At 37.9% G+C, this 132,568-nt stretch overlaps 13 protein-coding genes, 3 long non-coding RNA genes, 1 other non-coding gene and 5 pseudogenes across 28 annotated transcripts; 12 read left to right on the forward strand and 10 right to left on the reverse strand.

The window, feature by feature from the left end:
• Positions 1-1,591: 1,591 nt before the first annotated feature.
• On the forward strand, positions 1,592-3,771 carry LOC137711905 (uncharacterized; annotated as a pseudogene).
• A 2,707-nt stretch (positions 3,772-6,478) lies between these two features.
• On the reverse strand, positions 6,479-9,862 carry LOC148691068 (uncharacterized). Of its 5 annotated transcripts, none has more exons than XR_015955584.1 (4): positions 9,512-9,862; positions 8,267-8,329; positions 8,048-8,083; positions 6,479-7,840 (listed from the first exon to the last, which is right to left on the reverse strand). It is a non-coding gene; the product is annotated as an uncharacterized LOC148691068 (long non-coding RNA). The 5 variants fall into 5 exon arrangements; XR_015955585.1 differs by having other exon boundaries at positions 6,479-7,374; positions 7,723-7,840; positions 8,048-8,329; XR_015955582.1 differs by having other exon boundaries at positions 8,048-8,329.
• A 2,411-nt stretch (positions 9,863-12,273) lies between these two features.
• Positions 12,274-14,616, forward strand: LOC137713147 (peptidyl-tRNA hydrolase, mitochondrial). 2 transcript variants are annotated; one of them, XM_068452408.2, is made up of 8 exons: positions 12,275-12,675; positions 12,832-12,916; positions 13,303-13,370; positions 13,454-13,504; positions 13,630-13,703; positions 13,826-13,884; positions 14,000-14,076; positions 14,160-14,616. In XM_068452408.2, exons 1-8 carry the CDS (start codon positions 12,409-12,411, stop codon positions 14,271-14,273), a joined length of 795 nt encoding a protein of 264 aa, XP_068308509.2. In that variant the 5' UTR covers positions 12,275-12,408; the 3' UTR covers positions 14,274-14,616. The 2 variants fall into 2 exon arrangements, with proteins under 2 accessions (XP_068308510.2, XP_068308509.2); XM_068452409.2 differs by lacking the exon at positions 13,454-13,504 and having other exon boundaries at positions 12,274-12,675.
• Positions 14,617-17,486: 2,870 nt separating this feature from the next.
• On the reverse strand, positions 17,487-19,357 carry LOC137713785 (protein ASPARTIC PROTEASE IN GUARD CELL 1). The gene has a single exon (XM_068453137.2). It carries the CDS (start codon positions 19,083-19,085, stop codon positions 17,622-17,624), a length of 1,464 nt encoding a protein of 487 aa, XP_068309238.2. The 5' UTR covers positions 19,086-19,357; the 3' UTR covers positions 17,487-17,621.
• A 3,982-nt stretch (positions 19,358-23,339) lies between these two features.
• Positions 23,340-24,912, forward strand: LOC137712409 (uncharacterized; annotated as a pseudogene).
• A 371-nt stretch (positions 24,913-25,283) lies between these two features.
• On the forward strand, positions 25,284-25,356 carry TRNAA-CGC (transfer RNA alanine (anticodon CGC)). Its single transcript has one exon. It is a non-coding gene; the product is annotated as a tRNA-Ala (tRNA).
• A 967-nt stretch (positions 25,357-26,323) lies between these two features.
• On the reverse strand, positions 26,324-28,185 carry LOC137713043 (ATP-dependent Clp protease adapter protein CLPS1, chloroplastic). Its single transcript, XM_068452277.2, has 3 exons — positions 28,028-28,185; positions 27,404-27,551; positions 26,324-26,769 (listed from the first exon to the last, which is right to left on the reverse strand). Exons 1-3 carry the CDS (start codon positions 28,089-28,091, stop codon positions 26,508-26,510), a joined length of 474 nt encoding a protein of 157 aa, XP_068308378.1. The 5' UTR covers positions 28,092-28,185; the 3' UTR covers positions 26,324-26,507.
• Positions 28,186-31,313: 3,128 nt separating this feature from the next.
• On the forward strand, positions 31,314-32,707 carry LOC137712479 (cytochrome P450 CYP94D108 pseudogene; annotated as a pseudogene).
• Positions 32,708-40,494: 7,787 nt separating this feature from the next.
• Positions 40,495-45,148, forward strand: LOC137712408 (cytochrome P450 CYP94D108 pseudogene; annotated as a pseudogene).
• Positions 45,149-45,574: 426 nt separating this feature from the next.
• LOC148691069 (uncharacterized) lies at positions 45,575-46,725 on the reverse strand. The gene is made up of 2 exons (XR_015956020.1): positions 46,511-46,725; positions 45,575-46,106 (listed from the first exon to the last, which is right to left on the reverse strand). It is a non-coding gene; the product is annotated as an uncharacterized LOC148691069 (long non-coding RNA).
• A 518-nt stretch (positions 46,726-47,243) lies between these two features.
• LOC137713660 (cytochrome P450 CYP94D108-like) lies at positions 47,244-49,363 on the forward strand. The gene has a single exon (XM_068452987.2). It carries the CDS (start codon positions 47,340-47,342, stop codon positions 48,903-48,905), a length of 1,566 nt encoding a protein of 521 aa, XP_068309088.2. The 5' UTR covers positions 47,244-47,339; the 3' UTR covers positions 48,906-49,363.
• Positions 49,364-50,732: 1,369 nt separating this feature from the next.
• On the forward strand, positions 50,733-55,085 carry LOC137713027 (uncharacterized). The gene is made up of 9 exons (XM_068452255.2): positions 50,733-51,066; positions 51,181-51,354; positions 51,905-52,316; positions 52,407-52,690; positions 52,793-52,861; positions 52,957-53,013; positions 53,352-53,404; positions 53,491-53,566; positions 53,747-55,085. Exons 1-9 carry the CDS (start codon positions 51,023-51,025, stop codon positions 54,681-54,683), a joined length of 2,106 nt encoding a protein of 701 aa, XP_068308356.2. The 5' UTR covers positions 50,733-51,022; the 3' UTR covers positions 54,684-55,085.
• A 2,688-nt stretch (positions 55,086-57,773) lies between these two features.
• Positions 57,774-58,488, forward strand: LOC137712021 (uncharacterized). The gene is made up of 2 exons (XM_068451172.2): positions 57,774-58,105; positions 58,291-58,488. The coding sequence occupies exons 1-2, from the start codon at positions 57,863-57,865 to the stop codon at positions 58,372-58,374; spliced, it is 327 nt and encodes a 108-aa protein (XP_068307273.2). The 5' UTR covers positions 57,774-57,862; the 3' UTR covers positions 58,375-58,488.
• Positions 58,489-59,254: 766 nt separating this feature from the next.
• On the reverse strand, positions 59,255-65,358 carry LOC137712727 (uncharacterized). 2 transcript variants are annotated; one of them, XM_068451871.2, is made up of 22 exons: positions 65,191-65,358; positions 64,954-65,055; positions 64,749-64,825; positions 64,557-64,634; positions 64,303-64,434; positions 64,123-64,173; positions 63,903-64,043; positions 63,667-63,789; positions 63,436-63,513; positions 63,187-63,279; positions 62,993-63,115; positions 62,752-62,835; positions 62,312-62,410; positions 61,987-62,175; positions 61,300-61,375; positions 61,069-61,172; positions 60,727-60,986; positions 60,553-60,639; positions 60,244-60,477; positions 60,065-60,143; positions 59,896-59,959; positions 59,255-59,720 (listed from the first exon to the last, which is right to left on the reverse strand). In XM_068451871.2, exons 2-22 carry the CDS (start codon positions 65,036-65,038, stop codon positions 59,602-59,604), a joined length of 2,376 nt encoding a protein of 791 aa, XP_068307972.2. In that variant the 5' UTR covers positions 65,039-65,055; positions 65,191-65,358; the 3' UTR covers positions 59,255-59,601. The 2 variants fall into 2 exon arrangements, with proteins under 2 accessions (XP_068307972.2, XP_088540289.1); XM_088684163.1 differs by having other exon boundaries at positions 64,954-65,116; positions 65,191-65,347.
• A 905-nt stretch (positions 65,359-66,263) lies between these two features.
• On the forward strand, positions 66,264-67,673 carry LOC137712407 (CAP-gly domain linker). Its single transcript, XM_068451491.2, has 5 exons — positions 66,264-66,358; positions 66,482-66,644; positions 66,749-66,842; positions 66,969-67,168; positions 67,395-67,673. Exons 1-5 carry the CDS (start codon positions 66,299-66,301, stop codon positions 67,499-67,501), a joined length of 624 nt encoding a protein of 207 aa, XP_068307592.2. The 5' UTR covers positions 66,264-66,298; the 3' UTR covers positions 67,502-67,673.
• A 4,192-nt stretch (positions 67,674-71,865) lies between these two features.
• Positions 71,866-76,968, forward strand: LOC137713004 (histone deacetylase 15). The gene is made up of 18 exons (XM_068452231.2): positions 71,866-72,009; positions 72,315-72,574; positions 72,697-72,867; positions 72,952-73,060; positions 73,657-73,727; positions 74,061-74,136; positions 74,286-74,350; positions 74,656-74,711; positions 74,839-74,962; positions 75,072-75,197; positions 75,300-75,350; positions 75,452-75,520; positions 75,624-75,732; positions 75,907-75,986; positions 76,078-76,160; positions 76,265-76,310; positions 76,402-76,573; positions 76,682-76,968. The coding sequence occupies exons 2-18, from the start codon at positions 72,317-72,319 to the stop codon at positions 76,798-76,800; spliced, it is 1,785 nt and encodes a 594-aa protein (XP_068308332.2). The 5' UTR covers positions 71,866-72,009; positions 72,315-72,316; the 3' UTR covers positions 76,801-76,968.
• On the reverse strand, positions 76,869-78,970 carry LOC137713005 (transcription factor MYBS1). Its single transcript, XM_068452232.2, has 2 exons — positions 78,026-78,970; positions 76,869-77,669 (listed from the first exon to the last, which is right to left on the reverse strand). Exons 1-2 carry the CDS (start codon positions 78,454-78,456, stop codon positions 77,180-77,182), a joined length of 921 nt encoding a protein of 306 aa, XP_068308333.2. The 5' UTR covers positions 78,457-78,970; the 3' UTR covers positions 76,869-77,179.
• A 4,339-nt stretch (positions 78,971-83,309) lies between these two features.
• LOC137712849 (uncharacterized) lies at positions 83,310-87,795 on the reverse strand. Of its 4 annotated transcripts, XM_088684274.1 has the most exons (7): positions 87,685-87,793; positions 87,123-87,547; positions 85,238-86,737; positions 85,001-85,153; positions 84,711-84,903; positions 83,671-84,040; positions 83,310-83,577 (listed from the first exon to the last, which is right to left on the reverse strand). In XM_088684274.1, the coding sequence occupies exons 3-6, from the start codon at positions 86,611-86,613 to the stop codon at positions 83,819-83,821; spliced, it is 1,944 nt and encodes a 647-aa protein (XP_088540400.1). In that variant the 5' UTR covers positions 86,614-86,737; positions 87,123-87,547; positions 87,685-87,793; the 3' UTR covers positions 83,310-83,577; positions 83,671-83,818. The 4 variants fall into 4 exon arrangements, with proteins under 4 accessions (XP_088540400.1, XP_088540397.1, XP_088540399.1 ...); XM_088684271.1 differs by having other exon boundaries at positions 85,001-86,737; positions 87,685-87,795; XM_088684273.1 differs by having other exon boundaries at positions 83,660-84,040; positions 85,001-86,737.
• Positions 87,796-88,488: 693 nt separating this feature from the next.
• On the reverse strand, positions 88,489-94,075 carry LOC137712915 (uncharacterized). Its single transcript, XM_068452116.2, has 14 exons — positions 93,440-94,075; positions 92,544-92,634; positions 92,322-92,406; positions 91,977-92,061; positions 91,619-91,688; positions 90,909-90,978; positions 90,604-90,649; positions 90,227-90,476; positions 89,939-90,144; positions 89,712-89,786; positions 89,350-89,419; positions 89,157-89,237; positions 88,961-89,040; positions 88,489-88,875 (listed from the first exon to the last, which is right to left on the reverse strand). Exons 1-14 carry the CDS (start codon positions 93,559-93,561, stop codon positions 88,797-88,799), a joined length of 1,410 nt encoding a protein of 469 aa, XP_068308217.2. The 5' UTR covers positions 93,562-94,075; the 3' UTR covers positions 88,489-88,796.
• Positions 94,076-96,917: 2,842 nt separating this feature from the next.
• Positions 96,918-102,194, reverse strand: LOC137713191 (DNA mismatch repair protein MSH2-like; annotated as a pseudogene). The gene is made up of 13 exons (XR_015955705.1): positions 102,014-102,194; positions 101,848-101,897; positions 101,594-101,626; positions 100,388-101,460; positions 99,669-100,223; positions 99,486-99,596; positions 99,283-99,372; positions 99,106-99,177; positions 98,802-98,912; positions 98,527-98,653; positions 98,188-98,390; positions 97,823-97,975; positions 96,918-97,367 (listed from the first exon to the last, which is right to left on the reverse strand). The product of XR_015955705.1 is annotated as a DNA mismatch repair protein MSH2-like (transcript).
• A 3,645-nt stretch (positions 102,195-105,839) lies between these two features.
• On the reverse strand, positions 105,840-111,318 carry LOC148691070 (uncharacterized). Its single transcript, XR_015955919.1, has 2 exons — positions 111,119-111,318; positions 105,840-106,078 (listed from the first exon to the last, which is right to left on the reverse strand). It is a non-coding gene; the product is annotated as an uncharacterized LOC148691070 (long non-coding RNA).
• Positions 111,319-114,923: 3,605 nt separating this feature from the next.
• LOC137711895 (transcription factor TCP18-like) lies at positions 114,924-117,364 on the forward strand. 2 transcript variants are annotated; one of them, XM_088683876.1, is made up of 3 exons: positions 114,924-115,057; positions 115,365-116,920; positions 117,155-117,364. In XM_088683876.1, exons 2-3 carry the CDS (start codon positions 115,574-115,576, stop codon positions 117,227-117,229), a joined length of 1,422 nt encoding a protein of 473 aa, XP_088540002.1. In that variant the 5' UTR covers positions 114,924-115,057; positions 115,365-115,573; the 3' UTR covers positions 117,230-117,364. The 2 variants fall into 2 exon arrangements, with proteins under 2 accessions (XP_088540002.1, XP_068307154.2); XM_068451053.2 differs by having other exon boundaries at positions 114,930-115,063.
• Positions 117,365-132,568: the final 15,204 nt, after the last annotated feature.

Consider the following 132,568-nt stretch of genomic DNA (forward strand, 5'->3'; position numbering starts at 1 on the left):
ATTTGTTATATCGCAAGCCCCTCTGATTTCATCAGTTCATCTTCTATGGCTCGTCTGTCTGTTTGCGAAGATAATCAATCTTTGCTGGAGCACATCTCATGTTTTGTGTATGAGTTTCAGATGAAGCTATGGTAGCAAAGCAACCCCAGGTCCATAGTCCATACTGCTTCAGTCATTATTTGCTCAGTTTCTCACTTTTTCTTGTTGCAGTATATAATGGTGCTTCCCTTCAGTTTCAATTTGTTTTATTGTCCCTTCAAGTGGTGATTATTTTGTAGTAAGAAACACTAGAAACTGAAAAATTCATCCTGAAGAAGTGAGAAGTTTAAATCTTCAAACCGAAATTGTTTTGGATTATGATGTTTGGTGACCCACAAACATATTGTGTGTAAAATGTTTGTTAAGTTCAAATTTTTCACATTTATTTGATGCACAAGTAAATGGTGCTTCATTTCTGAAGCCCTGAAGGGACTGCAATTGAGAAAAATAGAAGCCACTTAACTTGAGTATAACTGTACTGTTTCTGCTCCTACACTACAAGGAATACGCAGATTTGGGACTGATTTGATTTTCTTTTTCTTTTTTGAGCTTATTGAGAATAATTGGATGTTTGTTTAACAGGACCTGATTTGGAGATGGTTTGTTGAAAGGTTAAGGGCATGGGGATTTTACCAATTCTGAATATGGTATGTGATTTTTTTTTTTCCGATTGATTTGTTCATTTGCCCATTTTGTATGTTTGGCCTTTTATTTATTGACTCAATTCTCAGGTTGCACATTCAGCAGAAGTAGCAAGCCAAGGAAGAACACTGGATAGATCACCACCTTATTCAAACTGGCCCGTTCCCTAATCGAGGAGAGGAGCAAGAAAATCATTTACTGGACATAATAAATATCTCACTCAAATTTCATGTTAACCAAAAATGAAGTAATAAAATAATTGAATAAAAGTGGGATTTCATATAGGAGACTGATGGAAGAAAATGCTGATTAATTTAGTTTAAAATGGAAAACTGGTTGGGACGGATATAGGAAACATCGAAGGGACGGAGGGGTATCTGTAGCTGCACTGTCCCAAGCCACATTAGGGACTGAAGTCAGTTGCTAAAACATACAATAAGAGCGGATTGCTGTCAGTGTGTAGTGTGGGTATTCCTTGTAGGGCTACAACTTTTCAGTTTCAATTCCATTTGAATTTAGTTTTCTTTCAAATGATTATGGATAATACTTAGGTACTCATTGAGAGATTTTTCAATATGTTTGGAGCACGGGATAATATGTCATATGTTATTATATAATTGGAGGGACACTTGAAAATAAAAAGTTCTCTCCAACTGTATTAATGACATGTGATATACCGTCCGTATTCCGAAACACATTGAAAAATATCTCATACTTACGAGTGAGTACTGACTTGTAGATATAGTCCAATTAATGATATTTGGTAGATATATATATATATATATATATATATATATATATATATCTACCAAATATATATATATATATAATTTTCACTAGTACCTATATAATATTATCCAATAGTGATTATTTTGGGAAAGGGCAAAAAATCCGTCCCCCACAAGTAAACAATCTCCCAGAAAAACGTGATATATCCAGCAGAAGACTGCAAACGAAACCCTAATTTCATTTGGGCCTTTCACATCTCTTCACAACAAGCTCACTCCAATGGCTCCTCCTTCTCCTCCAAGTGCTACTACTATTGTTGGTCCTCCACAGATCAACACCTTCGCCCCACCACCACAACCCAATCCCGCTCCCAGCGGGTCCCGACCGCCCATGGGCTTCACCGAGAACGGTTCGGGCACCTTCCGCTCCTCCGGCAACGCCTGCCTCGATCTCTTCTTCCAAGTCGTACCATCCACCCCCGCCTCCTATATCAACCAACAACTTCCTCTGGCCTGGGCCCACGACGCCCTTTTCGTGGCACCGGAAAGTCCGATAAGGAAGGGTTCTACACGGCGGCATTTTGGCTCCACAAGAACCACCCCAAAACCCTAGCCTGCAACCTCGCTTCCTTTGCCGAATTCGGGTATTTTAAAGACATGCCGGAGATTCTATACCGCCTTCTAGAAGGCCATGACGTGAGGAAGAAGCAAAGGGAGGAGTGGTCCATTGCAAAAGGCAGATTACTCGGCCGTAGGAGATCGACAATCCGGCGACTGGCACGGAGAAGAACCCGACGTACTAGTACTAAAATTACCAAAGCGGCCTCTGGAGCCATCAACCGCAGGAGACAGAGTGAGCCTAAAGCGGTTAAGATGATGAAGGCATTGGAGAGGCTAAAATTGGAAAAAGAAAAAGCGAGCGCTGCGAGTAAAGAGAAGAAGATCGCCATGGCGAAGAAGGCTGTTGCGAGGTACCTGCGTGACCCGGATTACCGGTTCTTGCACCATCAGGTTTCGGATCTCTTCGCGGAGTGCTTGAAGTCGGATCTCGAAAATTTCAAGTCCAATGAGTACAAGAAGATCACCCTGGCGGCGAAGTGGTGCCCTTCCCTCGACTCCTCCTTCGATCGCTCCACTCTTCTCTGTGAAGCGATTGCAAGGAAGGTGTTTCCGCGAGAATCCTACCCGGAATATGAAGGTGTAGAGGAGGCGCATTACGCGTACAGAGTGAGAGACCGGCTGAGGAAGGAGGTGCTGGTGCCGTTGACGAAGGTGTTGCAGTTGCCCGAGGTGTATATGGGTGCTAATCAATGGGGAGCTATTCCGTACAATCGTGTGGCTTCCGTGGCCATGAAACTGTACAAAGAAAAGTTCATGAAGCACGATGAAGAGAGGTTTAAGAAGTATTTGGGGGACGTGATGGCCGGAAAGTCTAAGATTGCGGCGGGTGCTCTGCTTCCTCATGAGATCATAGCCTCGCTGAAACATGGTGATGGCGGGGGAGTGGGTGAGCTGCATTGGAAAAGAATGGTGGAGGACATGTTGAAACAAGGCAAGATGAAAAATTGTTTGGCTGTGTGTGATGTCTCGGGAAGCATGCGTGGGACTCCGATGGAGGTGTGTGTTGCATTGGGATTGTTGTTGTCCGAACTGAGTGGAGAGCCTTGGAAGGGAAAGGTCATCACTTTCAGTCATGACCCTCAGCTACATTTGATACAAGGCGATGATCTAAGTTCGAAGTGCGAGTTTATAAGGAGGATGGAATGGGGCGCGAACACTGATTTCCAGAAAGTGTTTGATTTACTTTTGGAAGTGGCCGTGAATGGGAATTTGAAACCAGAGCATATGATCAATAGGATCTTTGTGTTCAGCGACATGGAGTTCGATGAGGCTTCGGCTTCGAGTTGCAGGTATCCGGGGAGATGGAGTTGGGAGACTGATAGTGGTAGGGAGGAGAGCGGGAAGTGGGAGACTGATTATGAGGTAATACAAAGGAAGTTTGAGGAGAAAGGGTACGGGGATGTGGTGCCCCAGATTGTGTTTTGGAATCTCAGACACTCGCGTTCTACGCCAGTGTCTGGATCACAAAAAGGAGTGGCTCTCTTGAGTGGTTTCTCCAAGAATTTGATGAAGTTGTTCTTGGATGAAGATGGTGAAATTCACATCAGCCCGGATCGTATTATGGAAGAGGCCATCTCCGGGGAATTGTACCAGAAGCTGGTTGTCATAGATTGAATATGATGATCATCATCATCATGTCCGAAATCCTGCCTTCAATTGTTTTGATCATTATTTCCTCTTTCCTGTAAAAAAAAAAAAAAAAAAAAAAAAATTGTGAATGAATAAGAAATAAATTGCCATATTTTTGTTTGGCCTGGAAATTAAATGTCTTGTTTTCATTCTGTAGAATAAAATGAGTCTTGTTCATGTTTGTGTTTACAAAATTTGGTTTAGAAATTTGGTCTTCCTATCGCATTTATATTTTAAGCGGTTCGTGTTTGGGGCAGATTCCATTTTTCATGAATGTCAAATATTCAGGAAAAGACAATTATAAAAAGGTTATGAGACCTTCAATGGAGATCACTATTAGCAAAAAAAAAAAAAAAGAGAAAATAGGAGGCAGATTAAAGTGAAATCTTGTTCATGTTTTGTAATGATAGATTTAATACAACTGAGAAATTAAAAATGCCTGAGATCTATCAGAGTTCATGTTTACTACTTTCACTGAGATTTGAGGACTAAAGAGTACGTGCTTTTAAATTGGTATATTCATCTTCCTAGTTACCACTTAGTGAGGAATTGGATTTGTCATCTGCCTTAGTATGTCCCAAAAATTAGTGAGGAGTTGGATTTGTTATCTGCCTTAGTATGTCCCAAAACGAAGAGAAAACTACTGTTATTCAATCAGAAATTTACAGTCGTTTTCCGTAAGTCTTTTCTTTAATTATTTGTGTTTTGAATAGTCCGAAGAGTCGTCTGATATTATTCATAATGTGCTTTTAGAAGATAAATGTACTCGGGGCCAGGTATTATAAGCTCCCTCCTCCCCTTGTTTCTCAATTAATTCAGGAATAAAAGCCTCCCTCGTATACCCGAGATTTTTTCTAACAAAAGAAAGAGATTAATGTTTATCGGTGAACAATGAAGGGATTCATCGCTTTTTTTATGTTGTAAGGGGAAATCGGAGTGCTCTTGAAATTTGAATGTGATGACATTATCTTGTTCTTTAGAATTGTCGTATATTAACTGTAATAATCTTTTTCTGATAAGAGATAAACTGATGGACATTTCCTTTGGAATGCCTGTGCCAGTTTTGAACTTCCACACTAACGAGAGAAAGTTATGCCATTTTGCACTGTTGTTTCTGTTAATGGTAAATTGATCCAAAGAGTGTTATAGATATGCAGCAGCCCTATCCAAGATTCTCTGGGGTAAGAATAATCTAAAGTAATGCTTAGATGCCATTACAAATTAACACATAAGATAAGACCATAATATATTGAATACACCTGGATTTGAGAGTCTATAAAAGTCCATCAAAATTAATATAAAATACACCCACAACTACAAAATTGGTTTAATATGTCGGAAAGTGGTGGCAGTTTTATATAATTACTGTCGGATAAAATTTCTGACAACATGTTTAAATAGTGTCAAATAACAAAGCACTGTTAGACATAAACAATAACGGTCGGCTATAACCGACATTAGCTTAATACTATCCGACATAAATAGTGAACCCGGAAAGTTCCCGCCCTTAACTCCACCACATATGTTTCCCGTCTGTACCGCCCTAACACGAAATGCATCAATTAATACATGTACATTAATCTTCTTAGCTAAAAGGAAGAGGAATACAAATTTTTACACAAGTCCAGTATATAATCTTAAGGTCCGTGACCGTGACATACGTGGAGATAACAGCTCGAAGGCAAAGAGACTAACTGGCATGCAAAATATTCGGCAAATTGACTTAACTCACATTGAATCATTTCTAGTATCTTCACGAATCAAAAACAGTAAGAAGTTTGTGTTGCAACTCAAGTTAGTTCACTGTTTCCATTCCAAATTTAGATATCACTGATGCATAAATCTAAAGTCTTGGCAAATGCAAAGCATAAAATAAAATAAAAAACATTAAAAGGGAGGCAAAAGTCTTACGTACGAAGAGCTTCGCCACAGATTAAATATAAAATCTAGTCATTAGCTAGTCTATTCAGTCTTGCCTGTAGTTACTGTGCACCCCTTTCTCTTTCTGGTTTCATTCCCTTAATATTCACTAGGCTTGGCTTCCATGAAGCTAAAGATTTCTCAATATCCGTATTCTCCGTATCCATATCATACCAAAAACATTGTTTCCCTTCACTGTTATAAAATCTGATCTTATTAAACCAAATGCACGAAAGAATAATTTTATCCTCCAAATGCGAATCGTCCTTTAAAAATTTCAGGGGAATGATGATCTTGTTTTCACTCCAAATTTGGTGCTTGTAGTCTTCTAACACCAAGACATTAAGGACGTTGTCCTTTACCTCGGCAACTGCTAGATGATCATGTCGAGAGAATAAATTTCTAGGTAGGAATCAAGTTCATCCAGTATAATTTCGGCAGCAACATGAATCGCTTCGTCAGACTGATGTACAAACCTCAATTCCAGCATCAGCCCCTCATCACCCTGTTCCGGTAAATTTTGTTAAGGGTTTTTCAGAGGTCTCCATTGTTCATCCTTCCCAACAGTTCGAACTTCAAAACCAACACCAGTGCCAAAGTAATTCTGTTTTTCGATAATGTAAGTACATACAACTTTACACTCACTAGATGATGAATTCAAGTCAAATGACAAATCGTAGGTATCCTTATGTGCATCAGGCAAGCAAAGTACTTGGCAGGTTGCTGGATTTCTAAATGTCGTAATACTGTGAAAGCAATTACGGCATACATCGTACATCGTAAACAAAGACTAGCATCAACAATTACTGCTGATTTTGCATACAGTAATTTACATTCATTTTAATTTTAATTTTTAATATATATATATATATATATATAAAGAATCAACAAAATTACACTTTTACTATAATACAATTATTTCATAAATAATCATATTGTCAAAATGTATTACAAGTTGACAAAGCTAAGGTCAATATCAAACTACACATGAAATACCGAATAGGCCTCTAATAACAAAAAAATTTGTCACTTGAAAGACTTCACTTCTCCTTGAAGACCTCCAAACGCAGTCCTTTGAGAGTGAGATACTGCTCCTAATGCATGAACCACACTAATTGCTATCTCTATCTGCATAGACATAAGCACATGGAGCAAAAGAAAATCTATTGTACAACTATATGTAGAAATACACATTTAATCTCAAGTAAGAAAAGTGATACTGAAAGAAAACCTAATCATTGTCATATACAAACCTAAATCCCAAATTATTCCTTCACATTTTTATTGTTTTACACTCATACATGTATCAAATGACTAAAATATACACAAATTATGCCTTTACAGTTTTACTGTTTCCTATAACTAGCATAAAAATCATATACTTGCGAATTGATAAATTAATGAGTCTCTAACATTTCACGCATGAAGAATTGATGCGGCAAGTAGAAGATTGGATATTCGATCAGTGGATATGGTTATCAATTATGATATCCCCAAAAACTCTAAGGTAAGACTCACTGTTTTTTGACCTAGTGGCTTGCTGTTATCAATTTACATCAAAGTTAGCCATTTATCTAGTTTTTGGGTCTTAATATATTACAAATTCAGCATCAACGGGAGCACCAACAAATTTCAATTTTTTTTCATTTCTTTTTGTTCCATTTTCTTCAATCCAATCAACTTTCTTGGGAACTAAAACAAAAGAAGAGAAAGAGAGAGTTCCCAACCAGTCTCAATTTCGTCTTTGGAAACTAGGCCCTTGGAACGGATAGAGTGCCCAACCAAGATACTCTAGCTAGTCAAAGGAGATCGATTCGGTTGGTAAGTTAAGAGCTAGTCAAAACAAAATGTTAACTTAGAAATTGATAAAGACTTTAATACTAATAAAAGTAAGTATAAACTTTTCCACTCATTACCACTGCATCTGCAACCTCTTCGTTTAATCGAATAAATAAGTGAATATAAATCATACCAAAGGAACTGAATCAAATTAGCATTTTTATCCCATAGTACAAACTAAACAAAGTACTACACTGCTACTATAATAGACTCATAGAGTACTAGGCTAAGCAACAAAGTCAATAATTTAAGTACTAGGCTAGGCCCCAGTGTTATTCTACTACTACTACTACAACATACTCACATATTATTTGGATTCTCAAAATAGATTATTTGGATTACAGTATCATTGTAAGTCTGTAACATCTCCATCTCCTTTGCAAAAGTAGAACCTTGCTGAGTACCCCATGTGACCTGAAGGTCTAGGATATGCATACAAAGAAACCCAAGTCACTCTGCAATCCCAACCAAATCACACATACAGAGAGCAAAATTAACAAATCCCCAACACCATAATTAAAACTCTTTCAGAGGAAACTGAATTGGAATAGTCTGGATTAATATTAGTCTAAAATTTGTTAAATACTTGGTGCCTCAGATTTGATAATTCATTGGGCGCCATTACTTACCGCTTTAGATTTGGGAAGGAATGAATTCCAGCATACCTATCAAAATTTGTTTCACTCAATAAAAAAGATTAGGTAACCCAAACGTTGTTCAAATGCATATATAAGTTTATAACTTAAAAAAAAAAACATTATAACAAGAAAAAAAGTGTTGATACAATTCCTACAATACACTTAAAGGTGGGCATATTAACACTTATTTAAGTTATTAAATCACTTAACCTGTATATATTTGTCGCTATACTTGGACATATAGGTGGTGATCTAACAAATAGCATGAGCGACCTGCAAATGACAGAAATGGATTCGCAAAAGTTATTTGCTGCCCAGGCTATTTGGATCTTTGGACCATTTTTTCCATATTAGTGTACCTAACCGTACACGAAGAGACCATTCCTAAAAAAACAGTGAAATCCAAAATAGTCAATTCCATTTAAAAAGCAAAGCAAGTAGACTTTAGTGAAACAAGAACTTCAACAAAAATTTCAAACAAAAGTCCATCACAACAAAGAGAATACAACACACACCCAATTCCTCATATGGGCTAATAAAAGGGTTAGAAGTTTAGCAATCAAGTATCAACCTGTAATTGAAAATTAATATTAAAATTTTGAATTAACCAAACGTTCATAAAGATCCAAATGTAGAAGCCCAAAAACACAAAAAAGAAAAAAAAATATATTGAAACTATGGATTAGATAGTGATCCCAAAAACCAAATATAACCAATAAGCACAAGTTCCATCATTAGTAAAAACCGATCGATTCATTGATTTTCGTATGAGTGATACAAGTATTGGTATACACAAGCAACATGAGGAAATCAACCTCCAGGACGTGTAGGATTACAATGCAGAGCAACTAAAAGATAAACATTACAATTGAGAGCATTAATATCCTAATATCCAAAAAACAGTAGCTTATGTTTTTTATTTTTGAAACTACTCAAGTACAGAGCACTCACTACTCTGGATTCAAAGAGAACCTCACATAATAAAATCTCTTCTCCATAAAACATAAATGATAGCTCTTGGAATTGACTGCAGAGTATAAAGTGGTAGCTTAAACAATTATGTATGGTTCAATTTCAAAGCATCTACAAAGCCCAAAATTACTAAACCTTCTTTTCTTATTAATTTGTATAAGCAACAAGCCAGAAAGATTTTACTTTTAAATAGCAAGAAAAACAGAAGCATCTCAGAAAAATAATTTCACCCTACAACTTCACAGCAAAAAGAAAAATACTAAAAAATAAAAACCAAATGGAAAACTGATTAAAAAAATCCTCCATATGTAATAATAAATCAAGTTAAAAAAATCCCCAATCACAAAATAATCAAACCCAAATTGGAGGATGCAGAGTGCGAATGTGCAGGTGGAGGGACTGTTGGAGGAAAGTACTTGTAAATTCAAAACCAAGTTTATATAAAAATAAAATAAAATTTTGAAAGAAAAAAAAAACTTCAACCTTAAAACATTGGGAGAAAAACGGCGGTCTCGTGTGTCTGGGAGAGGAAGATTTAGGTGTTGATTTGAGTTTTGGCAGAATGGATCTCCTGGGTTCTTGAATTTTCGATGGTGGACAGCAAGCGACGTGGAGATGAGGCCATGGACCGCGACAAAGCGATGGAGAGAGGGGTTTGTTGTCTGGGTAAATAAATATGGGTATGACATGCATGCCAAAGAGGAGATGGCCTTCCTGTTGGGTCACAGTGGTGTGAAAGAATCGAGCAATCTGAAAGGTAGAGAGTAAGAAAGGGGAAAGCTGAAGTGGAATGGTCTAGAATTTCACTTGTTTGATATTTCATTTTGGCGCTATAATTTCTCGTTGTGCATTTTTTGTTAGGTGTGGAGTGGGAAAGTTTAGGCACCAACCTAGTAACTATTATTTACGATGTATCATTCGTGCCATAAAAGGTAGAGATCCAAATATATAAAAATTTCACTTTACGGCATAACGTGATGCCTTAAAAGAGAAGGAAAGTATGTCGTGTTAATTGTCAAATACGTCACACAATGCTTACGCCGTAAATATTTTTATTTAACGACTTGCACAAAAGTGATGCCGTGAATGCTAGATTATGTGCAAGTATTACGACATCAACTTTACGAATGTCATGAATAACATCATTTAAGGCATGCCAGTACTGTACACCGTATATTTCAAGTCGTAAAAGGCCCAAACTGTTCTAGTTGCTGCCAGACAGGTAATTTCTTCATGTTGATAAATCGCAGCATAGGATAACTGCCCCGAACTCTTGTTGTACGATGAACTCGTTATCTTGATCAATCAACAAAAACCAACGCTTGCACACGCACTTGAATCTTAGTAAAGACTCCACCGGCAACCAGCTCAAAATCTCATTGATTATATCAAAGGGAACGTATGGAAGCTCTAACGATGATAATTGTTCATTCCTACAAAAACCTAAAAATCGACCAAACAATGCTTTTACAGGATCCAAACACGAAATTGCCCCCATGATGGCAGTCTAATACAATAAAAATTTCCAACTGATGCTTCCAGAAAACGATACCCCAAAACCACCAAATTCAATTTGATTTTGAAAACCCTAGTATGATGTAGACAAGCGTGATTGAAATTGAGTTTCAATCTTCTAAACCCTATTTTTATTTTGAAACCCCAAATTCAGAATGAATTACCAAAACTCCCAAAACACCGAATTGTAAATTGAAAAATCGTGAACAAAACCAATGTTGAAGCAAAACCCTAGCATCTGAGTTCAATCATACAAACTTCTAAGCAAAATAAAATAATTAGGCTCCAACTAACCGATATTTAAGATGGCTCACAGAAAACTTCTCAGCAAAATAAAATAATTAGTCTCCAACTAATCCATATTTAAAGATGACTCACAAAAAAAAAAAACTAAAAGAGTAATGATAGGGTGACCATTTATTTTAATTATATTTTGTAAACTATATGATGTCGTATTAATGATTGAATTATTACTTAAGTGTCGATTAATGTGCTTAATTCGCATTGGTGACACATCGCATGATATGTAAATTTGGTCTACCTAACATTACTTAAACTAAACCGTGGGAAATATTATTAAATGACTTATGTATCTTATATAAAATGACTATTAAAGCCCTTAAGATTTTAAAACATAAAAACTCCAAACATTAAGAAAACTTATATGCTACTTAATACTACGGTCTAGTGGTATTCCTTTTCATTTGTAAATAAGAGGTCTTAGATTTGATCATCACTAAATGCGAAGTTAAACCATATTATTCTGGCAAATTCATTGTGAGGTTTAGCCCACTTCCTCAACCCTTTATTGTAGATACTATCGTTAAAAAAATAAAAAATAAAAAAAAACTTATATAGGGAAACTTATCTTATCATGAGGCAATCTAGCAGCATCAGTATTTAGAGAGTAACAATTGTTAAAATCAACCAAATTAGTTGAGTGAATAACTTTTAATAGCTAAAAGCTTTACAAAAGTAATATTTTCACAATAATTCTTTAGACATAAAAATCGATTGAAGGTGGATCAAACTTGACTAATTCTGGTTTACTTGTGCTACAACTTACTTAAGATCCCAGTTTCCATAATCATGTTACACTTCCCTATTTTATAACCGCAACATGAAAAAAAGCTTAGAATAATCACACAATTCCATCCATCCCTTGAAAACTCAAGCATCTTCGACAGTGAAGATTAGATACGTCATGAATCAAGATCAGTAAAAAGAAACCCCGAAATTGATAGAAAACTAAACCCTCAAATGGATAAAATACTAGATGTGTTGAAAATCGAATAGAAAAATACTACAAAGTCCTAAAAAATTTAATTGATAAAGAGTGTGGGTGTGAGAGTAGTATTGGAATATAAGTTTTGAAAAGTATGTGGAGTATATTAAAATAAATTTAACCTAAAAAGTAGATATGTTGTTAATTAGATATGTGCGATGTAGTCAACAAAATGCGAGGTGTGTATATAGCAATTTTTTTTTTTTTTTTTTGTGTGAGATGTTAATAAGATTCTTTTAAAATGAAATTCTCCATGACTTCATATTTTTTTGTACAATGCTTTATAATGTTGATACGAAAATTGTGTAAAAAAATGTGAGATACAGATTATAAAGAATTCCAATTTTTGAAAGAGTTTCGTTAATATTTCTCTTTTTTTTTTTTTTTAACTATCCAATGTATCCATTGTACTATTTTTTGGTGTTTAAAAAAAAAAAGTACTTCTAAAATCTAAATCCGCGGCTGAGAGGCTCTACCCCCTCATCTTCTTCCTCGCAATTTGGCCGTAGGGTTTATACCTCTGTTTCTCAAAACCCTCAGCTAATTATAGGTTTATATAACAAATTATACACAAAAAAATATGAACGTTGCTGCTTCCCTATCATCCATCGCCACCGTCCGCTTCCCCAATTGCCACCGCTGCTTCCGCTTCTCAAAACCCCTACTTCGATCTCCGTCGCTTCAGATAATGTCCCAATTCTCGTCATCACCATCTCCCTCTGCCGCATCCGCGGCGCCAGTGAGCTCGGACACGGCGCCTGTCGAAACCAAGAAGCCGCCCAAGCAGCCGTGGCTCATCGTCGGACTCGGAAACCCCGGGAAGAAGTACAACAGCACCCGCCACAATGTCCGTACGGCCCTCTTTGGAATTGACACACAAAGTTCAATACTTTGATCCTCATACTTGTGTTAAATCTTGATTATTTGATAACCCAATTGCTAATTTCTCGTAAATTTTAAAATCCAAAAGCTTGCAATTTATGGTGGTGGTGCTGTTTTGCAGGTGGGTTTTGAGATGGTAGATGCCATAGCTGAAGCTGAAGGGATACCTTTGAGCAGTGTTTCTTTCAAAGCCCTTGTTGGAAAAGGTTTGTTTGCTCTAAATTTGGTTATCTATTTCAAATTTACAAGATTGCATTTGGAAAAGGTTTGTTGTGTTGATTCAATATTCTCTACTTGTGTGATTATCTGCACCTGGTGAAATATTGTTTGATTGATTGTACATGTTGTTACTTAACCAAACCCGCGAGGGCCGCAACTAAATTCACTAAATTGCTTGCTCGTGTTCACTTTTGCATAATTTTTCTGCATGTATCTTTTCTTAAGTCTCTACCATTTACTATCTCATTTTGTTTATGAAATTGTGGCTGTTTTACAGCGCTTATGGATGAATGGTTCTTTACTTTGTTTCCAAGATCCCCAATTGTTAGGGAAAGTTATAATCTTCATAGAGCTTTGTTTTCATATTTTCCAGGCCTTATTGGCGATGTCCCGGTTATATTTGCCAAGCCACAAACTTACATGAATAAAAGCGGTGAGTCTGTAAGTAAGCTATCCCAGGATTTGTCTTGAGACTTGTATGTGTTTCGGTGATAATTGGTTGGTAATTGGACCCTTTGCTGAAGGTTGGATCGATTGTTTCATATTACAAGATTCCATTGACGCAAGTACTTGTGGTGCAGTTTCTCTCCTTTACTTAATCACTACTATTCTATCTCTCTCTTTTTACCTCATTTTCCTTCTCCGTGTCAGAGTGTCCTGTTTCTCTGCCGTGCCTTAAGCTTTTGGTTCCCGTTTTCAGATATTTGATGATCTAGATCTTCCCTTTGGAAAACTGCGGATGTTGCCAAAAGGTGGACACGGAGGACACAATGGGTAAATATACAATGCCGTCGTAGTAGTCTGCCTGTTAGATTTAACTCGGTACGTTAAGGAAAATATATTTAAAATGGCATAATGACTCTTGACTGGTTCCTGTCATCTGCTTTCTCTTGCAGGATGAGGAGTATCATTGATCACTTTAAAGGGAGTCGAGATTTTCCTCGCTTAAGAATCGGTACTTTCCCTAGACCACCAAAAGTGTTTCCCTAATACTTCTTTATATATTACGCATTAGGGAAAACGAACTAAATGTGTAAAAAAAATTCATTCAATTGGTGAAATTTCTGTAGGCATTGGACGTCCTCCTGGGAAAATGGATCCTGTCAACTTTGTTCTTCGTCCATTTACTAAACAAGAACAACAAGAGGTTTGTAAAGTTTCTAATGCAATCTCTAGAGAGGCTGATATATAGATTAATCGGTGATTCTAACTACTAGAAATGCTTTTCAGTTGAATTTTACGTTTCAAGATGGTGTAGAAGCGGTGCGTATTCTTTTGCTCGAGGGGTTCAACAAAAGCGCAACATTCGTTAATACTGCCAAACCCTTGGAACAATGCGGTTAAATTGCTTCATTTGTTATCTTGAGAATCATATTACTTCAAGGTTTCTCATTCCGGCGGACAATCATTACTTGCATTGTTATCTGGTGGTGACGCCGACTCACAAACGCTGCCTGAAGAATTATACAGAGCCCCCATAGGATTATGCAGTCCAGAGTGGTTCCGATATCCTCTCGCTGAAAGTGCAGCTGCGGCTATACATTTGATAAGAACATCATACTTGAGAATTAGCAACTTATATTTTTCCCATTTTTTGTTTTACATATTTGGATCTATGCAATTTATGTAGTCTGAATGTTTTCTCATCAAATACAATTAAGCTTTTCAAATTCAAAACATTCCAACATTTTGGGTTTTCATCTCAACTAAAGGCATGACATTTGAAGGTGGGGAAAATCTTGCATGAAACAGGTTTATCCCTACGTGACGTTTCTGATAATTAGACTGAAACATCACGTTGACGGTGAACCAATTCTTCTCTATGTGAAGAGGTCCAAGTAATTTCATTAGTTTTTGGACCACTCACCTACCTTCTGTAAGTCTTCGTGGTTTGATCTATGCTTTCAATAGAGTAAAGACAAGTACTTATTTTTACTTTTCACGTTCTTTTTTGTAGTCGAATAAGATGAATTGAAAAAAATTAATAGATAAAAATTAATAATTACATTATAACAGTATGCTTCTCTTTAGCAATTAAATTTTGAATTATAGTCTTATAATTATGATTAAATTAGAATATTACTCGAATAAAACTTCAAAGGGTTTTTCTCTGCAGGGGTCTGGGGACCCTCCAATAACTGTAGATGACTATAATCACAAGGCAGGTGCGTCTTAAGCCCGAATATCTTCAAATATCAGGGTACTTTAACTAGTTCCTTAATCTCCCATTTCACTAATTAATCATCAAAATAATATTAAGAAATAGTTATTTTCTTGAAGTATATAATTTTCCAACTTCTGACTTCTGAAAAGAAAAAACAATTCATTGGTATTTGGTAATCAGTTATGATTAGCATAATCTAAAGTTGATTGACCAAAAAAAGATAATAATAAATCATTTAATTAAGTTGAAATTTGGCTCTCTATACAGTAGATTTTTGCTGTTCAACTAGATGCATTTCCATTCGTCTGAACAAAAGCCACGGGCCCCAACCAGAAAGAGCAGCTGCCGACAATCACGGAAATAACTTACGTAAAATGAAATCCAAAGAATATGTAGGAGTTTTTATTTAAAATTGATCATTGCCTATTTATAAAATTTCGTGTTTATAATTAAAACCGTTTATATTATAAATTATCATATAAAGATAGTCTATGCAAAAAATTAATTAAAACTAATGTCATTTAGTTATTGAACTGTATAAAAACAAATGAATGAAATTGGTAAAAGCATTAAAAGTCGCCGTCTATGTATTTGTTAGAATAAATTGACTAAACGACCTTAGTTTTAATTCAGTTTTTGCAGATATGATTTTTACAATGTAATTCATAATACGAACGGTTCTAATCATAAGCACAAATCTCTATGATCAAACACTAAGAGTTTTGAGTAAAATTTCTACTTGTCTTTTAGAAGTCCAGTGTTGTTCTAAAATTAATACACAGCTCCTACTCGATAACATGATATCATACAATTTTTTCTCCGCCGATATCACGGCCCCAAGTCTCCAAGACGTGCTAAACAAGCACGAAGCATCACTGATCAAGTTTTCTGATAAAGAACTTTATATTATAACACGTGAATTAGTAGCATAACAATGTAACCATCATCACCGTCAAACAATGACGTTGTCTTCCACTACTTCCACAGGAGCTTATTACCGACGTTGTCGTCCACTTCCAAAAGTGGACCCTACGATCCATGTGATCCGTACCCCACCAGAGTCACAGACATAAACGCTCCAAAAATCACATGCAAAAACAAACAGTCAGAGATGGGAACACGGCACCATCAAAATATGAAATTTAAACAAACAAACAAATACAATTCCACGTGGCAGACATGCAGGCCTGTTGCAACGTATTCCCCAGTTTGGTACTATTGTACGGCATAATATAGCTCGAATCAGAAGGAGAAATCTCTTCCCTCCTAATCTCTCTCCATTTTCATCTCTTCTTATTTGAACGATTACAGTTTAGTCACGTTAAATCTTATATTAATTTTTTTATAGAAACAATAAGACAAAAAACAATATATAAGAAAAATAAAAAAAAAGGAATGAGAATAGAAGGGAAGATAATCCTCCTCCATCGGACTAGAGTTATGCCTGTGAACACATTGAAGACCCACAGCGTGTAACTTGGATAAAAATATCCGATTTCGACCATCGGACTAGTGTGGATAAAAATATCCAAGTTGCAACTTGGATAAAAATATCCGATTTCGACCTATTTTAAGTCAGATATTTCATTCGATTTACTGAAACTGAAATTCTGATATAAAATTTTCAAAAAATTTTGGACAAAAATTGGAAAGTATTTAATATTCCAAGTCCGATCTGAGTTTGCGAAACTTGCATAACTTAATTATATACTCATTAGCTTTGGATTTGTAATTTAATGTGCTCAAATATGTAACTATTTTTTCAATTACACTTCCTTGAATATATTACATAAAAAAAAAAAGTGAGAGTTTGAGGCCAATTAAAATCCATAACTTTGAAATTCCGAATTAATCCGATTCCAAAAGTACTAAATTCCGTATGCCATTGCAATTCCGATTCAAAATTAAAATTGATATGCATTTTTGAAGCTTTTTGGTTTGAAGTTGAAAGCATGTATTTCAGATCCGAGTCCGACCGAAAATCAGGCCGACCCGGGCCACGCCAACAATTCAACTATATTTCTCGGCTAAAAACCCTAAAACAGAGGCACACTACTCAAAATTTATATAGTAGATGGATGTGTAATGCATATTTTGAGACAAATTACTATCCTACTTTTATTGTATAGTACTAAAACACAATTTTAATTCAATTTTAATTTAACGTCTTTTACTTGTTAGTACTACAGTCACGTGACTTACTCTTGTTAATAAATAAACTAGTTATACTACGTGTCAACTAATTTGTCGCTCATATTATGAGACGTAAACTAATTACACGTAAATATCAGCGAACTAGTAAGGTTACAAATATTTGATATCGAAGTAGATGCTACATCTGAAATAGTTATACCGCATTCGTATTTCAGTACCTCACAGTACCATACCAAATATACGGTTACTTTCTTTTATCATTTATAAAACTTATGAGGGGATAAAATAGCTGGTTGTCGTACATTAATTTCATGTCACGATCCGAACCTATTACCTAAAAAACCCGTGTCCGATCCTACTGTTTTAAACTTTTCTTAACACTTATTTGGCGAGAATCCCACGCGCTTGTTCGCAAAATCGTAGCTGACGCGTGTCCCCTGCTGCTGCACGTTCCCGATGATAGACAGCTGCGACGACGTCGGCGCGAAAGCGAAGCAAAACGTCCCCGCCGAGTCCACTGGAATCAAGTAGTTCTTCGCGGGAAGGCTCAACGACTTCCCGCCGGAAAACTGAAACGACACCGTTGGGACCTGCACCTTGGTCCGCGACGACAGGTTGTAACACGTGTCGAACAGCGAGAAGCTGCTCGCAGTCGGCAGGTCCCGAGTAAGCCTCTTGAATGCGTCGCGGAGCGCGTTGTACGCCTGAGTCTGCAGCCGAGTTATGGCTGTCCCCGAGTCGACGATGATCCCTCCGTTTCCGGAATCGTCCACCGCGAAGACCGACGGCGGAACTGAGACCGGTTGGCCGCCGACGCTGAATCCGGTGAGCCCCACGTAGTAAAATGTGCCGACTTTTCCGCTCTTGACTAGCGGCGCCGTGACGGAATCAGCTGGTGCGGCGGAGTTGAACTCGAGAGTCGACGACGCGGACGAGTCGCGGTTAACCAAGCAGTACGAAAACGTCGTCGCTTTAAACTGGGAGGTAAGTGACAAGGGCCCGCCACCCAGGCCCAACAACCCGGCGGCCCCGACAAATAATCCCTCATTATCGTGTCCGCATCCCAACGCGATTTTGTTAATCGAGCCCGAGTTCCCAAACGACAGCGTTTCAGTGACGTAATCGCCGATGGTGTAGGATCCGTCGCCGTACGATACCTGATAGAGGCACTTATTGGCGCGGCAGGTGGACTCCTGGAGGGCCTGGCATTGCGGCGCATCGCAAGTGAGCTGGCTGTAGGTGGAAGATCCGGCCGGGTTGAAAACCGGGTCAGATTGCTGGTAGCAATCGGAGCAGGGGCCGCACTGGAGCCAGTTGACGTCGCTGCCGGTGTCGAGCACCATGTAGAACGACTTCGCCGGAGTCCCGACGCCGATCCGGGAGAAGTACTCGCCGCTGCCCTGGCTGACGCCGGAGACGACGGGGGTGGAGAGGTCCTGGGATTGGATCTCGGTGTGCATGGGCTCGAGATCCACTATTTTTATCCCCTGGAGGGCCAGCTGGAGCTTGGTGTGGAGCGAGTTCACTCGGGCCGAGTCGCGGCCGAGTCTGGTGAGGGTGAGGGATCTGTAGTCCTTGTGCTGGGAATTGAAGAGGGCGTCGCGAGGGTGGAGCTGGAGGGAGAAGGCGGAGGAGTTGAGGGGTTGGGATTCCTGGGATTGGGATTCCAGCGGTTGGAGGGACTCCGGGTCGAAGGAGAGGACAGCGTGGGCTTGGCGGAGGGAGGCGGAGACGTCGAGGAAGGTGGCGGTTTCGGATTCGGGTACGGTGCGGGAGAGTGAAGTGAGTGTGAAGAATGCTGAGAAAATGGCCAAGTAGAAAAGTGTCTTCTGAGCCATTTTTGCAGAAAGCAGAGGGCTGAGATGCTCAGACTTCAGAGTGATGAGTGGGAAGTGAAAGTGGGAGATGGACTTTATTTAGCAACATATCTAGAGAGAGAAAGAGAGAAAGAGAGAGAGAGAGGGTTGGTGACGTAACGATTGAAGAGCATTGGGAAGTGGATTGGGACAGGGGCCCAACTTAATTTGGATTTTGAAAAGCTGGTGGCCATCTCTAATTTTACCAACTTTCTGTGTGAAAATTTGAAAATGGATTTATATTCACACTGTTTAATCACTTAGCTTGTCCGATTATTGATTATCGATAACTATGTGGTTACGTGTGAATATGACAGATTTTTATATAAAATTGAAATAATAGAAGGTAGATAAATTTAGAAAATATTTTTATCGATTTTATTGTTAAGAATCAGGTTTAATGACTATTTTACAAAATTTTAAAAGACGTTAGGTGCTAGTCGGGTAGTAGACCTTTAGAGTCTAGGCAATTAGTAGGAACCTAAGCAAACTAAGTAAATTTGAGTAAATTTATAATATATTGTATAAATAAGTGTGTACTTATACTTTGTATTGTGATACCTAAATTGAAAAATAGAATGACATATAGATTATAATGTATTAAAATATAATGAAAACATGAGGAATAAGCATACAGACTACAGTGTGTGTTCATAAGCCTTCTACAATTTTTGTGTGTTCATAAGTCTTCTACAATTTTTGAAGAAAATAAAATACAAAATGAAAGTTATCTATTTTCTACCTAAGTAAGGGTTGCAACCTAGGCAAGTGCTTAGGCAAGTCTGGGTGGGCTAAACAGCGCCTAAGCAGTTCTAGACGCATTTCCTTAATTTTCAAACACCTAGAGATTAATCGAAACAATCACCAGCCGCCTAGCGACTACACAGAACTTTGACAGGACTAGGCAGAAATTTTTAAAACAACGCTATTTTTATTAATAAACCAAAATTTATTGTAGCTTCTAAGTTCTAATGTGACATCATTTCATTATGTGCCATAGTCGAAAGGCACTTATAAATACGTGTTTCTTTGTTTTTTAAACTTGTTTTATATTGCAGAAATGGAAAATGAACAATATTCTTTTGGCTTGTGTGCTTTTTAATGGCAGAAATGTCGGGAGTAGTTTGTTTCTTTGTGTTGCGTTTTGCATTTCTTTTTCTCCTTCATTTCGGGCGCAAAGGTAAAAGTTTGGTGATTGATTTCAACCGATGATGAGATTAAAGGTGATATTAATAATTGAAGTCAAGATCTACAGCGCTCTTTCGACAGCAGTACAGCTGAAGAAACACTTATGCGTTACCACCAAAAACAATATTTCTCGTCTTATATCTTTCCTCACGTAATTTTTTAATTGCCTGTATAAATTGTTAGAATCTACGGCACTACATGATAGAGAAAAACACAAAATAAAGTAGAAAGATAGACGCTAAAAATTTACGTGGTTCAGCAATTTGCGTCTTCGTCCACAAGGTAGCCATCAGTTATACACTATATAAAAATAGCGGGTACAACAAGAACAATCTTACCATGCCAAAGACAACACTTGATGAATACTCAATTTTAACTATAATGTATGCTCACCATACACCTAATAATTTGTCATATGTTCTTTTACCTAAATTCTAATTAACTTTCAAATTAAATGTTACTTTTTCAATTTTAAAAAAATTAATCAAGAATAAGTGAAAGGACACGCGGTATATGATTAGGTTTAATGTGAGCATAAACCAAAGTTTAGGGTGGCGGGTAATAATGCTCTGTCTTCTTACTTAACATTACCGGTTAGCTATCGATGATTACAAAATTCAAGATTACACATATTTTAAGAAAAATTAGTATTACAGTTTAGTAGTGTTTATCTATATCAATAAGTGAAATATCTAAAATTCGATTTGACTCACACAGATAACGATGATGTATTATTTTTTATGTTCAGTTCGATATTTAACTAGTAACTGACCCATATTATTCGCCTAATTCAGCCTCCCACTAGGATATCCTCCTCCTCCTCATACCTCATAGAGTAGTATTTTGTTGTAATAATTCTTACAACAATATTATGCATGTACATATATAAACACGCATATACCTATACGCATGTACTAAGACATTATTTAGTAATTTTTCGAATATAATAATTCTTAGATTAAATTTAACTTGTTGAATAATAGAATTCGAAGAGGATAAAGTAATTGATATCAAAGATTAATCTGTTTAATTAAGCAATAAGCATTTTTTTTTTTTGTGTTTTACCAACTTACCGCATTAGTCCAAGTTTCTAGAATGCCTACAGTCTCATATGAAAAATGAATCAACGGTGCAGAAAGAGTATTGGTAATTTCTGCATCCCAATACTGGGAGTGTATTTCTGCTCATCGCTTTTAATTGATAGTAATGTTGACTACTTATTATTATTAGATGAGTATAAATTTTGATATTTGTATTTATCAACTACACATATCTCAAAATTTAAATTCTTCGAAAGCAATAAATAAGATGGTCAACATCACTATCACTTTAGAGTAGTGAACAAAAATATTCTTGTAGTAACGGTATCCTATTGTTGCAGCTATTTTGAAAGAGCGGATGGACATTGGCACCAAAATTAATGACTCAAGATTCTCATTTGTGAATCACATCAAACGATATGTCAAATTTTGAATGTGAAAACATTACAGTAAATGGGAGGTAGATATCATTCCATATCATATATATATATGGATATATATTTTCAAGTGAATGAAGCACGACCAACGATTACCAAATCAAGTTTGCACCATTGATTTGGATGATCGGAGTAGGAAGATTAGAAGATTTTAGATTTTCGTAGCCGGACATAGAATTTGCTTGTTTTTTCACAAGCCGAGTTTTGACGAGCTAAACACAAGCTTCAGCTGTTCCGGACTTATTTTCAACTCTTGCATGTAAACAAAAGTAAAAACCAAAAACAACCAAATTGATGGAATCGAACTTGTAATCCCAAAGCACCATAGATGATAGATCTGTAACAAAACACAGGAAGCTGATGAGAGAACTCATCAGCAACAGCGTCTCCTAGGGCAACAAAGCCATCGAAGACAAATCCATGGGAGGTGGTGGTGTAAACATCCGAGCCGGAGCTCTACGCACATCCCAAGAAAATCGCGACAACACATCCTGAGAAAATCGCGACAAAGTAACTACAAATCCAAAATCAAATGGGTTTGCGGAGGGCCAAGGAGGTGAAGGATGGAAACGATGGTGAAAAAAAATTGGAATTGATGGCATAGGATTTAGAAAATTAAAGCACAAATTGGTGACGATCAGTAGACAGCTTGCAGGGAAAACCAAACCCGAGAACCACCGACCCAGGCCATGGCAAGGGCCGGCGACGGAGGAGATGGAAGTTTGAAGAAGGCTCAGCACACAGGTTGAAAAGGCTCTCACGGGGTGGAGAGAAAAGCTCTCACAAAAGGAGAGAACTGTACCAAGAACCAGTTACAATTCCTTATTGTTTATTAGACTTTAAAATTTAAATGCTTCTAGCTTTACATTTATTTAAGATAATCTGTTTTCATATTACATTAAGGTGGTTAAATAGTTTCTCTATTTTTTTTTTTAATAAGTGATATTATCTATACTATCAAGGAGAGAGTGGGTAAAGCCTCACAATGGATTAGCAATAATTTAATTCAAATTTGCTTTTTATGAGAATCGAACCTAAAGTCTGTCACAAATAACAAAACATACATATACAAATAAAGACCAAATTACAACAAAAAAAAAAAAAAAAAGAAAGACGACGAAAAGATAGACATCAAAGCAAACACACAGAAGGGAAAAAAAACCCTCGCCGCTTGTCATGCATGTCCTCAAGTTAACGAAAAATTATAAAGAAAACTAATGAAAAATGTTTTAAAACTTTGAGTTTTAACGATAAAGACAAAATAAATGGTAAAGTGAATAGTACCAGGATTGACATTTTAGTGTAAAAATGTGATTTTTCGTTAAAATAAATAGTAACATGAATTTTTCGTTAAAGTTCTCAAAATTATAATTAAGGTCAAATAACCAAAAGGCATAAATAGATATAATTTTAAAACATCACTAGAATAAAACATGCCAAAGGGCACCCCTTTTTTGGACACCATTCACAATCTGTCTTTACGAAGTACAACCTTGCAACCGAGTATCAATGTTTTCTCTACACATTAAAAGTACACATTTAAGTTACACATCTGAGAAAACCTATTAAATTATTTAATGTAACAAAATTTAACGACTCTTGTTCACATACGTAATTTAAATGTGCACCAGAGAAGATTCACCGAAGTATGCTCTTCCCATGTAGCCGTTACCGTTGGCGAGCTTAGTCAGTCTATTAGGGCGGCAATTTACAACAATGTCAGCGAACCAATATGAAATCTTCAAGATCAATCTCTCCCTTCAGGCTCTGCTCCCTCCTCCGTCGCAAGAAGAACCCGAATCTCGCTTTCCAACTCTTTCAAAATCTCAACCCCGATACGGAAACTCCGCCTGGACAGCCCTTTCGCTACTCTCTCCTTTCCTACGACCTCATCATCACCAAGCTCGGCCGCGCGAAAATGTTGGACCAGATGGAGCAAATCCTCCACCAAATGAAGCAAGAAACCCGTTTCTACCCGCCGCGGTCGGGCTCGCCTTCCCGACCGCGCTCTCCAAGTGTTCGATGAAATCCCTGCTTTCCGTTGCCAAAGGACGGCGAAATCGTCGAATTCGCTGCTCGATGCGCTTTTCAAGTGCGGAAAGTTAGCGAAAATGATGAGATTTTTTTGTGGGTTTTGAGAATTACGCGACCCGGCCCAGATGAGTGTACTTATAATATATTGATCAAAGCTTGTTGTGCGAATGAGTGCTTGAATGATGCGCGGAAGGTGTTCGATGAAATGTTTAGGAAGGGTGTACGTCCGACTACGGTGATGTTTGGGACGTTAATTTACCGGCTTTGTTCGAATTTCAGGTTGAAAAAAGCATTTAAGTTGAAATATGATATGGTGGTGATTCATGGCGTTGTGCCTAATCTATACGTGTATACCTCTTTGATCAGAGGGCTTTGTAAGATTGGTGAAATGATTTCGGCTTTTAGGCTGAAAGAGGAGATGGCGACGAAGAAAATCAAGCCCGATTCAGTTGTTAATTCAACTTTAATCAGCGGGCTTCACAATGCTGGCCGGAAAGAAGAGGTTTCCGGGCTTTTGGACGAAATGAGATTGTACGGGTGCAAACCAGATACCGTGACTTTTAATGCATTGATTCACGGGTTGTGTAAAGAGAGTTTTGGATGAGATGGCGGAGAAAGGTTGTGAGGCAGATGTTATTAGTTACAATACAATTATCGGTGGACTATGCAAGGAAGGGAAATGGAGGGAAGCTAATGATTTGCTCGAAGATTTACCAAGATGCGGGTGTACTCCCGACGTTGTTTCATATCGAACAATGTTCGATGGACTTTGCAATTGGAGACAGTTCAAAGAAGCAGCCCTTGTTTTGGACGAGATGGCCTTCAAGGGCTTCGCGCCCCGGCTTGCAAGTACACAAACTTGTTGGTGTGTTGTGTGAGGAAGGTAGTGCAGAGTTGTTAGGGGCAGTTTTAACTAGTCTGGGAAGGGGAAGGGGGCAGATTTCTTCATGTAGATATGTGGGGAATGTTGACTGATATGGTTTGCAAGAAGGAGAAGCTTGCAAATGTCTTTAAACTTGTTGATAGTTTAGTAATGCAAATGTAGCAATTGATTTTTTTGGCTATGTCAATAAGATAAAATTGGGTTTTGATCAAGTGAAGGCATTCTTACTTAACGTCCCACCGTAAGTTATTTTTCCCATAGACTTTCATTGACAAATATGTTAATGATAACGTACTCGAAGCATTGATAGTATCACTAATATAAATGACATATCCATTGTTGTTGATAGGATTATTGATATTGAATGGTCGGATTAGCTAACTGATCAGGTGATATAACTAAAAAATTATACGTATAAAAGTTCTTTTAACCATATGATATCCCGTTATCGTTTGGAATACTACTGTGAGGTGGATGCTTTAGCCACCCAATGAATGAGAATGACATTATTTGTTTTACTTTTAACCTAAAAAATCAAATATATTTCAGCGCCTAAAAAAATCATTTTATAAATAAAATTAAATGCCCAGGTCGCCAAGGGAACGTAGCTCATATGGTAGAGCGCTCGCTTCGCATGCGAGAGGCACGGGGTTCGATTCCCCGCGTCTCCACTCTTTTTCTGCATTTTTGTTGACATTTTATTGTCACGGAGCTCTCTGCACATCTCATGGAGCGATTTCTGAAATCTGTTTTTCGAATTCACTTCGCAGAAACCCTGCATAATAATCATCCGCAAAACGTTTTCCAAAAACATAATTCAAATATCGTGTTTAAAACAGTCGTGCAAGACAAAGATCCTTCCTGTTTCTGGAACCGGATTTTGTCTTTGATAATTCACAAACAAAACCCACCACTATTAAACTGATACGGAGTTCCCACGTTGAAAAAAAATGAAGTTTTGCTTTAGCTTTAAACAATATTGGACCTCTCCGTTTTATTGTCAATTGATGTTTAGTTGAATGCTCACATTTTAATAATAAATACTCCTCTATTCGAATTTTGTCGTTCAAAAGACGAGTAAGGGGCGGGGACGAGGAAGGGAGAGTTTCGGGAGCAAAGCCCCAGGAGTTTAAAGTTCAAACCCTTACTCTATGCGTAGTATCTTTATCCCTATATAACCTATGTCAACATATTGGTCAATTAATTTACGGGGCCAAGTTAATAGAACAATATGCTCCCGTCTATACACTTAAATTTGAATCTTTCTCCAACAGTTTGAAAATATAGTCTAAAATATCGTTTGAATAAAAATTGTTCACCGATAAATGATTGTTGTCATAATTGTTTTGTCTTTCTTAACTAGATGAAAACTGTGAGCTCTATAAAAATGAGGAGTTAAACTGAAAATTTATGAACTGTAGATCTATATATTATAGAACAGGATGTTTCTTTCGCCTTTAATGTTCACATCTCTCTTATCCTTCCTCGCTCTCATCTTTTTTTGCTTTAATTAAACAAAAAAAAACTACAACAATCTGACTAAATGAAGTCAGCTTTATGAATCCTTGAACGCCACTGCACTCAATTTTGTGCCAAGTCTTCCGTTAGCTCTAAGTACTCAATTTCTTTTCTTAGAGATTAGAAAATATGCCCTGAACTGCTAGTATTATACCATGAAACAGTTCCTTTAATGTGAGCAAGTTATATGCACATAAAAGCAGCACAAATTCAATGCCAAATTAACTTATACTGCAATTCTCTGTGTAAATATTTGGTTTATTAATTATGATGATGATGATACTAATATACTCTAGCAGTACTCTCAACATCCATCACTGGCGGGCTCAACGGAGCTTAAAAGCCCGTTGCCTCTGAGCTGCATGCAGTGATCTTCTGCATCCACCTGAGCACACACAATTACGACAGCCAGGCCGTTGTGATGCGCCTCCTGCATCACGTTCACCGCAATGTCGACAGTCATTCCTGGGATGACCTTCATCAGAACTTGGACAACGTACTCCCTCTTGTTATAGTTGTCATTGTGCAGCATCACTCGGTATGGCGGAGACATTTTCCTTGATTTCCTGAACAAAATTGATCAAGGAAAAGCTTAATTCGTAAATTATACTTTCTAATGTTAATCAAATGATTTATACGTGCAACGGAGCAAAGGGCTGTTAAAACTTAAAATAGTTTCTAACCCTCAAATATTTATTTACTAACAACAGGCTTGTAGCTCGTTAGGAGCTTTCACCCTTATACTTGAGGTCTTGAGTTCGCGATTCTTGTATTGGCACTTGCTATGTTTCTTACTTTCCTTGAAAGCTTTAATCGTTTGCTTAATTGTATTGAGCTAAGTCGGCCTTACGTTTAACACCCTTCAAGATGCTAGATATGATGTTGGGGTTTCAAAAAAATTCATCCCACTCACAAATTTTACCTTGAGGGACTTCAAAGTACCGAGAACCTTTAGATTATATTATTAAAAATGCACTACTAAAACACTACCAATGAACGGCTCAAACGCTACAAAGCACCATAGAGACACTAAGCAAAGGACTTTAAGGTGTTATTAGAAAGTTCTCTCAAATATATTGCATCTCATCATTTCTAATCTTCTATCTAACTTTTGTAGTACATTCTGAATAAGTTTAGTACAAGTTATATAAAACTTTGAAGTCTCTCATCTAAACGCACCATAAATTCTACTTTATTTACCTCACGTCAAATTCAGAGTCACGATTAGGAGTTGTTTTCTCTATGGTTGGCTTGTCCAACACCCCACCACCTGTGCCAAGCCTGGTGCTCGATGCTGTCATCAAGATGCTCCGATTTGGACTTTGTCTGTAGAAATAATGTTTATCACCTGTTACATGGTCAATAATAAAACCTTGAGTTAACCAACAAACCCAAGCATGTCTACTACGCAACGTAGGAATGTAAAAGAGAGAAACTCATCCATAGCGGTAGTACCGCATTGATCTTGGTACTTCAAGTCAATCACGCATTGTCACATGTAGCGCGTGATTGACTTAAGATACCACCTCCAATACATCACATATTGTTCTTAAGAAAATGCATAAAAGAGTTTTAGGAATCAAATCTTATCACGCCATAATTATTATTTGAAATATTGTCACTTGGACATCATGCGCATGAAAAGTTTCTCAATTTTAAGAGTTGAAAAATTAGTGTACAAAATACAGAATTTGTGCCTAAGAAAATGTATAAAATAGTTTTAACCATCTCCACAAATGGATGCAAACTTGACAGAAATTACAGAATTAGTGCGTAAACTAAAATTTTTGCTCAAATTTGAAAGAGCCCAGAAACACAAAGTACCTGACTTGTTGAGATTGAATCCATGGTTTGGCGAAAGAGGGACTCGACCGCAGATGGCAGCCATGAGCCTCTCTCTCCTCTCTCACTCTCTCTTTCTCTCAAACTCCGAGTGTTTGTGCCACAAGAGACTGGAAAGGAGAATGTGTGGCAATGGCATATACAGGGTTGTGTGGGCCGTGACTTCATATGGTGTTAGTTAACGACACGTCGTATGAGAATCATTCTGTGGAAAATATCCGGCTCTGGACTTTGTGTGGCACGGGTTCTTTAAATATAAACCCATCCAATACTTATTTTATTGATAAAAACTCATCTCGTTTTAAATATCCAAATAAAATTCAAATTTGAAATAAACTGCCATGTAAACAAATAAATACTTATTATTTTCAAAATATTTACAATTGTGCCACAACACCCTAATTATGTTGATGAATTTAATTATCCGCCATAATTATGGCAAATAAGTGCTTTATTATTACAAAAGTATCTACTCTATACTTGTTTTGCCATCATTTGTTCCATTTCTTATATTTGTTTGACAATCATTGTAGGTAAATTATTTTGCATGTATACATTAGGCACATTTCGTTGTTATTATACATGTGTGAAATAAATTACTTATATTTTAAAGTAGAATATAGGTAATTAATTAACTTTGAATCAATTGTCTAAATGTGACATCCCACATCGTCCAGGGGAGTGATCCTTATATGTGTATTCCCATCTCTACCTAGCACGAGGCCTTTTGGGAGCTCACTGGCTTCGGGTTCCGTAGGAACTCCGAAGTTAAGCGAGAAGAGAGCTAGAGCAATCCCATGATGGGTGACCCACTGGGAAGTTGCTTGTGAGTTCCCAAAAACAAAACCGTGAGGGCGTGGTCGGGGCCCAAAGCGGACAATATCGTGCTACAGTGGTGGAGCGAGCCCGGGAAGTGGTTCCCCCCGGGCCGGGATGCGACATTTGGTATCAGAGCCTAACCCTGGTCGCGAGTGTGCCGACGAGGACGTCGGGCCCTTAAGGGGGGTGGATTGTGACATCCCACATCGCCCAGGGGAGTGATCCTTATATGTGTATTCTCATCTCTACCTAGCACGAGGCCTTTTGGGAGCTCACTGGCTTCGGGTTCCGTAGGAACTCCGAAGTTAAGCGAGAAGAGAGCTAGAGCAATCCTATGATGGATGACCCACTGGGAAGTTGCTTGTGAGTTCCCAAAAACAAAACCGTGAGGGCGTGGTCGGGGCCCAAAGGGGACAATATCGTGCTACAGTGGTGGAGCGGGCCCGGGAAGTGGTTCCCCCCGGGCCGGGATGTGACACTAAAAACATCCTTTTATTTTGTAGGTAAATAATTTTGCATGTATTATTACATATACTAGGCACATTTGTTATTACTATGTGTTGTTTACAATCAATCAACATTCATTTATTCTGTAGGTAAATTACAAAAGTATCTACTTTATACTTGTCTTATCATCATCTGTTCCATTTCTTATATTTGTTTGGCAGTCATTGTAGGTAAATTATTTTGCATGTATACATTGGACACATTTTGTTATTATTATATATGTGTGAGATAAATTACCTATATTTTTAAGTAGAATATAGGTAATTAATTAACTTTGAATCAATTGGCTAAAAACATCTTTGTAGGTAAATTATTTTGCATGTATTATTACATATACTAGGCACATTTGTTATTGTTATGTGTTTTTTGCAATCAATCAACATTCATTTATTATGTAAGTAAATTATTTTGCATGTATTATTACATATGTTAGGCACGTTTTGATATTATTATATATATGTGTATGCAAATAACTTAATTAGATTTTGAATCAAACGATATTTATTTATTTATTTTGTAGATAAATTATTTTGCATGTATTATTTTACCTGGAACTTATATTGTTATTTTACCTGGAACTTATATTATTATTTTAGATATGTAAAATATTGGTAATTTTGAATAAAATAACAATTGTATATTTGTGAAAAATACTAATTTACCTGTTACAATTATTTGAAAAGGAAAAAAAAAAGAGTAATGCTATTCATACCATATTAAGTGGCATTTGATGTGGATAGCCACATCATTTGAATTAATTAGATTTTTAAATTTAGTTCATTATTTAATAAACTAATAATTAAGAAAAACTAGTTAATTAAATAATGATTGTGGTATACAAGGAGTCTTTCTCCTTCATTTCTTTGGGTTTTGCAAATTTTTCAAATGATGTGGTTATCCACATCAGATGCCACCTAAGGTGGTATAGAAATTGTGAGATCCCACATTGCCCAGGGGAGTGATCCTTAAATGTATATTCTCATCCTTACCTAGCACGAGGCCTTTTGGGAGCTCATTGGCTTCGAATTTCGTAGGAACTCCGAAGTTAAGCGAGAAGGGGGCTAAAGCAATCCCATGATGGTGTGACCCACTGGGAAGTTGCTCGTGAGTTCCCAAAAACAAAACCGTGAGGGAATGGTAAGCCCAGAGCGGACAATATCGTGCTACGATGGTGGAGCGGGCCTGGGAAGTGATCCGCCCTGAGCCGGGATGTGACAGAAATGTAGTGTAAAAACATGGTATAAATAGCATTACTAAAAAAAATGCTCATTTTTACATAAATGTGAAAACAACTATATAAGGAATCAAAATTCTAATATCATGTAATTTTTGTTATTAATATGCACCGAAATCATGACACTAAAAGTTTTCTTTTCCAAATTCGGATAAACATTTCAAAATGTTTAATTGAATGAAATAATATAAAATAAATGTAGATAACAAGTAATAGACCCAAAGTCAATGATATTAAGGGTAATTTAGACATCCAAAAATGAGTAATGATATTCATACCATATTTTTGTACCACATTTCCATACCACCTTAGGTGGCATTTGATATGGTACCACAATTATCATTTAATTAACTAGTTTTTTTTAATTATTAGTTTATTAAATAATGAACTAAATTTAAAAATCTGATTAATTCAAATGATGTGGCTGTCCACATCAAATGTCACCTAAGATGGTATGAAAATATGGTACAAAAATATGATATGAATAGCATTACTCTCCAAAAATATCAATTGTGCCAAGTCATACTTAATTATGGATATTGTTTAGTTGAAGCCTAGTCATTGGGTTTTTATTAGAAAATTTTATAATTGTGAGTTTTAGTTAATGAAAATTGAATTTCAAGGGGTATACTCATACTTTCCTTTTATTTTTAACAACATATATATCCACTCGTCGCACTTCGGCACTAACAAAATTTGCAGATAGCCATGGAGCTCTTCTCCCTACAATCTTTTCTCCTCCTCCTTATCTCCTCTCCTTCTACATCTACCACCACTTCTTCGCTTCGTTGAAGAAATACAAACACATTGGCTTCAAAAACTACCTGATTCTCGGAACCCTACCGGAATTCTTAAAAAACCACCACCGGTTCCTCGAATGGACAACCGAAATCCTCACTAGCTGCCCCATCAGCACTGCCATCTTCAGTCGCCCGGTAAAAATCTACGGCGTCATCACCACTAACCCTGCCAACGTCGAACACATGCTGAAAACCAACTTCAAGAACTACCCGAAAGGCGAAAGGTTCATATCTCTTATCCAAGACTTTCTCGACAGTAGAATCTTCAACTCCGACGACGAGCTCTGGAAGGTTCAGAGGAAAACCGCTAGCTATGCTTTCAACACGAAATCGCTTTAGAACTTCATTATGGAAAACGTTAGGGTTGAGATTGAGTTGATGTTAATTTCTTCTCTGGACACAGCTGCCTAAACAAGATGTCGTTTGGACTTGCAAGATGTTTTGGAGCATTTTGCTTTCGACAACATTTGCAAGTTGGCTTTTAATGTAGACCCAAATTGTCTCGGAAGCGGTGGCGGCGGAAATATGAGTCCATTGATTTCGATTCCCAATTCGGATCGGTTTATGCATGCATTTGAAGAAGCGGCCACACTTATCTCTAGGAGATTTTTGTATGCGTTTCAGTTATGCAAAAGATAAAGTCGTTTTTGAACATTAGATCAGAGCAGAGGTTAAAAGAATCAATCTCGACCATCCATAACTTCGCGAATAAGATAATAAAGTCGAGAATTAGCGACGAACGGTTGGAGGATCGTCACGATTTGTTGTCCTTGTTTATTGGTATTCCCAAAAACAGCTCGCTAGATTTTCTTCGAGATATCGTGATAAGCATCATTCTTGCCGGCTGAGACACGACATCATCAGCTCTGACGTGGTTCTTCTGGCTCCTGTCGTCTAGACCGCACGTGGAGCGCGCCATTTTAAATGAGCTGGAAATGATTCGGGTACGAAATAGGAAACATATTGGCGATGTTTATGATTTGGACGAGCTCTAAGACATGCACTATTTTCATGCGGCGATTTCAGAGGCGATGTGGCTGTACCCTCCCGTACCGGTCGACATGAAGGCATGACAATGTCTTGCCAGACATGACAACCGTGGGGAAGGGGTGGTTCTTGATGTACCATGCTTACGCATATATTCAGATGAAGTCGATTGCGGCATCAGTGATGGAGAAGTTTGTGATCGTCGTACAGGATAGGGACATGTGTCCGGAGCATCTGTTGTCATTGACTTTCAGGATGAAAGGTGGCCTCCCCGTGAGCGTGAGGAGAAGAAAATTTGTAGCTGATGATCGATGAATCGGTGATTATATGATGTCGTTTGATGACACAAAATTAATAAGATCTTAATGCTTCTAAATTTCATATATCATTCATAAATATGCAAACTTGTTGTGATATATATTATTTATAACATATATGAGATTATGTAACATCCCACATCTCCTAGGGGAGTGATCCTTAAATGTATATTCTCATCCCTACCTAGCACGAGGCCTTTTGGGAGCTCACTAGCTTCGGGTTCTATGGGAACTCCGAAGTTAAGCGAGTAGCGCGCGAGAGCATTCCCAGGATGGGTGACCTATCGGGAAGTTCTCATGTGAGTTCCCAAAAACAAAATCGTGAGGGTGTGGTTGGGGCCCAAAGCGGATAATATCGTGCTACAGTGGAGTCGGGCCCGGGAAGTGGTCCCGCCCGTGCTGAGATGTGACAATTTGGTATTAGAACCTAACCCTGGTCGTGGTGTGCCGACGAGGATGTCGGGCCCCCCAGGGAAGTGATCCTTATATGTATATTCCCATCCCTACCTAGCACAAGGCCTTTTGGGAGCTCACTGGCTTTGAGTTTCATCGGAACTCCGAAGTTAAGCGAGTAGAACGTGAGAGCATTCCCATGATGGGTGACCCACTGGGAAGTTCTCGTGTGAGTTTCCAGAAACAAAACCGTGAAGATGTGCCGGTAAGCCCAAAGCAGACAATATCGTGCTACAGTGGTGGAGCAGGCTCGAGAAGTGATCCACCCCAGGCCGGGATGTGATAATTTGGTATTAGAGCCTCACCATGGTCGCGTGTGTGTCGACGAGGACGTCGGGCCCCTAAGGGGGGTGGATTGTAACATCCCACATCGCCTAGGGGAGTGATCCTTAAATGTATATTCCCATCCCTACCTAGCACGAGGCCTTTTGGGAGCTCATTGGCTTCGGGTTCCATGGGAACTCCGAAGTTAAGCGAGTAGCGCGCGAGAGCATTCCCAGGATGGGTGACCCATCGGGAAGTTCTCGTGTGAGTTCCCAAAAACAAAACCGTGAGGGCGTAGTTGGGGCCCAAAGCGGACAATATCGTGCTACGGTGGGGTCAGGCCCAGGAAGTGGTCCCGCCTGGGCCAGGATGTGAAAGATTACGTGAATCACTAGTAGATTGTATTTAAAATACTTTATGATTTTCTATGTTTTGATTGTATTACTTCAAACGCAAGGAATCTTAGGTTGGTTACTATAATTTTTTTTTTTTTAAACAATACGATATTCATTGATAAGTAATATAATACGTACAATTATTAAGGATAAGGTGCATGCAATGGGCCTCGATAAAAACCTTATGACAAGACATGAGAAATAGTACACCGAGAATTCCTCAAGTCGTTCATCTTTCTCTTCCTCTCTTTATTGTACCCTTCAGAGAAAATAAATGTGAAATTCCATTCCTGGATTTCGCTATTATAATCTAAGTATTTGTATTATTGAGATTTTATATTATTTTCGAGAATTTATATTAATTTATTTGAATTTAAATTTTTATTAAACTAGTTATGAAATTGAAGTTTGGAAATTAATTATTTAAAATCCATAGACCTTTTGTGGTCACAATTTATATTTTCGAATAGAGCTCAATCTCAAGTAGGGGTGGGCACGGTTTGGTTTGGTGCAGTTTTGAGTGAAATTGAAACTTAAACCAAAATTTTTTGCAGTTCGGTTCGGTGCAGTTTTGAAGTCAAAATCGAAATGAAACCAACCCGTTTGGTTCTGTTCGATGTGGTTTCAAACGGTTTCGGTTTGGTTTTTAAGAAAAAATGTACAATTTGCAATTTAACATATTAATAAGCATTTCCCAATAGCAATAGGAAAAAGACATTTGTTATGTTAACAATTAGCATGTTGCATGCACTTGTGATGTTAAAACATGTTTGTGCAATAAAAGGGTGTCCATTACAATGTTTATCATAAAACAAGTTGAATAAATTTGAATTCATTAAAAGTGAGCGAAACTTTCATACTAGAATATGTGATATCATGCTTCAAATGAGTGGACTTCATTAGATCATTGTATGACTCTTGATAACAAGATTAGTCCACCCTTGTACATATATGTGCGTGTGATGGTATAAAATAACAAAGGTCCTTCAAGTTAATGAACGAAAGAAAGTGATGAATGATGATATTCTAGTGTGGTTGAGTCCATACTAAGTGTATAGATTCTAACAAACAACCAATTAAAATATGAAATCTAATATGAACATTTAATTAAATATTTATTAATATTTACGGTGCGGTTTGGTTTCAGTGCGGTTTTCAAAAGCCAAAACCAAAACCAAACCGTTTTCTATATTGCGGTTTTCAAAAGCCAAAACCAAAGCCAAAGCCAAAACCAAACCGAAACCGTTTCAAAACCGTAAAACCAAACCGTTCGGTGCGGTTCTATTTGATTCGTTTTCGATTTCGGTTTTGGGTTCTAAGTGCCCACCCCTAAACTCAAGAACGTGTAGGCGTAAACCGTTCGTGAAACGGAGCTATAACGAAGGAGTTATTAACGTTTAAAGTTAAGGACATTTTGGTAATTTAACCTTCCTTCTAGAAAAAGAAGAGAAATGAGAGAAAGGCGATAGATAGACAACTGAGATGAAAAAGAGAGAAAGATGAGAGTGCCACGTGTGTGGTTGTGATGAAAGAAAAAGAAGAGAAAAGAGAGAGATGAATGGCTGAGATGAAAAAGAGAGAAAGATAAGAGTTATGAGAGGAAAAATGAGGGAAAGGAAGGACCAATCAGAAACAAGAAAAGGGAGGGGAAAAGAGAAAAAGGAAGGAATTGGGTCCCCTTGAAGACCCGCGACCCAACCCGAGTAGAGAACAATTTTTAACGGGTTTTTCGCCCATTCTTCCGGCGATTCACGGCCTACCACTTCTACCAAACATCTACCCAACCTCCCTTTTACCATTTCCACCCCAAAGTTGATGAAAATTGGCTTGGAATTTGTGGAAACCATACATGTAGGTGCAACGGCCCGTGCCTTCGATCCATCATTTTTGAAACATTTTTATTTGATCTTCACCACCAATAGCATCTTCTTGAACCCAGGAACAAAGCCTAAACAAGTTTGGGGGTGGCAAAGCTGTTTTGGAATCGAATCAAGAACACCCAAATCAAGGGTTTCCGATAGTTCATGAGAGTTTTCAGGTGTTTTCCGGCCGAATTGGACCTAGGTATGAAAGTTGTTCCTCTCATTGAACTCTACCTGCCTGTAAAATTTGAGAATTGTTTAAAATAGTTGAATTTTCCGGTAAGTCGAGGCTACCAACCGCCACCCGCATTGGCACGTGGCCAGTGGGCTGACGATGTTTTTCTAAGTTCAATTTGATGTCCTGATTTTTTATTTGATATTTGTATGACCTAATTTGATCGTTTGAACCTAATTTCACTATGATATGTAGTTGATCAAAATATGAATCAATGATCTAACAGTTGGATCGTCACCAAACTTTAATGTGTTATAGAACATAATATTTAAGGATAGCTGGAGCTGACGGATTAGGAATCTGACTACGGATCTTCCCGAATTGGATTTTTTTTTAAGTTAGTAATATTAATTGTTAACCATCATCTAATACTAGTAATTGGCGGAGATCCGACAGTCGGATCGCAATGAGAATTTAGTATGTCGTTTTATGAGCATAATGTGGACTTTCATAAGTTACGGATTGGAAATCTGAATGGCGGATCTTTCGATTTAGATTTCTAGGCTTGTGGACCCTATTCTCGACCTTGATCGATGGTTGACTTCTAGCATGAGTTCTTCTAGCGTGTTGTCGATCTTAGAGTGTGATTGAGATTTTATGAAGCTTGATGGGCTCATCGTGATGACGTGCACCTTGATTTACGTAATGATGGCATTATATGGTGATATGCTTGTTTATTTTATGTGATTTGACTGTGTATTGAACTTGTTATGGAATGTGTGGTTTGATTTGTATGATTGGCTTGATGTGATGAAATATGAGGGCTAGTAGTGGACCGTTAACCCATTGTCATGGGGTTTGTTGCTTCAACACTTGTTTCCTTATTTCAATTTTTGTTTCATTCAGCCCTTCTAAATTGAGTATTTGGTTATTGTATTGTTTCTTCGAGCTATTATTATATCCCTTGGCCTTCCACTCGGTTTCGTTGAGTGATCCGGAACTAGGTATCCGTTGGAGTTCCGGTTAGAGGTCTGATCCCTGCTCTGTCTGGATTCCGTTGAGTGATGGTCCGAAATCCCTTATACTCCGCGATTCCGTTGAGTGAAGGTCCGAAATCGTATCCTGCCTTAGATTTTATTGAGTGGTTCGTTATGCATTGTACTCTGCGATTCCGTTGAGTGATGGTCTGGAATCGTATCCTAGTTTGGATTTTGTTGAGTGATGGTTTGGAATCCTTTCTATTCCGCGATTTCATTGAATGGTGGTCTATGATCGTATCCAGCTTGTATTTTATTGAGTGGCTCTACATGCATTGTACTCTGTGATTCTATTGAGTGATGGTCTAGAATTGTATTCACTCAGATTCTGTTGAGTGATGGTCCAGAATCCTTTATACTTCCGGATTTCATTGAGTGATGGTCTGGAATCATATCCTGGTTTGGATTCCGTTAAGTGGTCCAGAATTCCTTTGGTGTCTTGGTTCCTTGGATTTTTTTTTTTCAGCTTCAGAGATGTAGGCTTCGGCCGAACTGTGTCACTCTAACCCTGCATTTCAGTGTATTGTACGTGTTATTATTTGGTGTGATTATTGGATGTTGTTGGATGTAATTTTTATGATTATGATAGACTGTTGACCAATATGGCTATAGATTATTATTGCGCTTCGTCAATTGTTCCTTGAGATGTTGCACGTGTTGAATTGTGTATTATGTTGAGACATGGTGGTTTATGTGAAGAATGTTCAAGTGTAGTGAAACGATCGACGAACTACGAATGGCTTGATCCCTATTTAGGGTATGTAGGCAATTTAACGAGAAGGTTAGATGCAGCCATAAATTATACGAAAACTACTACGCAATTCGATTCTTGAATTATGCTTTGTACATATCCCGGAGGTGGGGTCTATTGGATTTACGGATGCTTGATAACGTCACATGTCGATTCTGAACGTATGTCGGGAACGAGACGTGACAATAAACCACAACATCGCTGCTCTAAGACTGAATCCCGTTCACATGATTCATCATTGCAATTCAGAATTATTAAGAATGAAGAGTAAAGACAAGGTTAAAAATAACCAATTAAGTGTGTGAAATTCATTTTCCTATAAAACCAGCCTATAAGATAATTACAGTGGCGCCACAGTTTTCATAAGCAATAGGGATTTGGAAGTCAAGAAGTTAAGAAGGTAGGCAAATCCAATTCAAATAACCCTTTAAATCGTAAGACACTCACATGTCCGCGCAACACCACCTCATCCTCTACGATGCGTTGCGATGCTTCCTCTTGGCTCTGTGGGGGCCATGTGTCCGTCGCAACAACCTTACCAACTACCGCCACCGCCAGCCGCTCCTCCTCCTTTATCTGCAAGGCCACAGGCTCTTGCTGCACCACCGCTCCCAAAGACTCGTCCTCCCCCTCATCATCGTTGTCTACTCGTTCGATACTAGTAGTAGTCGCCCGTGGTACAACCCCGTTAAGGGGAGACAATTGAGATGCAAAAAGCGGAATCAAGAAAGTTGGTGATCGGTAACATCCACGTGCTTTATAACCCAACCCGAGGGGAAGTAAAATTAGGCCAGGTACCTTCTTTTACATTCATGTTCATTTCCTTGTGCATAAAGCAAAATGTCTGTTCCCTGACACTGATGAACAAGGTACACCTTCTCATATCGAGGGTGAAAATCCTCTCGCAGAGATGGGGTAATGCCCCTGTTGTCCTTCGCGGCGATTTCAACAGCACTCCTCGGGTTCGATATTCTTAAGCCCGAGTTCATCCATATACATTGTCATTATTTACTCTACGTACTTTTAACAGTGACATATTAAGTTGAGTTACTTCCCTGCTTATTGAAAGAGTGCAAAAAGTTCTTGTCAAATCTGACGTGACTTGCTGATGCTGTCCGCTTGGATAATAATTTTTGGTCACGCGGATACTGATGGACGTGTTGGTGTTGAAAGTTAACTAACTGAATAAATATGTGGGTGATAAGTTTACGAACTCTATCACACGTTTCACTTTCACTCTCAATGAAATTGGACAGAAAGATAAATGAGAAAGGAAGCAGCAAGCTTCTATGATAACAATACTTTGATATATTAAATGAGTTTACAAACTGATCATTCCTTGTGGATGGAATGGGATTTGACCCCTAAAGCCTTACGGGGTAGACTGACTTGTATGTGCAGAAAAGAAAGAACCACACAAGCGGTTTTTAATAATCAATACAAAACAACGACATAACATGCAAAATAAATGAAGATGTTCAAAAGTCTTTACACTCTTTAAAACACAGAGTATGATTCTCTCTTCTCATATTCTCATCTATTTCCCTCTCCTTCTCTTATATATTGTTTTTTATCTTATTGTCTTTATAAAAAAATCCCTAGGGAGAGGAGGCGGAGGGAGATGGAGGATCCCATTAAAAGGTAACGGATTGGGGTTTGCTTAGGTTTTTGGGGTGGGTAAGAAAGGTGGGTTTGGAGAGCTATTGATTTGGTTTAAAGTTTCAGAGATTTAGGGATAATGGGGTGAAAGGTTTAAAATTCTGAAACGGAACAAGGGATTTTGATCAACTGAGATTGTGTAACGTGGGTCTTCAGAGGGAAGAAGGGTGAGTTGTGGTGATTATCTCGGCAGGCACCTGTGGAGAGCAGATCACTATAGAGCCACTCTTCAATCTGGGGAGAAGAGAATCGGGTACAGAGAAGAAAGGGAGAGTTTTTTTGTTTAATTAGTTTTAAGGGTTAAAAACATTAATTAATTATTATTTTTTAATTTAGTTGGATGGAAAAGTGGATCTTATTTTTGTCACATCATCATCTAACAGTTAAATTAATAGAAAATTTAACAGAGCTCTGATATTGCAACAAATTCGTAAGTTGAGATATGACATTGCAATGTTTAAAACATAAGGTATGAGATTGTGGTTCGACCCATAGTTGAGGTAATTTTGTGTAATTTATCCAAAAAAAAATAACATAAAAGTTAAATGAGGTATGACATTGCAATGAATTCATAAAACAAGGTCTAACATTGCAATGTTTAAAAGATGAGGTATGAGATTGTGGTGCGACCCATAATTGAGGTAGTTTTATATAATTTACCCAAAATTTTTCATATAGAAATCATTCCTGGTAAAATTCTTAAAAATTCATTGTGACAAATAGCCCAACAAAATAATTCAATGTATAAAGTTTTGAAAGCACCGTATGTTAAATTGAAAGGAATCGTGTATTTAAAATTAAAAAAAACAAAGACGCGGCATACAAATAGATTCAACCGTTTAACAATAACATTTATTATAATAACTGACTAAACTATTAAAAATTAATAAAAGACATTAATAATTAATTAAAAAATATTTGAAGCTGTTGTTGACACGCCCGACCCAGATATCCTCCAAATACCAAGGTATTCATGTGTTGGCCGACACCCGAAGGTGACAAAGCCATATTAGAATGCATGAGGACTAGAAATAAATAACTAACATAAATAAAACTTGTAAATTTAATTATAATGAATATGCAATTGTGGAACGTGTTAAGAGCATACAACTAATCCGAGACACTAAAAAACAATAATATAAAATTTAATGGACAAAAGGGATGGGTCCTACACTGAGAGAACTCGAAGATGCCAATCCGAGAGTGCCTTAACGCCGGGATTGTACGCCTCAATTGTAAGTTCTGAGGAGGCACAAAACAAAACATGAGTGGACCAAGTTGATATATAAGTAATATTAAAATAGTTAAACTTTAACATACTAACCTCCAGGTTTAGAAAACTCGTATAGCATAATAAGTAATAGGTTTTTCCGAAAACCCCAGCATGCCATAAAACTTCTTAAAATATATATTATGTATTATATTTAGTGTGCTTAATAGTAGTAGCACAAGGGTGTGTGTGTGTGTGTGTGTGTATAAACATATGTATAGATAAATCTTCATTCACCTGAAGGCACTACATCGACCGTCCGTAGGCAATATATAATTATCTTTCGGTCGAAGCCACCAACCTATGCTCGGCCGAAGCCATATATAAGTATCTTTCAATCGAAGCCACCAACCTACGCCTTGTTGAAGCCAATATAAATATCATTCGGTCGTAGGCAGTATCATTTGCTCATAGGCCCTACATCACCCGACCGAAGCCAATTAATGATTTCATTCGCCCGTAGGCAAGACATTATGAGTAACCTCTAAATTAGCACATAAAAACATTAACATAATATTTCTAATATATATATATTTCTATCTATCTATCTCAAATTGGAGATCAGTAACTAAAACGTCATATCGTAAAATCACGTTCATAAGTAGGTATATAGTCATCAATTATATATACCACAACGAACGTAAAGTTGATAAAGCATAATATATCATAAAGTGTAAATCCAATTTACTCATAAACATTTCATAAAACATAACCAACAAATCATGCTTTCATGTGTACATTTCTAATGGTAAAATCATGCATTTTAGAAAGGGTCTGCTCACAGATACTTCGCCGTTGAAGAGCCATGCAAATAAGAGAGGATGGGAATGCCATACTGTTTGGGCCCAAAATATTATTGTTGGGCCGAGCAGTAGGATGTGCTCGGCCCAAGGTGATGATAAATACTATGGGCCGAATAATAAATCCCGGGCCAGCTGGCAAGGTCGGCCAAATCCTATCCTATGTAGTCCGGATGAATAGAAAAGGTCGAGGAAGTCCTAGTGCGACCAGGATTCTCGACCGGCAAGGAATGGAGTCCTGAAAAGAAGGAAAATTCAGAATCCCAGTAGGAGTAGGTTTTTTCGAGTTAGAGACGAAATGGGACAAGGACTCCCAATCCAAATCAGAATTGGTTTCAAGGAATGGGGCACTATAAATACAAGAAATCATGCAACAGAAAAACCCCTTCAGATCAGCATACAATTGCCCTGCGCAAAACCTCTCAAACACCTTGAGATTTTTCCTTTTCTTTTCCTGCCGACACACCTTCAGTTTGGATAAACAGCACTGTGGAAGCACCCGGCGAGCATCTTCAGTTTGGATAAACAGCACTGCTACCGCAGAATCAGCCGACCAAAAAGCACCTTCAGTTTGGATAAACAGCACTGCGTCGAGGTCGACCGGTTATCTATCTAAGTCTCGATCGAGAAGGGTTTTCGAACCTTTGTTGGCAGAGGTCACCTTACTAGCTTTCTCGGCATAGTTAGGTGTTACGAATTGCATTACTCGGCGTACTGGACGCCTAGTGGTTTTATGATTAGATACTCGCAAGTAAGTTTCAGGGTTCGGCATTCCGACGGCCGAACTACGTTCACCATCAAGACATACATCACGTTTGAGTACTTGTGCCCATATAGTTTGGTCTCGATTCGACGTGCTTATACTCTTACGAATATAATCACAGTAACCGAATCGGGTTCCGACGATTTATGAACTCTGCAGAATTAGCAGCCTTGTCTTCAGGCTGTAGAACCCAGAGACCGAGAGTGTTCCTTCCTCGGTCGCAATCGCAAGATAGAGAAGTCAACGACGCGCCCAAAGCAACATCAACAAATTTTACTCCTCGGCCAAGCTCGGCCGACGAGTTGGCACGCCCTGCATCCGACCGAATGACATAGTTAGCTTATTAGTTACTCGGCCTGCGCGCCACGTAGGTTTTGTAATTTTTAGAGTCAACACATACACAATTGCACCTAAGTACATAAAGGTACCAATTAATGAAACTCTATCATAACGATTGAATTTCAAGAACCAGACGTCATAAACGGATTCAGATTGGGGTTAGAGCCTGGTAGCCTGACCCAAGGGTTTGGGCTCAGATTAGGGTACGGGTTTTGGGTTACCAGGTCGGGGTCGACCCGGTTTCAGGCAGGTTTGATGGAGAAGAAAGCTGAAGCTTCCCAAGCTCCATTCAACCCTAAAACTCAACCAAAACACTTCATGCAATATACCAAAATGAAGCCCAAGGAATAAGGAAGAGATTCATACCAGTGATAGGTTAAGAGGTGGTAGGAGTTGGTTGGAAAATGGTCTGCAAGGCACGGAAATCTTGTTGGAAACTGGGGAAGGTCTTCCCGAGGTGTTCATGGTCATAGATACCACGAACTATGTTGGAGCTCGTTGGAGTTCGATTTGAACAGTTATAGTGACATTGTTCCGTGAGGGAGAAGGAGAATGAGGTGTCTTGTTGGTCCAAGGTCGAGATAGGGAGGGCCTGAGGGTGATGGTGATGGTGTTGCCGTCGTTCGTTGCATGTGTGTGTGCGTGTGTGTGTGTGTGTGTGAATCGCTGGAGAGGAAAGAGCACAATGAGTAGAGAAAGCTATGAGGTTTGTCATGGGAAAGGGAAGGAAGAAATAGAGAGAGCCGGGGGGACCAAAAAGGAAATGGGCCCTAAGTGGCACATAATTTAAGACCCAAAAAGCACCAATTCAAAATATCTAGCCCAATCTCAATGAAGTTACCAAAATACCCTTTTGTTCCGTAAATTCCAGGACAGGTCATCACAGCTATCAAATTTGACAACTACTCCCTTTGCTGCCATTCCATGTCATGCTACATAAGATTTGACATTTCGGTTGGAAACAATTAGTGGCTGCCAGTTTTTTATTGTTATAGCTTATGTTGACATTTTGACATCTCTTTTGAAAAGCGTTAGGGTTGAGATTGAGTTAAGGTTAATTCCGTCTCTGGACACAGCCGCCGAAACAAGACACTGTTTGGACTTGCAAGATGTTTTGGAGCGTTTTGCTTTCGACAACATTTGCAAGTTGGCTTTTAATGTAGACTCGAATTGTTTCGGAAGCGGCAGCGGCATAAAATCTAAGTCCACTGATTTCGATTCTAATCTGAATCCTGATCGGTTCATGCATGCATTTAAAGAAGCGGCCACACTTATCTCCGGGAGATTTTTGTATGCGTTTTGGTTTATGCAAAAGATAAAGACGTTTTTCAACGTTGGATCAAAACGGAGGTTAAAAGAATCAATCTCGACCATCCATAACTTCGCAGATAAGATAATAAGTCGAGAATTAGCGAGAATGGTCGGAGGATCGTCACAATTTGTTGTCCTTATTTATTGGTATTCTCGAAAATAACTCGCCGGATTTTCTCCAAGATATCGTGATAATCATCATTCTCACTGGCCGAGACATGACATTATCGGCTTTGACGTGGTTCTTCTGGCTTCTGTCGTCCAAACCGTACGTGGAACGTGCCATTTTAAATGAGCTAGAAATGATTCGGGTACGAAACGAGAAACGTATTGGCAATGTTTATAATTTGGACAAGCTCCGAGACATGCACTATTTGCACGCAGCGATTTCAGAGGCAATGCGGCTGTACTCTCCCGTATCGATCGACATGAAGGTGTGTCTAAACGACGATGTCTTGCTGGATAGGACATCTATGAAGAAGGGGTGGTTCGTGACGTACCATGCTTACGCGATGGGGTAAATGGAGAGGATATGGGGGACTAACTACTGCGAGTATTTGTTGGAGTGGTGACTGACTAAGGACGGCACGTGTCGGCAGGAGAGTGTTTTCCGGTATCCGATATTTCATGCCAGGCTAAGGATGTGTCTGGGGAAGGATTTGGCGTATATTGAAACAATGTTCTAAAAAACGGCATAAGCGGCCTTGGCGTTGGGCGATGGTGAGCCGAGGCGTTTTCTTGCAAATCGGTGAGAAAAATCGAATGGGCTCTAGGTGGCCGGCTAGGCGGTGCAAGGCAGAGCTAGGCGGTTTTTTTTTTATTTTTTTAATGAAATTAAAAAATAAAATAAAAAATCCTATCTAAGTCTAAGTGGTTGAAAATTGTGAACTTGTTGTACATGTGTCATCCTACAATACTCCTCACTATGGTTATATGGCATATATGCTTAATGTGTTTTTAAATTTTGGACTTGTTGGATACTCTTTTTGTATTTTATCATTCTTTTATTATCTTATCCATGAATTTCATACAGTATAATTTTTTGTAAGTGTCAATATGCACTTATTTACAAGATATACAAGAAATTTACCTAAATCTGCCTAGGCCGCCTAGACCCTGCCTAGACCCCGCCTGGTCGCCTAGGTGCTAAGGGCCAGCCCGCCGCCCGATTAGCGCCTAGTGTTTTTTAGAACCTTGTATTCAAATGAAGTAGATTGCGGCATTGGTGATGGAAAGGTTTGTAATCGACATACAAGATAAGGATACGTGTCCTAAGCATATGTTATCCTTGACTCTCATAATGAAAGGTGGACTGCCCGTAAGTGCGAGGAGAAGGAGATTTGTAGCTGATGACCGGTGATTATGTGATGTTCTTAATAAGATCCTAATTATTCTAAATTTCATATATCATTCTTAAATATGCAAAATTGTTGTGACATTGATTACAGTGTATATGTGATTATATAAATTACTAGTACATTGTACTTAGAATATTAGAATATTCTATTCGAGCATGATTTTATTAATTAGAAGGCACTAGACCCTTTTTTGTTTACTATAATTAACGGCACAAAGCATGAAAAATAATACACAGAGAATTCCTCAAGCCGTTAATAACTCTTTTTCTCTCTTTACCGTACCCCTCAGAAAAAATAGGCCACAACACACCACTAACACGCTCCTATCAGTGCTCTAATTAAAGAACTGAATCCTGTTCACAAGATTCATTGCAATCCAAAATTATTAAGAATGAAGAGTAAAATCAAGGTTAAAAAATAAACAGAAATTAAGTGTGTAAAGTTCATTTTCCCAATAAAACCAGCCTGTAAGATAATTACAGTGGCGCCAAAGTTTTCATAAGCAACAGGAATTTGGAAGTAAAAAAGTCAACAATTTGAGAAGACAGGCAAATCCAATTCAAATCCCTCAGAATCGTAAGACACTCACAGTCACACGTCCTCATAATCATCGTCGTCTGCTCGTTCCGACACTAGTCGTCCGTGGTACAACCCCGTCAAGGGGAGACAGTTCAGTCCAGCCTATAATATATTGCATATAGTCATTTCAAATCTTCTAACTTTTGTAGTGCATTTTGAAGAAGTTTAGTATAAGTTCTGTATAACTTTAAAATCTCTCGTCTGAACACAGCATAAATTTCTACTTTATTTATCTCACGTCAAACTCAGAGTCACGACTAGGAGTTGTTTTCTCTATGGTTGGCTTGTCTAACACCCCACCACCTGTGCCAAGCCTGGTGGCCGATGCTGTCATCAAGATGCTCCGATTTGGACTTTGTCTATGAAAACAATGTTTATCACCTGCTACATGATCAATAATAAAACCTTGAGTTAACCAACAACCCAAGCATGTTTACCCAGAAACATAGGAATGTAAAAGAGAAAAACTTATCTATGGCAGTGATACCACATCGATCGTTGGTACTTCAAGTCTATCACGCATTATCACATATTTTAACTTTCATATATGACAATACGTGATTGACTTGAGATAACGCCTCCGCAACATCATGTGCATGGAAATTTTCTTAATGTTAAAGAGTTCAAAATTTAGAGGACAAAAAATACAAAATTTGTGCCAGAGAAAATGCATAAAATAGTTTTAACAATCTCCACAAATGGATGCAAACTTGACGGAAATTACAGAATTAGTGCCTAAACTGAAATTTTGCTCAAATTTGGAAGAGCTTAGAAACAAAAAGTACCTGATTTGTTGAGATTGAATCCATGATTTGGCGAAAGATGGACTCGACCGCAGATGGCAGCCATGAGCCTCTCTCTCCTCTCTCTCTCTCTCTCTAAAAGTCTGAGTGTTTGTGCCACAAAAGACAGGAAGTTGAGATGTGTGGCATGTACACATGTTGTGTGGTCCGTGACCACTGCGGCACTGCCTTCGATTTTCTGATGGTGTTAATTAACGACACGTCGTATGAGAATCATTCTGTGGAAAATATCCGGTTCTGGACTTTGTATGGCGCTCAGTCTCTGGGAAAGGAGACAAAGTGTGATGAACATGGAAAGCGATGTTTAACCTTTGTTGCCAGGATTAGCAGTAAATTACTCACTCACCAAGAAAGTAACTGCGGCGCATGAGCTTGCGTTCATTGGTTTTCTGGAGATGAATGATTCAGTTTGGATCGATCGATCCTTATCTTTGTTGATTTATGTTTTGAACAATGATGGTCTTCTGTGTCCACATTAATTTTGTTGTGGTGATGTTTGGCGTGATGCTTCCATTCGGTGGAGGTGTCTTTTATGTTCTATCCCCGTTCACTAATAGTTTGCCTTCTTGGTGTTTGCCTCTCTGTAGGCTTTCCTGTTCCCTTTTGACTTCTGTGCCTTGGTACGTTATCCCTTGTTTCCAAAAAAAAAAAAAATTAAATAAATAAAAAGAAAAGAAAGTAACTGCGTTGATTATATTACAGTTTAATTCTACGGCGAATGTGATGTCTGCCACTATATTTTAATTTTTAAAAGCGCATATATATCCACTCGATCGTCTCACTCTGGCACTAACAATATTTGCAGATAGCCATGGAGCTCTTCTCCCTGCAATCTTTCCTCCTCCTCCTTCTCTCCCTCTCCTTCTACATCTACCACCACTTCTTCGCTTCGTCGAATAAGTACAAACACACCGGCTTCAAAAACTACCTGATTCTCGGAACCCTACCGGAATTCCTAAAAAACCGCCACCGGTTCCTCGAATGGACAACCGAAATCCTCACCAGCTGCCCCACCAGCACCGCCATCCTCAGCCGCCCGGTAAAAATCCGCGGCATCATCACCGCCAACCCTGCCAACGTCGAGCACATGCTGAAAACCAACTTCGAGAACTACCCGAAAGGCGAAAGGTTCATATCCCTTCTCCAAGACTTTCTCGGCGGCGGAATCTTCAACTCCGACGGCGAGCTCTGGAAGGTTCAGAGGAAGACCGCCAGCTACGCCTTCAACACGAAATCGCTCCGGAACTTCGTTATGGAAAACGTTAGGGTTGAGATTGAGTCGAGGTTAATTCCGTCTCTGGACACAGCCGCCGAAACAGGACGCCGTTTGGACTTGCAAGATGTTTTGGAGCGCTTTGCTTTCGACAACGTTTGCAAGTTGGCTTTTAATGTAGACCCGAATTGTCTCGGAAGCGACGGCGGCGGAAAATCTGAGTCCACCGATTTCGATTCCAATCCCAATCCGGATCGGTTCATGCAGGCATTTGAAGAAGCGGCCACACTTATCTCCGGGCGATTTTTGTATGCGTTTCAGTTTATGCAAAAGATAAAGACGTTTTTGAACGTTGGATCAGAGCGGAGGTTAAAAGATTCAATTTCGACTGTCCATAACTTCGCGGATAAGATAATAAAGTCGAGAATTAGCGACGAACGGTCGGACGATCGTCACGATTTGTTGTCCTTGTTTATTGGTATTACCGAAAACAACAACTCGCCGGATTTTCTCCGAGACATCGTGATAAGCATCATTCTCGCCGGCCGAGACACGACCTCATCGGCTCTGACGTGGTTCTTCTGGCTCCTGTCGTCCAGACCTCACGTCGAGCGTGCCATTTTAAAGGAGCTCGAAATGATTCGGGTCCGAAACGGGAAAAGTATCGGCGATGTTTATGATTTGGACGAGCTCCGAGACATGCACTATTTGCACGCGGCGATTTCAGAGGCGATGCGGCTGTACCCTCCCGTACCGGTCGACACGAAGGCATGTCTAAACGACGATGTCTTGCCGGACGGGACAGCCGTGGGGAAGGGGTGGTTCGTGACGTACCATGCTTACGCGATGGGGCGGATGGAGAGGATATGGGGGACTAACTGCCGCGAGTATTTGCCAGAGCGGTGGCTGACCGAGGACGGCATGTGTCGGCAGGAAAGTGTTTTCCGGTATCCGATATTTCATGCCGGGCCAAGGATGTGTCTGGGGAAGGATTTGGCGTATATTCAGATGAAGTCGATTGCGGCATCGGTGATGGAGAGGTTTGTGATCGACGTACGGGATAGGGATACGTGTCCTGAGCATCTGTTGTCCTTGACTCTCAGGATGAAAGGTGGACTGCCCGTGAGTGTGAGGAGAAGGAGATTTGTAGCTGATGACCGGTGATCAAGCGTGAAGTTCATTTTCGCAATAAAACCAGCCTATAAGATAATTACAGTGGCGCCAAAGTTTTCATAAGCAAGAGGAATTTTGAAGTTAAAAAGTCTACAATTTGAGAAGATAGGAAAATCCAATTCAAATCCCTCAGAAATCGTAAGACACTCACAGTCGCACGTCCTCAGCATCATCGTCTTCTACTCGTTCCGACACTAGTCGTCCGTGCAACCCTGTCAAGGGGAGACAGTTCAGTCCTGTTCCGCTGGACGTCGTACGCCATTGGATCCAAGCACAAAATCAACCACTTGTGTGTGTGTGTGTGTGTGTGTACACACAATGTATAATAATATGTGTGCGCATGTTATATAGGACTCGTCTACCTTTTGCTCATATATAACCGAAGAATCTTGTATTAGAAACATGTTAGAAATGTTTATGGATGGTTTTGGTAATTTTTCTCATAGAAAGTTTTGAGTACATCTCATCGCCGCTTCACATCGAAGCTCCTGCGGCTCATGATGGGCTGTTATTGGCAAAGCAAATGGGTTTACAAAATGTTATTCTTGAGAGTGATTCACTACATATTTCATCATTATTGCAATCGGTCTCTCCATGTTCATCTTTCATCGGGAACATTATGGAGGATTCGAAGGCCATGTTACTTGAGATCACTGGAGCTTATGCGACCCACGCTTGTTGCCAATCCAACTCTAGGTTGCTCACCGTCATGCCTGCTACGCCCACTCGACCACCTGCAAATGTTCCTGGACGTTTGAAGAACCCCGAGATTTTGTGTGTGACATTTTGCTTTCTGACATATGTAATTGTTGATGTTGATTGGCTCTGTTAAAACTTGCCCCAACGTTTTGTACTTGGTGATGAATCTATTATGGATTCTCTCTTTAAATGAATCAAATGCCGCAGCTTTTCAAAAAGAAAAATAAAAAACATGCTTCTTGAAATGCATCGGAAATTTGTGTCATGAAGAAGTTTTTTTTTCAAAGGGAAATGTTAAGGAGACCAATATTTTAAACCAAATTTGCAAACTAAATGATGTATCAAAGAACGGCTTCTTGCAATTTAAGCATGGTCCAAAAGAGCTACATTATTGGGATATCGAATAATTTAATAGGCAATTTAAACTAAATAAATAACACGCATATGTTAACTCAATATATCTGGTTATTTGTAACTAATAATGTGACAAGGAACAAGGATTGTGAGATTAACTTTCTTGAATTCATAACCACACAAATGCCGCTTTGTTGGATCATTCTTGTGCTCAGGAACTTTCTATTCATAATTGATTACGTATAGCTGCCCAAAGTGTTAATCCTTTAAGATTATCAATGCTAATAAATTTAGCAACGGATGATAAAGTGGTATCTCTAACATATTTGAAAATTTTCAAACGAAAATAGCATTGAGGTTAGGCCCAAAATATTAAAATTGATTTGGTTTGATTCGGTCTAGTAATTTTCATTAAAATAGAATCCAACCAAACCAGACTCACCTCTATTATTTATTACTTTACACTTGAAAACATATTCTTCCTTGTAAGAAAGTACTGCTCGATCGTATAACCCATCTAATTACAAAAATCATGTTCCAATAATTTTTCCCACTCATATAAGGTCGGCAAGATGTATTCATTTCTCCTCATTCGTGTTTCCGTGGATGCGTGGCACCGTAGAGCTCACGTGGTCCCCACACTCATCCAAATCCACACGCGACACGTCATTAATCGTATAATTCCCTTTAACCAGCTTAAAATCCAGTCCGTTCATTTCACCTGGGTCCCACCAGCTTAAAATTTGATACCATTACGTGTTAAACGCGATCCACAGCACAAAATCCAGAAAAAGCCGAAAGCGACACTCGTTTAACTCCGACCCAATCAGGGCCCGCCACGTGTACTACCCTCCACCCAGCACCGCAAACATCTCCCGCTTCCTTCCCTTCGATATCGGAGGCCCCGAAATTTGCTCTGGATTTTTCTTCCCAATTGCCGCTCGGATTTTGCGTTTTTTCGATTCTGTAATTTCCAAATCCGAATTTCCGTAAATTAATTTAATTTTTCCGAAATCCCGATACAAAAATTCAAAATTTAATTGTACTGTTATGAGATGATTCAACGGTTCGTTGACAACATCATCGCGGTCACCAAAGAGTGAGTTCCCCAATCCCCTTCTTTCAAATTGATTTGGTTCGAATTGGTTTTGTAAAAAGATGTCGAATTCGGCTGTTTGGGATCGTTTTTGAATTTGGGTTTTCGAATTTGCAGGTCAGTGAAGACGTTAACGTACGAATCGCTGAACAATATCGTGCGGCTGATCAATGGAATTTCGGCTCTGTTGCTGACGTTTCTGCCGGGGAAGGCGAACATTCTCGAAGGCATTCATGGATGGGAGCTCAGGCCCACCTTTCGCGGGCCCAGATTTCCTCGCTGGATGGAGAAGTAAGTTTTGGGTTTTGATCATGGAAGAATTTGGAAGCTCGTTGAATTCATAATCTTTGAAAATTTGGAAAAATTTGGTTATCTGTTTTGTGATTGTGGGAATTGGGATTATTTACGGGGAATGCATGTAATGAGTGTAATTTTTTTGGTGGGCTATAATTATTTTGAACGTATAACAAATTCAGAAATTTGAAATTTTTTTTTATTTTTTATTACTTAGCAATTTTTTTTTTTGAATTGTTGAATTAGGATTGTTCATGATAAATGAATGGATAAGGGTGTAATTTTTCGTGGCCAGTAGCTATTTTGTATGAAAATTTGACTGAATTCAGAATTTTGGAATTTATTATCGCATGGCAGTTTGTTCTGTGATTGTGGGAATTGGGATCGTTCAAATGAACGTGTGTTTTTTCTGGTGGGAAGTAGTTGTTTTGTATGTGAAGTTAGTTCCTCTTATGTAGTATCTATGTATCTTCTTGTAAGAAGTGTAACGTTTCATGCATCAATGTTTGTTGCTGAATGACATGTCCATTTTGCTTCATGCTTGTAGTGGGGTGTCCTCTTTCAATCGTTTTGTACACGAGCTTTCTGTGGATTCTGATTCTGATGGTTCAAACCTTGATTACGCATACGGAGATGAAGATAGTGATGATGGCATATCTCCTACATCACCATCCTCTCAAAGTTCAAGAGCCTCTCGGGCTTCTAGTTTCAGTAAGCGCGATAGGCGCTGGTCGTGGTGGATGTGGATCAGATACATATTTTTCTGGATTCTGTTTCCAGCAAGGTTTCTGCTTGGGATTCCAGTTCGCATTTTGCAATTGTCTTATACTAGTTCATCAAAAGCCTCTTCTGCCCCAGGAAGCAATGAGGCTTCGCAAACACACCCTATAAATAAAGTGCAGATTCTCAAGGATTACATTGTTCACCGATCCACTGATAGGAGACGTGGAGTCATTGAGGTCTGTGCACAGGCTAAATTTGCCCTTTTAAAATAAGATGCATCATTTGTTTCCTCTTCCAATTTCTCATCTTTAACTTGTGCTTAACAGGATCTTCATCTAGCAATCGAGATATTCATAGAAGCTGTTTTTGATGTTGTTCACAAGGCAGCACATTTTGTTCTTTCCCCTTCTGTGGCTTTTAAAACACTATCAGGATGGTGTTCACTGAGCAGCAGTGGTGTTCAAGATAGCCACAGTAGTGATGCAGAAGTTACTGTTCCGACAGCTACACTTGGAGAGAATGATCCAGCTCCAAAAGAAAGGACTACTTCATTTCAGCAGTCCCTAAATACCGATGCTCGGACTTGTCAGGATGTCATAACAGAGCTTGGGTAAGGCTTTTGGTACCACTTACTTGATCGTAGAACCTTTCACTTTTCGTTTGAATGTTTCACATGCTCTGCAAATTGCTCAATTTTTTTTGTCTCTCTTAGGTACCCATATGAAGCTATTCATGTGATCACTAGTGATGGCTATGTTCTTCTCTTGGAAAGACTCCCGAGGTATAATCAATATTTTTGGCTTTTTTTCCTTCCATAGACAATAACTGTTTTTTTTTTAATATATGGTGTCGAATATTAATTTTGTGATGCTGCAGACGTGATTCCCGGAAAGCTGTTTATCTACAACATGGAATTTTGGATTCATCTATGGGGTAAGTTATTTCTTCTGTCCTTCCTTCCCCAAGTGTTCTAGAAACTATGCCTTAAATGTTGAGTGGAGGTTTACTTGTGGCGCTGGCTATCAGAATGATACATAGTCCTTCCTGCTACAATTTCTCTATGATTGCTAAATTCTCATCTTTAAAAAGAAAAAAGAAAAAAAAAAAAAACGATTTCAGAATGGTATAACTTATTTACCTTTTGAAAAGGCAATTGGCTCATTATTAGTAGTGTTCTTATCTCTTGTATTTTGCACGCTTTGCAAAAAAAATTTGTTCTATATGTAGTGAGCTTTATGAATGATTTTTAATGGGTTGTTTCCTTTGTCCAGTTGGGTGTCTAATGGGGTTGTTGGTTCACCGGCATTTGCGGCTTATGATCAAGGTTTGCATGTTTCATTCAAAAGTACATGCTTGTAGTACAGACAGTTTTATTGGTTAGAAATATGCTAATCCTTTGTATTTTTACAGGATATGATGTTTTCCTCGGTAACTTTCGTGGCTTGATTTCTAGGGAACATGTTAACAAAAATATCTCATCACGACAGTAAGTTGGCATATGCATGTTATATTGTTTATGAAATAATCATCCTTGATTCCTTCTGACTTAAATTGTCAACGGGGGCGGAAAGAGGTTGCAATATTTCAGATTTGTTAAACACAAAATAGCAATTTCCATAAAGTACTTTAGTACAAACTGAGTTACTGAGCTTAGCAACCAATGCAGGTATTGGCAGTACTCCATCAATGAGCATGGGACTCAGGATATTCCTGCAATGATAGAGAAGATTCACCAAGTTAAAACTGCTGAATTGAAACTTAGTCAACCTGACGTTGACGAAGAAACAAATGATGGTCAACCGTACAAACTCTGTGCAATTTGCCATAGCTTGGGAGGAGCAGCAATACTTATGTACGTTATAACGCAGAGAATAGAAGAGAAACCCCACAGACTCTCTAGGCTGGTTTTATTGTCACCTGCTGGCTTCCATGGTGATTCCACCTTTATGTTTACAGTTGTGGAGAATGTCTTTCTTCTATTGGCTCCTCTTCTGGCTCCTCTTGTGCCTGCCTTCTACATACCAACCAGGTTCTTTCGCATGCTTCTGAACAAGTTGGCGCGAGACTTTCATAACTATCCTGCTGTCGGAGGACTTGTTCAGACCCTGATGAGTTATTTTGTTGGTGGGGATAGCTCAAATTGGGTTGGTGTGTTAGGGATACCACATTATAACATGAACGACATGCCGGGCGTATCATTCCGAGTGGCTCTCCATCTTGCACAAATCAAGCGTGCTGGAAGGTTTAGAATGTTCGATTACGGGAGTGGTTCTGCTAATATCGAAGTGTATGGATCTCCAGAGCCCTTCGACTTGGGGGAGTACTATGGGCTTATTGATGTTCCAGTTGATCTGGTTGCTGGACGAAAGGACAAGGTAATTCGGCCATCAATGGTCCGAAAGCATTATAAGTTGATGGATGAATCAGGTGTTGATGTATCATATGGTGAATTTGAGTACGCCCATCTGGACTTCACATTTTCGCACCGAGAAGAACTATTGGCGTATGCCATGTCACGCTTGCTGCTTGTTGAGCCAACTCCAAAGCAGCATTCCAGTCAGAAGGCCGTAAGGTTGAAGAAGAAAACCCCGGCCAATAGTTGATTAAGTTCGAGAAAGCCCATGCATATCCGTCCTTTTTTTCTTCAGGATCTGGCATGTGCTACATACTCAGGTGCAGATTACTGTTAGTCTGTTATAGATGATTGAATATATCGATACGTCTTACCCCAGGGCAGTCAGTTGTGAGAGTTGCTGCCATGGTTTCTTCTCCTCCTATTTTTTCGTCGAAAGTTTACTTCCGAAGGCTTATATAAATACCTTGGATTGAGCGTTGTACAAAAACCCATATGTGTAAATTTTGTAATGGATCAAAGAATCATGTGTGTCTTGTAAGGCTAATACTGCATAGGATGTTTTGTCAAGCGAACACTCGAACATTTCGTTTTACATTGCAAAACTCCACAAACAATTAGTACTATGAGAACTGTTTACATTATGTTGGTATGATTTCGTGTGTTCGACCGAGCCCTATTTCTTGCTAGACTCTACAAATCATTGCCGGGAATCCATGTCGTTCGGTTTTGTGTTCCCGAAACCCTAAAACTCGTGGGGATTCCGAGTCCTCTCAATTGTTGTATCGGTCGGGGCATACTGCTGCGGTGTTGAGGCCTTCCTATAAGCCTGTTACAGTAAGCATAAAAGTCTCGTATCATATGTCTAGCGAAATAGTCGGTTTTGAGCAAGTGCAGATGAACAAGCGCTTCGTTGCAGATGAACAAGTGCAGATGATTACTTAGTCATACCTTCGCTCGGCTGACCGGAATTAGTTGATCACGAAACATAGCAGATATCGTTCCCTGAAAGCAGGCAAAGTTAAATTAACCAGCAAGTCTGATCACGCTTACTTGATCAGGAAAGTTAAAAACTGATAAATTTGTTGAACTGAAACTTGCATGAAGCTAACTTTTACCTCCCCTGCCGGAACATATGTTTCGTTTTGGGTGCGTTGTTAGAACTAGCAGCAAGCTCCCACCCACCATATAATCTGTGAGGTATTATACTTGCAGTTGCAACGGCTGTTCCTGCAACACAGACACCAATTAATTTTGTTCCACACTGTCCTGAGAAATTTCTTTGGCCGGCGCAGGGCGCAGAGGACCAAGGCCTGTCGGTCTTTTGAGTACCTGAAAAGGGCCGCGGAATGCTTAGGTATTCCAGTTTGTATATGTGTCTTGCCCCCAAGTCTCATAAATTTCTGGACGTTGGAAGTTGTTGGAACTCCCGGCGAAACTGGGAGTTGCAGGAAAAAACCAACTAGGCCTGCTAGTGTTTCTTGCAGTATTTATAGCCGCCTTCAGCGTTTCGTATTCCTGAGCTGATATTTGTGACAGCTTGTTCTCATGGAGTCTTCCGGTAGGCATTGTTTGGTGTCCAGAACTTTCTCCTTCTCGCGATTTTCGTTGAGGGGAAGCCTGCAAATCCACAGAAGCTATTCTTAAGGATTAAGTTCCTAAACCAAAACTCAAAACAAGATTTAGTTCGTGCTGATGGGAACGGAGAGACTCACATACGATTTATAGCCCTGACACAGAGACATTTTAATAGTAACCGCAAGACCACGTGACATACATGTCGAAGTGGTGTCAGTATCCACTCAAACTATAACTAATGCCTCGCGTGATATGTTGATGTTGTGTTATGAATACAAGAGACGAATAATGAGCGTACGATTCACAGATGTGACACGAAAATGTTTTAATAGTAACCGCAACACCATATGACATACATGCTGAAGTGGTGTCAATATCCACTCAAACTAGAATCCAAGAGCTGTGTGACACACTGATGTCGTGTAATGAATAAGGGAGACAAATAGTGAATGTACGATTTACAACCGTGACACAAAAACGTTTTAATAGTAACTGCAACACCACGTGACATACTTCGGCCACGTGACATACATGCCGAAGTGGTGTCAGTATTGTCACATCCCGGCCCGGGGCGAATCACTTCCCGGGTCCGCTCCACCACCATAGCACGATATTGTCTGCTTTGGGCCCCCACCACACCCTCATGGTTTTGTTTCTGGAAACTCACATGAGAACTTCCCGATGAATCACCCATCCTAGGAATGCTCTCGCGCGCTACTCGCTTAACTTCGGAGTTCCCATGGAACCCGAAGCTAGTGAGCTCCCAAAAGGTCTCATGCTAGGTAGGGATGGGAATATACATATAAGGATCACTCCCCTGGGCGATGTGGGATGTCACAATCCACCCCCCTTAAGGGCCCGACGTCCTCGTCGACACACCACGATCAGGGTTAGGCTCTGATACCAAATTGTTACATCTCGGCCCGGGGTGGATCACTTCCCAGCCCCGCTCCACCACCGTAGCACGATATTGTCCGCTTTGGGCCCCGACCATGCCCTCGCGGTTTTGTTTCTGGAAACTCACATGAGAACTTCCCGATGGGTCACCCATCCTGGGAATGCTCTCAAGCACTACTCGCTTAACTTTGGAGTTCCCATGGAACCCGAAGCCAGTGAGCTCCCAAAAGGCCTCGTAGTAGGTAGGGATGAGAATATACATATAAGGATCACTCCCCTGGACGATGTGGGATGTCACAAGTATCCACTCAAATTATAATTCATGACATGCGTGGCATGCTAATGTTGTGTAATGAATAAGAGAGACAAATAGTTAACGTGCGATTTACATCCATGACACAAAAACGTTTTAATAGAGTAACGGCAACACCACATGACATACATGATGAAGTGGTATCAGTATCCACTCAAACTATAATTCATGACATGCGTGACACGCTGATGTTGTGGTAATGAATAAGATAGACAAATAGTAACGTACGAGTTACAGCTGTGACACAAAAACGTTTTAATAGTGACACAAAAACGTTTTAATAGTAACCGTAACACCACGTAATATACATGCTGAAGTGATAACAGTATCCACTTAAACTCTAACAAATGCCCTGCGTGACTTGCCAATATTGTGTTATGAATACAAGAGACGAATAGTGAAATTTTCGATTTGTAGCATTGTCATCGTACGTTTTGATTATAACCGTAACATCACGTGACATATATGCTAAAGTGGCACCACTAACCCACTTTAACTATGACTTGTGCCCCGAGTGACATGCCGATGTCGAGATACCCCTTACCATATCATTGCCATTTTTTTTAGACCCCAAAGTCAAGCCAAACCCTAGTGAGAGTCTATGAATTTTGCCAAAAGCTCAAATAAATAAGCCCACAACCATGGTAGGCCAATTGGATCTGTTAACCGGTTCACTGACCCGTCCGACTCGACACATTTACAAGTCAAGAGATCCACGTCCACCTTCTGGGCGCCGCTTGAAACTTTCCCGAGAAAATCAAGGAAAGAAAGCGAGAGGGAAAATGGCAGGGAATACTTGGGCCTATGTCCGGATCATCTCCGGCACCATTCTCGGTGGCATTCTCGGCTTCTACGTCATGGACCGCGCCGAGAAAAGCTACAAGGTCACTGGAAATTGGAATATTCATATTCTTAATTAGCTCTCTGTCTCTGTTTGGTTTCCGGGAATTCCTCGGAAAATAAAATTACAGCTTTCTCAGCTGCCAATCACTGGATTAATAGCATGAATTTATCTAATTTCTTATTTATTTGTTAATCTGATTTATTTGTTGGGTTTTTGTGCTTGCAGGAGAAAGTGCAGGAGAGGCTGAGGAAGTATGAAATTGAAATGAAGAAGAGAGAGAAATTGGATGAGTTTGATGAGTCTCAGTAGATTTTATCTTTGTGTTTTATCTTTTTATTTTTCTTCTGCTTCTGAGAAATTATAGTTTTGAACCATTTTCAAGGCTTGTAACATTTGATTTTGAAATTTTCTGTTTTTGGACAATATCACAAGCCAATTACGTCCTGTTATTACTACTTTAGAAGCTAAAAATAATAAAATGATGGATGGTTAAGGTTCTAAAAGATACTATGCTAGTCGAGTGGCAGATTGAGACCTATCGTTTAGGCGGGATCCTAAATATATAATTGTATTGTGATATATTATCTAAGTATTTATTAAGTCAGTAAATTGTAGCAATGGTTTCTTAATTTTAACTCAATTGGAGTCATAGTCTCTCAATTAAAAATTCATTATCATTGGTTCCTCAACTCATCAAAACGCATAGCTATAGTCCCTCAATTAAAAGTTCATTACCATTGGTCTTTTAACTTTAATCCAATTATATAAATGATCCCTCTAACTTTAATCCAATTGGAGCAGTGGTCTTTCCAACATAACTCGTTTTACAAAATTCTGATAAAGTTGATAAAAAATGACCATGGAAAAATGATAAAGTTACTTGCATTTTATTGAAATAAGTTTCTTACATTATTGACAAAATAAAATACAAAATAAAAGTTATTACTTTTTTGTTTAAGTGAGAGTCGCGATTTAAACGGATGATGAGACGGCTTTAGATGGGTGCATAAGGGCACTAGACAAACGCCTCAGCAGTCTAGGCGTACTTTCTTAATTTTTAAACGTCCAGAGACCAATTAGAACGATCGCTAGCTGCAGTACCTAGGCAGAGCTTAAGCGGCGGCATACAGGAATTTTTAGAACAGAGTTGATATACCTTCAGCAACATCGTTTTGCAGAACCCCGACGCTAACATAAATGGCACACTGGCATTGCTCAAAAATTTAGAATGGAGAACCAATACAGCACACAAACAAATCTTTGTTCTCGTAAAATGTCCAAACGAAGAAAAGCAGGAGTGATTTTACAACCACGTCCTCGACACCCGATTCGGGTGTCCGAGCAGGCAAAACTGAAAACTGGAAACAACAATCTGAACCAGAGCTTCATTCCCATATACAAGACGCATGACTTTTCTTCTGCGCTGGAAGGCCGTCTCTGAAGGAAGTTTCACGCGTCCAAGACGCCATCTTATCAAGCATCAAGAATCGGGGAGCACTCTTAAGGATGAGTGTCGCGAGCCCGCACACAATCGTATCAAGCATCGAGAATTGGGAAGCGGTGTTCCGGCCACTTGGGATACGCACGCTTGTACAGACTCATGCATACGGTGTCACTCTGCTGGAGGACCCCATTGAAGATGCATTTCAATGCCCCTGAAACAAAATCGTATGGAAGAAAAGGCACTTAATAACTAACTAAATGCAACGACAGAGCACAATCGATTCTGAACCATTTGGGCATTGTCGGAGATTTCAGCGACTTGAAGAAAATTCGATATAACAAAAAGAAGTGAGAGGAAAAGAGAAACAGATTGCTATGTAATCTTACCGTGTGTACCAAGAGGCTCCTTGATGCGACCACGACGACCACATTTGGTCCATACTTCAACAGGCTGCCACCACCAAGGATGTTAAAAAACATACCCGTAGTGATTGTATTGAATTTTCTCGATACAACAACACAAATTTAAAAAATAAAATATTATCTGCAATCTCACCTTGAACCATTTAACGTCCTCTGGGTTATGGAACATATATCTTACAGAAGCTTTCAGTTTTGATACTCGTTGAGGGTAACTGCATCAAATATGCTTACGGTTCAATACATCAAAACTTTCGAAGGAAAACATTTGTACCACAAAGGTCGCCACCCCCAAGAGTCAAGAATGAATCATACCCGGTTAAAGTAATCTTCTTTAGTATAATTCGGTCAGGGTCAATGCATTTCAGTGCACCAACAGCAGCTACAGTAGGTGGAGTGGGCATCCCTTCAGAACTCTTCAAAGCTATCAAGGGAAGTGGAGGAAAAGAGATTGGGGCATAAATCGAAGCCATGGAAAAACGTCCTGGATGTAGAAATCTCTCCATCTTATGCTTGTCTGAGTTCATGTTGTCAGTAGAATATATTGGCCTGCAAAGTGAAGAGCGAAAGCGTCAATCACAAAAATTCAATAAATAGAAGCGTTGGTGGCATCACAGACACTACCTGGCAATGAATTGGCGAAAGCCAACATGAAATATTAATTCGTCCTTGGATTTGATAGGAGCACTGTACGTGTCGTGCTTCTTTATGCTGCAAAACATAGATCACTGGGAATCATGAGAAAACTTACCCTTGAGAAGACAACAAAACTGCAATTTTTTCTCAGCTACAAGATACCTGAAATGAAGTACAGACATCTTGGACTCATGCTGCAAAAGACCACATGCTATGACAGGAATTGTCTTTGCATGCATACATAATTTAGAAGCGACACTAGTTGGCACTTCACTAATATACAGCCTTGCATATGAGCTAGCTGTGGCACACTCATCACTGTTTTCTTGGTCCATTGCTAACGCTTTAGCAAGGACATTTTTCTGTGTTCTGTTGAAATTATCGAATGCAAAGATTCTGGCATACTCTGCAGGCAAAGACTCCTGAAGTTCATCATAGACGTACGTCAGTTTAACAATTGATGCAAATAGATGGACGACTATTACACAATTACAAGAATATTACTTTGGGATCCCATGAAGAGGTCCTGAAGGACTTCAGGCCCCTATATTTAGCAAAACGTTTTCTTGCTGGAATGTCTAATGGTGTATCCACTTCATCCGGGAATTCTGAAACATAACATATAACCATTATAAGCCAACTAGAGAACACAGCACTAATACATTGGCTTAAAGGTGCTACAGACAGTTTTTATAATATAAATCATATAGCAGCAGAAAGAACATAGCTAAGTACCCTCATCATCAGCATGTGCTTGTTTTATTTTTCGGATCTCATTCTCCAACTGTTCCTTAGTCAGGTTTTCACCTTCCTGTAAAACAAATACTAAAAAGGTAAGTCTTATAATGTACAGAACTCGAACAAACAAAATAAACTTCTTAATGACAGCACATAAATATTACCATTCTGACCAGTACAAGTACAGCGACAATTGAATTCTTACAGACAAATACACATTGTGTCCTTTTCCTTTTTGAAAAATTTACTTAAACCTTAAATGATCGCAGATGAATTCTTTACATATTAATGAAAATGTTCATAGATAGAGAAAGAATCAACAACAGAGAAAAACTCGTGAGTGAATCCTCCTATGCAACATTCTAATTCAAACAACTACGGTGAGTGGTTTGTAGTATGTCAGTGACTCAGGTTCCCCAGAGAAACAATAGGATTCTGACCATTAAGAAGTAATATTTGACCAAAAGCAACTGACCAGAGTTTACCTTTGCGATTCCATGGCTAGAGGGTGTGGTTGGTGTTTTGATATTCTTAAATCTTACGGTTCTTAAAATAGTGTTCGGTATTAATTATTGTGCTTCATGTTAGATCAGAAACACTTTCAATGAGAACAGAGAGACTGACTAATTCTGGTAACACAATAAAGATCACTTGATGCACAAATAATATACATGTTAACCTCACCATCATCACCGAATCAATATCAGTTTCTCCATCAGCGTCCCTTATTGAAGCTTGATCCTCACTCTCATCTGAATAATTATTGTCATCTTGACCAGGATAACCACTGTCCCTCTCATCCAATACCATACCATCAGCTTCATCATCAGTACTTGACTCCTCTTCATCTGTATCATCCACAATCCAAGCAGCCTGCAAGAACCGAAATCATGCCTCTGATATATCACTAAAGTTTGTCCATTACCTCAACACGAACAAAGAAAGATGTGACTAACATATAAGAAAGAAACATTCAGACTTGTGAGAACTGACAAGAAAAAAAGCAGACCTGGTATTCTGAAGTGCCTCGAGGAAGAGCCCTCTTTTTCTTCTTTTTTTGCTTCTGACTTTCTTCAGCCTCAGCCATTTCTGCTTCTGTTGGCCACGTCTGACAAAAAAGAATTTATGTTTGAGTCAAGTTGTAACTTGTCCCACAACCAGTCCAATAATTCACCAAACCTAATAGTAAATTTAAGAAAATCCAAAAGTATATCATACTAGCCGAGCAGTATAGGACTCTGAAGCCTGAAAATGCTCTGATGAAAATTTTTAATAGCATGACATTCTACTTTCATAGTTCATGCAATTCCACTGAAATCCCCCTATTTTTGTTTTATTCTTGGATTAGCAATAATGCAATATACAAGCCATATTCTTAATATCAACCCACATTTATGTTAATGGAAATAAGTAAGACATAATTAATAGAACAATATGTAATCTTGTTACCTGTTCACCGGCAAGGGGATCAGGAACATTCTCAACTAGTAAAGCCTCCTGCTTCATCGGATCAGGAACCAAAGAACGAAGGACCTTGAAGAAGAAAAAGAGAACAGAAGGAACTTGAATATTAAAATTTCAAATGAGAAACACTTCACAAAATAAATTAATCACATCAAATCTTATCATTAAAAAGGAAATAATTTATTCTAGAGACATCGTACTTGTATACAAATGAAAAAGCTAATACCTCTCTATCACCCACTTCATCTGAGTCCATGGCATCTTGCTCTTTTCTTGCATTCAAAGGAAATGGATCCTTGAGAATTTCCATTTTGGACAGCTGGAAATCCCCCGCGCCGGAAACATGAACCTGATATAAAGTAAAATAAGACAACTTCCAAATCATGTGACCAAGGACAAGTCTTTGGATGAGCTAATCACCAGTTGGTTCACAGAAAGACTGCGAGCACGTATATATCCAGTAAGAAGAAGGGTGCACTTTCCCAAACTGGAATCATCTGCTACCATATCAACCTATCAAAATACAAAATGTGTTGTTACACTGATGAAACTAGTTGTTCTTCTACAAGGCGAATATGCCTCAACGAGCTACAAAAACTTCACCCCTAAAATTTCTTATGGTTTCCACCTCTACCTAAAAAGAATGATAGCAAAAACTTAAATGAACACCTTCTGGGCCATCAGGTAAGGCCGTTGACTTCGCCAGTGAGGAATTGAAAGCCTTTGTTCCTTAAAGAGCCACATGAACTGCAATTATAGTAAGATGACAAAGGAAATCTATGAGAGGCATCAAATTATGTAAAATATGAAACAAAAAAATGTCATTTGAACTGTAACCCACTCTGAATTTTAACTTTGAAAGCATTAGCCTAAGATAAAGAATCTAGAGTCAACAGTTACCTTGTGCAAATCATCCTTTGTATCAGCTGGATAATATTTACAATCCTCGGGAAATTCAGAAGCAAGACTAGACATACATATTTTCTTAGAATCATGTCTTCTTTTCACATCAGCAGGTAGATCCTATATGCACGAAACATCGAAAATAAAGAAGAATAAATCCTATGTCAAGTTGAGCACAACCTTTCCTATTTTCCTAGTATTTCAGGAATATATAAAGCATATGGACAACATACACGAATTAGCACCACAGTGCTTGGTAAACCAAGGGACCTAAAAACAGAAAGACATTGACTTCCAAAGGAGTCAATGTAGTCAGACGTGCTTCCTTCACGTAAAGAGCTCGCTGATGCCACAAAAGCAATGAGATCAGCAACCTACAAGTCAAAGAGTTTACAATGTCAGAAAAAACACCAGCAAAATTAGGAAGAGTACACAAGTGTCAGACTTTTTTACCTTAGCCATTTCCATACATGTTGGAAGATCGCCATGAGGTGCCTTCAATACCTAAAAAATTACATGAGTTGGATACAATTATTCACATCAGTCATCAATGTTAATTACTCGGCCCACACAAAGCATTTATATGAGAGTCATTCCATTAGAATTTAGAATACAGCAGCAGAGGCAGGGTACCGTTGTTCTGAGCTTGTACTCGGGAGAAGCAACCGTTGGAAATGCGGCTTCATAACCTTGTGGAGATAGCAACGATAAAAGATCCCCAGCAAGGGAATTTAGGTTCACATCAGCAGAAAGTCCGAACAAAACCTGCCATTGTTGAAAGTTAGAAAGATAAGAAAGCTGATAAAAACATCCTAACTGTGTATTAAATTATTAATCCACTCGAAACACTTTCCTCCATCAATTCCAACTGAAAAACAAAAACTCACAATGACACGGGGAGGACTTGCTGATCCACTCGAAGCCCTCTTCTCTTTCAAAACAGCCGCCCTCTTCTGCTCCCGAAGCTACAAAGTATCGAAATTGTGAATTTTGTGGCGAAATTGTGAATTAGACATCCAATTCATACATACATACCGAAAACCGAAATGACAGAAAGACGAAATTTTGAAATCAATTACCATCTTGCTCCGCTGAACGCGAGCAGCTCGAGCTCCCTTAGTGACATTGCGCTCCGGTTTACCGATCCTCCTCTTCTCTGAAACACCAAAAACACTCCCTTTACACACAGCGATTGCAATTCATAGCAGTTTTTTCAAATTTTCGACGAAAAGGAGGTTCAATCAAAAGGAAGCGTGAGAAAGTAGAAGCATATAAGGAGAGAACCTGAAGTTTTGTGGAGATTGCGAGAAGATTTGGAGGCGAAGCGCGTCTTGTGCTGCTTATTCACTTGAGCTCGCGAGCCTCCCATCACGACGCGGGGAAACGCTGCAGGCGGCGGCGAGTGCAATAGCGATTAGGAATATAGCGAGTAAACAGCACCGCTGAGCTGTATATATATTAGATATATATATATATATAGAGAGAGAGAGAGAGAGGAAGCGATGGGTCGAAAAAGCTTACTCGCCGCCGCAGTCGATCACTCAGTGCCGTGCCGCCAAAAGAGAGGGAATGGTGGAGAAGAAGGGAGGGAGAGAAGCAGAGAGGCGGTACTATCTTTATGAAATTTCGGGCTTCAATTTCTTTCAACGTAGGGTTGGGCAGTGCTTCCTCAAAACGCAGCGTTTAACTAACTGCACTTTGGCTAAATCATGGTTTTAAACTAGGAATTGTTATTAGCACTTCAAAAAGTTCATTCTACACTCCTCACAAATGTATTTTTCTTTCTAATTATAGATAATTTGGAGTGCTAATAACAATTCCCTTAAACTATAGCATATCTAGTTTTAGCGGAATAATGCTTCGTGATGTGAGTGTATTCATTGAGATTTGTAAAGATTTTAATAGATTTATAAATTTATGGATTTTAATAGAGTTTAATCTAATTATTTCAAAATCTTAGGTTGAGCAAGGCGGAGAGCGACGACTAGTTAGAGAGAGGGCAAAGGAGGAGCTAAGGACACAGGAGCTGAGTCATGGAGCCAGAGGGGACAGGTTGAGGTGATTGGTTGGGTTTGTGCGTGGTTTGGAGGAGTAGGATTCTCTCATCTCTTATTCACATCTCATTCCCTCCCCTCCTTTCATATATTGTTTTTTATTTTCTTCTGACTATTAAAAAATTAATACAAAATATTGACATAACTTAATCATAACCCTTCAAATAGAAAGGAAATGAGACTACGGGGGAAGATAATTCTACTCCTGGTTTGGGTGGTGAATCGAGGCGATGGGGCAGATACCAAAATCGTGAGGGTCTCAACTCTTGGCGATTCTTGAGGAGACACAAGGGCGGAGACCAAGAACGGCGGGAAATTGAACCAAATTGGAACTGGTCCTGTCCAGTCCGGTTCGACTCGGTCTCATTGTCAAAATTAAGAAAAACCGATTTGTATTGAAACCGTAAAAGATTTTTATTGAAACCGTAAAAGAAAACCGGTTCAATCCCGGTCAAAACGCTGCGTTTTGGCTTAATGATTGGAATATTTTGTAGATATAAAAAGGCGGGAGATCCGGAAAAAGAAACGACCGTTGAACTGAACACAGTCGCAGAGTAACCGGAAAAGAAAGAGAAATGGAGGATTCCGGTGCGATCCTCTGCCAAATCTCAACCTACAAGGACATGCTCGACCAGGTACACTCCATCTCCTCCGCCATCTCCAATGCCATTCAACTTTTCCATTCCCCCAATTCTCCCCCTTTCTAGTACCGCATCGGCATCGATCGAAAAAGAAACTTCTTGCGATTGTGAAATCAGGTGAACGAAGAGATCGAAGCGAATATTCAGATAACGCGGGAGATCGAGTCGGAGATCGTCAAATGCTCCGAAATCGAAAGCGCTCTGTCCGCTAAAGAATCCGACCTCACCAAGACGCTCTACCTTTCGCACTTTGAGCTCACCGGACTACTCACCGTCGCCAGTAAGTTCCCTTCCCAGATTATCTCGCTTGATTACCGTTAATTGTAGTATTATTAGCTAGCCAGTCACTTAATTTTGTGATTTATTTGTGTATTTAATTAATAGAGGATTTGAGGAAATCGGTTGAGGTTTTGGAGAAGGAATTGCATTGTCTTGGAACGAAGCGCGATCAAACTCTTTGTAGAATCCATGACCAGCGGTATATAACGAGCATTTCAGTTTCGATTTGATACGAATGTTTAAGGATTTCAAAAGAACTCAGGAGTGTAATTGATATCGGCATTTGAGGTACTAATGGCTAGCTGAATGATTTGTTTTGTTACAGGGAAAGCTTTATCGCATTGTGCTTAGAGTTCCAGAAGGACATTGAGAATGGTAACGATAACGAATTACAAGCTCTTATGTCGGAAAAAGAGTTCCTCGAAAATGAAATTCGCTTATTGGAAGAGAAGAACAATGGTCTGAAGAACTCAATGCTGGCATTTGTTGAAGGAATTCTCGAAGATCTTAATAGTTGCAACTCCGGTACATATACCTTTACCTATTTTTGCACATTTTAATTTGTCCTGTCAATAGTTTGTATTAAACACATATATTACTCTTGTAGTTGAATCTAGTAAGTTATCCAGTTCAATTGTATGCACTGAACGAGCCCCTAACATTATCATGCCGCTTTCTCTTCCGGTTAAGATGTCAAAAGAGCAAGAGAATAGGAATGCACTGTGATAAGATAATGAGTCTTTCCATGCAGCTTTACAAGTTGAGATACGGAGGGGGAACCAGGAGAACGAGAAGTTGCTGAAGGATATCGATAATATGAAAACTTCATTGCTTTCGAGTTTCAGCTACTGCGATTGATGATGTCAGTGGTAAGCCTTTTACATACACTAAATGACATGTTAGTCTGTATAATAAGCATGAAGATTAAGACAGATGCATCGATGCGATCTTTGCTCCGTACATGTAAGAGTATATACAAGTGTATGGATGACCATATGCAAGATTTGCTATGATACCTACATTATCCTCATTCCCTTTTAGCGGCTTACAGTGACTTGGAATTTATGATTTGCAACCCCACGCATCAATTTACAGTTTCGAACCAGGTGCAAGATCGTGGAGGGGACAAACTGGACAGTAACTTGAAGGTGTACCCTTCTCCGTTTCTAGCCAAACAAAAAGGTGTCCTCCGAATCCAATTAGATTGGTAGGCCTAACTTGTACTTCTGAAATCAATTTTCTTCATGAATAGTTTCTGGCATCAGGCTTTTGCAGTCATGCATGCAGCATTTGTTATTTGCTTACTGTCGGCTTGGATTCTTGTGTCAAGTAGAAGAATGCTAGTCGAACTAAAATTTTATTTTCTTTCGGATGCAAGATTCTTTCATGTCACTAACTCACGTGGTAATTGCCCACTGAACGACTAGTGCACTTCTTAAATACATGGTGATAACGCCAGTGATATTAAAACTTGATTGCATGGGAGAATCTCGCAAAACAATGCTTAAAAGTTCCAACTTTCTTTCTCATATATGTCCATTATGAATTTATGAGTTTATGACCCTTGCATTAGGAGAAAGACTTGCAACTATCTGAACTAATAGCGCAAAACAATGTCGCATGTTTTAAATTTTTCATGTAGCAATGAGTTATTGATTTACAATATCGCGCTACAATAGTGTATCCAATATACATATCTCAAATCATATGAAACTCTACCCGATACGCTATTGTCGCATAACCGAAACCAACCCTAAAATTTTCCATTGTTTTCTCACTTTCAACTTTAGGTAGGGGGTCCAGCTTTCATTTCTATATCTAGTTTTTCCCATATCTGATTGTTAAGGTAGAAAAAGCATAGGGAATAAAATGGAAATTACTCCGAAGCTCCCATATCAAAAACAAAAGAGGAGTCGTAGATAGGAGATAGCTATCGATAAAGTTATAGGAATTCATATCATTTTTGGATTTTTATGTTCGTAAACGACAGACTCAAAAATTCAGATCATGCAATTTAAATCTTGCGGTCCCTATTAGTCTATTTTACTAGCTCAACTCATTCAAAACCAAACTCTTGAACAACTTAAAGATCTCTTCTGAAAAATCTGAATTTTAGTATCCGTCAACTCTCAACACAGAAATCCGAAAAAATATCTCAACTCAAGATATATTTGTTCGACCTAACAAACAATGTGACCTTCGAGTAAAACCTTTGAGTTTGTTTTCCATGTCACGGACAGTGACCATATCCCTCTGGTGAATATCACGTGCGCACTGGCCCCCGACCGTTCCATACGGCTATGTCGCTTTTGTTGTCTGATGATATTGTGGTGGTTGGTTCAAGCCTTCTCAATTGTCAATTATCCAGGCCACACAAGTTATAAAATTCCGCTGGTCCTCTGATGATTAGAAAGCAGAAAAGAAAAGAGAAGCTGGGTGGGTCCTTTGCCAATTTGCCATGTAGGGTTTAGTTCGTTCACAATTTCATCCATGTTTTAGTTTAGGGTGTAAAAAAGTGCTTAAGTTGTCAATTAAAAACTTATAATTGGGGCTAATTGTGGTACTTAACACTAAGTTTGATCTAAGAGAAACGGCTTCTTACATATAAGAAACCAAATATTTTTCTTTTAAAACGGAATAATTTCTACCATGGGAGCAATTGGATGTGTATTCCCCTCTCTCTACCTCTCTCGTCACTCAAATAGGAATAGAGGAACATATCACTTATTACTAGTTGTAACTCATTCTTGCCATTAACAGAATGAGATCAACTTTGGATCCTTGTGTCTGTAGTCTGCAAACTAAGAGATCCAGACCGTTCAAGAAAGAGAAAGAGGTTTAAGCCGTTTAAGTTAATAAGTGTTGTATGATTGAAATTAAATGATCAGATTTTTCGATCTGCGGGCTCTGGACACAGAGATCCAAAATGAATCATCCATTAACACTCTTGTGATTGGAGTTCCTACGTGACCTAGTTAGTGTATCTCTCAATTTCTAGGTTGGCAGTTTGGCATGCCCAGAGAGTAGGGCCCCAAAGGACCATGGTGCATGATTATTGACTACTGACCAGTAATAGATCCACTAATTATACTTCTTTTGGGACCCCCCAAATTTGGTCTGGCTGGATCCCACACTATCTTCTCCCTATAAGAAACCTTCCTTCCTCCTCTTTTTCTCATGCAACTTTTATCACTTCACCCACATCCTGCATCCAAAAATAACTCACCCAGAAGAGCTACTGAACTGAAAGAGCCATAGAACTAATTCAAAGAGTTTTCCGGAAATAGAGAGATGGAGGTGAAGAGTAGCGATACCGACACCGTTGAAGCCTCGAAAAGAAGGTTTTCGTCCAAGGGGGGTTGCGGGTTTCTTAAAGAAGGAAGAGGAAGGCTCTACGTTTTCAGAAGATGCATTGTTATGCTTCTTTGTTGGCATGATTAGGAATTTAGGATGAGTATTTGGTGTATTTTTTCGAGCTATTCGCCTCTGAAAATCACTTATTTCTTCATTTTTCTTTCATTTTTCAATGTTAATATGAACTATCTGTACCGACTTTCATTTCTCCTTTGGATATTATAAAATTTTGGTGACTTTCAGCAATTTTCCATGGAGTTAATGCTGCATTTTCATCCTTGTGGAATATCATCCATGCCAAATAAATGCCTTAAAAGGTTTATTTATTTATTTATTTTACAAGACAATATTTTAAACTACTTTAATTTATTGGGAGTTGAATGAAGGAGGTGGGCACACAGATAAAGACTTACATGGCATAATGTACAGCTATGTTAGTATTTTGTGTCAATAAAATAAAACATGTGTAAGTTTGTTTTGTCCAAATATTCTCGTTTTATTGAAATAAGATACTCCGTAATAATGTATAAGTGCCATATAAATTATCATCGGACACACAACCTAGCTAACTGACCCAATTTACGTGCGTGGAATAAGTTCTATATTAAAACCAATCATCGAGTCGCAGGTTAGGTCATCATAGTCGGTGGGACTAATGTTGAGAAATGGTAACCTCAGCCACATGATGAGGAACATGAGCCTTGTGCATGTGTTGTCTGGACACATCACCACCATGCACTCGTGTATGTGACCTTGTTTTGGGAAAAAAAAAGAGCCAATAAAGATGGTGACAGTACATCTTCCCATCAGGACACAAGGTTCATTTTTTTTTTCATCTCTGTGGGTCTGGTTACGCTGGCAGATCCTCTCAATCTGGAAAGGAGATCCTCTCTAGATCTCACCGATCAAGAAATCTTGACTGTTCAATTTAAATTTTACGATCCTTATCAGCTTATTCTCCTAGCACACCTTACATATATCTTTCTTTAACGCTCATAAATCTCTCTTTTTCAAACAGTCCAAATTTCTCGATCCCTAAACTCTTGAGTGTGAGATCCGAAAAATAATGTTGAAGATCTTATGGATAACAACTTTCATATTTCTCTTTTATACATTTTTTTTTTTTTTTTTTTGCAGATATATATAATTTTCATCATTACTTCAAGAAGAATTAATTGTTAGTAAATGCCAATAAGGGTTGGCTTAGTTGGTAAGGTCCCTATCTTGTGTGTCACTCTACCAAAGTTCGAGTTCCATTGCTAACAGTTATTGTTGGAGCGCGATCTGTAAATTCCTATGTAAATTTATATTGGTAGCAGCTGGCTATTAGATGCCAGGTGTAAATCCTCCTGGCTCGAGTTGTGGGTATGTTTTGGCGTTGGTGTGAGAGTAACCCTAAACTTTCTGTTAGTAAATTTGAATATAAATGGTATGAGCCTTGTGTTATACTAACCACCTTGACATCCACGTTACTTGCTCGTGTATGTGCATCTTGCATGAAACAAAGACTTCATTTATCATGTGCCGTCACTTGCTCATTCTTAAATGACGTTGCATGGTTGATTTGGGATATAACCACCTTGACATCCACATTACATGCAAATCTCTTCTTCGCTACACTTTTGGTATGCCAGTTCAAACACTATATGAGAATGCTAATACTCATAAAGTCACATTATTAGTTTGGATGCCATAAAAATGTGTGCATGTTTATAAGTACTTTTAAAACGACTGAAAACAGTTTTAGTGAAAGTAGATTCCGAACTTTCAAACTCAACCAAAAATCCTAAAAATAGAGTCCACATGCAATGGACTAGGCATATAATGAAAATCACACAACTTTTCTGAGAAAAATAATTGAAAATAGCAAACTATAAGGGTATAATTGCAACAAAAAAAAAAAAAAAAAAAACCAGTATGGTTCATAGCTCGCAGCCTACTGGGCTTCTGAGCTTCTGCTTTCCCTTTGGATTTTGCTGATACAGTAAGATCCCCAAGCTGTCCTACCTCAGGTAACGTTATCACTCCATCTCCTCCTTCTTCCTCCTTTCATTCGTATATTTCACAGACCTATACATATATGCATGTATATACGCGTTCAGTACAATCTAGGGTTTTTTCACACCCACAATCAATGTTACTGTATAGTACAGAAAGTTCAAATCTTGATGTATCTTTGCTACAGTTGCGTTTTTTTTTTAAGACAATGATCGAAATTTTTTAAATTTGAAACGGTAAATTATGCAAGATGTGAAATTTAATTTAGTTACATGGAAAAATGGATGAAAATTTTAAACTTTTTTGGGAATTTTTAAAGGAATGATTGTGGCTGAAAGTGCCCATGTAAGCTCAGCAAACAACCTGGCAACAGAAGCACTTTCAATGGGTCGTTTAGCAAATGGGGAGGCCGAGAAAAGTCTTCACAAACCCAACAACCAAACTCAATGTCAAGGCTCTAATGGGAGATGTGGAAGCTCGGGCTCTCACGGAACCAAATCTAGACCGTGTCGTGAGGAAAATTGTGGGGAAGGAGATATAGGAGTGTCTGGAAAAGATGCACCAACTGATGTTTTAAGTGTAAGTGGCAGTGGCACTTCGATATATGACTCACATTCGAGAACGTAGTTGCTTGGAACAGTTTTCTGCTTTATATAGCGTGTAATGATTGTGTTTAGAGATTGAAATTTATTGTTTTGTAGAAAACGGTGGCAGAGCAAATGGAAATGACATTAGAAGACATGTACAACCAAGACCTCGATGACGAGGATGATGATAGCGATTGGGATCCCTTCCAACAGCATGTAGAAGTAATGAAATGGTTCTGCACCAACTGTACAATGCCCAATCTTGGTGATTTTGATCATTGTGATGTATGTTCTTCCCATTCGTACTATTCTGCCTTTGATATATCATCCGTCTGCATGTAAGGAGGCATAGCTGTTATAACTGTGCAGGTATGTCGAGAACATAGAGAATCTGGTATCTTGAGGCAGGGGTGTTTCGCATCTGCCTTTGATTCAGGCCTCACTGAGACTGTGTCTGACACTAGAGAAAGACACAAAGGTTGGTACATGATGACTATTGAGTTTATTTCAAATGGTTGGTGTGTCAATCTTTGAAAATTTCTCGCAAGAATAATCTTTTGAGATTTTTCATTGTCTTATTGCCTATCTTATTTTGGTGGCTAATGTTATTGTTTGGGATGAATCATAATTGTTGCCTCTTAAGTTTGAATATTGTTTCCAGATATAATAAGCAAAAGTTTTCATCATTTTGATCTACAAGTATATTTGTTTGTGGGTGGGTCGTTTGGTGTGATATGTTTCAGTATCACTCTAAGTGTGTGTCTGTCATGACTTGGTGCATTGCATGTTAGCATAGTATGTTTGCCATATCTTAATATAAAAGAGCTAATACAAGCTATATTAGTAGCCAGTAGTTGTTTTTTTATCCATACTATTCTTGGCCTATTGAATGCTGATGTTGCCCTTTTTCTACTTGGTTATGGTTGTTCTGCGATGTATGTCACTGTTGGAAACATGGTGTATTTTTTCCTGTCAAATAGACTGATGATGAGTTTTGGTAAACTTCCAAATTTGTATCACTATGGTGTTAATGTGTTGTTTTGGTTTTTAATTATATTTTTCTGGTAAATGCAGGCTCACAAGATTCAGCGTCAAAGAGTTCCACTGCCGTAGGTTTCGATGAGAGAATGTTGCTACATTCAGAAGTATGGTGTTGCTGCAATACATGTCTTCCTCATACTCTTTGTTAGTTCTCATTTATTGTTCTTTTTTGTCTGTATGTTGTTTAGATGCAAATAGGTGTTCTTTCTTCATTACATATAACTTAAGTGGAGATCTACAAAGCAGTTTTACAATAAGTTTCATGTCTATCCTTATCTAGAAACCCAAACTGCAGTAATTTTGAAGTACTATAAATTTGCTAAATCGTTTAATATACTTATATTTTCTGACACTAATGTGATAAGTTGGAAACTGCTCATTTCTGTTTGTGTAATACTTTTATTTTTTCTTTTCTGGTGGTTGTTATGCTAGAGTAGGTTCAAATGAACTCACATCCGCACCCAGAAAGACCAGATCGTATTCGAGCCATTGCTGCGAGCCTTGCTACAGCTGGTATTTACCTTCACTGAAGTTCTTTTTGCATGTCAATTGTTACTATTGAGAGCTTGTACTCTGGCGTGCTGTTAGTACTTTGTCTAGTAATGGATGTTGGTGTTATTTTGTTTTAGACTGATACGCAATGGGAAATTCAACCTATGCAGGTATATTTCCAGGAAGGTGCCATCCAATTCCTGCTAGAGAAATCACACGTGAAGAACTTCAGATGGTTAGTAACCATTCATCAAACATCTGACCTGTTGCTATTTTGTCTGTGCACAACTAAGGAAATTGGATCTTTGTAAGTTGAGTCCTGATTTGGGAGGGGGTTTGTAGTTCATTTCATAACAAACCTTTTTCTGTATTGTCAAGATGCTAAAGACGAAGACTTTGTGTGACTAGTTTCTATTAAAAGGAAACAAATGACAGTTATAATATTTATCGTCTTCCTTGGTCTATGATTTTGTAATTGTTGGCTCTATTTTTTATTTTTTATTTTTTTTTATTTTTATTTTTTATTTTTTATAAATAAAGGTCCATTCTTTGGAGCATATTGAATCAGTTGACCATACAGGCCATATGTTTTCAAGGTATGTTTATTTGCGTCTCGCTCTCTCTCTCTCTCTCTCTCTCTCTCTCTCTCTCTGGGAGATTGCATTTGTGATAGTATGATTTATCGATGTTCTTTTTAATTGATAAATTATGTATGGTTGGCAGTTATTTCACTCCTGACACATATGCCAATGAACATTCAGCATGTGCTGCTAGACTTGCAGCAGGTTTATGTGCTGATCTTGCTAAAGCAATTGTTTCTGGACGTGCCAAAAACGGTTTTGCCCTTGTATATAACCTTTTACTCTTACTTGTCTGTTTCAGAATTATCGATGTAATGAGAACTCTTTGAAAATCTCAGTTCTTATTAAAGTTACGCACATTACTGAATGACTCAGGTTAGGCCTCCTGGTCATCATGCTGGTGTAAGACAGGCTATGGGGTTTTGCCTCCACAATAATGCAGCAGTTGCCGCATTAGCAGGTCAGGTTTCTGGGGCTAAGAAAGTGCTAATCGTTGATTGGGTAAGGTCTATACCCTAATGTATTTATCTCATTACAGTGTTTCGTGAGCTGCTTATGTATAGATATGTTCAAACCTGAAATAGTATTCAATAAAACCTGCAGGATGTTCATCACGGGAATGGCACACAAGAAATATTTGATCAGAACAAATCGGTGAGCAACCTTGTATTTAAAACTGTAACTGGAATGTCCGGTCTGTTTGTGTTATGCATTTATTTAGATTTCAGTGCTGATAAGTTGAGCTCATTTTCTAGGTCTTGTATATATCCTTACATAGACATGAAGGAGGGAAGTTTTATCCTGGCACTGGAGCTGCTGACGAGGTACTAAACTGATTGCAATTGGTTTTTGTTTTCCTTTTCATTTTCATATTATTCTATAATATTTTGGACTGTATCTAATGGGATTACGTGATTACTATTTCAGGTTGGAACCATGGGGGCTGAAGGATACTGTGTGAACGTTCCATGGAGTCGTGGTGGAGTCGGTGACAATGATTACATATATGCATTTCAGCATGTTGTGCTTCCTATAGGTTGTTATTTCCTAACAAGGAACTTGTGTCATAATGATAACAGTGAACTTTACTATTTAACTATTCTGTCCGTTTTGGGACATATGTCCTCGTGAATACCTAATGTTTTCTTTAGACGATTGTGATGGTTTGGATTTGATTCTCTGATATAAATGATTTCTGAAATTTTGACAGCTTCTGAGTTTGCTCCCGATTTCACCATCATATCAGCTGGATTTGATGCAGCACGAGGTGATCCACTGGGATGCTGTGATGTAAGGACTAGTCATTTCATTGCAGACGAGCACATTGCTGGACTTGTATTCTCTTAGTCTGTCTTTCGTTTTAATGATTTTGTTGTTGTAGGTTACTCCTGCGGGCTATGAAAAGATGACACACATGTTGTCTGACTTGTCTGGAGGAAAGATGCTTGTTATTCTTGAGGGCGGGTTTGTGATTCGTATTTTTTTTTTTCCTCTTAGTGGATCACACCTTGCTACATATATGTATTTAACTTGAGAAAAATTTAATTGGATAATGTGGCTTTTTGCAGTTACAATCTCCGTTCAATATCGTCTTCTGCTACTGCAGTAATTAAGGTAAGCATTTCATACAAATCACGCAAAGACCGAAATACATTTCTATCTGAATATGCGAAATATGTTTCTGATTTGTCTATCTGTGAGATAGGTATTGCTGGGTGAAAGTCCAGGATGTGAATTGGACACCACTCTGCCTTCCAGATCTGGCCTACAAACCGTTCTCGAGGTCCTTCAAATTCAAAATAAATACTGGCCTGCTCTCGGATCCAGCCTTACGAAATTGCAGTCACAAATGAAAACGTACTCTGTTCAAAACAAAAGTGAGGAACTCTCTCTCTCTCTCTCTCTCTCTCTCTCTCCTTCCGCTGTATGGAGTTAATTTAGCATAGCGTAAAAAAATTCACATTCCTTTCTATCGTTGCCTGCAGAAAAGCAAATTAAAAAGAGCCGGCGGACTCTGGCACCATTGTTTTGGAAATGGGGAAGGAAAGCTCTATTGTATCATCTTTTAAACGGGCATTTCCATGTAAACCGGAAGGATTGGTGATCGCCTCTGCTGATCGTAAGCACATATGCTTCCCCGTGTAGTTTGATGCATTTTTGTAGACAGCTAGCTCAGGAATGATATATTGATACCGCTTCCGTTCGCTTTTTTGCCAAGCGATGATGTTTTAATCATACATTATCAGAACTTATGAATTTCAATTCGAGTACAGATCTCTCTCGCTATCTCGCGTAAATATATTCCGGCAAGACCCCGATAACAAATCTGTCTTTATAAGGAGGTATGCAGCTTTAATTTCGGGATGTTTACTTCTCAGAACTTATGCTCTGCCTTCTGCTCTACAATGTATTATTACTCCCCTTCAAATCCACTTAGAGACCTGAAAACCCTAATAAAAAGGAAGAAAATTACTGTTTTGTTATTAGTGCATTGTTGGATGTGCCATTGGGTAAGCAACTGGGACGGCGTATGGAGGATGGGCATGGGGGTGGTGGCCTGGAGGAAGCATAACTGGAGTGCCCACGGCCGATGCCATATGCCCTGGAGGAGCAGAAACCGGGTGCCCCATTGGTGCTCCATACATCCCTAAACCTGCCATGTGTGGCTGAGGCCTGTGCTTCACCGACTGCGGTCCTACTCCTACTCCTATCGTGGTGGCCGCAGTTGGCGCATACGAACTGGTCTGCTGCCCGGTAATTGGCGGCTGCTGGTGAGATGAAACGTCTCCGTTGTTGACGCTTGTAATGTCATGGATACTTGATCTCCTCCTGTCTCTGTTCATGGAGTTCAAACGGATGAAATATTTTTGTGCGTGGCTTGCTACTTGTGTTGGAGTTCTGGAAATGACAAAGTTTCTTGAAATGCTTCTCCAATCTCCTTTCCCAAACTTGTCTAGACCAAGTAGAAATAACCTGATGAAAAAATAAAATCGGTTACAAACTTTTAATCGGAAACAGAATTGAAGGATAATAAACAAACAATAACGCTTTCTTATCTCCCCACATTGATTTCATCAATTTTGTCAGTTATACAGTTTATAAAAATCAAATAGGGGAAAAGATCCATTGCCATATCCCACATGGTTTTTTTTTTTCCTGAATCTGACTTGACCTAATTCCAAACTTATAGGCAAATCTTTCCAAATTAATAAGTATGCTTCAGATTGCGTTCTTTCTTAAATACGAACTTACACGCATCAGAAATGTCACTGCGACGACAGTTGAAAATAGAGATTTATATATGAGCAAAAGCAATATAACGAGTGTACCTGTGTTCTTCTTCAGTCCACGGTATCCCCTTCTTCCTCTCTTGGTCCGCCCTTGATCCTCCCTTACCGCCATGGCTAGCGGAGTCGTGACCTGAACCCAAAAACCCACCTCCTTGACCGCAATTCAATCTCTTATCAGAAGCCGAAGCTCCGGAAGAAGAAGCACGATGGCCACTGTCCTTACTGGACGATACTGTATTAGCAGCTTCATCAGCTGTGTAGTTAGGCGGGGACACTCGCCCCGCCTCGATTGCACCCACGTCGTCGACTAGCATTTCGTAGTGTTGCTTTAACTCCTCCATGCTTTTGCTTGGAACCAACTCAGCAATCTTTTCCCACTGTTCTTCTGAATTTTCATCGATCCAATGCATGGCAATAGCGTTCTCGAACGCTTTGTCTTCTTCTTTGCTCCAAACGCTAGAACTCGACATGGTTTTTTACGTTTGGAGGATTAGGGTTTTGAGAACTAGGGTTTGCAGAAGAAGCTAGCTCTTGGTGTAGCTAGAGAATGGGAAAATGGTGAAAATGGTGAGGAGTTGGATTCATTTTCTTTCTGGTTAGTGGGTTTAAAGAGAGAAGGAGAGAGAGAGGGTGCGTAGGATTAGAGGGTTAGGGAACAGAAGAGAGAAGGTGTGTGTAGGATAAGGAGAGAGATTGTCAAATTATCAATTGAGAAAGGAGGACCACTTTGGAATTGAAGGGATGGGTTCCTTGTCATCTAGGACAAGCTTGAGCAAAAAATCTCAAGCTCTCTCTCTCTCTCTCATCTCTCACTAATGTTTCTGAATCACTTACTGCTGGTGAAGAGAGAGAAATAGAGAGATCGAAAGACAATGGCAATCATAGAGGGGTGAAACTTAGAAACTTTTGGACGCCCATAGAAATTCTCAAACTACCAACATCACATGCAAACTCAGTTCTCAACTATAATCGAGTACATGTACCAGCATGATCTGAATAATTACCTGTTAAAGTAAACCAATGAAGCTGTTTCCAATACCACCAACCTATTTAATCTTGCAAACTCGCATACTTTTTTACCGGAGAAAACCTTGCATGCACTTATATCCCGTTGCATGGAATATCACGTAAAAAACGCATAATCATACATACATACATATATATATATATACATATATATATACAAGAAAGGCATTAAGTTAACAAACAACAAGTGTATGCAAGTTTTCTCAAATTCAGTCACGTAACGCTTTTTGACAATATGCAATGGCATGTCTCAATTTAAATAGAAAGATGAAAGATTCTCTTTTTTTTCCTATCTCTGAGACGTGGCCAATTCTCCATTCCAAGTTGCTAAAATGCGCCCCCATATAACTCCAACTCTGAAAAAGAGAGATCATATAAATTTGACCAACATCCATTATTGCCAATTTTACTTTCCTCGAACCTAACATGCCTCATTTTTCTGGATTGAGATCATCTTTGAATTTTAAAATTCTAAAATCGATATATTTATTAATCTGGACTATTGATTTAAATCAGTGGCTTTTATTAATCTCATTTTATTGATTCACCTCACATACAAAACCACATCCTCATCTTTTTCTCTCTGCCTCATCTCTCTTGAATTGTCCGGATTACTGAATCCGCCTGCCCTGGAGTTTGAGATTCGAAGACGATCTCAATTACCTTTCCCTGATTTCCCACACCCTCTCGTTATATATATATATCAGTATTGCTATACACGTTTGTCATGAACTTTTTTATGAAAAACAAAACAAAAGCCTCACAGTAACTTGTAATTTTCTTGTGTAGAATTTTAGAAGAAAACAATAAAACTAGTTAGAATTATTGTTAAACTTAGAAGTATGTTATGATTCAATGTGATTAGGCCTCTGAGGGTGGACTTAAACATCATGTCAAAATCATCTTAATCATTCTTGATTGATTAACGGTTTGTGGCTTTAACAAAGAGATAAAAACCCAACCCAGTAATGATAAATAACAAGATATATTCAATTAAACCACGAAACCAATTTGTAAGGCTGCTTGATTATGTCCACTACTGTTATAATTCCCTTCTAGCGCCACCTAGGTCCTCGCTTAGGCATTAGGCAGTTAGCTACAATCACGATTAATCACTAAACATTTAGAAATTAAGAAAAGATGCCTAGATTTGCTTAGGCTTCCGCTTAACCTGCCTAAGCACCTCAGAGGGGGCATTGAGGGTGAGCGAAAGGTGCAGTCGCATAAGGCCCCAAATTTGAAGTGGCCCCTAAATTTTTGCCATCTAACATCATGTAATAATGTTCTATATTTAAAAAAAAAAAATTGATTTGTTAGCACTTTAAAACTGCATTGTGCACTTCTTATTAGAGATTTTTTTTTTCTTTCTAAATATAAAAACTTGGAGTACAATAAGATATTTTGTGTGTCTAATAACACCCTAAAAAATGAAAGTTTCTTAATTTTATTATATAACAACGTTATACATTCAAGTAAAACTTTAAAGTTAGAGGTTTAAAGTTTTTTTTTTTTCATGTTTGATTGTTTAAGATAAAACTGCTTTTGATTATTTAGTGAAGGTTATGTTTGTAGATCTTTTTACTTATCATTAATAACACTTGTAAACATGCAATCACTGAGTACTAAAGTTGGTTTGTTTTATTTTTATTTTTATGAATAAACGGTATTATATACACTAAGGATGTGGGGGAGTGAGTTAAGCCTCACAATGAGCTAACAATAATGTGGTTCAAATTGGCCTTTGACGATAATTGAACCTAAGACCTCTCACTTTCAAGTGAAGAAGAATATCACGAGACCGTAGTACTAAGTGGCTTTGTTTTGATTTAAGTGAATGTTTTGTAGTATCAATATGTTGTCATACTTTTATTAATACTTAAAACTATCTTAAGAAGGGCCCCTTTTACAAATTTCGCACAAGACCCCCAAATTTTCAGAGACGGCCCTGAAGCACCTATCTAGGTCGCCAGCTTCACTTAGAGAGAAGATATATAACTTTTATTTTGCATTTTATTTTTTCAATAAATTGTAAGAGACTTGTTGAATACTTACATAAACACTCATTATATGCTTGTTCCTCATGTTTTCGATATATTCTAATACTTCATAATTCATATATCATTCTATTTTGCAATTTATATATGCCAATACAATTATGTATATTTTTCCAAGTACAAATAGACATTTATTTGTATGTTATATAATAAATTTAATTAAAATTAAAAAACTGGTCTTTGCCTAGACCCTGCCTAGAGAACTAGATGCTAGCCCATTAGTGGCCACCGTATTAGCGCCTTTCAGAATCTTACATGACACGTCTCACATTAAATGAAAATTTTATTACGGATGACGTGACCCTGATACCCTTACACAAATTTTTCTCCCGTTCAAGCCCAGAAGTTATGGTTAGTCCACAAATATTTTAGTGAAGAAGATGAGGACCATTCTAAACGAGAATTGACCCTTACGCAATGGAGTCTAGGAAATCTCCATTAGATTTAAAGGTAGACAATTATCAACCGTGTCACGTTCAACCGTCAATTCTTTGCTCAGCAAATTGACGTATTAATTAACGGTTTACGATTGACTTGTGGTCCAAAATTTACATCAAGATTTCTTTTCCTTTCTCTTTCACAAAGAATCTTTAACCCTCAACAAAAAAAAAGAAAAAAAAAGAAAAGAACCACTCAGTTGTTGCTTTGTTGGTCAGTTGGCCATGCTCAGGATAAATAGAAAGAGAAATTTTATTTAAATTCATGTAATTTTTTTTTTACATTTAATTTTAAATTTTAAATGTTAATTATCTATTTTACCTTATTACATAATTACTATTAAGTACTAAATTAAATTAATAATAAAACTCAAATTTATCAATAAATCCCAACATTATAGCTAAACCTTACGATTACTCTTTGTTTATCCTATGTTTATTTCGGCTAAAACCCTAATAACTCTCATAGAGAAAAACAAGTTTTTTTTTATTGATGGATGGTGATTTTGAAGTTTTGAATCCTTCAACCAAGGGATAACTCAATTTATGAATTTTTTGTTCGTTTGATTTCAATTTTTTAGAGTTTATAATATGAGTATTTTTGTTTTAAATTTTTTTTTTCAATCAATCCCGTATAGTTTGTTTATTATTCTGCAATAGCTAATTGTTGTAGTCGGTCTCCCATTGTTTATCTGCACCCCAAAAACCCAAAAAGGCTTATAGATATTGCAAGGAACTTGGATTCCGTTTGCTTCTTCTGTTTTTATTTTTATTTTTTCCCTTCTCTGTCGGTGTAGTATGACTACACCCCAAAATCATGGCATCAATGTAGCTATTGGTGCAAATAGTATTGCCAAAAAGTCCTAATACAAAGTCTGCACCCCAAAAAACCAAAAAGACTTGCAGATATTGCAAGCATCTTGGATTCCGTTTGCTTCTATTTTTATATTATTTTTTTTCTTCTCTGTCGGTGTAGTATGACTACACCCCAAAATCATGGCATCAATGTAGCTATTGGTGCAAATAGTTTTGCCTAAAAGTCCTAATACAAATGCTGCACCTCAAAAAACCAAACAGACTTGCAGATAGTAGTATATACAAGCACAAAATAGAGTTAAAAATCAAATGAGTCTATAAATAAATCTATATATTGAATTGGGTTTATGAGGGTATATTAGGTAGTAAATTAAAGTTTAAAAAGATATTAATAGTTTAATTAAAAATCAAATAAATGAAAAGCGTAAATTAATTATAGAAATAGGTTACATGAGTTTAAATAAAATTTTCCAAATATAAATTACTGCGGTAAAAAGTGCTATATTCTTTCTTCAAGGCCCACCAATATTCTGCAATCAAAGGCTCAACAAATTGCCATCTTCGGCCAATCTGAAAAGTTCTTACAAAGTCGGTGCCAGTGAGCGTTTCTCCATATTAACGTATGCCCTGTATTTGTACGTCCTTAGATGCCCGGGTGAAAACGGGGTTTATCGCCACTGTAGCGTCCAAACTACTAATACAACGTCATGAGGAAGACTCGATCAATATGGCCTTGTATTAGTGGTTCAAGACGTCATAATAGCAGTGAACTCGTATTCTTCTGCCCGGCCGCCCATATACAGCATACACTTGCATGAGAGAGGCCCCCTCCTCGGCCCACCTCATGTGAGCGTGTCGCCGTAACTTCAGCAGTTGTATTGTTTACTATGGCCGGAAACCAAAAAAAACTCATACTGGTAAAGCGAAAAGAAACAAGATTTACACACCAAAACAAAGCAAAAACTCATCTTTCACTTTCGGATAGGGAGAGGGCTGAAAACGATATTGAATTGATGCAATAACTACAAGTGGAAGGTTGTGCCCCTCGTCGTTTCGACAACAAAGTACTAGCTTAAACATTGTTGAGAATACAACTAATATGAATCTTCAACTTCAATTAGAAAACCAATTACCCTCTAATCAACTCTCGTGTTTCGCAAACGATCCAAACTGTTTAAAGGTCGAAAAGATTATCATTCACCTCAAGTTTACCGTGAACGGGATTACTCATTTGGCAGTACTTTGATTCTGCGCACATCTGTTTTTATAAAGGAAGAAAGTTAAAAAAATGAAATGAAAAAACTTTAGATATCACCAGGAAGGAAGGAAGCACCAAGTACCTATCAATTACCTCGTTGAAAAATGGATCTCGAAGTCGGGGAAGTTATCTCAGCCCAGAAACAGAAGGACGCTACAAATATATTAACAAGTGCTGTCCTTCGACGGCACATGAAGATTGTTGATACCAGAGGCAACTGATTCCCAGTCAGTTTTGCACACTATCTTGGTGATGTTGATGATACAACCCCAACTTGTACAAGTGGGCGCCCAGGAAGTTTTGTATGGTCAGGAGCTCCTTTTAGAAGGGCCGCCTTTTGTGGGTTTAGCAGTAGAAGTTGCTGCATGTCGTCGGGAAGTACATTGAAAATCGCCTGCAGATCTCCCTTAAGTTTTTGGCAAGTTGCAGTAGAGTCTGTGCTAGCCCTTCCTGATTGCTGCGCCTGAGAGAAGAAAATTTTCGGGAAAAAATGAATATAATACAATTTCTTCATTTATTAATAAAGACATGCAAATTAGTTCTTCAGTGATATTATGTTCAACATCATCTTCTGCTTTAGATCCTTCTGAGCATATCTTTAAGCTATTCTAACTCTGATGTAATGCTCGCTACTCCGGTTCATTAAATGTGATGGCACAGTTAATGAACAGGTAACCTTATAGCCACTTATATGTTCACTTAAGAATAGGGTTAGTCGGTGATCCCCTCATCGTTATTACTTTGAGAATAGAACAAACTTATGCATAAATCAACAGGAGATAATCTACTGTTAACTCAAAACAACATTGAAATTGCAACGGGAGATAATCTTCCAGATTTCCTACAAGAGATACCAAGAGAAAAGATAACAACACCTAGTAGCCTTGTAAACCAGACATCTTGTAATGCTTGAGCAATTGCACCTTTTGACCTCTCTCATAAAGATATTAGAGTCGTCTTAACAAGTTACTATAAATCTGAAAATTATCTTAAAAGTGGTTTCAGATGGACCATCATAAAAATGCTAGTACATATAGCATGCTTTACCAGAAACTGTTATTGGTTTTTTAATTTTATGTGGGGAGGGGAGCATTGATAGAAGATAGCATGCTTAGCGGGGAGTGGGACATTACCACTGTTTCTTCATGAAGATGTCTGTCAATACAATCAAAGGAATCAACAATTTCCAATTCAGACATCTTAGACATTAACTGTAGTATATCAGTCTTCAATCTGGCCTGCTTCCATAGTCTATGTTGTTCTTGTTCAGCAACAGCACGCCTTCTTTGAAACCATGGTGCAAAGTTTGGTCCCTGTAGAAATCGCCTAAACAGACAGAAAACACAGACCAATGATTACCATATGTAAAGGAAACCAAGTAGAACGGTTGGTGAGGAGTGGTAGTAAATGTTACATTTATTACCGGTATAAGTCCAGCCAGTTAGATCTCATTCGTTTCGATAGAAACTTCCCAGGTCCTCTTTCTGATAAACTTCCCAGGAACTCATCAGCATTAAATGGAATAAGAGGGGGAGGGTCTACAAACGGAGAAGATCCTTCTGAAGGTGTTCTAGTCCTAAAATATGGACCAAAAGGAGCCAAAAAGTTAGTAGTGAGCTCCAAGAAATGTCGCCGCAATATTTCATTGTTAACAACTGACATTGATTCCTCAACCCTTGGTGACATCCCAGCATCTATAAGCCTATTCAGGATAGAAGTGTCCGGCTTAGTTGTGGCAGAGTAAGTGCTCCAAATGGCTTCCTTATGTTCCGTCATGAGACAAAGAGGACCCTCTCTCCACAACTTCACAGAATTCAACAAATTTGAAGGAGATAATTTTTTCAAGGAAAGCTGTTGAAAGCCAAATCCTTCGGCTCTACCTGTAAGTCTTCCAGTAGATGACCTGGAAGCAAGGGTAAGCCGGTTTGTATGAGGAGCAGGGCTTCCAACTGAAACAACGTGGGGCATATTACGAAGAGATTTAAGAAAAAACAGGTTGGTTACACCCAAAATCATAGGTGGAAAGGTATCTCCTTCAAGGAGGGAGTTCAGGTGGGCAAATTTAGGGTCATGGATAGTGAAATAAGGTCTAAAATCCACACTGCAAAGTAAAGGTGCAACCAAACTGACAAGACCAGCAACAGCCTCACTACATTGCGGAGGAGTTGGAGCTATGATAAGCAAGGGCTCACCGATAAGTATCAACTCCCACATAACCCAGAGCTGTAATAATACACCCCTGAAGATGCCAAATAGATCCGAGTCATGAAAAAGGCCCTGGGGGACTGACTGGTTATTAGGAAGAAAAGGAGCCATCGAGGAGGCAGACTCTTCAAGCAACATTCCGTTCTCTGACGGCAAGCTATGTGCAGGTGGCAAGTTCACTTTCAGCGCAGCATTCCCAATAGGAAGCTCCATCAGCCTCCCAGGTACAGGAGCAGGCCACATTGAAACATAAGCAGTAATATGCTCAAGAGCTTTCCTTCCAATGTCAAAATATAGAGGACCCATGATTTGTAACAACGGTCTAAACACACTAGAGTATGGACTGTGCGACAAGATTACCACAGACTTCTGCTCCCCGCCTCGTTTTAGCCTCTCATCATGTCTCTGTCTATTAAAAACATACCCATACATGTATCTCGAAGCATTAGAATTGTTGTTACTTTTTGACCTCTTAAGGACATTTACATCGGGAGACTTAGGATCTAACTTCTTATCATTTTTAGTCATCTCGGTGGAGGACACATTGTCAATTTGAGAACTTTCCCGCCTTTGAATCCGGAAAAAGAACATACTATCATGAATGCTTGAGCGGTTCTGATGCTGGGAAACAGAATCCGGGAAAGAACTAAAGGCAATTTCAAGCTCCTCATCTTGTGTAAGACAACCGGGTGGGTAGCACTCTTCAATTAGCTGACCCTGTTCAAGATCAAACCTAATAATACAAAAGGCCACAACCCATTGCTGCAAAGATTCTGGATCAAGCTTTGGAGTATTTTCGGATTTCACTGAAAGTGAAGGAGAACGACTCATTTCCAAAAAAATCAAAGCCCGATTTTACTGATCAAAATGCCACTCCACATCGTCTTCAGCAGCCATTTCGACCACAAAACCACTAATACCCAGTTGAACTTTTGTGGGTTTTCTTCCTCACAACCTAGCCAATAAATTTCAAAAGACCTCATTAATTTCTAGATAACAATGTAATTCAAAGAGGAAATTTTTGTTAGGTAATTACAGCTTTCCTTGCGAATGCTTGAGTAAATTATACAAAGGAAACAAGATACATTCTTTTTTTCTTCATCGATTGGGATTACAGTTCTTTAACAATGCATGAATCTAAAGCTAACTTCTTGCTTACTTCAGGTGAAATTACCACATAACAAAAACAACCCAAGATTCCATTTTGTTCTTTCCTTCCATTTTCTCAGCAACCAAACAAAGTCCCAAGAAAAAAACCAACACACGAAAAAATGCAACACAAGAATCACAAACTCGAATTCAGAATAAAGATCTACGCAAAAGGGTTGCTCGAACTTTACCTGAATCGGAAAACCCAGAACCGAATTCTTTCAGAAACCAATCTGGATCAGCGAAACGAAGACACCCAATTGGCCAAAAACAGACGGAGCTCCCTCAGAAATTGAACAACTCGAACAAGAACAATAAAGATTCTACAAAGGGTTTATGCGAATTGAACCAAATGGAACTCCCTTTGGCTGTGCTGAGGAGCTGAGGAGGAGGCGGAGTATCCGAAATTCAAAATCCAATGAATTCGAAATTTTGAACGTTTTAATTTATGATTTAATTGGGAAATTTTACAGAGATCGTGAATTTTAGGGTCTCTGTCGATCAGTTCAGGCCGCAATCGTGACTTGATTTGGAAAGTATTTGACCGCTAGCTGTTGCAATCTGGTATCTCTTCCTCCTCGAACCTGTGCCTCATCATCTTCATCGATATCTAAACCTGGTAAATAATTGGAGGATCAAATCCTATGGACTCGGAGATCGAACTCTTGAAATTTAATCCAACGACTACAAATAAGAAATTATTTAAAAATTATAATAATTATAAAGGTTTGATCAAATTTCAAAAATCCGAACCTTCGAATCTTTAGGATTTGGTAGAATAGATCCATAGGAGATCTCTTCCCAAATAATTTTATCCACCGTACAAATTTTTTTGGTCCCTGCAATGGTGCGGTTACTCTCGTTACCTACTCCTTTAATATTATCTATACACTTAATTTAATTTTTAATTTTTTTTTATTTCAATTGTAGAATCAAATTGAAAAAGATCAATGCAACAAAGTATCCGATTACAATTATTTCATACCCTGGAAAAAATTAACGGTCAAATTTAAGCATTGATACTCCATGAATGAATTCGAAACTTTGAATATCATGAGGCATTGTAGCAAAATCTAAGTTTTTTTGGTCATATATGTACTACATATGTGTAAATATTATATACCAAGTTATGAAGACGTTGATCGGATTCCGAAATTCATAGCTCGTTTAAGCGCTTGCGGTAAAATTAATTTTGAATTCTGAAAAAACTTTTTAGAAAAAATAACACATGTGTTTCTTGCAAGAAGCACCCGAGATCCCCTTAAACTTTTACTAAAAATTAATTTTAAAATTATTTTTACTAAAAACACTTTTAATCATTTAAAAACTAATTGCAAACGAGCCCTTGCACTTCTTTTTGTTGTTGGACTTTGAGATATTAAGCATTTATAAAGTTGTCATTGAAATATTATGTTCTCAAAGTCTTTTTGGGTTTATTTTTTGCTATGATCCTTTGAACTCTACTTTAATCTCGCTCTACCCCTAAAAACCAAATTGCGTCGTTTTACCTCCTGAAACTCAATTTTTTATTTTAAGGACCATAAACCCCAGTGAAAATTGACCATTCGTAACACTATCATTTATGACTCACTTGTTATACTAGTACTTTCCACTCTGCATATTTACAATTTCAAAAGGCAGAAAAAACAGAGAAAAAAGCTACTCAGTTTTGGTAAAAGTGACTGCACATCTTGCATCTCCTATAATCCTTTGCTTTGCTTAATTAGAACCAGTAAAACTCACCACCATGGAAGTTAGAGTATAATCCGTGTTAAGAACATTTGCCGAATCAAGGTTACCGTCCCGCTCTATCTACCCCAGTTCCATATTATACAACATTCGAAGTGGGACGGGTGGATTGAAACCTAAGCATCATACACAGGTAACCGCTGCTCGATTGATTCACGGCATATCGGGCACTTCTTACATTTGTCACAGCAGAAACTGCGCGATATTGAAAAACAATGAGCACGAGTTGCATCTATACCAAATTGAAAAATTTACAAACTTAACAGTCATGTGATTGTACCTGCAAAGGACACGATGCCGACATGGTAGCAGGACCACACTAATCTCTCCCTCGAAGCAAACGCGACATAACACTTTTTCCTGACCGATAAGAGTATCAAAAAAGTTTCGGTCACAATCGAAGATACCCAGTTTCTGAAAATGAAACCACACACATGCACGTGCGCTACAACCAGTTAAGGATGAGAAAGAATTACATTTTGAAGTCTTTCGTACTCCTGCTGGCTGTATTTGGTGATTTCTGTCTGTTCGCCAAGAGCCGCTTGAAGTCTCCACACCTGATATTTTAGATAATAATTCAAAGGCACAAATGAAGATTCATATATATGAAGCATTGGACAATATATAATAACTAGCCAAAAGCAACAAAAACAAAGGCGCTATGATCACCTCCTCAGTGAGATCCTTCTTAGGCATTTTCTTCACTATCTCAGGTGGGTAACCACAAAAAGTGTTGTATCTGCATTTTAAGAACCAAATATACAAATATCAGAAACGCTAGATCTAGAAGTTTCATGAATTTTTTAAGGGTGGTGCTATCCACACACCCATTTTTACCTCTCACACACCCTTCTCAACTTTTGACCATCGGATCGAATGAACTGAAGAAGACAATGGACAAAATTTAACTAAGGGTGTGTGGGAGGTAAAAAGGGGTGTGCGAATAGCACTTTCATAGTTCAAACTGCAAACTGTATCACAGTTGCGTATAGATCTTTCAGAGAACATAGAAGACAAGGAACAGTACTAACCCGGATGCCCCCTCATGAAACAGTTTGGCATGTTCTTCTCGACTTCCTTCATCTATCGACCACCAGCCCAGTAGCCTGCAGTAAACAATTTTCAAATTTAGAATCATTCCATAGTATGTTCACTGCATTTACTGCTTATATAAATCCAATGGGTTTAAATCCGCTTATTAAAGATCTCTTCAGAATCAGGGAAGAGTGAATTAACAAAACAAAAACAAACTTTCTACCTAGAACCATGGTGCAAAAACCCGAAGCAGTCATGAGCTCTTGAAGAAAATCTAAAATATAATCCCGTGCCAGCCCCACTACGCAACAAAAGTACAATTTTCTCCACCAACCTACATGCAGAAAATAGTACACCGGCGCCTTGGAGTAAAAAAAGAGGAGAGAAGAGAACTGGAAGTGGGATGTGTCTAGCGTTTTCTGGGGTTCCCTGAAATTTGAAGTTACAGAAGGTCAGTTAATAAAATTACCCAAAATGTAGCCATGAACCACAACCCAAAAACATGACATACCGCAAGGCGCATACAAAGGAGAACTTGAAAGCCAATCACGGGAATTTTCATAAGATGCCCACCAATATCTTGCAGACCACACATTCTATCTTGATTCTGATCCTCTTCTGCTGAAACTACTAAACTACTATTCCAGTCAAGATATCTAATAGTTGTAGAAGATGAAGTAGCTTCTCTTGTACGAGAATTTCTATGAATCACTGGATTGGACCACTTTGTACAGACAAGAAAGGCAAAGCATTCTGCAATACTGTGAAACATATGCACTTCTTAGTCACCCAAAATAGGAGCCGAATTTTTAATTTACACTATAAAAGCAAACAGAATAAGTAGCTACAAAATAGGATATATAAGCACAAGAAGCACAGAAACTGTACCTAAAATTTATAAATAAATCCCACCAACCAAGAGCACCAACATCACCTGCACATTTCATATGAGGAAGATCTCAGCAAATTAAAACACCACTTTGGACTCTCTCTGTACCTCTTCCCTACCATATACATATATACATGTATACAGTGAGAATATATATGTGCATGTATGCATATTTAAGATGATAGTGCTATGGATCAATAGGACTGTCCAGAGAAAGGATATTACAGAGGAGTAATAAGAGAAGACACCATTTTGAATGCATTTTTCATTGTTACATTTGACAGCAAGGAGTAACAGAAATTACCGCATAACTTAAGCAGAGTGAAGACTGTAGCAGCAACAAAGAAAACCATGGAGATTGCTACCCAGAAATGCTACAAGAAATACATTGGCAAACCATTAACGGCAGTTTCCAAAATTGAGTTTCTAAAACTAGGTAAAATTAAAACAAACATTTAAGTTGAACAGAAAGTAAGACGGGGGGATTTCAAAAGGCACCTAATACTCTCACATCAAATATTAATTAAATACTTACTAAAAGTAAAACCCAACCTAAAGTGTTAAACTATTTTCCCACTATATCTGAAAGTTAAAGATAACACAAATGGACATGCCATGATGTCATTACAAAATAGTAAATTTGAACAAGAAAAATGCACCAAATATAAAAGGATAAAACACAAATTGCAAGCAATATCATGGAAAAACTATTCATTTAAACTTGAGTACCATGATAAGAAACTTTGGGAAATCTCGTAGGAAAAGCTAACAATTGCTATCCATTGTATGACACTATCTTCTTCGGACATTAGTGATGGCAGAGAAAATAGACGATTCATTTTCATTGCTTTTACGTGATTGACACTTCTCCAAATAATTTATATTTCCTTGAAGACTTGTTAACGTAGAAGATAAATTTTATCAAAGCCATATAAACTATCACTTTAGAATAAGGTGGTATGAAAAAGTTTGCTAATCCTTGGACAGTTTATCAACTAATGAAACAAAACTTACAGGAAGTGTCTCCCATATTGTCTCATCGCTCATGCCTTCATTATCCCCTGGCATTAGAGCCCTGCACATCCTGTTAAAGAAATGAATATCGATTAAAATCAGCAAAAAACACCCACTACACTAGAGCATTTCTGTGGGGGGGGGGGGGGGGGGGGGAAGAGAAAGTAACAAGGGAGGATTATGGCTAACACAATACATATTTCCATATTCTTAATTATATCTAACAACACAAAAATGATTTTTTTTTTTTCTTCTGTAATAGATATTTGATGTTTTCTCAATAAAAATAAACAGTAATCTGTTATACAACTTATACTAAAATATGAGATACAAAAAGAGTAAATGTCAAAGGAGATACCTGAAATTGTCAATTAGAATAATTCCTTCAAAGGCCAGTAAGGGTAGAAAGACAACCTTCAAGTTGACAGCTGCAAAACCATGAACTGCAAAGAGATAACTAATCAGGGTCTTGCACTAGGACTCATTCTATTATCCAAAGATGAAATCCTTCTAGTAACAGGGCATTTTAAAGCATAACAGCTCAGTACAGAGTTCACAGTTTGATGCATTAAAAGAAAAATCAATAAACTTCATTAGGGTCAACATCTTCTGCATGCATTTCCGACCCATGAAAGTAGGCATCACCGTATCAGTCCCCAAAATCATTTTTTTCAAGGATAAAAGCAAGGAGTAGGGTGCGTACCGGAAACACTTTCAAGATATATACAAAGGAGCAACTCAAATGCAACTAGCAATGGTGTGGCAACAACAGCATGACATGGTGCCCACTGTACAACAGAGAAAATCTTAGTGGTGCAGATTCACAATTATAAATGACAAATTTTAATCTTTTGTATTCAAACCACACAGGGTATCAGTGTAATGGAAATAATCTACACAACTGTAAAGAAACACAATGACATACATGACGACCGTGTGGAACAGAAGGAGCAGGTAATGAGAATCTTCCTCGGGCAACAACTGCATGAAATATCCAAAGTGGAAAGAAAATTATCCTGCAACCAAAACGCAAAACAACTCAGAAAAGAAACTATAGTGATTGATGCTAAGAAGATATATGCCCTCGGGTGGTTCTAAAGTTCTAACTAACATATGCATATATATATATATATATATATATATATATATATATATGAAAGTCACCTTTCTCTATCAAACTTTTCACAACGAAATATCTTCAAAGAGGTGCCAATACCACTGTCATTTGGAAGACTGTTTCCTAATGTACGTAGCACACAAAATGGACCATGGGCGGTATGACTATTGGCACGAAACAGTTCAATACAGGCTCTTATTTATTTTCTTCGGAGTTCTTACCAAATAGTTCATGTCATTTAAAACGCAGAACGAAAAGAACACGGACAATGACGCTTCATCTGTAATAACAAGAATTTTGAATCCCATTCGAATTGAAGAACGCTCCTTGATCCTAAACTTGCACTGCCTATGACACCAGTGAATTAATTTCCCAATCTATAAGCACACCAATTCCTCTTTTCACACCAGCTGCCATTTCTCCACCAAAATTACACAGTTTCTAATTTCATTTTCTCACCAATTAGAACAAAATTTCAAATTTTTTTCCTTTTCTTCTCAATCACAAATATACACAGGTCACATGCAAACCAATTTTCCATCAAACCAAACAAAACCCATCACCTGCCTCATCAATCCAACAAAATTCCCAAACTTTCCCACCCTAAAATTTAACAATTCCATTCAAATTAAACAAAAGTTAGAGCTGAAGAACTTAGGAGAGAGAGAGAGAGAGAGAGAGGGAGGGAGGGAGAGTAAACGGACCACCAAGAGTAGGAGGCGGCGACGCCGTCGAGCTTGAGGACGAGCAGTAGCGTAAAGGAGAAGAGGAGGCTGTGGGCCACCAAGGCCTGCACGGACTTCAACACTCTCCACCAGTTCATCATCGCCGTAAAACGACGTCGTCCGCTGCGAGAGTCGAGACTTCAGATTGTGAGAAATCTCAGAAGGAGATTGCTGTTTCAGACTTCAGTAGGCGCCATTGAAACGAAGGAGGCAAGAAATATTCTCTCTCCCCTTCTTCTCTTTCGTCTCTCCTTTACTTTCCTGAATAAAAAACAAATCGCATTTACTCTCTCTCCCTCTCTCTCTCTCTCTCTCTCCTCCGAAAAAAATAAAATAAATAGTTATGGATTTTGCTCGCTTCCACTCCACGGCAAAGTGATGCCGTCGCTACTGCGGCGGAAACGGCTGGCGCGGCCTGCTCCGGCTGAGCTCTTTCCGATTCGGAGACCCGGATTGTGCGGTGCAATTACTATTTTACCCCTGCAATTACGTAGGTGTGTTTAAAGTTAAAGGTACTATGTCTATTATCTTCATCCATAACAGTTGATCTACCTAATAAGGAAAAACAATTAGATGCACAAATGTTCAGAAATCATCAATCTGGCGTTCGGATTTGGTGATTTCATTCTTTTTACGTTTTTAAAGAAGGATTTGGTTGAAATCTATGGTTTAACTTCAACGTCGTTGTTTGAGTTAATATTTGAACATTGGACTGCAAGGATAAAGAAGCTCAAATATGCCAATTAAAAGAAGATTTACCCGAAGCCCAAACATCAAGCCCAAAGACAAATTGGCTCCTTCCCATTAATGCATAGGCCATGTGCCTATGATTTAAATGTCAAGTGATGAGAATTAACTCACAATCAGCCAAAAAGCACTTTTCAATGGCAGTACAAGTAAAAAGCTGATAACTCACTACCCTTCCAAATGCTTTCGGGCAAGAGTAAAGTCACTGCAGTCGGGCTAATTTGTCTATAAAATGAGGAAGAGGCCCTAGAAACAAAGACACTCAACTAATCAAACAAACAAATATACAAACTCTACTCTCATGCCATATTTGCATCTAAAAGTTGTAATCAGCCCAGATCTCAGTCATTTTCAGGATATCTCCCTCACAAAAGCTATCTTTTGTCTTTTTTAGAATCTATGCTATCACCTCTAGTGGCATAGTATCGATTCCCTTGTGTAAACTGGTTTACCATACATCCTTTTTTAGCATAGAAACCTCTATAAACCCAAAGAGAAGTGATTGCAAGAGGTTCAACCTTGCTAGACAAGGTGAAATCTTGAACCTTTTGCCCGAAGCTCTTTGTTTGTTTTCTGAATTTGTAGATCTATTACTTAATGCATTCTCCATTATGTATTCAAGTCATATCCGTCTGCTTTCCTACTTTAAAAGTTTTATTTGTATCTGGATCTAGTCAGTTTAATGGATATGCTTTCATTTAAAACCAATCAAGAACCAAACAAATGACTTTCAAACATACAAGACTATGAATTGAAAGTCCTTGGTCACAAGGCAAGAAAAAGAACTTAATGTGGACTTAACCCATCCACAACAATCATTTGATAACAAGAAGTCCGAGTAACTTGGGGCGCAAGTAATCGACTAAAAACAATTTTGTTCTACATCTACTATATGAGATAGCAGTGGCACGCTTAGCACTTAGTTTTGATTGCGAGCCTCAAGGTCTACACCTAATGCCCCACAAAGGCACCTTTCAAAACTAACTCTGTTCTCTACTTGCAGCACATCAGCAAGCAAGAACCCGACTACACATCCAAAGTGCCAATCCTTTGGGGAACTGTGCTTTGAGCCGAGAAGCCCTCTCCAAAGAAATCTTCGCCTGAATAGCTGTCAATCAATCACTTGAAGATTAATCTCATCTTTAAAATATAAAGTTAAGACAGTTTGAAAAAAAAATAAATAAATGAAACAAAGTTCTTTCAAAAAATGGAAGTTTGTCGCTCCTTGTTGAGGAGAAAAACTCAATTCAAGTCAGGATTATGTATCCTCATCTATTCAAACACATAAAAATTCTCTCTTTGTGTCGTGTTACACTCCATTCACTCGTGTCCTTCAGTGTAAGTATGATGCCCTAGTGTTGCGAGTACACCACATATTCACTAAACTCACCTCATTGTTGATTACAACGACATCTTGTGAAAAAGAGATATGGGTGTAAAAGAAGAAAACATGAGTGAATAAGTACCGTCTGCAAAAATAATATAGCTAATTATTTGACTAATTTAGGTTTTAGTTCATGGTAATGAACTCAAATCGGCTATTAACGACATGATCTGTTTTGATGATGAATTGTGGTGTTTTAACCGTTAAATCTTGATTTTTCTATATTTAAACAAAAATTTAACAGTACTCAAATACCAAATACTCCAAATCACCAAGAAAGTCTTAGACTATACTTCTCTCCTCAAATTCTTCTTGTTTTGAAACTTAATTGTTGTCATGTTGCTTAAAGTTACAGGCTCTGAGATTATTAGCGGCGGATGAACAATGGAATGAGCCGGACAACGTAGAGTCCCTAGTGTTGGGGCCCCTTGGCGAGGAGATTCAAGAGCTTGCCGAAGAGGTGGACTATTTGGATTCTGAATTCTTGCTGGATCCTTTTTGTGAGGATTTCAGGATCCATGAATTGTGTTCATTCATCGTACATCGTGTAGTCAGAAATCATTTTAAATATTTTTATTTAAAAATAAACACAAAAAGTACTTAATAAAAACTAATCGCACAATGTACGATGAACGGACACGATTCCCGAATTTCCAGAATCCTCACCAAAAGGATCCGAACAGGATCCTATTGGGACTATTTGGATGGCCGGGCCTGTTAGTTCATATCAATTAAGCTTTGTTTGGAACCATTCTTAAAATAGTTAAAAGGGTAATAATTCAAGTTCACGAGCCGAATTTGTGTGACTAAGGTCAATCTAAACACGATAATTTTATTAATTGCGCTACTTATTCTAAATCTGAATGCAACACAATTAATGAATGTGTCACCCGTTAATGACATGATTCAGAGCGCTAAAAAAAAACTAAAAGTTAGTTTGATGACGTACTAAGAAAATCTTAAAAATTTGGCGTTTATAGGTTATAAAAGCACTTTTTAGCGCTTTCTAGAGAAGCACATAATTATTTTTAAATTTTAATTCTAATCGTGCACACCCGTTCGGAAGACGATCTAATCCGAATCTCTCCCATCAAAGGCCCATGATCAAGTGATCCAAGCCGTTCAAATTTGATCCAACGGCTACAAACAAGGGGCCCCCTCTAAAAGTTATAATAATTATAATTATTGGATCAAATTTTAATAGCTCGGATCACTTGATCTTAGGCCTTTGATGGGAGAGATCCGAACTGGATCCTCTTCCCACCCTTTCAACCCTTGAATTGAATAAAGCAAAAGAAAACTAATATAAACAAGAATAAGGAGAAGTGAAGGGAGAAACAAGGGGTGTGAAAATTAGTTCTCCAAAAATATTCATATGCTCCTAACAATCGTAGTTCAATCTAAAATGCTTATGAGCATAAGTGCTTTCTACATAAGCATTTCCAAACGGCCCACAATAACCAAAACAATGCCGAAAGATGTTTGGTGTAGTTGCATTCATCCCAAAACATTTACAGAGACGAGCTTTACATGCATACTAAAACATAAATTACCCTCCCCCTATCTGAAGGACGACTAGAAAAACTGCTGGAGCCATTGACAATTTGCTGCATCCTTTTGCAACTCATCCTTCATCTTGCCAACCTTTTGCAATGCCTGCTTTAAATCCATTGTCTCCACTGGCAAATCCGAAAACTCCTTCAGAAACTTGTGCGCCCAAGCAGCTCCTCTGGACATATCATCAGAGTCGGGCTCTCTCTTACGCTTGAATCCAACCTGTAAATCATGATCACTGAATCAGACCATAACTCTCAACCTCGCCGTGTACTTGACAAGGATAATATGGCACTAGTTATGGATCCATGCTAACTTACATACATATGGATTTATATTAGAAAATTTGTAGGATATCGACACATCTTAGATTGTTGATTAAAATCCAAAAATTAAACAAATTTAGATTAATTCTTTTGCTAACGACATCATCCACTTGTTTATTGTACTAATGAAAGGGATTAGATAGAAGGCTGATGCTTAAAGTTTCTGTACTTATGTTTTTGGTGCTGTGATTAATGTATCAATCTAAAAGTACGACGCTAGTCCTCTTAGCATTGTACGCATGTGAGTTCAATGGCGTGAATGTATAACAGATTTGTACGATCAAACGCCAGGTTGAGGCAACGCAAGAAGTTATAGCATTGTTACTAATTATTCAAAGCTATAGTCATCACCTCTTCTCCAACATCATTTAGCGTGACTGTAGTAGCAGAGAAATCCTCCAATTTAGCAGCTTTTTCTTGAGCAAGGGAAACAACACTTTCGGGAAAGTTTGCAAACTCTGCAACCTGAATACCAAAACTTTCATCACAAGCTCCTGGCTCAACCTGGAAAGTATGATCAAATCAAGAAAATGAGCGAGTTCAGTTTTGCTAAACCAATATCGCATGCACTAGCATGAAAACAAAGAGAAGATGGAAGAACATTATAGAACTTAATAGCGAACATCAGTGCATGACATCAGCCTCCAAATCTACTACTTGAGACCCTGGAAAAGACAACATAAATAACCTATACAATAACAAGAGAATACATCTACCTTGTACAGCATAGTCAACTTGCGGCTTGATGAGTCAGTATGTGCACTAACGTGATAGTTTGCTACGCCAACAATTTGCTTCATATTAGCTTCCTGAACGCCATTTTCATGAGCTAATGCAGTTAATTCATGAAAGTGGGTTGCAAACAAGGTAGGTGCTTTAATCACTTCAACAAGGTGTTCACAAATGGCCCAAGCTAAACCTGAGCACCATAGTAAATACTGATAAGACAAAGCTGTAAACGTTAATATTACTATCACGCATTAACAAAACTGGAAAGTAAAAACTTGGCAGTATCAAATGCATCGAAAAAAAAAAAGCTCAAGAGTTAAACGAACCAAATCCATCATAAGTTGAAGTCCCTCGGCCTAACTCATCGATGATTATTAGTGACTTGTCTGTAGCTCCTTTCAGTATAGATGCAGTCTCAAGCATTTCTTGCATAAAGGTAGAAACTCCATGTAGCTAGAAAGAAGAAGAAACACAACTCAATTTCCACAATGGAAAGACAAAAATCCCCCGTAGGAGATAAGAAGACTACAGAGAACTAAAAGATCATTTAAATAGCATAAAAAGAAGTTCAAACTTCAAGAGAATATGCCAGGAAACTCACTTGGCAGTCGCCAGCTCCCACCCGAGCAAAAATGCAATCACGAACAGAAATGCTAGCTGCGTCACACGGAACGAAGCAACCAACTTATGCCATCAGAATATTCACACCAACCTGCCAGTGCAAAGAAAATTCAGTCACTTGTTAATAGTGATTAAAGCATTTGGAATTGAACATGGATGTGGGGTGTCCAATTCGGTGACAAGAGCCACATATCAAGTGCAAGAATGTAATAGTTGCATGGAAAGTTATTTATGCTGATGGAAGCAGTAGGAAGAAGCATTTGACGAAGTCATTAAAATCACACCTGTCGGATAAATGTTGATTTACCACCCATATTGGGTCCTGTGATGATTGGGAACCAACTCTTTCCTCTCACCTAAGCAGCAGAAATAGTAAAGAGCACATCAGAACCCATCCAACTTATAAATTAACCAACATCTTGTTCTTTTTTATTTGTTTTCCTGAGTTCACGAATTCTCACAAGTTTATAATCGTTGGGTATAAAATTCACCCAGTCCTGAGCCTCCATGCAGGGATGTCTACTCCCTTCTAATATTATATCCCCTTCATCCTATTATGGCCAATAGGACAATAATTATTGTTAAAAAATACAATTTAGTAACAAGGAAAAAACATTATCATTGTTCAGTAAGAAATATAAAGAAATAACAGGTAACTGATTACCGGTGGCGTGATGACTGGCCTAGTGTAAGGAGTAGGACAGCTAGAAGCCAAATCAGCAAAACCAAGTAAGACATCCAATTCAGAGAGCAACCCAGCTACAGACCAGATAACCTGGAGATGAAAAATCCTTTAATCCAGAACAGGAGAAAGGATTAGGCACAAAATACTTTAAAGTATCACTACCTCCGAGAAAGTTATTGCCGTTTGAACAACTTGGTTAACGAGCTCTTTCTGACAATTCTTATACTCTTCAACTATTCTTTGTTACTGATCTCCTAACTTCTTAAGCTTTGTGTTGGTAAATTTCACTCCATCCTTTCGGGTTTCCAGAACAATGAATTGCGTTGTGAGCTTTTTCCTTATTTTTGGCTCTTCCTTCTTTGTGATTCTAAAGACATGTCCAAATTGTGTGCCTTTATCTAATTTTAAAGCCTTATCGACAGCGAGATCAAGATCATTGGCGGTTTGTTTATGCAATGTGTGTATTTGGTGCTCCAACAACTCTTGCTCTTCCTTCACTGCAGAAAGTGCCGGGTCATAATTAGATGATATCATGTACTCTCCATTCTTAAGTTGATCAAGGTCAATAGCAGCTTCCACCAGAGAAATGAACTTATTTAAGTGGCTACCATCAGTCCATAACTCAAGGGGTTCCCAATACCTTTCCTTGGTCAGTGAGGAGAACTGTCCATCATAGCGTTCTAGGGCGCTCTTAATGAAGGGAAGTCTTATACACGACTGCACTCGAAAAGAAAAAATGGGTCAGCTTAAATGCATAGGTACGTCTATAAGATAAGTGCATTATACTAACATTTTGTTTAACAAATATTCATATATGGTCATACCAACAAAATCTCAACACGGTAGATAACCTAATAAAATAAAGGTGTTATAGATCATACCTGATAAAGTTTTACAATATGCTGCAAACCAGCTCTTTTCTTCTCAAGATTGTGCATCAGCCACTCGATGTCTGAAATTCTTTTCAGATGCTGCCTCAAATCTTGGCGAAGTGCAGGATCCTCCACAAATGCTTGTACCAAATCTAACCTTGAGTTGATTTCATTTACATCCAATAAAGGCTGTTTGAGCCACATGTGCAGTAATCTTTTACCCATTCCAACAGTACAAGTCCTATTCATAAGACCAAACAAACTGAAATTTTTGTTTGCATTGGATTTACTTTCCAGGACATTAAGTGCCCTATTAGCAGCAGAATCTAACCTCATATGGCTGTCAAGATTATATCTTGGAATGCTATAGTTTCCATAATTGCTCTCGTCAGCAAGTAATTCTGCATAAGAGAGCAATGCCCCCAATGCACCAGGTGCAAACTCAAACCCGGACACTAAATCTCAAACTGGTTCAATGGAGCCTTTGACAAGCCGACTGAGATCCTGAACCAAATCCCGTTTTAAATTCAATCTTCTTCCTCTCAGTTAACATCACACCACATCTACTCAATGCATCATGCAACGTTCTAATTTCGCTAGTTTTGCCACTCTCTAGAGGCAGAAGGCATTCCTTGCAACCAAGTGCAACTAAAGCTGATTCCACATTTGTAAAGTGACTATCATCAATAAATTCAGCTAATCCAAGTACTCGTTTAGTTAGATCCGACATATCCTAACCCAACTGTGCAACCATTTTCCTGAAAGTTAGGTAATAGCTCAACAACCACCGGGGTATCCTGCATCTCATTGTTGGCAAACAAAACACCTTCGAAACTGCAAAGGTTTCCAGGGGTTCCACTTTTCACCAGCCTCCAACTTGAGCCACTACCCACATAAATCTCAAGAGTATGGTCTGTTCTTTCCAGTAGTAGATCACGTGCAATCATCTCAAACATGTTTTTAGTAACACTCACACTGGATAGGCCATTGGATCCGCTACCCAACTGTCGTAAAGCAGTGGTGGTACGGTAGTAGGTCTTTGCAATGAAAGTGGCATTTTCACCATGAGCGGTATAGTAGTCCTGAGATAACAAGTCACATCCAATGGTCAAAAACAATAAGAATTACCGAGAACCCGACAGAGAAATAATAGAGGGGGAAAAGGGAAAAATAAAATTAGGGAATGCACAAAAGAGAGCCGGAATACAAACTGACCCGTCGATCAAACAATCGAATAGCTCTTGAATCCTGTAAAAACAGAAACAGAGCAAAATCCAAATAATCAAACCGGAAAGCAAATGCAACGAAACAAAATCAAAACCAAACCTTAAAGTCCATTTCCATCTCTAGCCAAAGTCATTCAAATAAATAAATAAACAAATACAAAAATAGAAACAAAACATGATTTTTATCACTTTCCCTTTCAATTTCAAGAAATTAAACAGACGGCTAGGGTTTTGAATACTCACACTGGGGAGGGTTTTGAAGAATGAGAGAAACCCTTGAGATTGCTTTGCATCTAACAAAATTGCAGCAAATATATAAATACAGAAACATACATACACACACACATATTCAAAACTAATTGATGTAATTAGTAACAAATGCAAAGCTAGGGCTTTTGCGATGCTGTACCTAGCTTGAGCTCGGGAAGCTTGCAGTGGTCCTCAAACTTGGCATCCATGGCCGATCCGCTGAGCCAGAAAATAGAGCTCTTCGTGCCTCGAAGTCTCTGAAAGTGTGGGTTTTGCACATGAAAACGAAGCGAACTTTAAATTTTTAATGGAGTTTTGGGGATTTGGCGGGGAAGAGACGAGCGGCGGCGGGCTTTTGGAGGGCCGCGCGTGTCCCACGCTCGTTGGTTGTAGTTCGTCATACGCAACTGAAATCTGGCGCGTGGGGTTTTCGTATGTTCGTTGGACTTGGGCCGGCCCAAGAAGGCCATGATCTTTTTTTAACCCTTTTTCGGGTTTCGAGGAGGGGGGAAAGCCCAAACAAGAAAGAAGGCCGAGATTTCTCGATCCAATGCATATTGTTTTTTCACTTGTTATTATATATACACAAATAACTTTTTGAATGCGATGTGTAAATTTTTAGACTCAAATTTTAGGGCATATTAATTAAAATAAATGACTGCGAAGAATATATCGTTCATATTTATATATTTAATAATAATCTAATTAAAGAAAAAGCGGGTGTTAATTTTAGATCTCTTACGTTACTTTCTCATTGTCATCCTAAGTAAAGATGTCCCAAACGATTTGGATGAGGATGGCGCTTTGGAATTGTAAGCACGCTCTATGTTGAGAATAAATCCACATTGATAGGAGGAGAAACTTTGCATGGCTTTATAAATAAGTTAAGCTACTCCTTATATTGTCAATTGGTTTTATGGTGGAACCTCGACTTTCTTCATGGTATCATAGGAGGTTGTCTCACGTGTGAAGCTCAACAGCCACACGTGCTCCAGGTCACTTGATTTGTGTTGTTCAATTGCTAGGTTTGAAAATTCGTCACACGTGAGAGAGTGTATTGAGAGTTTCAATTCTACATCAAGAAAAGAAGGAACCTTGCATATGCGTTTCGTAATTGAGTTACTTTCCGTATTGCCAATTGATTTTATGGTAAAACCTTAACTTATTCACTATCTTCTTTTCGTTTTTCACTTGTTAGTTTGTTTATTGTCAATGTGATTAGATTTTGCATCTTCTTGCCAAGCATGAGGTTATGTTTCTTGATTTTGAGATTTGCATCGCTGACGGGTCATTCTGGCTTTATAATGTACTTATTTTTCTCTCGTTTAATTTTCAAAAAAAAAAGTGCAATCACTTAGTACTATGGTTTAGAAGTACATTCACGTAATAATTTAAAAGTGTGAACAAGCAAAGTCAAATACCATGTTCGAGTTTGACTTGTATAAAATTTATCTAGTTTTACTGGGCTTGCTTTGTATTATCTCCTTTATAATTCGAGCTAAAAAGAATACCAGATCAAGTAAATTATTATAAATGTTGTCGTCCTTGGTTTGTCCCAAAACTACACCCTACATATATGGAGCCAAAGACCATCATTTGTTTAACGTGTGAAATTTAATTACAAAATTTCATTTTTGTGGTGAAGAAAAATCATATAAAGTGGGATACACACGCGCACACACAGTACACTCATCGTTTTCTGAGTATAGCCGCTTAAAACAGTTTATTAATCAATTATCTCTTGTTGTACCCACCTTATACTTAAGAACTTGTCCTATTCCCCAGGAATCGTATCAGACCCACAAAGAAACAAAGGAAAAGACAATCTTAATTTAAAAAAATAGAGAAAAATGTCTTCTGTGAGATACGATCAAAACTGTACTTAGCAGACAAAGTACCTTTCATAATTTTCTTATCCAGATTGTTTTTGTATTTTTCTTTCCCAATTATTGCTAAAGGGGTGTACCACACACCCTTTTTATTTTATACACACTTTCTTAATTTGTGACCATCGAATTAACTGAATTAAAAAAGATCAAATGACAGAAATTAACAAAGGATGTGTGAGAAATAAAAAGAAGTGTGTGAGTAGCACTCCCCTTGCTAAAACGTGTTTAGCGTGAAACCATTACTTCCTTCCACCTTACACGGTAAACTAGTTTTCTCAAAAACCTAATTTTCTTTCAACCTTAATCTGTGTGTATCTCTTTGGCATCATCTTCGTATGTTATTCCGTTGGATGTACATCTCATCACAGAAGGGCCTACTGTAATATAATGATAAATAACTCTCATAACAAGACTAGGTTCAGAGTCCTAAAGAATCAAATAAGCCGAGACTTTGTTCTTTATTTGAAAGCGGTAAAATTTTTTCTTTTAAGTTTAGTTGGTTCTCCTCACTCTTCATGTCATTCGTCCAAGATGAACATAATATTTAGTTTTTATTTTTCTTTCTGCCAAGGCATTTGCTAATTCGTTCGTATCGACGAGTACTACTCAAAATACATGCTCGTTTGATTCTATAAACGCCAAAACTAGTCAAATACACTCCAAATTAAGTCAATATTGGCTTGAAATTAGTATGGCCATATATATATAATAAAGGGAATTGTTATTGGCACTCAAAATTTCTCATTCTACACTCCAAACTTTCTATGTTTGGAAAGAAAAATACATTTGTGAGGAGTGTAGAATGAAATTTTGGGAGTGTCAATAACATTTCCCATAATAAAACCTAAAAAGATACTGATATATATATATATATATGTGTGTGTGTGTGTGTGTATGTGTGTGTGTGTGTGTGTGACATGCAGAAACGCTAGCTAGGTGCTTTCATTTTAGAGTAAGATGAGAAGCTACTTGATAAATAACAATACACGGTGCTCATGAGTCATGGGAGAAGAAAAAGGATTTGGATCCTCTCCTGAGCTAATGGAGAGGATCCTCCTCATCAATCATCATGGGCCGTTGGATTTTTATCCAACGGCTACAATCATTATAACTTTAAAGGGACCCCCCTCTTTGTAGCCGTTGGATAAAAATTCAACAGTCCACGATGATTGATGAGGAGGATCTTCTCCATTAGCTCAGGAGAGGATCCAGGTCCAAAAACTAAGGCTTTGCGCACAGGAACCGTACGTAAACGTACAACATCGGTCGTAGAATATTATTAGGTAGCACCCACGCCTCCACAAAGTGGCCAATCAATGACTTGCGTGTCAAATGTTGAGAATGAGTCACACATTTAAGTCCAGCCTTATCTTTTAGGTTCGCCCCAAGCCTAAAAAAATAGGCTAGCACCCAAATAAACCCCTCCACCCCTAAAAATAGGCTAGCTCAAAGTCCAAGCCAGTTTGTAGGGCGGGCCAAAATGGGCTGAGGTAGGCAACGCATAACGTCAGTGGACAACACATTTTTTTTGCATCAGGCGTGCAGGAAAGATGCTTGCGTGTCCCCGACACGCCGGGCCCCTACTACAAAAACACTAAAGGGGCGCGAGACATGAGCCACATGGCTAAGCCTCGACCATTGGATTTCCAACGGTCAAAAAAATTTGAAATTCAAACCCAATGTACGGCTAGTGACATGGCACAATTTGGACCGTTCGATTTTTAGATCAACAGTCCATATTTTTCAGCCAAAAAACTTTAAAATAAAATAAAATAAAATGTCACAAATTAATAATATTTTTTATAAATAAAAAATGTCAGAAATTAAAAATAATTTTTTATTTTTTAATTATTTTATAATAAAAAATTAATAATATTTTAATAAAATGGACTAGGCTATTTAGTTTTAGAGGTGGAGATGTACTTGGGCAATTACTATTTATTTCAGTCAATTACTATTCATTTGGGTGGAGTTTGACACGCCTTGATCTCGATGTTCAGGAGACATCGGGATGGCCGCGTGCTGGCCGACACCCGAGTGTGACGCAAACCATTTAATGAATGCATATGCTGAGAACATGTGAAACATGCATGTAAATTTCGCACGAACTACACAATGTAATATTCCAGCATAAACCTTAAAAAATAATATAATAATATTCAACTGCCAATAATAATAATGATAGTGGTAATGCATGACATATTCAGAGCGTACATCTACTTAAGAATATGAGCAAAAATGTGTTGTTACAAGTGATGACGAAGTAGAGAGGATGGCACGATGTCACTGGTAGGGGAATGCCTCGTAGCTCGGATCGTATGCGTTGTTCCTATGTCCTGAAGGGGCGTAAAACAAATATGAGTGACCAAGTTGATATATGAATAGTAAAAACATAATTATTCAACAACGTACTAACCCCCAAAGTTTATGAAAACTCATATAGCGTAATATATAATAGGTTTTCCAAAAACCCTAGCATGCCATAAAACTTTCATAAAACATATATCGTATAGTGTGCTAACTAGTGGTATCATATATCAGTGTCATACGACCAAAGCCACCAACCTACGCCCTGCCGAAGCCAATATAAGTATCTCCTGACCAAATCCACCAACCTATGTCTGGCCGAAGCCAATATAAATATCATCGCCCATAGGCAAAATAGTGACCACTAGATATGCACAAAAACATTGAATATAATCATTCCAACATAAGTACATATATCTCAAAGCATCTTTATAGTATATAGTCATCCATCATATATACTATAAAGAGTGTAAAAACATATTCATAAATAGTATATAGTCATCCATCATATATACTACAAAGAACATAAATTTGATAAATTATGGTATCCCAAAATATTCTCAGTAAAGCATGATAATCATAAAGTGTAAATGTAATTTACTCCTAAAACGTTTCATAAACGTAACCATTAAATCATGTTTTTCATGTATGCATTCTACTATTAAAACATGCATTTTAGAAGAGGTCCACTCATAAATACTCCGTCGTCGAAGAGCCGTGTGAAATAGGAAGAATGGAATCGCCGCTTATAAACGCACCTAAGCACATAAAGGGTCAAATTAATAAAACTCTACTAAAACGACTGACTTTGGGAAAACGGACTTCAAAAATGGATTTAAGACGTCGAATTACCCTAAGAAGGGTCCCGGGTAAATTTCGAAAAAATCAACAAAATTCAACATAGGAATATTCTAGAGAATATTCCAACTGGGTCTGGGTTTGAGGCTACCGGGCCGAAGGCCCAAGGCTTGGGTCCAAAGGGGTTTTGGTTGATTGGGGTTAAGAGTTTAGGCTCATAAGCCTGGCATAAAGGTTTGGGGGTTTTGGTTTTGGGTCAGGCCGAAGGCCTAGGTTTGGGCCTAAAGGTTTGGCCCAACTATTTGGGTTGGGCTGCAAGGTTGGGCCGAGTTCCAATCTGGGTCCGGATCTAGGTCTTAGGGATTTGGGTCGGGTTGACCCGTTTTTAGGCCACACTTTGATCAATTTCTGGGCTAGTTTTCAAACACTCGTAACTTCTTTGCTACTTAACCAAATCAAGTGATATAAAAACCAAAGTTATAGTACTCAACGAGATGAAGAGATTGATACCTTGCACACCGGCTAACTCGTCGTGGTTTGGCCAGAAATCACCTCGAAAGGGGCGGTGCTGGTCGAAAAGTTTGGAAAAGCTACTCCAAGCTATTTTCTGCGATTTACACGTATATACAACTTCAAACAAGTTTTGATCTAACCTTAAACACATCCGAAAAGATTCTAGAAGCTGACCAACGTCGGAAATCATGCAAACACGTCTGGGAAGACGATGAATAGTGATAGCGTTGCTAGAGGGTTCCTCAGCTTGTCACGGGGTTCCCGAAGCTTTTTTATCCTCGTTGCACTGGTTTGGGGTTGTTATGTGTGTGTGTGAGTGACTTACAGAGATGAGAAAGAGCTTTCCGAGAGAGAATGCATGAGGGAGAGGGGGTCCGGGGGTGAAAAGAAGGAGAAAGATGAGAGAGTTATGAAAGAAAGAGAGTAAGAGGGATTTTAAAATAATAAAAAAGGGATAAGAAAATCCTAAAAAGGGAAAGGGGGATTCAGGTAAGGTGGGGGATAAGGGGACCAAAATCCCATGTGGGTCCCATGGTTCGTAAATTAATAACGTAAGGGACGAAATACAAAAATATCCAACAAAAAGTACAATAATTTGGGACAGGGTTTCACAATCTACCCCCTTAAAAGAATTTTGTCCCCAATATTACAAACTCAAACAAATAAATACAAATACTGACTTCTCATCAGTTCTTCCGTTTCCCACGTCGCTTCCTCGACTGAATGGTTTATTCACAACACTTTCACTAACAAAATAACCTTGTTCCTCAGGGTTTTATCCTGTCGACCGATGATCGCCACTAGTTCCTCAACATAACTTGCATCCTGACTCACTTTTGACGGTTCCTGCTGAATAACGTGGGAGGGATCCGATACATACTTCCGTAACATGGAAACGTGAAATACATCATGAATTTGTGATAACTCTAGTGTTAGCTCCAATCTATAAGCAACCGCACCAATTCTCTCTATAATCTGGTAGGGGCCAACATATCGATGACTCAATTTGCCCCGCTTACTAAAACGAACTACACTTATCCAGGGTGATAACTTCAGAAAGACAAAGTCACCAATCTCGTACTCACGATCCCTGGAATGTCGGTCTGCGATACTTTTTTGCCGATCTTGAGCCATCTTCAGATTCCTCTTTATCAACTGGATATTAGTATTAATGATGTTGATAATTTCTGGCTCCACTAACACTAGTTCACCGACTTGAGTCCAACGCAACGATGTCCGGTACACCTTCCCATACAGTGCCTCGAATAATGCCATGCAGATACTAGAGTGGTAGTTATTGTTGTAGGTAAACTAGATTAGAGGCAACTAGTTATCGCAACTACCCTTCTATTGGAGAACAGACACTCTCAACATGTCCTCCAAGGTTTGAATCATCCTCTCAGATTGACAATCGATTTATGGATGATAGGCAGTATTGTACAACAGTTGATCCATGGCGTCATTGAATGCTTTCCAAAATTTGGAGGTGAATCTTGGATTTCTGTCCGAAACAATGGTAACGGCCACACTGTGAAGTTTAACGATATTGTCAATGAACAATCGTGTTAACCTCTCCAGTGTGTAGGTCTGTTAAACAGGTAAGAAGTGAGCAATCTTGGTGAGTCGGTCTACAATCACCCATATGCCATCAAACCTCAACCGTGTGCTCAGCAAACCATACACAAAATCCATGGAGATGTCTTCCCACTTCCACACGGGTATAGGGATATTTTGCATTAACCCTTCAGGTCTCTGTCTGTCCGCCTTCACCTGCTGGTAAATAATGCATATCCTCACATACTCTGCCACATCTCTTACCAGTAATAGAATGGACGAATGGTACGATACAATTTGGTACTCCCCAGATGCATAGCATACGCCAACATATGTGCCTCATCAAGAATTTCCTTCTTCACCCAAGGTTTTAAAAAATGTTAGGCGCTAGTCGGGCGGCAGGCTGGCGCCTAGCGCCTAGGAGGATTTTAGGTAAAGTTTTTATATATCTTGTAAATAAGTGCATAATAATACTTACAAAAATTTATACTTGTATGAAATTCATGAATAAAATAATAAAAGAATGATAAAATACGAAAAAAAATCATTGGTTCATAAGGAAGAGAAGGTGCATGCATCCTTCCCCATTTCATAAAGCACCATGTGTGTGGTCACTATGGTGTGACCCCTCCCCTCCATCCCTATTCCTTAGTCCCCATCCCTCACATCAGCAAAGAAAGTTAGAGACTCTGGAGACCATTTTGACGCCTAGAAAACCGGAACTTTATTCTTTTTTATTATTTCCTTTTCCTCATCATCTTCGTTTTCTTTCTGTTTCCTCTTCTTCTTGTTTTTCTTTCCGTTTTCCCTCTGTAAATTCTCCAATTTTTTTCTTTCTCTTCTTCTATTTTGAGCCGTAAGTGCTTCTTCTACAATGGATTTCAAAGAGAGGGAGTCGCGACAACTAAGAAAGTCGTGGTGCATAGAGAGAGGGAGTCGAAGCGGGAAAAAACTTTAGTGATTCTGGGTCAGTTTGGAATTTCTTCCCAGAAAATCATTTCATTCCACCCTAAAAAGTATAAGTATCTCGCGGTAGAAGCCACTAACCTATGCCTAGTCGAAGCCAATATAAGTATCATCGCCCGTAGGTAGAACAGTGACCACTAGATACTCACAAAAACATTGAATATAATCTTTCCAACATAAGTACATATATCTCAAAGCATCTTCATAGTATATAGTCATCAATCACATATACTATAAAGAGTGTAAAAACATGTTCATAAATAGTATATAGTCATCCATCATATATACTACAAAGAACATAAATTTGATAAAGTATGGTATCCCAAAATATTCTCAGCAAAACATGATAATCATAAAGTGTAAATCTAATTTACTCCTAAAACGTTTCATAAACGTAACCATTAAATCATGTTTTTCATGTATGCATTTCTACTATTAAAACATGCATTTTAGAAGGGGTCCACTCACATATACTCCGTCGTCGAAGAGCCGTGTGAAATAGGAAGAACATAATTGCCACTAATAAACGCACTTAAGCACATAAAGGGTCCAATTAATAAAACTCTACTAAAACGATTAAATTTGGGAAAACGGAAGTAAAAAATGGATTCAATACGTCAAATTACCCTAAAAAGAGTCCCGGGTAAGTTTCGAATAAGTCAACAAAAGTCAACAGAGGAATATTCCAAGAATATTCCTTGAAATATTCCAAGAATATTCCTTGAAATATTCCAATGGTTGACTGGGTTAAGGGTTTGGGCTCACATGGGCTTGGGCTTAAAAGCCCGGCCCAAAGGTTTGGGGGTTTTGGTTCTAGGTTAGGCCGAAGGCTTGGGTTTGGGCCTAAGGGCTTGGCCCAAAGATTTGGGTTGGGCTACAAGGTTAGGCAGAGTCCCAACCTAGGTCTGAATCTGGGTCTAAGGGATTTAGGTCAGGTTGATCCGTTTGCAGGCTATACATTGGTCGGTTTCTGGGCTAGTTTTCAAATGCTCGTAACTTATTCGTTACTCAACCAAATCAAGTGATATAAAACCAAAGTTGTAGTACTCAACGAGATGAAAAGATTGATATCTTGCACGCTAGCTAACTCATCGTGGTTTGGCCAGAAATCGCCTTGAAAGGGGCATGTTCATCGGGAAGTTTGGAAAAGCTACTCCAAGCTATTTACACGTATGTACAACTTCAAACAAGCTTCGATCTAACCTTAAAACACATCCCAAGAGTTTCTAGAAGCTTACCAACATCAAAAATCACGACAACATGTCGGGGAAGACGATGAATTGTGACAGCATTGCTAGAGGGTTCCTCGGCTTGTCACGGGGTTCCCGAAGCTCTTCCTTCCTCGTTGCATTGATTTGGGGTTGTTATGTGTGTGTGTGAGTGAGTCACAGAGAAGAGAGAGAGTTTGCCGAGAGAAAAGGCACGGGGGAGAGGGTGTCTGGGGTGAAGAGAAGGAGAAAGATGAGAGAGTTGTGAAAGAAAGATAGTGAGAGGGATTTTAAAATAATAAAAAGGGGATAAGAAAATCCCAAGAAGGGGACAAAAATCTCATGTGGGTCCTACGGTTCGTAAATTAATAACATAAGGGACGAAACACAAAAATATCGGACAAAAAGTACAATAAATTGGGACGGGGACATGGCATAATCCGGACCGTTCGATTTTTAGATCTACGGTCCAGATTTTTGAGCCAAAAAACTTTAAAATAAATAAATAAATAAAATGTCATAAATTAATAATATTTTTTTATAAATAAAAAATGTCAGAAATTAAAAATAAAATTATTAATTTTAAATTATTTTATAATAAAAAATTAATAATAGTTTAATAAAATGGACTAGGTTATTTAGTTTTAGAGGTGGAGATACACTTGGCCAATTACTATTTATTTCAGTCAATTACTATTTATTTGAGTGGATTAAATAGACTTTGCCCCAACTCATTTTTTAAGGGTGGAGTTGCTCTTATGAGTTGGGATACTCCCCATATTGCCAATTCATTTTATAGTGGAACGTCAACTTCTTCTTGGTATCAGAGTAGGTTGTCCCACGTATAAAGCCAAACGGCCACACGTGCTCCACGTCACCCCATTGTGTTATCTACGGATTAACTTGAAAATTCATCACACATGAAATGGCTTGTTGAAAATTAGTCGTACATTAATGGGTTGAGTGATCTTACATAAGTTTATAAGAGGTTGGACTAGAGCAATCAAGAAAAGTAAATGAAAAATTACTAACTCTCCCGAAAATGGATGTTGACTTGCTGTGTTGTCCAAATTGACACAACAACGTGTCCGGTTAGAATTTGACGAATTCCAACTTCTAATTGCCAAAAACGGGGTTTTATTATTTTAGTACAATTTTGATATTTTGTTATTTGTTTATTCTCATTTCTATTTAGATGCCTAGGGAATTTCTAGGGTTAAAAACATTATAAATAGGTCATCCCAAACCTCACAGGTCTAAAACGTTGTTAATCATGAATTTTATATTAAGTCGGAAATCATGAAGTAGAAAGATAATATCAGTAGTAAGCATATTGAGAATAAAAAGGAACATGCGGACTTTCTTTCCCCATCATCCAAGTATGTGAGTACCTCTGAAATGCTTTAGCTGTTACAACATCAAATTAGACATAAACAACCTACATTGGGACAAGAAAACTCCAGGAAATAGACCGAAAATTGACTTTAAGTGAGGTGTAATAACCAGAAATAGGCACCGCACAAGAACTTGTCCCACACAAGGGCCCCCAAATTCCTTTGCTATATGTAGCAAATGGTGCATCCCCTACAAAACTCAAATGATGGATCACATTCACATAATATTCCAAATGAATCTGATGAGTAGCTAGCAAGCTCATGTGATGGAAGCTAAGGTGGTAATTTTTGAACCACAGATTTGAACATGGTACAGACAGGGCAGAGACCCTCGCCCGCAAGGAAATGAAAGCACTTAGACTAGCAACCAATGTAACCATGGACTTTTTAGGGTTTTATTGTACGCTCACATTATAGCGCCCACTCTAAGAAGTGGTACACTCATCACCCCTTTACTTTCATAGTTATCTTCTCCTTGAAAGCAACCTTAGAACAACCACGGTACATCATGTGGTCCTTGTTATCATGCCGGTCTAAAGAGGTCAGGCTTTAGCTAAAACTAGTCTAGAGAGACAGAGAGAGGGACAGAGAGAAGTGGTTTATGTCCATAAAGAAGTAGGTTTCTCTCCCCTCTTTTTTTCCCTTCCCTTCATTCCCCTCCTATTTCAACGGTCACAGTTAAGTCACGTCAATATCTTATATTAATTTTTTTTATAGAAAGAGAAAGACAAAATAGAAAATGTGAGAGGAGAAGATAGAAAATGATGGAAAAAGGAGGAGAAAGAATCGTAATCCTTATATAAGTGGGGAGAGAACGGCATGTGAAAATGGAAATAAAATTTGAGAAAGAAAGGGAAATAGTAGGTATTATATATATGCAAAGAGGGCTTTCAGTTGTCGATAGGACTACTGGTATATTCATATAAAATGATGGGATAGGTTGTGTGTGTCTTTTCCACATTGGCTAGGGCTCTTAGAAGGTCTTGGTATAGCGCAATGGCAAGTGCAAGCATAAGCAACTCTTTTCTTGACAATGAGAGTTTTTTTAACCTTCATTTCGTTTAAAAACCTTAAGCTGATAAGAACGCATGGGATGGGAGGGAACCCGACAACATTCTTAAATAGACATACGTACTCAGAGAGAGAGAGAGAGAGAGAGAGAGAGAGAGATGAGGCTTCTCTCCCTTTTGGTGACAGCGACATGAATGGAGATGCCACAGTCAAAGGAGTATTTGCCCTATGAGAGGGCATGCCTCACAGTTGGTGTGCCCCTTTGAGTTAAATAATTATCCTTTCCTAGGGTTAGACAGCCACGGGGAGGTTCATACTTCATACATTAGTATCATTATGTATAACAAAAAAGACAAAAGAAGGAGAGAAGAGAAAACCTAGCTAAACTTGGAGCAACACATATAGATTTTTTCTTATATTTTGCTTAGCTTTTGATATTGTTGACTTCTCATGTGAGTTGTGTATAATTAATACAAGGACTATTCTAACTAGTGAAAATTAGTGATGCAAACAATGTGACTTGTATGATGATATGCATCAAAACTGAAACTGTAAACAAATATCATATATGAGGAGTAATTAAACTTTTTTAAGAATTTGTAAGGTTGCTTAATTTTTCGACGTGGGACAACACATCACATTCTCACATGCCCGTTACATGTGGCAATGGTCAAATAAAACACGTAGGCAATACATATTAGGTTGCATGAATCATGTGTAACCGTTGTGCTTCACGCGTGAGCCAATTGTCTCTAATAACATTTAAGAATTTTGAGGTTTCACTAGAAAATTAATTAGCAATATGAAGAGTAACCAGCTCGTTATAAGGACATGAAAGATCGCTGAACTTTTTGACGTGGGACATCACTCCACATGCAATATTCAATGAAGAAGAATAAGTGTTAGAACTCATTTGGATGTACTTTTAAAATGACTGAAAACATTTTTGGTGAAAATGTTTTTAGAACCAATCCTTAGTAAACATGCAAGTAAATTCTGGAAAGCACTTAAAGTGCTTTTGGAATTCAAAAATATATTCTCTAAAAGTACTTTCAATTATTTTAAAAGCACATCCAAACGAGCCTTTGATTATGGAATATTAGTTGAATCTTCCCAAAACAAACCACAAAATCCACTCTCCATCTCCATGCATGCGTAACACTATCTAGCTACTGTGGGGTGTGTCTGTGCAAGGTCTTTGTATTTTGAGATAGAGAAGCTAGGTTATTGAATTGATCTATACCGGGCGACCTGCAAACCACGTGGACTGGTGGTGCCAAATACTAGGTGTTTTCCCATCCACTCGCTTCCTTTCACACACAGTGATATTCTAAATGGTAGGGCTAACTTTTTGATGAAAAGATTAAGAAAAAGATAGCTACTCAGCAATAAATTGCCCCCTACCCTCCCTTGCTTCTTTACCATACCACTACCTTACTAGCTTCTCTCCCTCTCTTTCTCTCTCTCTCCCCCTGTGATTCAAGAGTTCAACCCCCATGGACATATGGTGTTCTTGCTGTGCTGTCTTTCTGAACCTTTCTATTTCCTACGATGACGACCGATGGTAAATGTACGATCTCTCTCTGTCTTTTTCTAGCTAGCTAGCCTTCTCTCTCTCTCTCTCTCTCTCTCTCTCTCGCACACACAAAAGAAACTAAATAAATACAGTACATGTAGTAAAGGTGTACATATATACATATACGTACAATATATATACATATATGTACAAGCATATAGAGGTATATATGAGTAGCACTGCAGGCAGCATCTGTCTTTCTTAAGCTAAGCTCAGCTGGCCGTAAATACGGTAACACACGACTGTCTTTCTCAAAGCTATCCCTTCCCTTAATTTTGATTTACTACTCTTGCAGAAAAGGTGAAAAACAAGCGCACTGAAATCACATTCAGCGGCAATCGCTTCCTCATCAAGCATTTATAAAAGCGCAAGTCTCGATCATCAGTAGACCGATATCCCAAGCTTGACCACTAGCTGCTAGCTAGCTAGGGTTAGTGGTGTGCAATTTCACTGAAAATTCAAAGCAACCAAACAAGCAAAGAGCCCAAGAGGGAGATATATAACATGTTTCCCTCAGACTACACCGATAATGTTAACGAATTAATACCCGTGTCTTATCCTCATGTCGATCAACCATTTTTCCACAGCCGGCCATTTGACCATGACATTACTACAGTAACCCCCAATTTCTTTACTAATTCCAACCCCAATCCCAACTCCGGGCAACAACGAGGAGGAGAAGAAAACCTTCATCAACAACATCATCACCCTCCTTTGTCTTTGCTCTGCTTCCCCTCTCCGTTTGAAGACGACGACGTTTTACTCTTTCAGCAACACCATCGCCAAGAACCTGACCATATTGAGATTTCGCTTCACGAGTCTCAAGTACCACCTTATTTTATGAAGGAAGCTGCTGCTGCTGCTACCGCCACTGCCGCTGCTGCTGCTGCCGCCACTGCCGCTGATGACAACACCGGTACCGTCGTAGGGGATGATCATCAGAAGACTACTACTACAAGTGTTAACATTAAAATGGTGGACTGGGATTCCAACAAAAATGGCCATCACATGGACATGGATGATCAGCCGCAGATCCCGAGAAGGAGGACTAACAAGAGAGATCGCCACAGCAAGATCAACACTGCCCGAGGCCCCAGAGACCGGAGAATGAGATTGTCCCTCGAAGTTGCCCGTAAGTTCTTTGGCTTGCAAGATGTGTTGGAATTTGACAAGGCCAGCAAAACCGTGGAGTGGTTGCTCATTCAGTCAGAACCCGAAATCAAGAAACTATCAAGAGATCACCATCGGAAATTCAACTACAAAAACATGGTGAGATGTGCCAAAACCACGTCTCCAGCCACTTCGGAATCGTGTGAAATACTATCCGGCGTAGACGAGGCTCCAACAAACATTAACATTAGTAATGGTGGCAACGATGATAATGATAAAGTAAGAAGCTGCGGGATCAAACCCTCAGCCAAAGAGAGAAAGATTGTCCACAGGCAATCAAGGAAGCGCGCATTTCACCCTCTTGCAAAGGCTTCGAGGGAAAAGGCAAGGGCAAGGGCTAGGGAAAGAACAAGAGAAAAGATGCAGAGATCAAAGAAGCCTAGTAATGACCAGGCAAAACTAAGCCGTTTGAATTCTTGGAACCCATTTGAAAGTGGGGAAGAATCATCAGCTTACAACAACAATATGAACAATACTGCTAACGATCAGCCTGATTCACTGGTGGCGTTGCGACCTTACCCCGATGGGGTTGAAGAACCATTAAGCAGCTCCCTAGCCGGAGATATTCAAGACATGGTTGTTGATCATGGTGCTACTCATGATGCTATGGTGGTAATGGGAAAATGGAGCCCTTCTTCAGTGTTCACTCCTCTCCAGCAAAGTACTGGAATTTCCCAAGAGGTAATTAACTTCCCACAACATTTCAGTTTCTCTGATGTATATTTTTTCACAACAAAATATAAAATGTATATGAAAATTATGAAGAAAAAAGAACGTACACAATCGAAAATATTTGATGCTATAACAAACGTGCACATATAATCAAACAGATAATATGTCCAAGATAATTTAAGTTTATAAGTATTAGTTTGCTATAGCTACTTCTGACAACACCACATAACTCTTAATTTGCAGCACCAACAGTTTGCCGACTTTCAATTCTTTGACAAACCGTGGGACGTCTACAACAATACTCATAAGCTATTCTAAGTGGAAAGTTTGTCTCTCAATTATTAAATCTCAATTACAAGAGCCTGAAAAACATTCTGATTAGCTTTGTGTATTGTGTTTCTTTCTGTTTGGAATAATGTAAAATAGCAAATTAAGTATGTTAATTTTCAATCATGGTGCACTTTATGTTAATTTTCAATCATGGTGCACTTTTCCTCTAAACTAGTATACGTAAATTAATGATTAATATCTACACCCTTTGCACTAACTATGGAAATATTTCGGTTTAAACTCTGAAATAGCTTCCTTGCTTATGTTTTTGTGTTGATATAGTATAGATATTTGTATCCAGCACAATTTTTTTATGATTAATATCTACATCCTTTGCCCTAACTATGGAAATATTTCGGTTTAAACTCTAAAATAGCTTCCTTGCTTATGTAATGTGTTGATATAGTATATATATTTGTATCCAGCACAATTTTTTTTTTTTTTTTTTTTTTTGAGTAGAGGTCTATATTGAAAACATAGTTAAATAAAAGTCTATAACAACATAGTTTTCCACTTGAGGAATATGTCTATATGGTTTTTTTTAAACCCTAGATATTTTTTAGTATAGGGTTACTTCTCATGCATATAATATACATTATCCATATGTATGCTGAACTCTCTAAGTGCATACCAGTCAATGAATTCTGGCAATTGATCATCAGCTTATCTTTTTAGAAGTGATTGAATAGACACTTGAGTGATCCACTAATTCCCAATATTTCAAGTCATATGCATGCTTCAAAAGTCCATTGAGGCCTGATTAGGAGAAATATCAACCGACAAATGATCCTTCCCTTCATTTCTGAATGGAAGACAGTGCAGGTATCATATATTCATACGGAAATTTTTGTTGGGGGAAAACACTAGTAGTTGATTTGTTTAAACATATGATCAAAAGAACTTGAATTAATATAGAGCTATGCAAGTAAAATACAACTATGAAAATTTTGAAGTAATCGTATGTATTTATGTGGTTGAGAGCATGTATTTAACTTCATAACAGTTATATATGGAGTGAGAGTTTTAAATATAGAATAATAGTCACTTAGTACTACAGTCTAATGATATTCCTCTTCACTTGTAAATAAGAGATCTTAGGTTCAATTCTCGCGCCAAGACGAATTTGAACCACATTTGCTAGCCCACTGTGAAGCTGAGTCAACCTCCTCCCTTTTAGTGTAAATAATATCGTTTATTCAAAAATAATAATAAAGAATAATAAAAATGATATTTTTTTAGAGAGCGATCCTAATTAAGGGTGGTAATTAGGGATGAGTGACACACCCCGACCAAAATCAAGGTGTGCTGGCACACCTTGATTTTGGCATGAGAGTGCAGCTTTTTTTTTTTTTTTTTTTTTAAACAAACCATAATATCTACACTTTTTTTTTGTTTGGGGTTGGGGGGGGGGGGGGAGAGAGAGAGAGAGAGAGAGTGAACTAAGCCTCACATTTGGCTAGCCATAATAATATTTGTTGAAAATCGAACCTAAGACCTTCCACTTATTAGTGAAAAAGAATACTACTAAACTGTAGTACAAATTCTTATAGTACCTATGAAAAGTCCAAAAAATTGCCCATGTTAATTTAAATAGGCTATCAAGAGTGGAAAGGGATCCTAATCAATTTCTTCCTTCTCTTCCTCCAACACTGTATATTCCTTTAAATCATAAGGTGACTTGTGATAGTTCGGGGAGGATAAATAAGAAAATAGGAAATTAAAAAGAAAAATCCTTGAGGGTCAATTTAATCGGATGGAAGGTTATCTAAAAATATGAGGAATTTGTGGTCGACTTTACGGTGAAAATTTCTTAACTATATATGTTTTCACTCCTTTATACTAGTAACATACATATAATTACAAGCGAATTTCAACGCTAATCTACACTACGGGAGTGGAGAAGATTTGAACTCAAACCGTTATCAGTTGAAGAGAAATGCCTTAACCACCAAAATAATTCACCATTTGCTTTAACCATCAGAGCAGTCCACCACAAGCTATCATATATGGTTCATAAAACAATCACTCTGTGAAAGAAAACATGTCTTATTTGTTGCTTCCGCGAAAATACGTTTTTTTTTTTCTTCATAATTTGTCGTATAATAGCACTGAAGATAACAAGAAAACTCACTGTTTGCTAATTACCATTTAAGTTTTGGATATGGGCACAATTGGTAAATCGAAGCATTTTGAAGTACTTTTTTTCTCTTCACAATAACAAAATATATGTGCTATACGAATTTGTATCCATATTTATCTAATTTAACAATAAATATATATATATATATATATATCTCTCTCTCTCTCTCTCGAAAAAGTGTCCTCTTCTCCTCTCCCAAGTTCCCAATTTCATTTTTAACTTTTACAGGTTATAGTGCCATGGTGATGTAACTTTTCTAAGTTTAGCTTTAAACGAAATACAAAAAATTGAAAACGGTGAGGATGAAGTCCAAAAGTTTTGAAGAAATATATTTTAGGGAAAGAGGTACGATGAGCAAGAAGACAGTACTAATGGTTAAGTTAATAACAAAATTCTCAAAGTGTGCGAGTACGAAAATTCAAGAACAGGCACACAAAGAATGGACAACAAATACACGTAATTGGTTGGTTACAAAAGAATCCGTACGTCCCATTTGGATTTTAAGAGTCGTCCTATCTTGAAAATTCTAAAATGAAAATGAAGGTGCCAAAATAGTGGGAACTGGATCCTCTTCTGAGCTCAGGATGGGGATCCTCATGAGCAGCTCATTCGGGCCGTTCAAATTTAATTCAACGGCTACAATTAATATAACTTTTAGATGACCTTCTATTTGGAACCGTTTGATCAAAATTCAACGACCCAGATAGGCTACTCAGAAGAATCCCCATCCTGAGTTCTAGAGAGGATCCAGTTCCAAAATAGTGGATGGCAGATACGTCATGGAAATATTTCAGAGGCCTTGCAAGTCAAAAATAAACACAGAAAAAGGGTAACATAGCAACACATCATTCGGTCTAGAGGTGAGAATGGAGCTGCGATAAGGTAAATCCGGCTAAGAACGGCTAAAGTACGTGTGCTAATATGCATCGGATATGTGGTTTGGTCATAACTTAGTTTTTCCTTTTCCGTCTTTCACTTAATTCTTTCTTTCTTTTCCTAATTAAGATTTAAGAGTATATGCCCAAGTCTCACTTTGTACATTCCTTAAAGTTCATGAAAAATTGAATCATTTCTTAATTGGCCTATTTACCGAAACCCTAGTCCATACTGTTATATTGCACAATGCCGGATTTTGGTTTTCTTTTTTTCCACATAAATTCTGATGATTCCATGTCATGGCCATCAATTCATACTACTCCTTTAGAAAAAGGAAAAATAAGGCTAACAGAAATGGAATCATAATACAGCAGCTAACAAATGACCGAGCCTTGTTGGTGAACTGTAAATATCTTTCTCATTTTTCTTGTAAGTTTGACTCGGACAAAGGGGAAGATGGCATATAGAAAACTGCAAAGTTCGGTACGTTCACCCCATCCAGATTCTCTTTTTTTTTGGGAACAGATGTTTTTTTCACTCAAAATAAATAAATAAATAAATAAAGAACGTTAAAAAGCACCATAGCTAGATTCCACAGGCTATTTTTCAAGTAAAAAAATAGATACCACACGTTCACATAAATATACATACACACACACACACATATATATATATATATATATTTTTTTTTTTCACATAAAAGAAAAAGGTTTATGATATACATAAATCATAGAAGAGTTACCGGTCTGATTAATTATTGCCCAAAAAAAATCTCATTAATTATATAAAAAAGCCTGTAAATTTTGATCAGATCTGATTGACTACTATAAAAGATTATCAAAACAAAACATTAATGATAAATGATATATCGAAACCACACACATCCCAGATCTTGTATGTTACACTGCTAATTATGCCCCATCCCCAAATAGAGAGATCTTGAGAAAATATAGACAAAAGCAAAAACCGAAAGAGATGTGTGGAGGAACTCAGGAATACTGGATACCGGAAGCTGTTCACAGCATTGCTCCGGCCACAAGATCTCTTCCCTCAACATCTCCTTAATTTATTTCATACTTAAATGTGGAAAACGGTAAATCAACAAACCCTAAAAGGAAGTATATCATATTTCTAATTTTGAGCATGTAAACTCTCACCTTCTGCGCTCACTCTTGAAGTTGATGCAGAGCCACACAAAACCAAAATAAACAAAAAAATGCAAAAGAAAAAAAATAAGATCTTACAAAATTAGGATGAGATTCCCAAATTAAAAGCAGGGAAAAATCATCATATTAATCAGAAATTTCCTCCTCCGACATCGATCTGAGAGAGAGAGATGGAAGGACAGGAGAAAAGAAAAAATTCTTCCAACTAAACGCTGAAACCCTAACAGAAGCGCATGAGACACCTGAGAAACCCTACTGGTGAAAGGGAGAAAGAGCTTGTCTTTGAGTGGTTGGACCATGTAGAAGTGGGAAACACCTAATCAGGTACATTTTCTGACTGATGAGGGGAGCTGCAGGTGAACAAAGTGTCTCTTGCACATATGAGAAATGACCCCCTTCTTTTGGGGTGGCCCGTCTAACCCATTATTAGCGGTAGTGCAACAAATAATTACACCACTGCGGCCCTCTTTTTCTACACCCACCTAATCCGAAAACCTAAATAGCCCTAATTATCTTCTAAAGAGGAATGCCAGTAATTTTATTGTTCGAATTTTTCACTCTTCTTTCAATCTTTAATTGGTGCGCGATGGTATGAAATGTTATTGTTATATTTTTTACGTCCCTTGAGAAATAAATTCTTTCACGAATCAATTAAATATGGAATTGTATAGTCATTTAACGATTATTAAATAAAAAAGACGAATCAAGTTATTAAGTTAACACATTGATTTTTTACAACGTTATTGATCAAACAAACAGTTAAATGATTTCTTGTTTAGATAGATTTTTACAACACTGATCTTTAAATAGTAAATTAAAAAAAAAAACGGTTCATAATCAACTAGAAGAAAATATGAATGAAAAAGAATAACGTACACATAGTATTATCCACCAGTATCTTTTTTTAAGGGTGAAACCGTGGAAGTGTTATCCGCAACTACTTTAGGAGATGCCTACCATGAAAACAAAAAAGTTGACAAGAAACACTAAAAAGCCAGTGAAGTATGACAAAACATTAGATAAGCTTCACATTTGGTCGTGTATCCATCTAGGTAAACTGAGTGATTGTGTCATGTTTGACATGTTTGTGTTATTTTCATTATACTCAATATTTGAATGGATCATGTCGTTTCAAATCTGTTAAAATAAATAGGTGATATGATTTGATTCGAACTCGACTCGTTTCGTATTAGATTAACGGATGTGCAAGAAATTGTCAAGTCTACATGATGTGCAAGATCATGTTGGAGCTAATCTCAAGCCTGTATCCATGCACAAGATCATTGGAACGGACTGATGAACAATATTGGAGCTAATCTCAAGCTCTAGCACAAACTAATTTATCTCATGTCATCAAAAGAGAAATTTTGGGTCAGCAAATGCTATCAATTAATTTGATTTTTTTTTTTTTGAGTATATTGATATTTTTACATTACGGAGAGGGGGAGTTTGGCTAAGTTACACAGTGGGCAGCCTAATTTGTTATCGAATTCGCCATCCAAGAGATTCGAACCTAAGACCTCTCACTTTTCAAGTGAAAATGAATACTACCAAACCGTAGTACTAAGTGGCAATTAGAATTAAATCAAGCAAATCTTGATTACATTTCAGCAGTTGATTATTTCTATTAACTACATATATAATGCACCATCATATGTCAAACAATCAAACTTTATGGTCGTGATATTAATTTCATGATATGGAAATTTTCTCAAAAGATGGCTAAGCAGAAAATTGAAGGTGCCAAGGACTACTCACATTTACTTGTGCAAATAAGCGTCTTTGGCAAACATTAATTTGCCCGAAAACCTGACATGGTTGTGCTTTTTGTTCTCGTTGGCTTTAAGTCCTCCATTATTTTCTGCTACTCGTCATAAATCCTTAATATGAGAAGATATTAGAAAATGCAGACCATCTACAGCAAAAGTCAATTGAGAGAGAAAAAAAAGGGCTTTCATAAGCAAGAATAGCATAAATATCACAGAATTAACAACTGTAGGTACGGGAAGCTAAGTGGAACAACAATTCCGCCTAATCATTCAAGAAAATTGGCAAGAAAAAAGATGTCATTAGCTAGTTAACTAGGTAAACTTCTATTAAGTAATTAAGCCAGCAAACTTCCTACCAGAAACAATCAAACCCTAGCAGAACAGATGAAACATAGTACCCACAGTCTATATACATAATATGCAATATATATTCAAAATAAAATTGAAGTTTACTTGGATAATTGATTGCTAAATAAAAGGCTGAAAGATATAGTAAAAGCAAACTACTAATTTAACCATTAAATTTCAGTTTAATTAATTTCGATCTGTACATTTAGTGTTTCCCTAAGCAGCAAAGAGTCGAATTAAACCAAATTTTATAAAGTCACTATACTGAAAATTAAGTATTTCCCCTGTTTTAAGATTTCAAGGAGTCATCTAATACTAAAAAGGAGAGGCACCTATGGGAGCAACGTTAGATACAAGACCCAACTGTCGGACTGTGGGAGCAATATATCCTGTTTTCATTTTTTTTCGATCGACGAGTTAGATTTTAAATTAGATTTATTAAGTATGCTTCATATGTTGATTAAGCACTAAGCATGAACGAATAGACCATGTTATTGAGACTAACCGTGATCAATTAAGATACAAACGGAAGGAATTAAAGGTGACCTACCTTGGATTAAGCATCTTCATCATCAGCTATATAGCCTTAACTAATTTGATTATCTTCTTGAACTTGAAATGACAATGGGATTACAGGATCAATAAAAACCAAATTGACAAAAGCATAAGGATTGAGGATTATATGACGATGAAGTCATTTCTCACACCAATAGAAAAAGTCTCCCCTTCTCTATGATTTACCCTAATGGCACAAACAATTATGCAATAGGGCAAAGCAAACTTGATTAAATCTCACCTATAAAGGATTCAATATCGAAGCAAAATCCTGCCTTGTCTACATCTTATTTGACTAATTACAGCAAAAAAAGGAGTAACCAACCCAATAATATTACATGATGTGATAAACCATCCCAATAATCTTACCTTATTTACATCTTATTTGGTCATTAACAACATATGTACTGTGACAAACCAGCCCAACAATTTTACATGGTGTACAAGCAATTGATCTCTTACTCAATTGCGAACAAATTATTGTTACCATAAACATTGAAATTCTACGAGGTGTGCTACGAATTTTACATTTCTTAAATGGCATCATGTCTACGTTTGATACAGGACTAATTGGTTCGATCTAACGAAAGAGAAATCGGATTGCATATGTTTGCGGGCAGAGAAAACAAAACGTTTGATACAGGACTAATTGGTTCGATCTAACGAAAGAGAAATCGGATTGCATATGTTTGCGGGCAGAGAAAACAAAACGTTTGATACAGGACTAATTGGTTCGATCTAACGAAAGAGAAATCGGATTGCATATTATTTGCGGGCAGAGAAAACAAACATTGGAGATTTATCATTATATTTTTTTTTACAAGAAGTGATAGGGATTTCATTAACAAACAAGAACAAATACATGGGTTGCCACATGGTACATTCTTCAATGACCAATTCAAATTTGAAGATAATTTACACAAACAAGCATAAAGGTAATCCCTTAATGGGCTACCACAAGCACTACTGTACTAGCACAAGCACGCATGTTTAGATCCGCCATAAATATGGCAAACGCAACGAATCTAAACTAGGCACATGTAATGTCACCACCAACATGCGAGACTGTTGTAATTTATAGATCAAAATTAAGATGATGCAGAAATTAGGTTTGTGTTACCTATTTCGTTTTGATGTCCTATATGGATTTGACTTCTTAGTTGGATTCCTTATTTGGTAAAGAGATTTTGTTAATTACCTATTTGATTAGGATTTGAATTACTTCCAATTAAGATTAAGATTCTCATTGTAACCTAAGTCCTATGCACTATAAATAAGACCTTAGGGTTAGTGTATTTTGTGTCTCACCATTACTTTAGAGAGTTTTCTCTCATTAGATTGTGGGTGAAGGTTACCGATTGGAGGCATGAATGCCTGACAAATTCATAGCTTATTCGTTTGGGAATTTGGTGATAGTCAATTTGTGAGTTAAAGAGTTAGAGAGCAATTAGTAATAGACTACTCCCTTTTTTTTTTTTTTTGCCAATGTTCTAAAAATCGGCCTAGGTCGTTGTCTAGGTGCTACGCAGTGGCCAACCGCTGTGATTAACCCATAGTATGGAAGAAAATCAACAAAGGGATTAGGCGGGCATTGAGGTGGCCTAGCAAGGCGATTGAGTAGCCTAGGCAGTCTAGCTAGGCATTTCAGATTTTTTTTTTGCAGAGCAGCTATGTTCTAGTTCTGGTTTTGCATTTTGCGTTCTATGTTTCAAACTTTGATGTTCCATAGAAGAAGATGAGAGGAAAAAGAATAGAAAAATTAGTTTCTATCTCTTCCACACCCTCGTGACAGACGTGACCACTCCAAAATTTTTGTTTAATTTTTTTTTAAATTGTTTCCAATTAATTGAATTGGGATATCTAACAAATATTAAATATTGATGTGGTGGCACCCCACCTACCTTTATGTGACCTAGCATCCTCTCTGCAGACTACAAGTCTACAACATATATTTGACACTTTTACTTTTCTTTAAGTTCACTATAAATTCCTACCTTTTGAAAAAAAATTCATAAGTTATTATGGTTATATAATCATTTGAACTTTCATCTCATGCTATCAAATTCACCAAAATACTAAAGGTATATAATAAATTTACTTAAATTCACCTAGTTCACGTAGGCCCCCGCCCAGGTGCTAGCCCTAGCACACCGCTAAACTAGTGCCTAGCGTCTTTTAAACCTTGGTTTTGGATTCTCTACTCATTTGGTTTAGGGTTTATAATATGTGGGAATTGAGTTCTGAGAGTTAGGCACTCTTTTGTAATCTTAGTTTGTTTAGTGAAAATTCCTCACCGTGCTTCACTGGTGACTTATGTTTTACACCAACTCATGTTAATCTCTTGTATTCTTAATTTGAGATTTTAGTTTCTTCCTTTTTGCCTACAACATTGAGATTTGGTACTTTGTTATAATTCACTTCCATTTGCGCATAAAAGTACAACAATTGGAATCAGAGCCCTAAGTTTCATCTGGGCTTCATGATGAACCTTTATTGGAGAAATTTGATATTTGAAGAAATCGACAGGAGGAACGACTTTGGTATTTAGCAATTCAAGATGTGTGTTGTGTTAGTCCAACAAGGATTTCTAAAAGTGCTAATAGAAAAAAAAAAAAAAAAAAAAACCTCTTAGAGCAACCACTTAGAGCAATTTTGCTGTTGTAGATGTCAAATATGCATCGGAGTTATAGCTCAAGTTGGCAAGCTTGTTTACCCCATCCCATTTGGTTGTCTTTGAGGCAACATTTGTTCACTCCGCATGGTCAAAAGGTGGAGTTTGATTATGAAACTTTTGTGAAGTGCCAATTCGCATTTTTAGTTCATTTGTTTGAGCTTTGCATAGATTTTGTGGCTCATATTGTTAGTTTTTGTAATGGAATTTGTGGAGAAGGTGTTGGAGGAAATTTCAAGTTTTGAAGACTTTTGAATTTTTTGAGTCAAGGTGGAGATATGTCTTTTGAAGAATTTGTTGATCACTTTGCGTTTGTACTTTGGTATCCCAGTCTGAAATTTGATTTGGAAGTTTGCAAATTTCTCGCCGAGGTGGAGATTATTTTGATTTACAACTCAAACTCAAAATTAGGTTGCAGATTTAATTTTGTGTTTTTCTATTTGGATTTGGATTTGACTTCTTGGTTGGATGTCTTGCTTGGTGAATAGATTTGTTAATTACCTATTTGATCAAGATTTGAATTTACTTCCAATTAATTAGGATTAGGATTCTTATTATAACCTAAGTCCTATGCACTATAAATACGACCTTAGGGTAATTTATTTTGTGTGCCTCACCATTAGTTTAGAGAGTTTTCTATCATTGGGTTTCAGGAGAAGGTCACCATTTGGAGTCAGGAGTGTGTCTGTGTGTGGCAAATAGCTCATTGTGTGAGTCAATTTGTGCGTTTGAGAGTTAGAGAGAAATTTAGAGAGAAATTTGGGAAAAACTACTTCGTTTGTTTTGAGTTCTTTACTCATTTGGTTTAGGTATGTAATTTGAGGGATTTGGGTTGTGTGAGTTAACACTCTTTTGTATTATGTGTTAATTTAATAAAAATTCATCGTTGTGCTTCGCTCATGGATATAGGCTTCAAAATCATGTTAATCCCTTGTGTTCTTATTTTGAGATTTTTGTTTATTTGCTTTTGCCTACAACATTGATATTTGATGCTTTGTTAGAACTTACTTCCGTTTGTGCAAAAAAGTACAACAAAGACCGCATCAAACAATCGCACGGAAGCAAGGCCACATCACTCGCTATGAGAGACATTACCTACTAGACAAGGTATAAAAAGAACCTATACTAATCCGAGAATGAAATCCACCCATCAGCTCATCTCCACCCGATTTACTCGTCACCATTGGTGACTTTACCGCTTATGTGAGATTCGCCGCTACCGCAAACCAAGCAAGGGAAGCCACCAGGATCCGTCCAGATAAGGCGGCACCGCCACGATTCCATCCAGAAGAGTGGTTCCAGCCTAAAAATCAAATCATAGGAGGGGATCCAACCCACAACAACCAAAGAAACCAGCCCAAGTTTATAGATTCAGCCCCTAAACAAGGGAAAGGCCTTAAAAGGGGGAGGCTCCAACAGAGCCATGAAAAAATGGCTGCGAAAGTGGTGGGGCAGACTGTAGGGCAGCACCATGGAGGGAGAAAATGGAAAAAAAAGAAGGTAGGGTCACTGAAGTAGTGGTCGGGAGAAGAGGAGAAAAAGAGGAGAAGAGGAGGCAGGGTGTAAGGACGAGCAGGCGTGGAAGGGGATTAATAAGAGGGGGAGAGGCTCGGAGGATGCGGTGAAAGGCTACCAGCGGCCCCAAGCACAGCTGAGTCTGGTTGCTGATCTAGGGTTTTCTTTTGGAGAGAGAAAGGGAGGCTTCCGGAGAGAACATGTAAAAACTTGCAGAAATAATATACAGTACTTATCCAGTTAACTCGGACTTTAACATGTAAAAACTTGCAGAAATCACAAAGATTATAGAGTAAGTAATGAAAATAACACATACATGAATTAGCTCAGAATCCAAGAGCGAAAATTCGATCGAATTAAAAAATCAAATCCAGAATATTGTGTACAGATTGCATATGTATCAAAGTCATAGTCGAATCCGACTATCAAAAGTTGTAAGAAATACCAAAGCTCTACAGAGTATCTTAGTTAGCTTTAGAACCCTTAACCGTTGAGGAAGAAAATTTGGACTGAATTAATGCTCTATTCAATATTTTGCAGTTACAAGATTGCTTTTTGAATTCTACAATATTCATCTATCACAGTGACGACTGACAGATAATCTGTTAACAACTACAACTAATTCTTCTAATTAACTGACACGCTCAACGGAGGCTATATATGGAGGGATTCTTTCATATTGGTCTCTTCTAGAAGTTTAACCTATAGGACTTTATCTCCGCACAGGATTTTCGTTTTAAAGTTTTATTCTGTTGAATCAATCGAGGATTTAAGGTGATATCTCAATTATCTTTCACCTCATATTTCAATTCAAATTTCATATTTCATCTTTTTACCAGTACATACTATTTGTTACATCTCAATCAAATATCAAAGAAGAAAACATAATTACTGCAATAAAAAAAATACTGTAATTATAACATATTTTCTGATAATAATTATATAATATAAGTTATCAAGTGCTGTAAAAATGGTAAGAAAACCACATATATTACCACATTTGTCTACCAAAAAGAATTTAATATTCTTTCCACTATTAGTAAAATTCAAATTTACAAGATACAGATATCATTCAAACAAGTATAGAATGTGTTTCTATTATTTACTACCAAATAATTTAAAAAAGAAAACTATTATTGTGCACTCTCACAAAAGTATTTTTCTTTTCGAAATATAAAAAGTTTGGTGTGTACTTTTAGATTTCTAGACCATCTATAAACCTTGGGTTAAAACCTAAAATTTTTAACCCATAAAATTTTGGTTTTAATCCATAAACAGTTTTTTTGTTCCAACCCTTATGGGTTAAATTTTTAGCTTGAGATTATTAAAAAAGGAATTTAGGATTTTTTTTTTTCCTTATAGTAACTTTTAAAAAACAATAATTATGTACACTATTCTAATTTAATTTTATGAACATTTTAACCTACAAATATTTAAATTCCAATAAATATTGAAAAATTATAAAGCTGAAACTATGAAACTTGTGGAACACAATGAAAGAATATAAAACACTATGAAACTTGCGGAACACGATGAAAGAATATAAAACACGTGAAAATTTTTTTTTTAATTATTTTAGCCGTTGAATTTAAATTTGGATTGTTAAATCTTTATTTTTATCGTTAGATTTGATCATATTAGATCTTATTTGTTAGATTTAATGAATCTATAAATATAAAACTAAAAAAAATATACATATATGATAGGGCCAACCCACTAAGCCAGAGAGAATCATCGCCTAAATTTGCCCCAGAAATGAGTTTTGGGTTCAAAATCATATTTGCCCCAAGAGTTGGAGTAAGTTGGGATGAATTTAGAACCTATCGTTTGAGTTTTACTCTAAGGATTGGAGGATTGTAGTAGGCTTAGAGTGCCAATAACTATATACCCTTAAAATAATATTATTACAAAATTAAAAATTAAAAATTGTATTGTATTGTATCCATGGAAAACTGTTTAATGTAAGCAAAGTTATAATAGTTTTGTGAGTTCCATTTACATGAAATTATCCTCAATCTGGAAACCATATATATATATATATATATATATATATTCTGTCCAGCTCAATGACTATAATCATGGATAAATAGTAGGAGTTTCGTTTTATTACTAGTAATTATTAACCCTTGATTCCATTGGCACCTATTTTTGACAGAAGCCGGACTGCATGTATACTACATGTACTGTTCAGTTGATGATCAGTCTGGGAATATCATGAATCAAATCGACATACAAAAGTTGATCGATCGAGCATGGTATACGTACCTTTGTGTTAATAATATATTCTGAAGTACCCAAGATAATTTCCCAGAAGCTTTTCAGCCTGCAAGTTATGGCAATTCTCCTGTATATATAAGCTACGAAGAGAAGCATCTAACTAGAGAAGCAAATACGGTGCATGAAGTTTACGCAAACTCACCTTACTTTTATGAATGACGATGTCCACAAAGGAAGATGTACAAGAAGTTGCAGCGTGTGTTAAGCTCTAGGACAGCAAGTATTATGATATAAATACACACACACACACACACACATGGTGAACTGCCAATTTAGCCATGAATTATCACCTTAGTGAAAATTAGATCCCTAAATTATTTTTTCAGAAAAATCAGTTCTTGAATTATTAAAATATGCCAATTATATCCCTAATATTATTTTCGAAACTACTATATTCAATTTTCCGTCAATTTAAGTCACGTTACTTGCATGTGATACACATTTGAGAGTGGATTGGTAATTTTACATAAAGAAATAGTGTATGTAACTTTGGAGGGTAAATTAGATGTTAGATTTGCAATCTATATAAAATGTTAATGGCTTATAAGCAAGAAAAAACGGTATTACACTCTAAAATATGTCTAGTGATTTAGTGGCTTATACACACACACAGACTCCAAGTTGAAGCTCATATTTGTGCCCTGCAATAATCAATTGAAAAAGAAACATTTGACCAAAAGAAAAAATAAATAAAAAAGATCAATTGACACATACAGTAGAAGACCAGAGCACAGTATTCATTTGAAGCAGGTAAAGATATAGAGCTAGCTTTCCAGTTTCCACAGATAGGAGTAGGACAAGATCGATGTCAAGATTTGAAGGGAAACCGAAGGCTACAAATCTGGAAAAAGAAAGATTCAGCAATAAATGTTATAAAAGCATGCGCAAGTATTATTAACAGTAGCAGTTGTTGGATTTCCAAAAACTAGAGTCTATTTGTATATAGATAGCTAGCTACGATTGTACAATACAATATACTATACTATTTAGAGCAACAGAATCACAGATTAGTGTCAAAGTTTCAGTACACAGATATAATCAAGTAATTAGTGGTGTAACCATTTAATATTACGGAGTTCTAACTTCATCAGATTTTCGATGTGCGACATGTTTTAACACATTTTCTACGAAGGACCACTCTTGGGCATACACGAAGGAAACTCAACAAGGAAACCCTTTTTTATTTGGGATTCAAGTATTTGATTTAGGTGTCCCAACTAAGGACTCTGGAGTATTTCGAGTGTCCCAACTAAACCCTAAAGCCTACTGGATGTTTTCTTGTCTAATCACAAGTGCTAATTGACCATAGGGAAATACTATAGTGCTTAAAAAAAAAAAAAAAGGGGGTATTGGCACCCTTTGTTTTAATAAAATTGCAGTATAACCACCACAGTTTATTTTGTAACCTTACATTACATTGTTAATTAAAGTAGGATGTTACACGCGGACGTGATTACCATATTTACATAAACATTGGTGGACGAATACATTTCTGTTTATATTGGAGCAGTTGAATTTTACTTGTGGAGTAAAAACTTTCTGAGTGTTGCGTGACATGCATATATCATCTGGTATAATTAAGTTGCTGATCGAAAGAAGGCTGAGCAATCGAAGCCACCCGCACTGTTAAACAACGTGAGTAACAGTAAATGAACTGACTCATTAGCTACTGCATATATCTACAATTGTCAAGTACATATATAGATATGGGGATTTATTTGGTTTCCAGCAGAAAAATCCCATCGATTCACAAGAAAATCTTAGCCTGATAATGCATCAGATTTCTTTGCTCCTTTTTTCATATAGCTAGCTAGCACTTATTGTATTCATTTCAAACCCAGAAACACTGTGACGAACAATTTCTTACGTCCCCAATCTCACCAGCTTGGGGCGTGGCAGTTCCTACGTACCTAGCCGCCTTCACTTTTCTTCAGTCTTTTGGATTGATAAAATTGTTTTTCCATATTTTTAATTTCTCCGTCACATGTGCCATAAACTGACGTCACTAAT

This window comes from Pyrus communis, chromosome 14 (genome assembly GCF_041283825.1).
Source record: "Pyrus communis isolate YQ-2024b chromosome 14, ASM4128382v1, whole genome shotgun sequence".
NCBI classification, from domain to species: Eukaryota; Viridiplantae; Streptophyta; class Magnoliopsida; order Rosales; family Rosaceae; genus Pyrus; species Pyrus communis.

Coding starts and splice junctions, on each gene's coding strand:
- LOC137713147 (XM_068452408.2), top strand. CDS start 12,409: ATGAACGTTGCTGCTTCCCTATCATCCATCGCCACCGTCCGCTTCCCC. Junction 12,917..13,302: donor CAAAGCCCTTGTTGGAAAAG/GTTTGTTTGCTC, acceptor CATATTTTCCAG/GCCTTATTGGCGATGTCCCG. Junction 14,077..14,159: donor CTAAACAAGAACAACAAGAG/GTTTGTAAAGTT, acceptor AATGCTTTTCAG/TTGAATTTTACGTTTCAAGA.
- LOC137713785 (XM_068453137.2), bottom strand. CDS start 19,085: ATGGCTCAGAAGACACTTTTCTACTTGGCCATTTTCTCAGCATTCTTC.
- LOC137713043 (XM_068452277.2), bottom strand. CDS start 28,091: ATGGCTGCCATCTGCGGTCGAGTCCCTCTTTCGCCAAACCATGGATTC. Junction 27,552..28,027: donor ATTCAATCTCAACAAGTCAG/GTACTTTGTGTT, acceptor ACCATGTAACAG/GTGATAAACATTATTTCTAC. Junction 26,770..27,403: donor GACTCTGAATTTGACGTGAG/GTAAATAAAGTA, acceptor AATTTTGTTCAG/GAAATCAAGGAAAATGTCTC.
- LOC137713660 (XM_068452987.2), top strand. CDS start 47,340: ATGGAGCTCTTCTCCCTGCAATCTTTCCTCCTCCTCCTTCTCTCCCTC.
- LOC137713027 (XM_068452255.2), top strand. CDS start 51,023: ATGATTCAACGGTTCGTTGACAACATCATCGCGGTCACCAAAGA. Junction 51,067..51,180: donor ATCATCGCGGTCACCAAAGA/GTGAGTTCCCCA, acceptor TCGAATTTGCAG/GTCAGTGAAGACGTTAACGT. Junction 51,355..51,904: donor TTTCCTCGCTGGATGGAGAA/GTAAGTTTTGGG, acceptor TCATGCTTGTAG/TGGGGTGTCCTCTTTCAATC.
- LOC137712021 (XM_068451172.2), top strand. CDS start 57,863: ATGGTAGGCCAATTGGATCTGTTAACCGGTTCACTGACCCGTCCGACT. Junction 58,106..58,290: donor GCGCCGAGAAAAGCTACAAG/GTCACTGGAAAT, acceptor TTGTGCTTGCAG/GAGAAAGTGCAGGAGAGGCT.
- LOC137712727 (XM_068451871.2), bottom strand. CDS start 65,038: ATGGGAGGCTCGCGAGCTCAAGTGAATAAGCAGCACAAGACGCGCTTC. Junction 64,435..64,556: donor CAAGTCCTCCCCGTGTCATT/GTGAGTTTTTGT, acceptor CAACAATGGCAG/GTTTTGTTCGGACTTTCTGC. Junction 64,044..64,122: donor CATGTATGGAAATGGCTAAG/GTAAAAAAGTCT, acceptor TTTGACTTGTAG/GTTGCTGATCTCATTGCTTT.
- LOC137712407 (XM_068451491.2), top strand. CDS start 66,299: ATGGAGGATTCCGGTGCGATCCTCTGCCAAATCTCAACCTACAAGGAC. Junction 66,645..66,748: donor CGGACTACTCACCGTCGCCA/GTAAGTTCCCTT, acceptor TTTAATTAATAG/AGGATTTGAGGAAATCGGTT. Junction 67,169..67,394: donor TCTTAATAGTTGCAACTCCG/GTACATATACCT, acceptor CTTTCCATGCAG/CTTTACAAGTTGAGATACGG.
- LOC137713004 (XM_068452231.2), top strand. CDS start 72,317: ATGATTGTGGCTGAAAGTGCCCATGTAAGCTCAGCAAACAACCTGGCA. Junction 72,868..72,951: donor GTGATTTTGATCATTGTGAT/GTATGTTCTTCC, acceptor ATAACTGTGCAG/GTATGTCGAGAACATAGAGA. Junction 76,311..76,401: donor CTGCTACTGCAGTAATTAAG/GTAAGCATTTCA, acceptor TCTGTGAGATAG/GTATTGCTGGGTGAAAGTCC.
- LOC137713005 (XM_068452232.2), bottom strand. CDS start 78,456: ATGTCGAGTTCTAGCGTTTGGAGCAAAGAAGAAGACAAAGCGTTCGAG. Junction 77,670..78,025: donor TGGACTGAAGAAGAACACAG/GTACACTCGTTA, acceptor TTTTTTCATCAG/GTTATTTCTACTTGGTCTAG.
- LOC137712849 (XM_088684271.1), bottom strand. CDS start 86,613: ATGAGTCGTTCTCCTTCACTTTCAGTGAAATCCGAAAATACTCCAAAG. Junction 84,904..85,000: donor AACTGGCTGGACTTATACCG/GTAATAAATGTA, acceptor CTGTCTGTTTAG/GCGATTTCTACAGGGACCAA. Junction 84,041..84,710: donor ATCTTCATGAAGAAACAGTG/GTAATGTCCCAC, acceptor TTCTTCTCTCAG/GCGCAGCAATCAGGAAGGGC.
- LOC137712915 (XM_068452116.2), bottom strand. CDS start 93,561: ATGATGAACTGGTGGAGAGTGTTGAAGTCCGTGCAGGCCTTGGTGGCC. Junction 92,635..93,439: donor GCCGCCTCCTACTCTTGGTG/GTCCGTTTACTC, acceptor TTTTGGTTGCAG/GATAATTTTCTTTCCACTTT. Junction 89,787..89,938: donor TTTTTGCACCATGGTTCTAG/GTAGAAAGTTTG, acceptor TGTTTACTGCAG/GCTACTGGGCTGGTGGTCGA.
- LOC137711895 (XM_088683876.1), top strand. CDS start 115,574: ATGTTTCCCTCAGACTACACCGATAATGTTAACGAATTAATACCCGTG. Junction 116,921..117,154: donor GTACTGGAATTTCCCAAGAG/GTAATTAACTTC, acceptor CTTAATTTGCAG/CACCAACAGTTTGCCGACTT.